At 38.2% G+C, this 133412-nt stretch overlaps 1 protein-coding gene and 1 long non-coding RNA gene across 2 annotated transcripts; one reads left to right on the top strand and one right to left on the bottom strand.

Annotated features, from left to right (window-relative positions):
• Window positions 1-28755: 28755 nt before the first annotated feature.
• On the top strand, window positions 28756-86543 carry LOC128655425 (uncharacterized). The gene is made up of 3 exons (XR_008401790.1): window positions 28756-28820; window positions 85661-85719; window positions 86328-86543. It is a non-coding gene; the product is annotated as an uncharacterized LOC128655425 (long non-coding RNA).
• An 11198-nt stretch (window positions 86544-97741) lies between these two features.
• EIF4E2 (eukaryotic translation initiation factor 4E family member 2) lies at window positions 97742-132772 on the bottom strand. Its single transcript, XM_053709056.1, has 7 exons — window positions 132642-132772; window positions 131160-131274; window positions 130035-130169; window positions 129505-129609; window positions 125694-125846; window positions 119911-120047; window positions 97742-98376 (listed from the first exon to the last, which is right to left on the bottom strand). Exons 1-7 carry the CDS (start codon window positions 132659-132661, stop codon window positions 98337-98339), a joined length of 705 nt encoding a protein of 234 aa, XP_053565031.1. The 5' UTR covers window positions 132662-132772; the 3' UTR covers window positions 97742-98336.
• Window positions 132773-133412: the final 640 nt, after the last annotated feature.

The following is a 133412-nucleotide window of genomic DNA, read 5'->3' as shown; positions in this document are numbered from 1 at the left end:
TAAAATGTTATACCTTCTACAGACCCTACCCATCCCCCTCCCTGAACAGATAATTTATCAACTACAGAAAATGTTGACCTCTTTTATATGGGCACACAAACGCCCACGAATCACAACAGCCACACTATACCATCCCAAAGAACTAGGAGGTGTTGGTGCACCAAATTTACAACATTACAGACTGGCGACCTTTATGACTAGGATAGTAGATTGGTGCCACCACGCTACCAACAAAGACTGGTTCCTGTTGGAACACCACTTAGCTAATGGGGGATATTTATCAAAGGTCTGGTGGACCTGATCCGACAGTGCGGATCAGGTCCGCCAGAGCTCGCTGAATGCAGAGAGCAATACGCTCTCCGTATTCAGCATTGCACCAGAAGCTCTTGTGAGCTGCTGGTGCAACGCCGCCCCCTACAGATTCGCGGCCAAGGGAGGTGTCAATCAACCCGATCGTACTCGATCGGGTTGATTTTCGGCGATGTCTGTCCGCCTTCTCAGAGCAGGCGGACAGGGTTATGGAGCAGCGGTCTTTAGACCACTGCTTCATAACTGCTGCTTCTGGCGAGCCTGCAGGCTCGCCAGAAACACGGGCCCTCAAGCTCCATCCGGAGCTTGATAAATGGGCCCCAATGACATTAATTTAGGAGGACAATGCTGGCTCCCTCCCAACCACAGGCTACTCCCAACTACAACTTCCACAGCAACTCGAGAAACCTATAAACTTTGGGACAAGGCTATAAAGAAACACACACATATTTCTACAGCATGCTCGCCATTAACTCCACTTGTAGGGAACACTTCCTGCCCATTAAATATTAAGATGAATGAGACGCATCACCGGGCATAAGAGAGTCTCTTCCTGCTTATTTTTTTTCTCAGCCTGGAAATTGAAACCACAAACCGTAATTATTACCTGTTGTGGCCATAGATTTCAAGACTGGCTGACTTATTTGCAATTGTCACACTTCCTCTCCACACACCCATCTAAAACCCATTTTAACCACCCTCTCACCCCCTTTGAAAACATGTGCACTAATCCATTACCTAATAGGGGTATCCTCTCTTTGGTACACAAAAAGATTTTAGCATCCCATTCCATTCCAAAACGTTGCCTTCCTACGTTGACAAATGGGAAAGAGAAGCTGAGAGCTCCCTCCCCAAACAGACATGGTGCAACATATTCGTACGCGTGAGTAAATCTTACTCCTCGATATCCATTTTAGAAATAATCTTCAAACTGATGTACAAATGGTATTATACCCCTGCTCGTCTCCACCAGCTTTTCCCTAATGCTTCAGCAACATGCTGGAGAGGCTGCCAGGATAGCAGGACTCTGTTTCACATCAGGTGGCAATGCCCAATAGCTAAAAAGCATTGGGAGTCCTTACCTCTTAATACTTGGACCTTTCTCTCTAACCTTTTCCCTAAAATAACAAACTTAGGCTAACACTTTTGGCAATAATGGTCAACTCTGCAAAAAAAACTAATACCCTCGAGTTGGAAAAAAAATCGACCTCCCTTCAGTTGCTATATGGAAAGGAACAGTTACACATACCCTAAAATTAGAAAAATATCATTACGGACAGACTAACCGACAGGATGACTATCACTCCATGTGCTTTATATGGGAGGAATATCTGAATGCATGACTTGTGACACCCAAATAACATAAACTAAGACAAATGGTCAAAGCACACATGTACATTCTCACTAACTTTAGTCTAAAGGAAATTTTTGTTTTCTATTTCTTAAATTCTGACACGGAATGCTAGATATCATGGTAACCATACTTTGATAACTGCATGTATATTGGTACTTTTATTACTTCCCAGGTAACAGGGAAAACTTATGTCTGCAAACTTGTTTTGAAATTGTTTGTATTTTGAAGTCACATTTCAGATATGTATACCTTCAAATGCTAATGTATGCTTTTGAAGTAAAAAAAAAAAAAAAAGGAAACAGTTTGTAAAGGAAACAATTACTTGAATAAACTGAATGTAAACCGGCAAGCACAAGTAGTTATAGATATTCTTCTGCTTGTCAATCAATATTGTGATGGGCAGCAAGGTCAATCAATCCATCCTTCTTTATTAATTAATTGCTACCAATGTGTTTCACCTGGAACACAGGGAAGTTCACATATTTTGGATTTGCCATGCAAAAACATTGATCTTAAAGGGACAGGAAATCCCACAATTTTCTTTCATGATTTGGATAGAACATACAATGTTAAACTACTTTCCAATTTATATTGTCAAATTTGCTTCATTCTATTGGCATTATTTGCTGAAGAAACAGAGTTGCACTACTGGAAGCTAGCTGAACACATCTAGTTAGCCAATCACAAGAGACAAGTGTGTGCAGGCACCAATCAGCAGATAGCTTCCACTTGTTAAAGATATGTGCATATTATTTTTCAACAAGGTATACCAAGAGAACGAAACACATTTGAGAATGGAAGTTAAATTAAAAGTGACTTAAAATTACATGCTCTATCTGAATCTTGCAGGTTAAATTTTGGCTTTCCTACCCCTTTTCTTTGGCTTTCTTACACACTGCATTCTAATCTATTTAAAATAAAAAAATGTGTCTGTTTTAATTCCTTAACCTATCCAAGTTATGTCTTCTATATATGTGATTTGCTAAACTTTCAAAGACTTTTACATTACTGGAATTTTAAAAGTTTTTTTGCAGAGAGAAAAACAAACAGCAAATTGGAGAGGAGAATGTCTTGCAAAATGGATTAATTATTAAAGGGGTAGTCTAGGCCAAAATAAACTTTCATGATTCAGATAGAGCATGTAATTTTAAACAATTTTCCAATTTACTTTTATCACCAATTTTGTTTTGTACTCTTGGTATTCTTAGTTGAATGCTTAACCTAGGAGGTTCATATGCTAATTTCTTAGACCTTGAAGCCCACCTCTTTCAGATTGCATTTTAACAGTTTTTCACCACTAGAGGGTGTTAGTTCACGTATTTCATATAGATAACACTGTGCTTGTGCACAAGAAGTTATCTGGGAGCAGGCACTGATTGGCTAGACTGCAAGTCTGTCAAAAGAACTGAAAAAAGGGGCAGTTTGCAGAGGCTTAGATACAAGATAATCACAGAGGTTAAAAATATATTATTATAGGGGGCGGAGCCTGCTCTCAAAGCGGCAAGACATGTCTCTGTGAAGCTCCATGAGGTTAAGAGGATTTTTGCAGACTATCTATTTCAAACCTACAAAATATTTCACTAACTGGATATATCTGACCTTATATATCACTCAGGTTTGCATATACCCTAGGAGCTGATGTTCTGACTTTGTTCTCGCCTATGTTCTCTGAGACGGCTGTGTTGTGGTCCTCTCACAGGCCTGGAAGCCATTTTAATTCAGGTCTCGTGGAGTTTACAGAACACAGGTCCGGGGCTGCCGCACACTAACCCCCCCCCCCCATTGCCGGGGTTACGGTGTCCTACACTAGGACTACAGACAAGGATCTACTTACAGAAGGAACAATCTAATACCAAAACAGTTGCAGATTTCCATTTCGTATTCAGACCTATCTCATCTTATACCAACACTGTCTACGCTTATGCAATACCATCCTTGCTATACGGGATAGATAACAGGGGATTTTAGTGCTACCCTCATCAGCACATATCTAATAAAGATGGCGTCAGGCGCTGAGGCGATGCTTGCAGCCGTGACAAGACTGCTGCATGACCACCATGATCGACTACTACAAGCTTGGGATGCCGAGTGGGATGGCCTCCGTGAGTTGGCGAGACAAGTTGGACACCGCCACAAGCGGCCAGGAGACTGGGTAGAGAAAGCTAATGCAGCTGCAAATTTTCAAGAGCCTACTCTAGCCTTGTCGAGGCCCAGTACCTATAGCCCTGACTGCGGCAGCACCGCACTTGATTATACCTGATTGGAACCCCCCAGCCGGGGATGACTACCCAGAGGATGTAATGGACATGTGCGGACTACAACTCAGAGTCTCCAGGTCACAGCGGACCGCCTCTGATGTGAGTGCCGCATCCCTACCCCTGGAAACAGCTCACCTCGCATATGCTGTTACTGACTCCAGCAAGCTGCCTGTGGAACACTGTGAGGGTAAGGTGACAGTGGGTGAATTACAGGAACAATCAGGGATGTCACCCGCTAAATCTGGGAAGAGCCCTGCAATGGAACATCTGGCTTTAGCGGCGGGACTTTCAGCTGCACTGTATCGCCTTCCTCCGGTAAGAATGAGACTGAGGGGCCGACTTTCAGTGTGGGACACTTTTCAGGGCACTCGGCATCAGCCCATGGTTTATGCAGCCACACTTCGCAATTGCCGGCCTTTTGACCCTGGGGGCTAATAGACTTTAGTGAGCCTGCCATTTGACTGGGCACGATATGGGGAAAGGAAAGAGAACTTTCTCACATTGATTTATGGGCCGCCTGTGTGCTGCACTTTTTGAACTGGTGCTACCCGCTTTCACGCTTATCTGATGGGTAGGATGTTAGGTAACTTTTGGGGAGAGTGGTTTTTACATATTCCTTTGGATATCTGTATTGCTCCAAAATAGGGAGTTTGGTCTGTCCCTCTCGATATATTCTCTGCCTCTGGTTAGACTGTACGTTTATGTTACTGCACGCACCTATCTGTCAGTGTTTTAATATGCATATTGTGACCAGTACTATTTCCCTCCATGGTTTTTCTCCACATGGCTGTAATGGAGTCTATCCTGTTCCAATTTTTCTCAGACAAAGTTTAAAGCTTATTTAATTCTCCCCCTTTTTATGTATGTATATAATCGCTAGTCTAACTAGTATGTTCTACCCTGCATTAATAATATAACTTTACTGCTATACATAGATGTCATTTCTCTCCACTAGATGTCGTTAGTGCTTTAAAATTTACCAACATAATAATGTTTATTTGGCCCTTTGAAATATTTCATGTGTAGATATATAGTAGACATACCTCTACCTCCGCACCCAGCCTTCCCTATATATTTGTATTACTTGGCGATATCCCTGCAAGCGACTAAATAGCTAAGGGTGCACGATTCAATATCCCTATGTACCTTAGTGTTGGTTATATATTTCCTTCAATTACATCTCGGGTCCAAGAGTGGCCCATTTTATTGTTCTCCCTTCCCCTGAATACCCCCGCTATAATTTTCTAATATCTCAGGGGGCCCAAGAGCGGCCTCCATGTTTCACTAGGGGTAAATGTTATGTTTTTATTTTATCATATGCTAATGGGGACTCACTATATTAGAAAATAGGAGGTTGAAAAATTTCTCTTTATCTGTAAGCTTAGATAATATTTGCTTTCTTTTAGTGGCATGACTGTATCTGGAACCTTGGTGGACGTTAATACTATTATATTCTCTTACTTTTTCCAGTATCGTTGTAATTTGCTTTATATTTGTATGTCACGCAAATTATTGCTTAATTGTCATGTAATGTATTTCCCCTCAATAAAAATTTAAATAAAAAAAAAAAAAAGTATATTATTATAACTGTGTTGGTTATGCAAAACTGGGAAATGGGTAAGGATTATCTATCTTTTAAAACAATAAAAATTCTGGTGTAGACTGTGCCTTTAATGATGGCTGCCTCAAACGTTTGATTGCAGTTTGTAAGAATCTCTTAAAGGGATGTTAAACAGTAAATACACGCTAGACAGAGGGGCCCATTTATCAAGCTCTGGATGGAGCTTGAGGGCCCATGTTTCTGGCGAGTCTGCAGGCTCGCCAGAAACAGCAGTTATGAAGCAGTGGTCTAAAGACTGCTGCTCCATAACCCTGTACGCCTGCTCTGAGCAGGTGGACATGCATCGCCGAAAATCAACCCGATCGAATATGATCAGGTTGATTGACACCTCCCTGCTGGCGGCCAATTGGCCACGAATCTGCAGGGGGCGGCGTTGCACCAGCAGCTCACAAGAGCTGCTAAAGCAATGCTGAATACGGAGAGCGTATTGCTCTCCGCATTCAGCGAGGTCTGGCGGACCTGATCCGCACTGTCAGATCAGGTCCGCCAGACCTTTGATAAATATCCCCCAGAAAGATGAATTCAAAGCAAAGATTAGTTTTAAAATAATATGTAGCTCTATTTTATACAATTTTATTAGTTATTTAAATATTGAAAATATAAGTGTAAAGGTTTAGTTTCTATAAAGTAATGGAAGCCGCCATGTTTGAACTAGTTTTCTATGTATCTTTGTGAACAGTATCTTTTATTGCCTGCTTTATATCTGTCTTCAGCAGGAGAAACAGATATGGGGCAAATTAAATTGAAACAAGACAGAGCCAATTACATTATAGAAACTGTGGAATTTACGAAACCAACAATTTTTTCACAGTTAAATTACAGAAAAAAAGGACAAAATATGAAATTATATTGCAAAATGTTTAACTAAACATAATTAAACATTGTATATTACAATCTCATATTGTTAAATATCCCTATAACAATCTGAGTTTATGATGTGTACAATAATTTCTTTCTAATTTAATTGCAATATCAGACATTATGAGTTTTTAATTTCTGAATGTTTCATAGTTCAAAAATGAATTCTTCACTATTTTTATTGATATTACAAAAATACATTACACATCATAAAATACTTAAAATGACAAATACAGTTATTCTTCTATGTACTGTAAAATATATTTAGTTCTTCACTATCATTGAATTTTTTTATGGTGCTTAGAATACTTTATTCCAATAGTCATCTAGTATTGGACAAGATCACATATCTTTCTTTATTTTACTGGTGTCAAATACCATCTTGTTAGGATTTTGAAATTGTTCATTCTGGCTGAGATGATTTTGCTGTTTATTTGAAAATCTACTTAGGGGTGTTATCTACAGAATTAGATAGTAAATTATAACATTTGGATAATCTATGTTTAATATAAATCTGAAGAACAGAATCTCTCAAAAACAGTTTTGAGAGTTCTTACTAAATTATTTTATTTGTTCTTATAAAATAATATATTTGAATATAGCTGTACCAATCAGCAACAGATTCTAACCCTTTTCTTAAATGTGGTGCTTGTGAAATTATTCTCTCATCTTCTATTAAAGAATGTAAACATCTTTTAAGGTATTTATCTCCTTTGGATTGAGTAGTAGGGGCCCTGTAACAACCCAGACATACAAAGTCTCGTTATTACTATTATAAGTAGATTTACTAAGTTACTTTTAGTCATAGTAGAATTAGGCCTCAGTAATGTAACAGTTCATATCATAAATTGTTTAAATTTAGGTGTGTAATCCCAAGCATAAATATATACAAGTAGGTTCTGACACCTGTATAAAGTACTTAGGATGTTAATATAGTTATTTACTAGCTCAGTGTCAATATCTGGATGACACTAAAACTAGCAAGACAACATGGTGGATAGAATGGATGTATGGTAAGTGATCACACAGATATGATGAGCAAGGTAGATACTGATATGTAAGGTGAGTGATACTACTGAAATAACATGAGACAAATATAAAGTAAAAGATCGTTACCAATCGTAGTAGTTGTACCAGAGTTGCCTGTGGCTGAGAGCGATGTTACAGTTACAGAGCAGAGCGGTGTAAAGTAGCAGAGAGCAGCCGGAGAGATGTTTGCAGCGTGGGGTTGCGGATGAATCTGATGCGGCCGTCGGTGACGTCACCCGCCAAACAGCTGAGCGTGTAGAATCTGGAGTTGAAACAACCCGTGCTGGGAGAGGTGACAGAAGGATCCGGTACAGCGGTACTTGCTGAAAGTAAGAAGTTCTGATGCGGAAGGTCAGAGAAAGTCTCAGCAAGAGACTTAAAGCATAAGTTGGGACAAAAGTATCCGAAGTTATCGGAGAGGCTAGTATCTCTGTAGTTAGGACATTCAATACCAAGCAATGTTACTAAACAGAGGTGTGCCTAATAAAGGTGTTGCAGAATGAGACTGAGGCTGAAAGGATTAACCCATCATTACCCATAAGGATGTGACAGAGGGGTCCCCCAAAATGAACCACTCTGGGGTTCAAGGATGTGGCCTGTCCGGGTTACGCCGATGAAAGATAGAAATGAGTCTTGGGGCGGACAGGTTAACGGAAGGCTCCCAGGAATCATCTTCAGATGAATACCCTTTCCAACGTATTAAGTACTGCAAGCGGCCAGAAACTCTTCTTGAGTCTAATATCTTCTCCACCTCAAATTCACAATCTGGAATAATAGGGACCTGAGTAGTAGAACTTGTAGACGGATTTCTTAATTCTTTGTACGGCTTTAGCAGGTTAACGTGAAAGGTGGGGTGTATCCTATAGTCATCGGGAAGTTGCAAAGTGACTGCATTGGAGTTTATTATCCTTTTTATTGGGAAGGGTCCAATAAAGAACCTATTCAATTTCCTTGTGGGTGTACTGAGACGAAGGTTCCTCGTTGATAGCCACACCAGATCTCCAATCATATATTCAGGTGCTGGTCTTCTCCTAAGATTATAGTAAACTTTCTGTCTATCCTGAGCAGTTTTGATATTGTCGGCAAGAATAGAAAAGGTTTCAGCGATACTGTTAGTGGTGTCATTAACTACTGGGCACTGACTGTCATATTGAGGGTTGATATGGAACAGTGGATGAAATCCATAGTTGGCGAAGAACGGAGTGGTCTTGATAGTGGAATGATGAGCGTTGTTATGGGCAAACTCTGCCAAAGGAAGTAGTGATGACCAGTTATCTTGATTTTGCGTAGCAAAACATCTAAGATATTCCTCCAACCACTGATTCGTTCGCTCCGTTTGACCGTTAGTCTGGGGATGGTATGCGGTACTTAAACGTTGTTCAATGGAAAGAGCCTTACAGAGTTCTCTCCACATTCTAGAAGTAAATTGCATTCCTCTGTCTGTGGTGATTGACAGAGGCAGCCCATGTAGTTTTATGACATTATCAATAAGTAGGGATGCGGATTCCATAGAGGTAGGCAGTTTGTGAAACGGAATGAAGTGTGCCATCTTCGTAAACAAATCAACAACCACCATGATGGTGGTGTTATTGCTGGATTTTGGTAGCTCAACTATAAAGTCAGCAGCTATATGAGTCCAAGGTTTTTCAGGTATGGGTAAGGAGAGTAGATATCCAACCGGCTTGTGTTTTTCAATCTTGCAGGTAGTGCAGATGTCACAAGACTGAATGTATTTCTGTATATCTGTGGACATATGTGGCCACCAGTAAGATCTCTTAGTAAGTTCTAAGGTCCTTTGTACCCCTGGGTGTCCTGTTAAGGTTGAATCATGCATGGCTTTAAGTATAGAGTTTCTTAGAGAAGGAGGTACATATACTTTATTGTCTTTATGGTATAACCCGTCACTACCTCTTTTTAGCAAGTGTTGAGGCAGTGTAATATCAGTTTGCTGATGTTCTTGGAAGGAAAATCCTTCATTAAATAGTAATCCAAGTGATTCTTGAAAGCAGTGATCTGGAATGATAGTTCCATATGGTGGTTGTACAGTAGGTATTTCTGGTAGTCTTGAAAGAATGTCAGCTTTTTTATTTTTTGATGCGGGTCTATAAGTTATGTTATATGTGAACCTTGAAAAGAAGAGACTCCATCTGACTTGTCTAGAAGTCAATGTCCTATGGGTTTTAAGGTATTGGAGGTTTCTATGATCTGTATAAATTTGGATAGGTTTGTCAGTACCCTCTAGGAGATGCCTCCAATGCTCTAGAGCAGCTTTCATGGCAAGTAGCTCCTTCTCTCCAATATGATAATTTAATTCTGAAGCTGTTAGAACTCTAGAATAGAATGCAATAGGGTGTATGGGTTCTTCAGGTGAGGGGCGTTGGGATAGGATGGCGCCAATAGCGTAGTGGGAGGCGTCAACCTCTAAAATATATTGGAGGTTTGATTTGGGAAAAGAAAGTATGGGTGCTGTAGTGAAACATGTTTTCAAATACTGGAAAACTTTGTTTGTGTTTTGTGACCATATGAATGGAGTTTGGTTCTTTGTTAGTTCTGTTAGGGGTTTAGTTATGCTAGCAAAATTCCTTATAAATTTTCGGTAGAAATTAGAAAAACCTAAAAACTTCTGAACGTCTTTCTTCGTTTTTGGGATTGGCCAGTTTAGTATAGTTGAAACCTTGTCGGTTTCCATGGAGATACCCTGTGGTGTAATGTGGTATCCCAGAAATGTAATCTCCTGAGAATGGAAGATACACTTCTCTAGTTTCACGTACAAGTGATGTGCCTGTAGCCTAGATAGTACAGTTCTGACTAACTTAATGTGTTCATCGATGTTAGATGAATAAATTAATATGTCGTCTAGGTAAATCACCATTGACATATCAAGAAGATCTCTGAATATATCATTTATGAACCTTTGAAAGGTAGCAGGGGCGTTACAGAGCCCGAAAGGCATTACGGTGTATTCGTATAATCCATAACGGGTTCTGAACGCCGTAAGCCATTCATCACCTGGTCTAATTCTTATCAGATTATATGCACCCCTTAAGTCAAGCTTTGTAAATATAGATGCTCCCCTAAGATGTTCTATTAACTCCGGAATCAAAGGAAGGGGGTAACGGTTTTTAACAGTTCTTTTATTTAATTCCCTATAGTCTACAATTGGACGCAGGGAATGATCTTTGTTTTTAACAAAAAAGATACCTGCTCCTGCTGGAGAGGTGGAAGGTCTTATAAACCCTTTACGTAAGTTTTCGTTTATATATGTTTTTAAATGAGATAACTCATTTTCAGATAATGGAAAAATGTGGCCATAGGGAATGTCTGATCCCGGGATTAAATCTATTGGGCAATCATATGGCCTATGTGGAGGGAGAGTTTCGGCCTCTCTTTTACAGAAAACTTGCTCAAATTCTTTGTATTGTTGTGGTATTTGAACCTCTGTGACTGACAGTATTTGTGTATTTGGTGTACATGTAGATTGACAATATGGGGAGTTAAAATGCACAGTGTTGGAATCCCATATTATCGTGGGTTGGTGTAACCTAAGCCATTTTAACCCAAGTATTAAAGAATAGATGGGTGAAGTAAGTACATCAAAAGTTATGTACTCGCGGTGGTTATTATGTGTTGTTACCAGTATGGGAACTGTCTGGTGTGTTATAGGCCCTGACTCAAGTTGTTTACCGTCAATAAGGCGCACCAGAACAGGTTTTTGCTTCTTAACAAGAGGTATTTTATTAAACTTGGCGAGTGCATAATCAATATAACTGGAATATGCGCCAGAGTCAATGACAGCTTCAGAGCTGAGGCGGCAGTGGTCCCACTGCAAAGAAATTGGAATAGTACAGTTTGTTACCTGGGAGTTGGTAATTTTCAAAGTTAACAATGTATCAGAGTTCTTACCCTTTTTAGTTCTTTTAAGTACTGGGCAAGTGGAAACATCATGTTCCTTTGAAGCACAGTATAGACATAGATGGTTAAGTCTTCTTCTGTTTTTCTCCTCTAAAGTGAGAGGTCCCTTGATGGCACCGATATCCATTGGCTCCTCTATACCCTTTAGTTGCAAAGAACTTCGGGGATCATGGTATTTAATATTGGTGTCATGAGAAACTTTTTCCTGTTTTCTCTCTCTAATCCTGTGATCAATCTTTATGCTTAGTTGCATTAAACCTTCCAAATTATCTGGTAAGTCTAATCTTGCAAATTCATCTTTAATTTGTTCTGAGAGTCCTAGTCTGAACTGACTTTTTAGGGAAACTTGATTCCAGCCTGAATCTAATTGCCAGATTTTAAACTCAGAAATGTAATCTTCCACAGCTCTTTTATTTTGCTTCAGATTCCTGAGTTTGTGCTCTGCAGTGCTTTGTCTATGGGGGTCCTCATATAAGGAAGATAAGGAACTGAGGAAGTCATCAAATGAATTTAGCATAGGACTCTTTTGTTCGTAAAGTGAATCTGCCCAAACCCTGGGTTCACCCCTTAAATAGGAAATCATTGTTAAAACCTTGATTTTGTCAGTTGCAAAGGTTTTTGGTTTTAAGGTAAAGAATAAAGTACAAGCATTAATGAACTGTCTAAATTGCTTCCTGTCACCACTAAACTTATCAGGTGGACTAACAGGGGCCTCTGGTGGAGTGTCAGTGTGATGAGGTGCTGGGGTAAGCCCTTCTTTAATTATATTTTTCAAGGTTTGGTTTTCTATTTGTAAATCTCTTAGGCCTAAATTTAATTGATCCACCTTTTGGCCTAGAGTGACCACATAATTAGAGAGCTCTGCAGGATTCATTACACCAATATATCTTTTTTGGGCTTGGTATTCCTGTAACAACCCAGACATACAAAGTCTCGTTATTACTATTATAAGTAGATTTACTAAGTTACTTTTAGTCATAGTAGAATTAGGCCTCAGTAATGTAACAGTTCATATCATAAATTGTTTAAATTTAGGTGTGTAATCCCAAGCATAAATATATACAAGTAGGTTCTGACACCTGTATAAAGTACTTAGGATGTTAATATAGTTATTTACTAGCTCAGTGTCAATATCTGGATGACACTAAAACTAGCAAGACAACATGGTGGATAGAATGGATGTATGGTAAGTGATCACACAGATATGATGAGCAAGGTAGATACTGATATGTAAGGTGAGTGATACTACTGAAATAACATGAGACAAATATAAAGTCAAAGATCGTTACCAATCGTAGTAGTTGTACCAGAGTTGCCTGTGGCTGAGAGCGATGTTACAGTTACAGAGCAGAGCGGTGTAAAGTAGCAGAGAGCAGCCGGAGAGATGTTTGCAGCGTGGGGTTGCGGATGAATCTGATGCGGCCGTCGGTGACGTCACCCGCCAAACAGCTGAGCGTGTAGAATCTGGAGTTGAAACAACCCGTGCTGGGAGAGGTGACAGAAGGATCCGGTACAGCGGTACTTGCTGAAAGTAAGAAGTTCTGATGCGGAAGGTCAGAGAAAGTCTCAGCAAGAGACTTAAAGCATAAGTTGGGACAAAAGTATCCGAAGTTATCGGAGAGGCTAGTATCTCTGTAGTTAGGACATTCAATACCAAGCAATGTTACTAAACAGAGGTGTGCCTAATAAAGGTGTTGCAGAATGAGACTGAGGCTGAAAGGATTAACCCATCATTACCCATAAGGATGTGACAGGCCCATTTATCAAGCTCCGGATAGAGCTTGAGGGCCCGTGTTTCTGGCGAGCCTACAGGCTTGATAGAAACAGCAGTTATGAAGCAGCGGTCTAAAGACCACTGCTCCATAACCCTTGTCTGCCTGCTCTGAGCAGGCGGACAGACATCGCCGGAAATCAACCCGATCGTAAGAGGTCAACATTTTCTGTAGTTGATAAATTATCTGTTCCGGGAGGGGGATGGGTAGGGTCTGTAGAAGGTATAACATTTTAGGTAGTATAATCATTTTGACTGCATTAAGTCTACCAAGCCAAGAAAGGAATTTAGCATTCCAAATTCTCAGCAGCGAGGTTATGTGTATTTTAAGATTCTTGTAATTTAGTGATAATGTATCCTGTGTGCTTGACGATATATAAACTCCTAGATATTTAATTGCTTTTGCCTGGGTTCTAAATTGAAACTGTTGTTGAAGGCTATTTAAAGTTGTAGGTGATAGATTAACATTTAGTAATTCAGATTTTGTTATGTTTATTTTAAATTTGAGTAAAGTCCATATGTTTGTAGTGTGTGTATCAGAGAGGGGACAGATGTGTTGGGATTTGTAAGGGTCATGAATATATCATCTGCGTAAAGTGTTATTTTGTATTCTGAGTATGATCGGGTTGATTGACACCTCCCTGCTGGCAGCCGATTGGCCGCGAATCTGCAGGGGGCGGCGTTGCACTAGCAGCTCACAAGAGCTGCTGGTGCAATGCTGAATACGGAGAGTGTATTGCTCTCTGCATTCAGCGAGGTCTGGCAGACCTGATCCGCACTGTCGGATCAGGTCCGCCAGACCTTTGATAAATATCCCCCATAGGGTCTATTCACTAAAAAAGCAAACATTTTATGATGACTATTTATGTATTTGTTCCTCCTATTCTGTTTGTGAAAAATATCTTTGCATTCCATATTCTCATTGAACATGGATTATAAAGGTTAAGGGGGATATTTATCAAAGGTCTGGCGGACCTGATCCGACAGTGCAGATCTGGTCCACCAGACCTTGCTGAATGCGGAGAACAATATGCTCTCCATATTCAGCATTGCACCAGCAGCTCTTGTGAGCTGCAGGTGCAACGCCACCTGCAGATTTGCGGCCAATCGGCTGCCAGCAGGGAGGTGTCAATCAACCCGATTGTACTCAATCGGGTTGATTTTCGACAATGTCTGTCTACCTGATAAGAGCAGGTGGACAGGGTTATGGAGCAGCGGTCTTTATAAATGGGCCCCTAAGGCAGAAAGTCCTTCCAAGTATGAAATTAGAAATGTCCAAAGATATCTCCTCTTTCCATAAATGTTAAAGATGAAGCTAATGAGTATGAGGTTTATCATAAGGAATATATTAAGTGGCAAAGGGAAACAGATTTAAACACACCTAAATCCTGTTTCGAAGTGTATGTGGTCTTGAAAACCATGCTTATACATTTATCTAATTTAGCCATGAAAGGCATTACCTTGACTAAACTTTCTTCCCTTCTGTTCTAAAGCTACCATGCTATAAACATTTTATGAGTTTGAAAAGCTGTAAACTATTGCATGAATAACTTTAGCATACACCGTCTAAAACACCGCTTCCCACAAATAGCTTTTCTCCTGGGTTAGTGCGACCAAAATATTAATCACAACCTTTAATTAAAACAGTTTAACATTTGTAATCAGCAACCAGGAGAAATTACAAAGAATCTGAGCTCACACAGACTAATGTAGATTGATCTCTGAGCAAATAGAGAGACTTGCCATGTGGCTGTGACATATCATCAGCTTGTAAAAAGGGCTTTACTCAGTGTTGTTTCTGATGCAAAAATAAACTCTATGCCAGATTCCCTTTTTTATTTGTTGAGGAATTTGTTGTAGTAATTGTGGCAGCCAATATAAAACTCATTTCCCAGAAATGCTGTTAGAATTTATTTAAGAACATTTGCACCTCATTGATGCAACAAATGAGATAACATCTAATTAGCTATTTTAATTTATGAAAGAATGATTAATGCTATACTGTGAATTTTATGTTTCAAACATATTTCTGTAGGATATCGTTCATACAGAACTGAAAATATTTTCAATAGATAGAGTGACTTTGTCACGTTTGTGACAAAGCAATTTAAAATGGTAAGAAATGAAACGAGAGGACATTGCATAATTTACTATTAAGCAAATGTAAAGCATTTAGATCTCTCAAGACCTTACAATTTAGTGTTGCAAAATTTTCTATCAAGAGAGTATATATCTGATTAAATAGCAGTTGCCATGAGTAAAGAATGTCTGTTAGGTTTCTATCCTATTTCTCATAATCTCTCTTAGAATTTAGCTGTCTGTTCTTTCCTTTTCATGTTGACTCCCATCTGTAGGGTTGACAGGCTGAGTTCCCCCCTGCAGAGAGGTTTGAGGGAGAATCCGGTTGGTTGGGATGGAAACAAGGATAGACAGTGGGCAGAGAATGTGCACTTTTTGTCTACTAGTTCACCTCTTGTGAACACAATCATTGCAAATGTGTGCAGATCTAGAGGCCGTGTAGCTGTTGCTTATTTATATCTTTTTGTTTGGCATGTTAAAATATTTACCAATTTCAGGTAACTGGTTGTTTAGATATTATTCTACAATGTCAGTTATAAGATCTCAGCCTTCTCCTTATGGGCATCTAAAAAGAGAGAAACACATTGAACATTTCTCCAGAACACCTAACGAGGAGAGGAATGTTTGCATGTGCATGAAAACTCAGCACAAACAACAAAAACTTCAATGGGATCATAAAATAGGAACCCAAGCCCAGAACAATGAGAAGAACGGGAAACAAGCACATAAAATGATGTGTAATCACAAACGTGTACCAGTTGTAAATAAAGGATGCTGCGCCATTGCCTCTACAACTTCCAACGATGCTCCACTCCCCAATAAGAGAAGCACAGAAGGAGAGCGGGGAATACAGAGAATGTTAGCAGTTGTGGAAGAACTGGATGAAGCAGTCTCTTCTGAGGTGCAGGTCCTTGCAGGTATTCAGCAGTTCTGTATAACCTCCAGAGCCAGACAAGAAGGTAAGGCACCGTGCAGGGGGGTAGTATGTGCCAATATGCACCCAGAAAGGCTAGCATAACAATCTGCAGGGATGGTTACAAAACTAAATTATTACTTTAAGCATAAAAATAAAAGATGTCAGTGCTGCAAACACTGTAAAATTATAGATAATAAGTCAAAAGCACAATTATAGTGTTTCATTTTTGTTAATTAAATAATAATAACACAATATTAATGAATCTGTTTAATTAATTAATTAATTAATAATATAATAATATGGAAGTGTTTGAAGAAAATGAATGGTAAACAGTTATAAAAAGAAGTATGTTTAAAGCCTTGGAATTAACATGTGAATCAGTATCTAATAAGGTACTACTTTTTAATTTAAACTGATCATGTGACTGAGATTAACAATACTAAGTAATTACAGATATGATTTATCACGCTCAAGAATAAGTGGGAATGGTATTTTATGCATGGTTTTCCCTCAGTAACATGAAATATTTTGTTCTTGTATTTGTTACTAATTTGTCATTCATGTTGACATTACAGTTATAAAATCACATCCATGTGTCATATTAAAATATTTCTGAGAGATCTTGTCTTAAAGGGATACGAAACTCAAAATTTTTCTTTCATGATTTAGAAAGAACATGCAATTTCAAACAACATTCTAATTTACTTCTATTATCTAATTTGCTTCATTCTCTTGATATCCTTTGTCGTAAAGCATACCTAGATAGGCTCAATAGCTGCTGATTGGTGGCGGCACATAGATGCCTCATGTGATTGGCTCACCCATTTGCATTGCTGTATCTTCAACAAAAGGATATCTAAAGAATGAAATAAATTAGACAATATAAGTAAATTGCAATGTTGTTTAAAATTGTATTTTCTCTCTGAATCATGAAAGAAAAATTTTGGGTTTCATATCCCTTTAATTTACTTATTATTCTGTGTTTCTGTAATTCATACAGGTGTTTATGAAAAAATAAATAAATTATATATATATATATATATATATATATATATATATATATATATATATACACACATATATTCCATTCAACTATATATATTCCATTTAAATCTTTTAGATAAACCAAGTTATTCCAAATGATTCAAATATATTTATGGTGTGATAACATCCCCTATACCTTGAATGGGGAAAATTGGACAACAGTATTCCAATCCATCACAGGCTTTTTGGACTTTTTAAACTCAACAGCCATCTTGAAACCCACTTTGGCCTGTTTAGAGGGGAATTTATTAACTGTTCCCACAGTTTTTTTGTTTGTTTTTTTACTTTATTTTGATTAGACGCAATTGTATTTGCTTTAATAAAAACTAAATAAAAATAAGTTATGAAACTTGTAATAAAATGAAATGTGATCTTCAGAATGTTATTTTAACTGAACATAACTGGATTTTCCTATCATATAATTTAATAATATTAGGGTTTTTTTATATTAAAATTGAATCAATTGGATTCAAACTGGAGTCAATTTAACAAAAAAATTGAATTAAAATACGAAAATCATATTACAAGAAAATGTAGTTAAACACACAAAATCTATAGAAAACTAAATTTCAAGTGTTTTTGCAAGAATTTTCAGGCTCTCAAGGAAGCAAAATGTACCCAGCCCCAATGAAAATAAAAAAATGTTAATTAATTCATTGGTAGGTAGTGGCTACCTTTTGTGATTTTTTTTAACTTATCTAATAATTAAATTCATGACCTGTGTACAATTGCTGTTCTGTTATAATTAACATCATAAAAGTTTAATTTTTTTTTATCAAAACTGAACTGCAAAAAAACGCATGCTCTAGTTAATTAAAACGCCTAGGAAAAGTGCCACTTGACAAATAATTAATTCTTAAGTTTAATAGTTTAAAGTTACATTTTTAACTATTAACTTCTAGGTATGAAACCTAAAAATGTTCTTTTGTGATTCAGACAGAGCCTACTATTTTAAAAATGTTACCAATTAACTTCTATTATCAAATTTGTTTTGTGTGGAAGAGATACCATCTAGTGCTTTTGCAAATGGATAACATTCTTGCAAAACTGCTGCCATATAGTGCTCTAAAACAGGATGGCTTCTAAGCAAATAAAATACAATGCCATGAGACGCACTTTGCATTGGAATTCTCATTTCCTGGAATTAGGACCAAGGTTTGAAATCACTAATATTTATTTTATTAACTACTAATGGCTAGAATACGTGTGGAGCGTAAACATGATCGCAAGATTGCCGTGTTTTATACGCTCAAATCCCTATTACTAGTGGTGCGCTGTTTAAATTACCACACATTTATTTACGCTAACTCGCTAAAATTACGCTACCCATATTTTCTATGGACGTTAAGTGGAAATGTCCGCTCGTATTACAAGTTGAAACTAAATGCAATCGCTCAAAAGCAATCGCATTTAATGCTCAAACTTCTTACGCAACCTGAAAGTTTGAGTAAAGAGTTTGGCCAAAGTAAACAGTTGCACTAAACTTCTCTATTAACCCTTAATCTGCCACACCCCTCTACCCTTTACACTATTAATCCCAAAACCACCACACCCCCACATCACACTATTAACCCATCTACACTATTGACCCCTAAATCACCACAACCCTCATTACAAACTACCCTTCTACACTATTAAACCCTAAATCAACCCCCATTTAAAACTACCACTCTGCACTACTTACCCCTAAACCACCACAACCCCATCACAAACTACCCCTCTACACTACTGACCCCTAAACTGCCACAACCCCATCACAAAATACCCTCTAACATCTAAACCCCCTAACCAGCTTACACCCCTAACCTAACACCTCCTAAATTACCATCCAAAAAAAATAATGTTACATGGGGGAAAAAACTACCGTTACAGAATTTTTTTTTACCAAAAATAAAAAAAATCTGTTTTGCCTATTCTAAAAATAAAGCCCCACTTAAAAATAAAAAAAACACTCCAAAATTAAAACCCTATATTTAAGGGACACTTAACCCAAATTTTATCTTTCATAATTCAGATAGAGCATGCAATTTTAAGCAACTTTCTAATTTATTCCTATTATCAATTTCCATCTAAAGGGGAGGAGAGTCCACGGCTTCTTTCATTACTGTTGGGAATTAAGAACCTGGCCACCAGGAGGTGACAAAGACACCCCAGCCAAAGGCTTAAATACCTTCCCCACTTCCCTCATCCCCCAGTTATTCTTTGCCTTTCATCACAGGAGGACAGCAGAGAAGTGCCGAAGACCGGGGTAGTCTCTTATGGAGGGTAGTACTCTTCGCATTGGGACTGGAGTTTTAAGTAGTCCTGTCAGCCTCTCAGTGAAAGCCTGGGTGAAAGTTAGAGTCCGGAGATGCAGGGAGGATCTTTCTGCGAAACCATCCAGACTCATATTAACAGCTCCACAAGCAATCAGCGTTGATGAGTTTTGCTGCCTGCTTTTCACACTCAAATCCATGTCAGGAGTGAAGCAACTAACCTGTCACACTTGAAGGTCCGTGTTCCGGTTCCACGGCGTAGATTCTGGTAAGATTGTTTAATTTTTTATTACATAATGATAACACGGAAGACAGGGTCACAGTGTGACGCCTTTTATCTTTAAATAATCAAGGGTTAATATTCCTGGAAAGGGGATTATTGAACAGGGGGAGTGGGGTTATACATGATATTGTTTATTGTGTCATTGCTGCGTTATTTGCAAGATGAGGCTCTGGCAATGTCTGGAACTTTTAGGTGACTTACGGGAGTATTGCGCAGTCCTTTTTTGGAGTGTTTTCTCCTTAGGCAGGGGCGGTCCTGCCAGGCATTCCATGTGACCGGATGTGGATATCTCTCTTCCTCTGTTAATCAGCGGCGCAGGAGATGAAACGATTTCTGTAGACCGGGTCATAGGAGGTGGTGAGTGCCCCGGCCATTGGAGGTATAAAGGTGCCTGTTTATTAAGTTATAACAGCGCAAGCTATTGAGGACTCTGACACGTTAGAGGGTTCTCCCTCTTTAACAAGGTCTCATTCCTATGTTTATTGTGAGGAGGTTATGGTAGAACAGCCTGCTCAACTATGTTCCACATGCCTTAATAGAGTTATGACATCTAAAAGTAAACAGATGTCTTGTACTACTGAGCTGTCCACCTCTGAGGGTTCCCCGTCCCATGAGGTGCATTCCCTGCATTCATCTCCAATTGCACATGCAGCGCCCCAGGGTCCAACCATTACTCCTGCGGGAGAGATTCGTTGGCCATCAGATTTTGCGGATCAACTGCAAACGGCGGTATTGAAAGTGATCCATGCCTTACCACGTTCTGCTAAGCACAAGCGTAGGGCGTATCATGGCGGCCCGGCCCAGAGGCGTTATACGATGACGAGGCCCACTCTGACTCTTCGGAGGAAGCCCCTACTGGGTCTGAGTCCGTGTCATCTAAACCTCCGGCTGCGGAGGAGCCTGACTTTAGGTTTAGGATAGAGAATTTGCTCTTTTTGCTGAAGCAAGTGCTACTCTAGAGGTTCCGGAACCAAAGCTTCTGGAGGAACCTGCGATTCTTAAGCTTGATAAGGTATATGAGGACAGGGTGGTGCCTCAGGCCTTCCCGGTTCCTGTTAAGATGGCTAATATTATTAAGAATGAATGGGAACGATTAGGTTCTTCCTTTTCCCCTCTTCTTCCTTTAAGAAACTGTTCCCCATTCTGGTCTCTCAGCTTGAGCTGTGGGGTACTGTCCCTTAGGTGGATGGTGCTATCTCCATGCTTGCGAAGCGGACAACTATTCCCCTCGAGGATAGTTCATCTTTTAAAGAGCCCATGGATAAAAAGTTGGAAAACATGATAAGGAAAATGTTTCAACACACAGATTGTTTTTTTCAGCCATAGCCGCGGTTTCCGGAGCTGCGACATATTGGTGTGAATCCCTGTGTGAAATGGTCGAGGGGGAGACTTCCATCGACGAGAAACAGGATAAGATTAAGGCGTTGAAGGTTGCCAATTCTTTCTTCTGTGATGCCAATATGCAAATTATTTGCCTGAATGCTAAGGTGTCAGGTTTTTCCATTTTAGGGTGCAGGGCTCTGTGGCTAAAGTCTTGGTCTGCAGACATGACCTCTAAGTCGAGGCTGTTGTCCCTGCCTTTTCAAGGAAAGATTCTGTTCGGTCCGGGATTGGATTTGATCATATCCACGGTTACGGGAGGCAAGGGAGCTTTGCTACTACAGGATAAGAAGGCTAAGTCTAAAGGATCTACTTTTCATCCCTTTTGTGTGGACAAGGCGCATCGCCAGCAGCCGCAGCGAAAGCGGACCAGTCTAAGGGAACTTGGAAACCGGCTTATTCTTGGAACAAGTCTAAGCAGAGCAAGAAGCCTGCAGAGACAAAATCGGCATGAAGGAGCGGCCCCCGACCAGACTCCGGACCAAGTAGGGGGCAGATTATCTCTCTTCTCAGAAGCCTGGTTACAGGATGTTCAGGACCCTTGGGTTCTGGAGGTTGTCTCCCAGGGTTACAGGATAGGGTTCAGATTACATCCGCCCAGGGGCAGATTCCTCCTGTCAAACCTGTCTTCAAGAAAGGAAAAGAGAAAGGCCTTTCGAGAATGTGTGAGTGATCTCTCCTCTCTCTGGGTTATCGTACCAGTACCCCAAGCAGAAAGGGGTCTAGGGTACTATTTAAATCTTTTTGTGGTTCCAAAGAAGGAGGGCATGTTTCGCCCGATTCTGAACCTAAAGTGTTTAAACAAGTTTCTGATTGTTCCATCGTTCAAAATGGAAACGATCAGATCTATTCTGCCCCTAGTTCAAGAGGGACAGTTCATGACAACTATAGACTTAAATAATGCTTACCTTCATGTGCCAATCCACAGGGACCACTTCAAGTTCCTAAGATTTGCTTTTCTGGACCAACACTTTCAGTTTGTGGCCCTACTCTTTGGTCTGGTGAAGGCCCAGAGAGTCTTCACAAAGGTTCTGGGGATGCTAATTGCAGTGGCCAGAGCCAGAGACATTGCTGTGGTGCCCTATCTGGATGACATCCTAGTCCAGGCGCCATCACTCAGTCTCGCAAAGGATCATTCGAAAGCTCTTCTTCTTTTGCTCCAATCTCACGGTTGGAAGATCAACTCAGGAAAGAGTTCCCTGGTTCCCAGCAACAGGGTGGAGTTCCTGGGCATGATCATAGACTCCTCGGTGGCTCAGTGTATGGAGGTGATCGGACTCATGGTTTCCTGCATAGACGTCATTCCATTTGCCAGGTTCCATCTCAGACCTCTTCAATTGTGCATGTTGAGACAGTGGAACGGCAATCATTTAGATCTATCACAGCAGATATCCATGGATGCTCGGACTCGGATCTCCCTCTCTTGGTGGATCCGTCCGGAGCAACTGTCAATGGGGACATCCTTTTTAAGACCATCGGACACGAGTCTGGCAGGATAGGGAGCTGTTTGGGGTGCCAGGATGGCACAAGGAAAATGGACCCAGGAGGAGTCTCTCCATCCGATAAATATTCTGGAACTCCGAGCAATTTACAATGCTCTGAAGGCATGGCCTCCTCTGGGGTTGTTCAGCTTCATCAGATTCCAGACCAACAACATTACCTCATGGCTTACATTAACCATCAGGGGGGGTATGAGAAGCTCAGTAGCCATGAGGGAGGTATCTCGGATCTTGGAGTGGGCGGAGTCCCTCAGCTGCTCGCTCTCAGTGATTCACATTCCAGGTGTGAACAACTGGAAAGCAGATTTTTTCAGCAGGTAATCCTTCCATCCGGGGGAATGGTCTCTCCACCCCGAAGTGTTTGCAGAGATTTGACTCAGGTGGGGATTGCCGGAGATAGACCACTTTTACCTCATGTAGTGGCATGCATCAAACAGGAGCGAGCTTCGGCCATTCTGATTGCTCCATCATGGCCGCGGAGGATGTGGCTTGCGGATCTGGTGGGGATGTCATCCTCTCCGCCGTGGAGGTTACCCTGTCGCAACATCAAAATTTCGATTCTCTGAGGCTGACTCCGTGGAGTCTTGTCCAAGAGAGGCTTTTCTGAAGGTATGATCAATACGCTAATTCCGGCAAGGAATCCAGTCACTCATCGCATCTACCATAAGGTGTGGAGGACTTACTTTTCCTGGTGTGAGAAGTATGGATATCCTTGGCATAAGGTGAAGGTATCCAGGATTCTGTCCTTTCTCCAGGAGGGTTTGGAGAAGAGTCTTGCCACCAGTTCCTTAAAGGTACAGATTTCTGCGTTATCAGTATTGTTGCATAGGAGACTCGCTGAGCACCCTGATATACAATCTTTTGTTCCGGCTCTGTCTAGAATCAGGCCTGTTTTTAGACAGTCTGCTCCCCCATGGAGCTTAAACTTGGTCCTTAAGGTATTGCAGAGGGTTCCGTTTGAGCCTATGCATTCCATTGACATTAAGATTCTGTCCTGGAAGGTTCTCTTCCTGTCGGCCATTTTATCGGCACGCAGAGTATCTGTACTGGCTGCCTTGCAATATGAGCCTCCTTATCTGGTTTTTCATGCGGATAAGGCTGTGCTTCGCACTGGTTTGTGTTTTTTTATATTGGGGAGGTTTTGGGGTGCTTTTTTTTTTAAGTGGGGCTTTAGTTTTAGAATAGGCATGTTTTTTGTTTTTTTTGGTAATTCGTTTTTTTCTATTTTGCAATGTGGGGTTGTGGCAGTTTATGGGCTTAAATGGACATAAAACAGGTTGAGCTGTGCATATCCTAAAAGGGCTAATTAATTACAAATAGTTTGCATAAAACATTGTTTTAAAATTGCTGGCAAGTATTTTAAAATAATTTTCAAAAATAAGCAAAATTAATTACATACAGTAGCTAAGCTGCCTGGAGAAACCAACTCCACCCCCTTATCAGTGTTTAGACACAGGCATTGTATTTCAACTGAGTTCACAGCTTCTAGGCGTGCTCCAGCAGATAATCCCTATGCATTTTTACATTCTACCAAAACAACAATAGATATAGATAGAGCCATAGAAGGAAATGTGTGGAGGGAGTTAGAGCTTTACAATTCAGAAACTAAAATGAAAGGGTTAATGGTGAGGCAGTGCAGTATACATTTGCAGGTAAAGTAAATAAAGTACATATTATTATATTTTGTCTCTATGCCAACTTGTTTTATGTCCCTTTAATAGTGTAGGGGGTACTTTGTGATGTGGGGGTGTGGCGGTTTAGGGGTTAATAGCGTAGAAGGTACTTTGCAATGTGGGGTGCGGTGGTTAGGGGTTATTAGAGTAGTGGGCTTAAGCCGATGAGGGCTAGCCCGCGAGTATGGGTGTTTGTTTTTTTCTACTTATCTCACTCTATTGAAGTCTATGGGGGAGTACGTTAATGCGGTTGGGATATTCTAACTTCGGCTTTTTGTGCACGTTGGGTAAACACACAAGTGAAAAACCTTTACTTTCAACTTGTAATACACACTCCACTCATAATCTAGCCCTAAACAAGATGAGATTGGATCTTATAACTGATAATTCTTTAGTTTGTGGCTTATAAAAAAATTATTACCCCTTTATAAAATGTTTGACATCCCCCAGTATCCTGTGTAAACAGATTGACAAACAGGTTTTTAAATTAGGTTGATAGATTATGATATGCTATTGAAATGGTAGCTCAGAAACAACACAAACCTAAATGTTGTATTGAAACTTTGTAATAAAAAACATTAGCATTTTATATGTGCGTAGGGTTTACTTTAACATATTCATTGGCAACCAGAGAGGGCTGTGATACACTGAGAAACTCTCATTGGCTGATAATGGATTTACAACATTTTAGAAATCCACATTATTACAAATGTAAACATTTAAATGCCCCATTTACGATTTTGCAACAATTTAAATGAGTTCAGTGATGTTGACATTTCAGCAGTAAATTGCATTTGATAGAGAATTTGTTCTGCTTTGGACAAAGACAATGGAGTTTGCAATGGATAAGTTTTATTAGATAATTATTGAGTATGATAATTATTGAGTATGTAAGTATTTGTGCTTGTTTTTTTGTTGATAAACAGCTACAATCATTGATATATAAATGTGATTGTTATTTCTGTTTTTAGAACTGAGCTGTCACCCAGAGAGGTTATACATAATATCCAGCCGCTCAGCAAAACAATTGCTTGTTGCGACTGAAGGTAACTACATCACCATTTCTATTAAAAATGTAATAATTATATTACTTATACGTTATATAGCAATTTTCATACAAAGAAGACTTAAAAGGACATTGTAAACTCCACTTTAATGTGTTCCTTATGGCTCATTTTACTTGCTGACCTGCTGAAGTGTATTTAAAACAATTCCTTTACCTTAAAGGGCCACTGTAAGTAAATATTTTCTATGCATGTTACTAACTAACTACCCCAAATACGCTTTTTATCAATAGCATTTCATTAACATATCTCTACCGTATATCAGAAATCTTGTCTGCAAATTTAATTGTTTTCCAAACCCACTTTGTGGGTATCCTTTGCTCTGTACCAATCCGTTTACAATACCTAGGTTTCAAAATGGCGCTTTAAACACAAAGTTATTGGTTTAAGTATTTTGAACATGCAGTGCTGAAAATAGTGGGCAGGATAACGTGACATCATCGGCGAATAAAAGATATAACTTTTAGAACGTTATGAAACTTCGTTTTGGAGAAAATATAGGTCAGTAGGTTTTAATTAATGTTTATTAACTTTAATATGTTAGTTGTTTAGCTTAAAAAGTATAACAGAAAGTAATCCTTTAATTATGTTCTTTGAAATATATGTTTTTGCCTGTAGAAACCACCACCTACACTAAAAATATGAATAACAAACATATTCTCTGTAGAAAAGCTATTTTAACAGGGGGTAGGCAATAGCACTGATTAATCTCACAGTAGGGGTAGGCAAAAGACAGAGAATTTTGTATCTGAAACAGCTGCTTGTGCTCAGCAATAATTGGCATTTTATTAATTCCCCACACTGTTAATATACTTAACTGTGTATAACAAGTAATTTGGAACACATTAAGGGGAAAGAAATTTTATAGTACAGTGTCCCTTTAAAGAGCCACAATGCTCAAAAAACAGCTCTGTATTGTCAATGTCTTGAGTCCAAAGCTAAACACTGATGATGAGCGTGCGATCCAGAGGCTGGATATGTGTGTAGCTGGGAAACGCTGGCAGTGCATTACTGCTCAGGATATTACTTTAAAGGGACAGTCTAATCAAAATTAAACTTTCATGATTCTGATAGGGCATGTCATTTTAAACAACTTTCCAGTTTAAGTTTATCATTAAATTTGCTTTGTTTTCTTGGTATTCTTAGTTGAAAGCTAAACCTAGGTAGGCTCATATGCTTATTTCTAAGCCCTTGAAGGCCACCTCTTATCTGAATGCATTTGACAGTTTTTCACAGCTAGAGGGCGTTAAGTTCATGTGTGTCATATATATAATATTGTGCTCACGCTTGTGGAGTTATTTATGAGAGGGCACTGATTGGCTAAAATGCAAGTCTGTCAAAAGAACTGAAATAAGGGGGCAGTCTTCAGAGGCTTAGATACAAGGTAATCACAGAGGTAAAAAGTTTATTAATATAACTGTGTTGGTTATACAAAACTGGGGAATGGGTAATAAAGGGATTATCTATCTTTTTAAACAATAAATATTTTGGAGTCGACTGTCCCTTTAATATGTGCTTAGCACCTTTCCTGGGGCTAAACACATTGTTCTGTTCAAACAAAAGTCCAAGAATAAAATGCTAAATAATTATTTCTCCTTTATGTTGCTTGAAATGACTTTAGCTCATGATTATGTACTGGGATAGTTAACACGAATATAGTAACAGTTTTCTTACTATATTAATGCATTTGATTTGATTCTTTATTAACATTTTCAGCAATGTAATTTCTTTCAAATACAAAACAACATTACAAAAGCACATAAAAGATGTAACTAAATCAATTTAAAGATATTTGTATGATTACAGCAAACTGTTCTTGGGAAGTGTCTACAACAGTGAAATGCATAATCTTGAACCTAGGTCGGCTTTTCGTGTTAGTAAAAATGTCCCCACAACAATAAGAATAGTGTTTTCACAGCACAAGGACCAAATATTGAAAAGCTCAGTTGTGTTGGAATTTTTGGAAAGTCTTCTTAACCCCTTGGATACTAGATATGTTTGCGTGTTTGACAAATTGTGAGCCCCTGACATCTGCCTTGTGAGTTGCTATAAAAAACAACCCCTTTTGGTGTCTAGTAGGGGAAGAAAAAGTGCATGCTACTCCTGCCCTGCCCAGATGATGCATAGTCCCCACTCTGCTGTATTTAAAGGAGCATCATAGGAGGTCCTGGCAGTAGTGGATGAAATATCTGCTTTGTGTCTTATTAGTAGGCTGACCATATTGCCGCTTTAAGAAGGAACACATATGAAAAATACATATGTGAGGGTTCTTATACAAAACCATTTCTTTAAACAGCCCTGAAAACAGCCCTGACACATGTATTTTTCATATGTCTCCCCTTTTAAAGCGGCAATATGGTCAGCCTACTTATTAGTCAAAATAGGCTTAAATAACTGTACTGTGCAACCTTATGATTTTCCAATTCTTCAAATATACCCTAACATGCTAATGTTAATCTGGGTCATTTACTAATCTCCTGTTCTTCCAAACCAGACTCCAGCTGTCTCTGCTATCACCTGTGTGGTCCTGCTCGCTCCTGCTGCCTGCGCCTCTGTGACCAGAGCAAGAAGGAAGTGCTGAGGTTCTGCCGGCCGTATAGGGTGGATGTTTGTTGTCTGTGCTGCTATCTAATGGTCATCAGAGTTTTCTCTGCACCTAACAAGCTACTTGGTTCCGTGCAGCAGAGGTGAGAGACCAAGGTTACCAAGTAGGTAATATAGTGTAGTATGATCATTATAACTATACTTTACTAGTCAGAGGTCTGCTGCAATTTCTTACTCATCAGGGATTAGTGGAAATTTCAAGCCCTGGTTATGATGTAGTAACGGTAACGTACCCCACAATCATGTAACATCAGGAATTTACTATCAAATGTAAAAGGCTCAATCACAAACCAAGGTGGATTTAGCAGTAATGTCTTTAAAAGAAGTATTTTAACCTAATAACAAAACATTAAAATTAAAAAATAATTGTTCTTTTCTCACAATATATTTAACCCCTGTAATGGGTTAAATTTATAGTTAAAGATGTATTCCCAGGAACAATGTATTGCAGTAATGCATGGCCCCTTCAGGACTTGGCTGGTAATTCAACTAGGTGAGTGGTGTACAACATTTACATAACAAGAAAAAAATACATTTACAGGTACTACTAAAATGTACTAAAGAATTAAATAATTATATTGTTACACCAGGGAATGTCAGAAAACTATATAAATAAGTTTTTTTCTATTATTATTTGTTTAAATAAACATACTTTTTCCTTTATTTATGTCCTTTTTTTGATATTCATAGGATTTTATTTTGAAGATGAAAAATCCTAGAATATAAAAATGTATTATTTTTCGCGCTAAAATATGTAAACCATATCATTCAATGCTGCCAATGTCATTTGGTTTACCAGGTGGAGCATATTCAGTCCTAAATTGGCAGTATGTGACGCAGAAGGAAAGAGAATCATGGAGATCACTGGATCATGGAGTGCAAATCGTTGTCAGTCTGATCAAGAGTTTGAGGTAGAAGAAAATGTTTAATTTATTAAAAAAGTTGAATTGCTTCTGTCTGTGCCTTAAAATATCTTCTCTCTCTGGAGTGCAAACAGTATAGTAAACATGGTGCACGGTGATTTAAAGGAACAGTAAAGTCAACATTAAACTATCATGATTCAGATAGGGCATGCAATTATAAACAACTTTCCTATTCACTCCAATTATCAGAATGTGCACACTTTCTGAGGAACCAGTTGCTACTGAGCATGTGCAAGAATTCACAGAAATTACTTATATGTTTTTTCTGATTGGCTGATGGCAGTTGCATGATAGAGGGGGGATGAAAATGTAACTAACTCTAAAATTTGTCGGACAAAAAAAATAAAATGTATGCTTACCTAATAAATTAATTTATTTCATGGTGGTGAGAGTCCACAATTACTTCTGGGAATTCAACTCCTGGCCAGTATAAGGAGGCAAAGATACACAGCATTCGAAGAGCTTCTAATCCCTCTCCACCCTCTGGTATCCCATTCTAACATATAGCTGAGAAAGGAGAAAAAATAGAGACGTAGGAAAGGACAAAGCGTTGTAAATGAGGTTCATACTAGAACTGCTGCCAATTTTAAAATGAAAAATGGGCAGGCAGGCGAGTCTTACGGACTCTCACCACAATTAAATAAATTAATTTATCAGGTAAGCATACCTTTTGTAATCTTTCATAAGTTGGTGAGAGTCCATGAGCCATTACACCTGGGATCTAATAACCAAGCTGTGGAGTCAACGTGTAAATGGGTGGGACACAAATTAAGGCGTGCACTTATTTACCATACACTGCAGTCTGAAGGACTTTCCTGCCAAAAGCTGCCTCAGAAGAGGCAAAAATATCAAAGATAGAACTGTGAAGGTGTGTAAAGAAGACCAGGTTACTCTGTTTTTTGCACTCTGTTTAAGAAAAGCTTCACTGTTAAACACCTAACGGAAATTGATCTAGTAAAATGGGCTGTCATTATTTTGGGGAAAACTTTCCCACCTCCAAGTAAACCTTACTTATCCACTGTTTAAACCAGAAAGCTAAAATAAAAGCTGAAGCCATCGGACCCAAACGCCGAGTAGTGAAAACAACAAATAAACTAAAATAGTGAAAATAACAAACTAAAGGATTGTCTAAAATTCCTTAAAATTTGAAAAATTAATTTTGCTACATTATACAAAATACTTTCTAAAAAATATTTTTGATTGGAAACAATAAAGGAACTACAATTTCCTGATAGATTGTTTCCAAATAAACCACTTTAGTCAAAATAAAAATTTGAGTTCTTAAAAATGCCTTATACTGATAGAAAAAAGAAACTAGGGTCGACAAATCGAAACACTCCTGGCAAGAGAGATTGTTAGAAGAAAACAATACCTTGCAAGGCAGAAGAATAATGTCTAAGCCATGCATTGGCTCAAAATAAAGCGTTTGCAAAACTCTTAAAACCATTAAATCGGTTCCATAGTGTAGAAATTGATTTGATTACTATAACTGCTATCAATGAAAGTTGAAGAGTTCTGGCTCAAAATAAAGCGTTTGTAAAACTCTTAAAACCATTAAATCGGTTCCATAGTGTAGAAATTGATTTGATTACTATAACTGCTATCAATGAAAGTTGAAGAGTTCATATGAAATCATGTAAAGGGAAAACATGTGATGCTGTAACAATCCAATCCCAAAATTTCCAACCTTGATCTATTGATGGAATACACATAGACTGTGGGACTGAACAAGTTTTCTGTAACTTGGATCTGTGGTGATTAATAAGAGAAAATGCAAATGGCCACAGAGAATATAATGACTCCCAGAAAGGAACCTCTTGTTTGAGAATAAGCGAAATGTATGGAATATTGATTCTCCAACCATGTCTGTGAAGAAACAAAAGAAGTTTGTTGAAAAGAGCTACAGTTAAAGGTAATTATGAAGCCAGAACAAAAAAATAAACAATCAGGTATGGAATCACTGAAGTACCCTGATATCTTATCACAGAGAAAAAAAATTCCTAGAACCTTGAAAAAAAAATCTGGAAGCTGTAACTAGCCCAAAAAGAAGAGCCATAAAATGTCCAGCAAGACAAAACTTAGGAACTTGTGGAGGACCTTGTGGATAAACACATGAAGGAAAGTATCCTTTAAATCTATTCTGTAGATAAACTCACAACATGTATTGTACTTCCCAGCTGGTTTAATTAAGAACCGTAGTTGGGTGGTGCAGGCCCTTAGAGTTACATACATCTTTTAAAGAAACAGAAGAAAGACATTGTAAAATCTACTCAGTTTCTGAGCTTCAACTCAAAGACAGGGAATACAGTACTATTTTTATGTAAACAAATAAAAAACTTACACCTAGATTACGAGTTTTGCGTTAGAGGCTGTGCGGTGCTAACGAGCAGTTTATGCTCACCGCTCACTTACAGACAGCGCTGGTATTACGAGTTTTTACAAACCAGACAAGAAGTGAGTGTTGAGCAAAATTTTGCTCATTACCGCACTCCAATACCAGCGCTGCTTACATTAGCGGTGAGCTGGTGTAACATGCTCGTGCACTATTTCCCCATAGGAATCAACGAGGAGAGCCGGCTGAAAAAAAGTCTAACACCTGCAAAAAAGCAGCGTAAAGCTCCTAAACGCAGCCCCATTGATTCCTATAGGGAAATACATTTTATGTCTACACCTAACACCCTAACATGAACCCCGAGTCTAAATACCCCTAATCTTACACTTATTAACCCCTAATCTGTCACCCCCAACATCGCCGACACCTACATTATAATTATTAACCCCTAATCTGCTGCTCCGGACACCGCCGCCACCTACATTATACTTATGAACCTCTAATCTGCTGCCCCCAACATCGCCAAACCCTACATTATATTTATTAACCCCTACTCTGCCGCCCCCAATGTCGCCGCCACCTACCTACACTTATTAACCCCTAATCTGCCGCCCCCAACGTCGCCACCACTATAATAAACATATTAACCCCTAAACCGCCGCACTCCCCCCTCGCAAACATTAGTTAAATATTATTATTATTATTATTGCAATTATGGCACAAATAATTGTAAAGCTTCTCTGGGATTCCCTTTGTTCAGAAATAGCAGACATATATGGCTTTGCCATTGCTTTTTGGTAATTAGAATGCCGCTAATTACAGCAGCGCACCACACTTTTATTATTACCGACAGTGAAAGGGTTAATCAGGTAGTTTGTAAGGTTAATTTTAGCTTTAGTGTAGAGATTACCCTCCCACCTGACACTTCCCACAACCTGATCCCTACCTGATCCCTCCCAAACAGCTCTCTTCCCTTCCTCACCCCCTCTGGTCACCACTATCTTAGGTACTGACAGACAGTCTGCCAGTATGCAGTTTAGTTTTTTTTTTATATATAATTATTATTATTTCATTTATTTTTTTTCCTGCAGTTTAGTGATCCTCCTCAACCCTCCCACCTCCCTGCTCCCCCCCTCTTTATTTATGAGAGATGGTTGGAGCAACATTACAACAGTAACACATCAGTCAAAGACATCCAGTGATCACAGTGTTACAAATTGGACATTTATTCAATAAACATTGCATTAATAAGATACAATGATCATGATGTGTGTTTCAAGATGTCCATAAGTCAGCTTTTAAGAAGGTGCCTCAAGCTCATTTTTTTAAAAAAACATTAAATTACAACATACAAACAAACCTCATTCAAACTAACCAAGCTAAGTATGATGTTGTATCTAGAAGATGTAACCTATCTGAAGAAACTATTTAGGTCAGATTTAGATTTCATTCCCTGAGTGATGCGTACCCCTCCCCTCTGCTCCTAGTCTTACTCATAAGGCACCACTTTTTATGTAGTTGCTCTTTCAAAATAAACTCAGAGGAAGATACTGCAATGAAGTAAGCAACATACAAATGAATATTTCCCATTTAGTAAAGAAATTCTTTATACGAGAGGGGACCTCACCTTTGACATCTGCCTGTTCTATTGTTCGCATGTCCTATTTTTCACAACTTTAATAGTTGAGAGAGTTACAGACAGCCATTGCGACAGCATACGTTTCCTAACCAATAACAGTACAGTGTTTACAAATTTAGCATGATTACCTATTTCTATGTCTCCTATCAATAACAGTACCACTATCCATGAAATAGTCACATTAATTTAACTTTTTTTTTTTTAACCAAAATTCAATTATCTCCCATGAATCTTAGGACAATCCATATTAGGGGCAAGATTACAAGTAGAGCGGTATGAGTTTTCCCACACCAGATGTGGTCATTTTGCAATCAATTTCCATTGTGCAGATATTACAGGTCTTGAAAAATCATGAATGCGTGATCGCATTCACCTTTTACGCAACAATCCTTTTCGTGCTCGAAAAGCTGTAGTTAACAGCTTTCTGTGAAAAAGCCCCCCCTAAATACCGGGATATGACAGATGGTTTAACTGAATTAGATTTGCTAGATGATTTGCTGCAGCAATTTGAGAAGGCTAATAATAAAACAGGGAAATTTGTGCTGAATAAAAGAAAAAAATATATTGCTAATCTTGCTCAGCTTGTTTTACAATATAAGTGTGCTTTAGAAAAGAGAAAAGTTTTTACCACAGCAGTAGTAATGCCTGTAAATGTTTCTGTTACTGATCTAGACATTTGTCCCACAGAAGATATAGAGAGTCTAGGGGAACAATTGGTACAAAGAGAACACACAATAGCAACTTTGACACAAAAATTAGAAGAAGAGCGTCTTAGACATTTTACACCCTTTCCTATTTACACTGCAACAGGGGGAGAAGAAGCACAATGTCACACACCATTACATACAAATAACCAGGATAAATTGCAACGTCCACTTTTTACTAGATCTGAAGCTAGCCCAAACACACATACCAGAACACATAACTTCCCCACACCTACCTCCTCAGCAGAGGACCCATATAAAAAATATGCTTGTGAAATCAACACACTTATTCCACCCTTTAATTCAAATGCACATATTGTAGATCATTTAGTTACCTTTGAACAATTTGTTACCCAGTATAGCCTTGATGACCACACTGCATGTCAGCTTCTTAAAATCTAGTTACCCCCCCCCACTACAGTAACTCATTAGAACTCCAGCTAGAGTATGGATATTGGGCTGACAAGGAAGAACGCAGTAATCAAATTTTAGGTCTTACTAATATAGACACTACTGATACATCATTCCTAGACACAATCGTGCCCAGCCAAATGAAGACCCATTTGCATTTTGCACTAGATTTCATGAAGTTTACTGTAAAGTTCATAAAAGACCAGATCTACAAATTGGAGATCCAAAAATGTTACGCATATTAGCAGGGAAATATAAGGGTATGGATTCTACTAATCGTAATTTGCTAGCTACAGCATGTAACTTTTATGAATTTCTCAGAATGCTAGATTAATGGAGGAAAGATCAAGCCCTTAAGGTTAAATTTCCACAAGTGTCCCTAATAACTAAAAATGAGGTTAACAATGCACTTCCAGATAAATTCAACACATGCCATATATGTTTTGCATGTGGAAAAATAGGACATATTAAAAAACACTGCTGGCAACGCAAAAACAGTAATGAAAAGAGGGGCCAAGTACATGCTGGAGTATACCACACCTTTAGACGACACAATCCCAATCCATATACACCATTAAGAGAGCAGCTTAAAAAGGGATACTATGATCCCAGAACTACTCAGGTCAGAACCGTAGAGGATCCCAAATCCTATGACAAAGATACAGTTAAAATTCCAACTGCACCCCTAATTGACCTCAGTGATGGAGGACATGATGTGCTCTCACAATAGGGGTGTCAGGCCCCTGTTAAAATGGTACCTATCTGCCAGAAGGACCATAGCGGTAGACCTAGTGTTTCAGGTGTGGTTGGGGGCCATCACACAAATATACTTCTGGACACAGGTGCTTCCGTTAGCCTAACATCATTACCACTCTCTGTTCCACTCTCAACACCACATACTCACTTAGTAGGGCTAGGCGGGGCACATACAAAAGCATTGCTTGCACCCTCAGTAACCATACAGCTAAAATCTTGGAGTGGCACATTTCGTTTTTGGTGTACTTCACAGGGAGATGAAACAATCCTTGGTGCCGATATAATGCGCACTGCTGGGATGCTTATTGATTTATGTAATGGTATGCTATGGAAAGACACATGTAATTGCAAACCTGTTATTTTGGATTTTGAACACCTAGCCCCAATTCCACCAATTCATGTGATACAAGATGCCCCTTTACAATTCCCTGTTACAGATAATTAAACAGTTAAGACTTTAGTAGAAAAATTCCCATATGTGTGGGCCCAAGGTAAAAATGATTGTGGTGTGCTTAAAGGAAGTGAAATTTTGGTTCAGGGACCTGACCCTCCACCACAGAGCCAATACAGGTTTCCTAGTGAAGCTATTCAGCCAGTTGGGGAAATATTACAACAATTACAGGAGCAAGGCATTGTGCGGCCGTGCAATTCTACAAACAACAGCCCCATTTGGCCGGTAAAGAAGAAAAATGGTAAATATAGACTGACTATTGATTACCGTATGTTGAATAAATATACTCCTCCCATCACTAACATTGTGCCTAGAACACCTGATATAATTTCCAAACTTAACCCTGAAGCATCAGTTTACAGTGTTTTGGACATAAGTAATGGATTCTTCAGTGTTAAATTACACCCTGATTGCCAATATAAATTCTCATTTTCATTTGAAGGACAACAGCTAACTTTCACTACTTTAACTCAAGGTTTTCACTCTTCTCCCACATATTTTCACCAATGTCTGGCAGAGGTATTACAATCATTTTCATGCTCAGACAATCTCATACAGTATGTTGATGATTTATTGCTTCTCATGTACAATTGTTAGCTGAACTATTTTCACTCATCCGTAATCCAAATTATACTTCTTACACTTTCTCAACAAGAATGTTTCGCAAAGCACTTCAAAAATACATTACAAAGTACAGTTACACTCATATTAACACTATCTAACAACAAAGTATTAAAAAAATATTGCACACAAAAGTTATAAGGGCTCAAAGATACGAGATCTCGGGTGTTAGAAAAAAAATGTGTATGTATAGGTATTGACATACACACACATACAGGAGAAACATGGATTTATATGTATAGAGATATGTTCAACTATGGAGATAAGGAAAAGATTTCACATTACAATCTTATGCACATTAAACAATATCTTCAAAGAGATTTTCGCATATAGATCTCGAGATATATAAACATATATATATATTCATATACATATCTCACAATAAATATATATATCAGTCCAAAAATCATCACATATATAGAGAAATATTTATTTAGAATTAAAAAGAACATATTCCATTGCGGAAACATTTTCACAATATGAAATATTCGCATTTTCATGTACACAATAAATATTTTAAGCCCTAATCTGCCAAACCGGACATCGCCGCCACTATAATAAATATATTAACCCCTAAACCGCCGCACTCCCACCTCGCAAACACTAGTTAAATTTTATTAACCCCTAATCTGCCGTCCCTAACATCGCCGACACCTACCTACATTTATTAACCCCTAATCTTCCGCCCCCAACTTCGCCGCCACTATACTAAAGTTATTAACCCCTAAATCTAAGTCTAACCCTAACCCCCCCCTAACTTAAATATAATTTAAATAAATCTAAATAATCTAAATAAAATTATTACAATTAACTAAATTATTCCTATTTAAAACTAAATACTTACCTGTAAAATAAACCCTAAGCTAGCTACAATATAACAGTAATAGTTACATTGTAGCTAGCTTAGGGTTTATTTTTATTTTACAGGCAACTTTGTATTTATTTTAACTAGGTACAATAGTTATTAAATAGTTATTAACTATTTAATAACTACCTAGTTAAAATAAAGACAAATTTACCTGTAAAATAAAACCTAACCTAAGTTACAATTACACCTAACACTACACTATAATTAAATAAATTCCCTAAATTAACTACAATTATACAATTAAATACAATTATCTAAAGTACAAAAAAAACACTAAATTACAGAAAATAATAAAATAATTACAAGATTTTTAAACTAATTACACCTAATCTAATCCCCCTAATAAAATAAAAAAGCCCCCCAATAGGATTTTTTCTACCTTAATTCCGATTGACTGATAGATTTCTATCAGCCAATCGGAATTGAAGGGATGCCATCTTGGATGACGTCATTTAAAGGAACCTTCATTCAGTCGTCAGCCATCGGATGAAGACGATGCTCCGCGTTGGATGTCTTGAAGATGGACCCGCTCCGCGCCGGATGGATTAAGATAGAAGATTCTGTCTGGATGAAGACTTCTGCCCGTCTGGAGGACCACTTCTGCCCGGTTGGATGAAGACTTCTCCCGGCTTCGTTGAGGACTTTGGCCCGGTTGGGTGAAGACTTCTCCCGGTAAGGTGATCTTCAAGGGGTTAGTGTTAGGTTTTATTAAGGGGGTATTGGGTGGGTTTTAGAGTAGGGTTGGGTGTGTGGGTGGTGGGTTTTAATGTTGGGGGGGTATTGTACTTTATTTTCAGGTAAAAGAGATGATTACTTTGGGGCAATGCCCCGCAAAAAAAAACCCTTTTAAGGGCTATTTGTAATTTAGTGTAGGGTATGGCTTCTTATTATTTTGGGGGGCTTTTTTATTTTATTAGGGGGATTAGATTAGGTGTTACTAGTTTAAAAATCTTGTAATTATTTTATTATTTTCTGTAATTTAGTGTTTGTTTTTCGTACTTTAGATAATTGTATTTAATTGTAGTTAATTTAGGGAATTTATTTAATTATAGTGTAGTGTTAGGTGTAATTGTAACTTAGGTTAGATTTTATTTTACAGGTAAATATGTCTTTATTTTAACTAGGTAGCTATTAAATAGTTAATAACTATTTAATAACTATTGAACCTAGTTAAAATAAATACAAAGTTGCCTGTAAAATAAAAATAAACCCTGAGAAAGATACAATGTAACTATTAGTTATATTGTAGCTAGCTTAGGGTTTATTTTATAGGTAAGTATTTAGTTTTAAATAGGAATAATTTAGTTAATTGTAGTAATTTTATTTAGATTTATTTAAATTATATTTAAATTAGGGGGGTTAGGGTTAGACTTAGGTTTAGGGGTAATAACTTTAATATAGTGGTGGCGACGTTGGGGGCGGCAGAATAGGGGTTAATAAATTTTGGTAGGTTGCGGCGATGTTAGGGACAGCAGATTAGGGGTTAATAAATATAATGTAGGTGTTGGCGATGTTGGGGGCAGCAGATTAGGGGTTCAAACATATAATGTAGGTGGCGGCAGTGTCCAGAGCGGCAGATTAGGGGTTAATAATATAATGTAGGTGTCAGCGATGTCGGGGGCGGCAGATTAGGGGTTAATAAGTGTAAGATTAGGGGTGTTTAGACTCGGGGTTCATGTTAGGGTGTTAGGTGTAGAAATAACTTTTATTTCCCCATAGGAATCAATGAGGCTGCGTTAGAAGCTGAATGCTGCTTTTTTGCAGGTGTTTTTTTTCAGCCGGCTCTCCCCATTGACTGCTATGGGGAAATCGTGCACAAGCATGTTTTACCAGCTCACCGCTAAAGTAAACAGCGCTGGCATTGAGGTGAGATGTGGAGCAAAATTTTGCTCTCCGCTCACTTTTCTGCGGCTAATGCCGGGTTTGTAAAAACCCGTAATACCAGCGTTGTCTGTAGGTGAGCAGTGAGCATAAACTGCTCGTTAGCACCGCACACCATTACCGACAAAACTCGTAATCTAGCCGAATATTTTCTGTTTTTTTTCCTGTCAGCTCAGAAACCTTAATATAGATCCTGTAAATGGAATTCCTAAGCAGAGAGTCATTGACCCCTTTAGGATTCCTCGAGGTGTTAACATCAAAGCTTTAATCTACATTATAACAGTATTTTCAATGCAGCTCATTATTGTGGGGATAGAATGGAGATACCCCATGAAGAGAAGCTTATCATCTGCATAGAGCAATATTTTTGCTTCACTATCCCAAGAGGTGACAGCACACCCCTTGGTGGGCCAAAGAAATGTCCATTTATTATCAACAAGGTCTTACGCTGCTGACTATATAATTAAGACATTAAGGCAGGGATTTCCCCCCAAAATCCAAAAAACTCCAATGTTCGGAACAGATGCGACCATTCCACTCTGTTAAACGTCTTTTCTGCGCTTAAGGCTAACAGACTGGCATCTGACAGTTCTAGAATTTCACCTCTGCTTTCCTTATGCCAGAAATAAGATAGCACCAAAAGCACTTTTCTAATATTAGAAGAATCTGTTTTTGATAAATCCTGTCTGGTGTGGTTAACAGGTGGGAGGATAGTCACCAGTCTGTCAGCTATTATCTTAATTAGCAATTTATAATCACTGTTGAGCAATCATATGGGCAGTATGAGCCTGGAGACTCTGGATCTCACCTGGCTTTGGAAATATACAGATGCTAGCATCTGTGAAAATGGTTATGGCCGCAGTTCTCATATCCATTGTGAGGTATGTAGAAAATAAATCTGCCAAGGTTGGGACGAGGTCCTGTGAAAGTAATTTGTAATATTCAATTGGTAAGGCATATGGTCCTGCTGCTTTACCCAACGGTGTATTTTTAATGACTAGCAATACTTATCTTGTAGAGATAGGGGCATTCATTAAATCTTTCTGCTCTGAGGATGTTTGAGGCAAACGTGCCTGTTTCCAAAATTCAAACTGTCTATCTTCATTAACTCCCTGACTCCTATACAAAGACCGATAGTAGTCCCTAAACCCTTACATTATTGCGTCTGTCACCCCTCCTATTTTTAACGCTGAAACATAAGACCTGGGGGAATATGTTTTTACTATATTGGTGAGTAATTTACTAGTCTTGCTCCCATAGCGGTAAAACTTCCCAAGATACTGTACATGTCCCTTCAATTTTGTCCGCATAATAGGCTTCCCTATTGGTTTTCAAGGGGTGTGCTAGATATTCACTATACAGGGAGTGCAGAATTATTAGGCAAGTTGTATTTTTGAGGATTAATTTTATTATTGAACAACAACCATGTTCTCAATGAACCCAAAAAACTCATTAATATCAAAGCTGAATAGTTTTGGAAGTAGTTTTTAGTTTGTTTTTAGTTATAGCTATTTTAGGGGGATATCTGTGTGTGCAGGTGACTATTACTGTGCATAATTATTAGGCAACTTAACAAAAAACAAATATATACCCATTTCAATTATTTATTTTTACCAGTGAAACCAATATAACATCTCAACATTCACAAATATACATTTCTGACATTCAAAAACAAAACAAAAACAAATCAGTGACCAATATAGCCACCTTTCTTTGCAAGGACACTCAAAAGCCTGCCATCCATGGATTCTGTCAGTGTTTTGATCTGTTCACCATCAACATTGCGTGCAGCAGCAACCACAGCCTCCCAGACACTGTTCAGAGAGGTGTACTGTTTTCCCTCCTTGTAAATCTCACATTTGATGATGGACCACAGGTTCTCAATGGGGTTCAGATCAGGTGAACAAGGAGGCCATGTCATAAGATTTTCTTCTTTTATACCCTTTCTTGCCAGCCACGCTGTGGAGTACTTGGACGCGTGTGATGGAGCATTTTCCTGCATGAAAATCATGTTTTTCTTGAAGGATGCAGACTTCTTCCTGTACCACTGCTTGAAGAAGGTGTCTTCCAGAAACTGGCAGTAGGACTGGGAGTTGAGCTTGACTCCATCCTCAACCCGAAAAGGCCCCACAAGCTCATCTTTGATGATACCAGCCCAAACCACCTCCACCTTGAGTCGGACTGGAGCTCTCTGCCCTTTACCAATCCAGCCACGGGCCCATCCATCTGGCCCATCAAGACTCACTCTCATTTCATCAGTCCATAAAACCTTAGAAAAATCAGTCTTGAGATATTTCTTGGCCCAGTCTTGACGTTTCAGCTTGTGGGTCTTGTTCAGTGGTGGTCGTCTTTCAGCCTTTCTTACCTTGGCCATGTCTCTGAGTATTGCACACCTTGTGCTTTTGGGCACTCCAGTGATGTTGCAGCTCTGAAATATGGCCAAACTGGTGGCAAGTGGCATCTTGGCAGCTGCACGTTTGACTTTTCTCAGTTCATGGGCAGTTATTTTGCGCCTTGGTTTTTCCACACGCTTCTTGCGACCCTGTTGACTATTTTGAATGAAACGCTTGATTGTTCGATGATCACGCTTCAGAAGCTTTGCAATTTTAAGAGTGCTGCATCCCTCTGCAAGATATCTCACTATTTTTTACTTTTCTGAGCCTGTCAAGTCCTTCTTTTGACCCATTTTGCCAAAGGAAAGGAAGTTGCCTAATAATTATGCACACCTGATATAGGGTGTTGATGTCATTAGACCACACCCCTTCTCATTACAGAGATGCACATCACCTAATATGCTTAATTGGTAGTAGGCTTTCGAGCCTATACAGCTTGGAGTAAGACAACATGCATAAAGAGGATGATGTGGTCAAAATACTCATTTGCCTAATAATTCTGCACTCCCTGTATATCGACAGCACCTGAGCAGCAAGTCTCCCCAAATTTAGCTCTTTTCTTCTACAAAAATAAGCAGGTTTCACCCCTTATCACTGCTTTAGATGCATGCCAGTACACTTCGAGTCCATCCCGACTAGTTTCATTTAGCTCAATACAGTCCTTCCATTTAATCTGAAGGTAGGATTTGAATGCTTTATTATGGGAAAGAAAATGGTGGAACCTCCAAATTCCTCTGCCAGGCCTATCTGTATTTGTGTTCAAATATAACCACACAGATGCATGATCTGAAATGACAATCTGTGAAATCCCTGTCTAGGATAGAACTGTTCACTAATGTTGAGATAAAAAAAAAAAACATTATTTATTCTTATCTGATAAATTCATTTCTTTCTTGGTGGTGAGAGTCCATGATTACTAACTGTTGGGAATGCATCACCTGGCCACCAGGAGGAGGCAAAGACAACCTATTACAAGACATTTAATATCACTCTTACTTCCCTGTACCTCCCAGTCTATTGTATATCTCAGAAACAGGAGAAACAACAAGTAGGAAAGACAGTAGGGTAAAGAGGTGCAAACTAGAACTTCCACCAATGAGTAAAAAGAAAAATGGAAAAAGAATAAGTGAATTTATCAGGTAAGAATAAATTATGTTTTCTTTCTTAGATGGAGAGAGTTCAGGATTCCTAACTGTTGGGAACTAATACCCAAGCTGTGGAGTCTACGAAAAAATTGGTGGGAGAAACAAAAAGGTAGGCACCTATTTACTTGAAATGACAGCCTGAAGAACCTTTCTTCCAAAAGTTGCCTCAGCCATGGCAAAAACATGAAATTGACAAAATTTTGTAAAATTATGCAAGGACAACCAAGTTGCTACCTTGCAAATTTGATATACTGAAGCCTCATTTCTAAAGGCCCAGGAAGTAGACACTGAGCAATAATACGTAAAGGCGGGGACTGACCCGCTTCCAAGTATGCTCTATGATTAAAACTTTTCAACCAAGAAGCTAAGGAAACAGATGTTGCTGCCTGACATTTACATTTGCAGAAAACAAAACTAATAAGCTAGAAGACTGACAAAATTCTTTAGTACAACCTTTCTTTAGAATTTTAGGATTGAGACATAAGGAAGGTACCACAATTTCCTGATTAACATTCTCGAAAGGAACTACCTTAGGTAAGAATCTAGAATGAGTATGTATAATAGCTTTGTCCTGATGGAACGCTAGATATGAAGTCTCTCAGGAAAGAGCTAATAATTCAGACACCCTACTTGCAGAATAAATAAAGAACAGAAACAAAACCTTCCAGGACAACAACTGAAGGTCCAAACTGTGCATAGGTTCAAACGGGTGAGAATAGCAAAGTTTTTAAAACTAAACTGAGATTCCAAGAATGAGAACTCAGTTTTAAGACTGGTGTGATTCAAAACAGAGCAGGCAAAAAGGCTTGATTATCTGGAAACTTGGCAAGCTTAGCATAGGACAGAGAGAGCAGAAATGTAACTCTTCAAAGTATTGACCGATGCCAAGTATAATCTTGCTCCACACACCAAGCAAGATAAATCTTCCAAACCTTATGATAAATTTCCCTTGCAACTGGCCTATGTGCCTAAATCAGGGTATCTACCAATGAATCAGAAAACACCCCTTTAGAAAGGATCATCCATTCAACCTCCAAGCAGTTAAATTGAAAGATTGAAGATTTTGATAAAAGTAAGGACCTTGAGATAACAGATCTGGATGCTGAGACGCTGAGAAAGACGCCACATCGAAATACTGGACATCTGGACCAGACTGGCATACAAAGTCCTGCGAGGCCAGGAGCTACTAGGATTGCTGAAGTACTTTCCTGTTTGATTCTAGCAATCACCCTCAGAAGAAGCTCAATTGGTGTAAAGAGATAGACTAGATGAAATGGCAAAGGAACTACTAATGCATCTATTAGATCCGCTTGAGGATCCATGGATCTCGCTCCATATCTGAGTAGTTTGTGATTCAGATGAGATGCTATCAAGTCTATCTCTGGAATGCCCCACCAATGAACTGAATGATAGAAAATGTCCTGTTTGAAGGACCATTCCCCCGAATGAAGGAGTGCATCTACATGGCCAGACAAAAGGAGGCTGAAGGACCGGTCCCAGCGACAGGTAGGCTTGTGACCATGACTCATGCAGTAAAATTATATTGCACAGTCAGTACTCTCCTATGCCCCTCTTTTCAGGGATTCAGAGATCCCCTTTAATCTTAAAATAAAATCCTGAGCACCTACATCTTCTTCTACTCCCAGAGAGGCAAATAAAGACTGGGAAATATAAGGAAGTGGGAGGGATATTAAAGTTCTTGGTGTAGAGTGTCTTTGCCTCCTCCGTGGTGGCCAGCTGATGAATTACCAGTTAGGAATCATGGACTCTAAACACCTTAAGAAAGAAATAGTCAATACAGGACAAGGTCTGATGAGTCTTAGACAAGCAGGAGTAATCTCTATTATCTGGGTTCCTATGTCTCCATCCTTCCAGTAATTTAAAGGGACAGTCTAGTCAAAAATAAACTTTCATGATTCAGATAGGCCATATCATTTTAAACAACTTTCCAATTTACTTTTATCGTTAATTTTGCTTTGTTATCTTGGTATTCTTAGTTGAAAGCTAAACCTAGGTAGGCTCATATGCTAATTTCTTAGCTCTTGAAGGCCGCCTCTTATCTGAACACATTTTGTAAGTTTTTCACCACTAGAGGGCGTTAGTTTATGTGTGTCATATAGATAACATTGTGCTCACGCCTGTGGAGTTACCTAAGAGTAAGCACTGACTGGCTACAATCAAAATAACTGAAATAAGGGGGCAGTCTGCAGAGGTAAAACCATGTTGATTATTCAAAACTGGGGAATGGGTAATAAAGGGATAATCTAACTTTTTAAACAAAAATAATTCTGGTGTAGACTGTCCTTTTAAGAGCTTGTATAAAAGCCTGTATCATCTTTGAATGGCTGTCTTACCTCCTATGCATGTGCAGGCATTGGAATCCTTAAATCTATACTGTATGTTGAGCTATTTTAAAAGCCTCCCTCTATTTTTAGCAGAGCATCTGCAACCAATAAAATTTCAAATTTCGATCAGCACATCTATTTGTTGCTGTTGGAGCCACATACATTACATAAGCAATAAGGAGTCTCAAATAAAGTTAGTTATCTTCAAAATAATTAATTACCCTCCTTATCAATGTCTCTCTTTTCAGTGGAAGTTGGCAGGCCTTTCCTAAAGAGGAGAGTTACTCATCTCTTCCTTCCCGTATCTGGTCTGTTTACTTTCTTCCCTACCCATCCTCTCCTCCGCATGTTCCAATTCTGTGACGTGTGTCTCTTACAGGACAGCTACATCGGCCTTCGTGTTATTTAATCTTGAAAGTATAAGGGATCTTTTAGTTGGGGAAGGAATACCCCCTCCTCAGTCAGGCCTATCCTTTTTTTATATATATATATATATATATATATATATATATATATATATATATATATATATATATATTTATAACCAGCAAAGTGATCATAATACAGAATCCATGCCTTGCAAGGCTACACAGAATTTATACAGACAGACATTCACATTTACACAAAAAATAAACCGCTGTGCATTGGTATTTTTACATCACCTTGCTGGGGTTTTATATTATATTTCAAAAATAATAAGAATAATTATAGGTAAATAGCTTTTTACGAGAACATAATGTATGTAATTCATTTGCACATACATAAATCACATACATAAATCCGACATGATTAACAGTTTCTTAAGCTGTATTATTTATTTAAAGAGCCATAATACAAAAATGTTTAAACACTTGAAAGTGATGCAGCATAGCTGTAAAAAGCTGACTAGAAAATAAAACCTGAACATCCCGGGACAGCCGAAGGATTGAGCCTTGTGCACTCTCATGTTATTTCCCTATTCAGTGTAAGGAAGTTTACAATTAAATCTCATGAGAGTTAAGTCAAATCTCATGAGATCACAGTAAAAGAGTTCATGACCTCAGCAATGTTGATTGGCTGCTGTTCATTTCTTATTTTTTAATTTTTTTACCTGCAGCTGAGCAGCAGCTGAGTATAACTTTTTACACAGAACTTACACTGCTGAGCTGAGCAGATTGTGAGGTAAAATATCTTCCTTTTTTACATAGAGATGCTCAGGTGATATTTTCTTGTCAGCTTTTTACAGTTATACTGCATTAGTTTTAAGTGATTTAGCATATGAGTATTATGTCCCTTTAAATAAATAATCATATTTCGGATAATCATAATAGCAGTATTAATCAAATTATAGCTCTGCAAATTAGAGGTCTGATATAAGAAAAAAATAAATTTTGTCTCTATAACAAAGTAATCCGTTATATTTTTATTTAGCCAAAAATTTACTTTTTGCCATAACTGTCTTATTTTCGGGCAATACCAAAAACAATGGAGTGGGTCCACTGCAGGAGAGTGACATTTATAACAATAATCTTGACGGTCTTGCGACCATCTGGCTAGTCTTTTCGGTGTAATATACGTGTTGTTAAGAAGCTTTAAATGAGATTCCTTCCAAGAAGAGGAAAGGAGAGAACCACATACTCACTTGATACCCTTACTGATTATATCGGTATCAACAACTTCAAAATTCTTGATCCAATATAGAGACAACTTCTTAAAATTTAACTGACCTTGTTTTGCCAGCAAAATTTTGAATAATAACGAGATTGAATGTAGAGATTAATATAATCATCTAATTTACCAAATTGTTCAAACCACTGTCCCGACTGCATCTTTTTATGGATATAATGTCACAGTTGAAGATATGCATATAAACTATTATTAGGCAGATTGTACTCAGTGGCAATACTCTCAAAAGTTCTCATACCAAGATCCCCGTCAAGAGTTTGTACTACCATAGTTAAAACATTGTCAGCACACCTATTAAATAGAAGGTGTGCACCTCTTGACCAATGGGAACACAAGGGAATGGTTTTAATTGGATCCTATGTAAAAAATATTTTACATGTGGCTTGGAGTACGGCATTTTTGCTGAAACATGTCAGACAGTATTTCTTTCCCTTAAACTTTCTCAGTTTTTACCCCGGGGGTCACTGGACCCTGTGTTTTCATATGTTTTTTCAATAAAGTGATTTTTAAACCTATTGTACACTCGGTGCTCCTACTATCTTTTGACATTTGTATATTGTGGCCACAGTGAGCACGAGTGCTAATAGACACCTACAGGGTGTTGGTCCGCATGTTGGCAACTTCACAACGGATTCGTGGAAGAATCATGCGTGTTTTGGCAACACACTAGGGAACAACGCATAGCAAGGGAGGCAGAGCCACTCGGTACCGAGGGAACAAACGCTAACAGAAGTTTGGCAAAGTGCCGGTGACCGATGAAAGGAGCCTACGCCGGTTGCTACTTAGTCCCAGGAGCCTGATGGATGTAAGTACAGTCTAAGGGCTATTTTTTCTTTATGTCGCATTGTTGTTTTTCGCACTTATACAGATCACTGCATTAACCACATGAGGGGAAGTGTGTTTTTGCATGAAGGGAACTTTCTGCTGTAATAATTGTGGACACTTACAACGGTAAACTGCAGTGTGATTATCTGCAGAGTTATATTTTACTTAACTTAACAAGCAGGATTGCAATCTGTGTTCATCCATTTTTTATTTTTTCACGGACTTAGGCTTAGTGGAAGCTATACCCCATTTATTTGAATCCACCTATTAAATACCTCGGACTGGAAGCCAGGCTGAAATTCCAGATGACCTCTAATTCGTAAGAAAGCAGATATTTGAAAATGTATCTTTAATAGAAAATAGAGTTACTGCCAAGATTTAACCACATTGTAAATACTAGACATTATTTTAATATAGTAAAGACTATGAATTAAACATAGTATATTCTTGGCAAAAAAACAAACCAAGTAGACAACACTACAAAGACAAGAAAAGGAAAAAATCAATCTCACCATACATCCACTCCTAAAAGGGTCACATTTTCAAGCAGACCCGGACTGGCCATAGGGCATACCGGACAAAAGCCAGGTGGGCCGCTGGTTACTTTAGTCCCGCCCACCAATAACATAATGTGTCAACTTAGCACACAGTGATTAGCGGTGTGTCTAGGGCCGCCATCTGGGAGTGAAAGGGGTGACTGGGGTCAGGGGTCCCATTATTGCAGTGGGGCCGTCCGTGCCCCCAACCACCAGCAGAGTTTTTTAAAATTTTGTCAGTCAGTGCTGCAGAGATCTTTGCGCTACTTATCGCAGGTGCTTTGAGTGACTTGCATAATATTTTGTGTGGAGATCCAACCCTGACTTTCCCTTTATTGCTCTCTTTGGCCCGGGTTCCTTCACCCACCCCTGTTAATGTGAGCAGGCTCAGAGTCAGACAGAGCGGGTCCCGGCCCCGCCCCCAGCATTATAGCTAGAATTGAAATGAGCGGGAGGCCTGGAGCAGAAGCACAGGCTGCAAGCAGTGATCCTGGAGTGAGCTGCCCAACAATTTTAAAAGTAAGGGTACAAATACAGTTGTACTTGTTACACTTGTATTTGATATATATATATATATATATATATATATATATATATATATATATGTGTGTGTGTGTGTGTGTGTGTGTGTGTGTGTGTGTGTGTGTGTGTGTGTGTGTGTGTGTGTGTTTTAAAAAAAATGCACAAGTTTTTTTTTTATTTTTTATAATGTTTTTTTGTTTTAATTTAAAAAGCACACAATTATCTTGCATGTGAGCTATAATTTTACTGTGATCAGGAGCAGGGCCGTTTTTAGGGGGCCAGGATTTTTCCTTCTCATCATCCCAACCACTGCAGATAGATTAACTTGTATTACGTGTGACACTAGTAACGTTAAACAAAAGTTAATCTATAGGCAGAGGTTGGGATGAGTAGAAAGAATCCTCCGGTATCTTTTCTAATGGATACATATCCCAACATACCCCAAACACAGGTGAGAGGTGTAGTTGAGGGGTTATTCACTCTAAGAGGCTTACCCACCCACCCTGCACAGTTGGATCACATTTTCTCGCTCCTGGTTTAAAACTGGAGCATCATGGTGCGGTACTCAGGGCCGGCGCTACAGTATAGGCAGGCTATGCAGCCGCATTAAACCGCCACCAGCAGGAGGGCGCCGGATCTGCCTGGCTGCCGCCTGCTGGCATTGGCGGTGCGTTTGAAAGAAAAATGATTATATTACACAGAGACAGCGCAAGCCAAGGTGATGGGCCGGTGCCAGCACACTGCCACACACTAACTGTGTCAGAATCAGTCGGGCTTGTCACTTGTGTGTGTGTGAACTGTTTACTGTCTGTGAGAACTGTTACTAGGCAACTTACTACTAAGTTGTGCATCGGCAGTGCATACACAGTACTCCTATCTGACTCACTGTCTGAGAGACTGACTGTGCGTCACATGCACAGTCACTCAGTCAGTGACGTGGAGCATGGAGGCAGAGTCGGACAGCAGTGGAGCCGACTCTCTCTTACTCTGAGAGGGAATTGGAAAACAAACGTGGTGTGGATCATGCTGGCACCCGCCGGCCTCGTGACTGTTGTCACGACTCACCGCGATTGAGGCTGAGTGAGTGACGCCCACCCCCACCGGTGACCCAGATGACCAGAGAGACCTGCGCCGGTACTACTGCTGAGGTGAGAGTTAGGATGGGTGGCAGATGAGATCATTTAATTTATAACAGAAGAATTCCTGGCTGTATAGTATTACCTACCTGAATCATGATAGAAAAAATTTGGGATTCATATCCCTTTATTTAGCAATGGGATGGTATGTAATCGGGGGGGGGGCGGCAAAATGTATCCTCGCATGTGCGGCCAAAAATCCTAGCACCGGCCCTGGCGGTACTTTATTGCTGGCCCCTTCCTGTGCCTCAAAATCACTTCCCCATCTCACATACTGCAGGGGCACAGCTGCAACAGACCCTCAAACTGAGTGTGGGAGGCAGGTGCTAAAATCGGCAAGTTTGGATTTAATTTCAGTAAAACACAAGGAGCTCTGGAGCTGTCAGGGTGGCGGCCCCTAGTGGTGAGAGCACTGCAGCTAATATATTCCTGGTGGATTATATTTTTATTTCTTTATGAATATTTTAGTGTTGTTAATATTTATTTGTTAGAAACTTTGAATGATAGATAACTAGATAGAAATACATAAACTTTTTCTTGCTAATCAAAAGGACATAAAAGTTGGAAAAAACAACATAAGTATGTGTTATTTTACATTCCAAAGACATACCCCTTTTCAGTATATTTATTTTATCTCCTCTGATCTGGCTTTTTAAAAAGACAAAAGTGCAAATAAAAATACTCTATGTTACAGCATTTTATTTTTGCACTGCTGTTTGCATATAATTGTGTTTAAGCACATAGCTAAAGTCAACTCCAGAGGAGCAATGTACTTCTGGGAGCTAGCTGGACACATCTGGTGAGCCAATGACAAAAGGCATATGTGTGTACCAACCAGTTTGCCAGCTAGTATCCCGTAGTGCATTGCTACTTAGGATATGTATGCTTTTTTTCAAGAAAGGATGGCATGAGAACAAATACATTTGATAAAAGAAGTGAATTTAAAAGTGACATAAAATTACATACTCTGACTTGTGTGGTTTAATCCCCCCCTCAAAGTTAGCTGCCTAGAAAAAAACGCTATATATAATGCCAGTATCTGATGGCTGAAAGCAGACAAAAAGCTAATACAATAATACTCTTTCATATATTCTATATTAATTTTCATTTGTCATAGATAGTTTATACATTATGGCACAATCATGAAATATAGCTGGAAAAAATGTGGATCTTGGATCACTGACTAAATTTGATGCCCTAATCAGTTGAACTGATGAGAAAATATACTGAAGGCTAAAAATATATTTTTTTGCTGCACCAGATAGATTATATAGAATTTAATTTTGCTAGAAAGTTCATTATATTATGTCCGTGTTTCCTCTGGTCACAAAGATTTGCTCTTCATTCTCTTTGTATCTTTATTTGAAAAGTAAAAATGTAAGCTTAAAAATTTGCCACATTTTTGGTTCAGAACCTGGGTAGGGGAGGGGGGCCTCTTTGCCCTAAAATGCCCAGGCCTCTTTTTGGTCCCAGTCCGGCCCTGTTCTCAAGCATTGAAATAGATAACACAACTAATACTTCAAATCAAGAAGACACACAGACACACACAAATAAAACAAATGAAGACTCATATAGTTCACCAGTGTCACAAGGGAGAACACGATTAGCCACATAGTCAGTACTCCAATTACTAGTAGCACCCCAAAAAAGGACCTACCTCCCAGATATCCAAGCCGGATAAAGAAAACCCTCATGAAGCAGTAATCAATTTATCTGACACACCACTCACTCAACACCAATTATACCTTTTGAATAAAGGTTTATCATTTGCACCCTCCACCAATTTTGAACTATTTTCCACTATACTAGATGTTAATTCACTAGTGAGAGAAATCACTCCAAAAAAGCATTTCTTCACACAGGCCCAAAATGACACTGATATAGTGCCATTAAGCAACACAAATAATCTTGTTTCAGATATCACACTAGAGGATAACACATCAAACATAAAGTCCCCTATAGATATCGGTATCACATTCTCAGACTTATGTGATTTAAATGACCTTATTACACTTCAAACACCAACACTAAGAGAGATGAGCACTCACAATTCCATACCGGTCATCAATACAACGATTAAAAATAAATCATATTCAACCCAGTAAAAAGTAGAAGTGACTCCATTGAGATGTTTCACAACCTGATAGAACAAGAAATCACTCAATTACACCAACTTATTACTGATGATCCGACTATTTGACACCACAAGAGAGAAAATCACTTCAGACTTTAAAAAACAACCCCAATATAGTAATCACCTCAGCAGATAAGGGAGGGGCCATAGTTGTTCTTAACAAAACAGACTATAGATCTGAGGCCCTTTCTCAACAAACTGATAGCAAGACCTACCATAGACTGACCTTTAATCTCACAGAAAATTTCAAAAAGGAATTATATTCATTACTAGACACTGCCTGTGAAGAAGGCCTTATTACAGCAGAACTTACATCACATTTTCTCACTGACTGTCCCATCGTCCCAAGCTTTTGCATAGTACCCAAAATACATAAAACTTTAGAAAAACCAGCAGGGGTTCCCTATGCGAAAGGTTGGGAGATTGGTTAGCCAATGTACTTCAACCTATAGTCAGAACTCTTCCAGGCAACATACGTAACAGTACACATTTAATAAACAAACTAGACAAGATCAAATAGAAGGGGTTTAAATGGCTGACCATAGATGTCCCCTCCCTTTATTCCAGCATTCCCCATTCAGAAGGATTGAAGGCTTTGAAATATATGCTGGAAAGATATACGGACTATCCAGATAAATTCATTAACTTTCTAATTGAAATAACCCATTACTTGTTAACTCACAATTATTTTGTGTTTGAGGGTGTATATTACCTCCAAAGATGTGGCACAGCCATGGGAGCAAAGTTTGCCTCCTCATATGCGAATTTGTATATGGGCTACTTTGAGAACAGCCACATCTTTGGAGGCGACTGCCCCCTCAAGCACAATATTCTACTATATAGTAGATTTATAGACGACCTCATCTTAATCTACAAAGATGAGGAGCCCACGACCATTCTGCAGTTTATAAATCATCTCAACCATAATGATCTTAATCTCTCATTTACATATCATACTAATAAATTGAAAATTGAATACCTAGATCTTAACTTACAATATGATGACAATAACAATATAACTACTTCAAATTACAGAAAACCACTCTCCAGAAATACTATATTGAGAGCAGACTCATGTCATGCACCCCACATGAGGAAGGGAATACCAAAAGGCCAATTCCTTCGTTTACGTAGAAACTGCTCGACTTTACAAATATATAATACTGAAGCAAATATATTGATCAATATACTGGTGGCAAAAGGCTACAATAAAACCACACTTAAGGGCCCTCTGATATTTCATCTGGAAATGCAAAAGACCTCGAATTTCCTTAAATAAACTTTATCTTCCCAAAAGATACGGGGGAATGGCTCTCCCGGATCTTAGCAAATATAGTTTGGTTTTCCTCTCACGTATCGCAATAGACTGGATTCTGAATAAGGATTATTTTACTAATAATAAACTAGAAAGAAATATCATATTCCCTTATAATCCTACAGCTTTAATCCATTGCCCGGTCCACCTAATTCCGAAAAAAGTGAAATGTCTCAATTCAGTATATATGGTAATACAAGCATGGAAAAAACTTGGGCATAAGTTAGGCATTGATCTTACTATTCCAAAATTTCAAGGATTATGTGGTAATCCAGAATTTCAAGAAGGTACCCAATCTCAAGTATTTCAGGTCTGGCATGAGAAGGGTCTTTCTTTCATGACTCAATTTATAGATCAAGATACTTCATCGGTCAAAACCTTTGATAGGCTGAAGCAGGAATTCGATTTAAGCAACAAAGATTTTTTTGCTTACCTCCAGGCCAGACACTACCTTTTCTCACTTGTTGAGAAATTTGGCTGGTCTTGGTCATGGGGGAAGCTAGATAACTGGCCCATCCTAGCTAAAAGTGATTTATCCTCTATCTCATATTGGTATGATTTGCTGATTAGTCAATATGGAGACTTCAATCTCCAACAGATAACACAAAAGTTGAATCTTCTAGCGCCAGAATTAGACATTGAGGTAGCGCAGGTGGAAAAATCTATAGCCATTACAGCCCAGACCACATTATCTACAAGTTGAAGAGAGTCACATATTAAATTACTCTATAGAACCTATTATACCCCACTTAAAAGGTTTAAATGGCATAATCATAAATTTAATACATGCCCTAAATGTGCATACCCGGCAGCTGACATAGTTCATATGATATGGTCATGCCCCCTGGATCAGACAACTGTGGCGAAAATTAGAATTCTGGCTGATCAAAGCATTGAAGTTACCTGCTTTCTCTCTCTCTCTGGCAGAGGCTGTCTTCCTTATAGAATCCCCTATAATCTCTGATTATAAAAAAAACTAGGAATATCCTCATATAGACCAATCTCACTACTCAATTCAGACTACAAACTGTTTACCAAAATTTTAGCTAACAGACTGACAGAGATATTACCGGACCTGCTTCACGAAGACCAGACGGGATTTGTTAGGGGTAGATCCTCAGTTAAAAACATGAGAAAATTACAATTAGTCCTATCACACTACTGGGGGGAGGGCAACCAAAAGGGAGACGAGAGGGAAGGAGACGCTTGTATACTACTGGTAGACGCTGAGAAAGCGTTCGACAAGATACTATGGGACCACCTTTTCACAACTCTTAGGAAATTTGGAATTCAGGGCGACTTTATGACAGCCACTCATGCAGTATATAATGAACCCCGTGCAGCAATTCTAGTTAACGGCGAACCATCCAAATCTTTCCCGCTAATGAGAGGCACGAGGCAGGGGTGTCCACTTTCACCACTCCTCTTTGACCTGGCGCTTGAACCATTAGCAACCAAAATAAGAAAAAACACGGAAGGACTAACTATAGGCAAGGAAACCCTCCATTTATCCCTCTTCGCAGATGATATGATCTTATACACAAGAGAGCCTAGGCAGAACATCCCTATATTAATGCGCATCATAGCCGAGTTCGGTCAAATTTCGGGATACTGTATTAATAAAGACAAATCAGAGCTGTTGTGGCTACGCAACGAATCGCCAGCAGACCCATTGCAAGATAACTTTAAGATTGTCACCAACTCGTTTAAATATCTAGGTATTAACCTCTCTAGAGATCCTAAACAGTGGTATAGACTTAATTTCCGACCACTATTTAAAGAACTAAGACACTTACTCCTAAACTGGACACCACTACCATTGACACTGTCGGGAAGAGTAGGACTAATCAAGATGATTCTATTCCCAAAACTGTTGTACACACTACAAATGCTACCCGAACTCATCCATAAACAAGACCTCCAGACATTAAATAGGGACATACTACACTTTTTATGGAAAGGGAAACGACATAGAATAGGACATAAAAAAATGACATGCACGCCAGAGATGGGGGGATTGGCACTCCCAAACATAGAGTATTACAACTGGGCAGCCTTGGCTAAGTATGTAATGGATTGGTTTTTGGACAGAAATGTCTTCACCAACAGTGAACTAGAGACGGAGCTCATTGCTCCGTGGTCATTAAAAATGCTTCCACATATGACTCGCACACAACTAGAGGGAATAGTGGGACACAATACTATTCTCCTCCATCCTGTAAGAGCATGGTGGAAAATCTGCAGGACCCTTAGAATCACATGCAAGAATACCATATACTTACCCCTACGGGGTAACCCAAACTTTCAGGCAGGTTTCACCACAGCACCTTTTAGACAATGGGAAACACGGGGACTCTCTACTATTAGACAGGTCCTGACGCCAGACCAGAAATCAGTCAAATCGTTTGCCGAATTACAATTAGAATTCAATTTACCTCACAAGCATCACTTCGCATTCCTACAGACGAGACATTATATACAAAGCATCTTGGGGATGGGAGACATGCCGGACACCAACTGCGAAATATACAAGCTACTGACCCTGACAAAAGGAGGACTGACCTCAATATCACATACCTACAAAGCACTCCAAACAGTGGTTAATAAAGCTACTAGGGACCAAATCCAACATAAATGGACAACCTGGACTGAACACCCAGTTACAGACCAAATAATTGAACAAAGCGTCTCAAAGGTGAGGAAGGCATCACTATCAAATGACATACGGGAATCACATACAAAGCTATTACATAATGCATACATAACACCAAAGATGTATCATAAGTGGAGCCCTGAGACCTCGGGACTTTGTCCAAAATGCGCACACCCAAACCCCAACATAATCCATATGATATGGCAGTGCCCAAAACTCACAAGATTCTGGAATATGGCACACAAATGGGTAATGAGAGTTACGGGAGAGAGCATAGACCTGAACATTCAAGCAGTAGTATTTCTCCACACACAGTCAAACACAAACAGGCATATGGCGTTTATTCACAATGTCATACTATTTGCCAGAAAGCTCATCTTCAAGAAGTGGTTAGAACCTGAATCACCAACACTCACACACCTTAAACTAGAACTACAACAGCAAATTATCCGTGAACAAGTAGATACACAGGGGGACATCACAAAGCGAACTAAACATTTTCTCAATAAATGGGAACCATTAATTCGCAGCTTAGACTTAGCACATCAGAGACAAATCCTACACCCACTTAAAAACTCAGAATTTGTTCTCGAAGCCCAGTTAAGAGGCAAATGGAACATCTTTTAAACTATTGACAAGGGAACAAACCAATGTAGAGACTAAGATGAGAGACGAAACAGAACCCTGGGGGAGCGCCCTGGAAGGGGTTGGGGTGAAAGAGAGTTGGCAGCGGAGCTAGTTGGGGAGGGGGGGAGCTTAATGTGTTGATTTATGAAAGCTAACAATGAACAAGAAACTCACCCACAATGGAACTGCAATGACTTGCTTATTGTGAAGGACTACAAAACACTAGAGACTCTTGGAAAGACTTGATCTAACTAATATGTTATGCAAAGTATATTGTTACCTGTTTAATTGCCTTCTAAGGGGAAACTAGATACAATAAGTTAGAAGAGGAGTAAGGAGAATAGGTACTTTTTGGAGTAACTATGCTATTAGACATAGAAGAAAATGCAGTACTGTCTTTGGTAGCAATTTTTGTTATTATGTTTTGCAAATCTAGTTGTACAAACCATTTGTTGCTTTTTTCAGTGCTGAATATATAAATAAATAATTAAAAAAAAAAAAAAAAAAAACATAATTTATGTAAGAACTTACCTGATAAATTCATTTCTTTCATATTAACAAGAGTCCATGAGCTAGTGACGTATGGGATATACATTCCTACCAGGAGGGGCAAAGTTTCCCAAACCTTAAAATGCCTATAAATACACCCCTCACCACACCCACAAATCAGTTTAACGAATAGCCAAGAAGTGGGGTGATAAGAAAAAGTGCGAAGCATATAAAATAAGGAATTGGAATAATTGTGCTTTATACAAAAAAATCATAACCACCACAAAAAAGGGTGGGCCTCATGGACTCTTGTTAATATGAAAGAAATGAATTTATCAGGTAAGTTCTTACATAAATTATGTTTTCTTTCATGTAATTAACAAGAGTCCATGAGCTAGTGACGTATGGGATAATGACTACCCAAGATGTGGATCTTTCCACACAAGAGTCACTAGAGAGGGAGGGATAAAATAAAGACAGCCAATTCCTGCTGAAAATAATCCACACCCAAAATAAAGTTTAACAAAAAACATAAGCAGAAGATTCAAACTGAAACCGCTGCCTGAAGAACTTTTCTACCAAAAACTGCTTCAGAAGAAGAAAATACAACAAAATGGTAGAATTTAGTAAAAGTATGCAAAGAAGACCAAGTTGCTGCTTTGCAGATCTGGTCAACCGAAGCTTCATTCCTAAACGCCCAGGAAGTAGATACTGACCTAGTAGAATGAGCTGTAATTCTTTGAGGCGGAGTTTTACCCGACTCAACATAGGCAAGATGAATTAAAGATTTCAACCAAGATGCCAAAGAAATGGCAGAAGCTTTCTGGCCTTTCCTAGAACCGGAAAAGATAACAAATAGACTAGAAGTCTTACGGAAAGATTTCGTAGCTTCAACATAATATTTCAAAGCTCTAACAACATCCAAAGAATGCAATGATTTCTCCTTAGAATTCTTAGGATTAGGACATAATGAAGGAACCACAATTTCTCTACTAATGTTGTTGGAATTCACAACTTTAGAAAAAAATTCAAAAGAAGTTCGCAACACCGCCTTATCCTGATGAAAAATCAGAAAAGGAGACTCACACGAAAGAGCAGATAATTCAGAAACTCTTCTAGCAGAAGAGATGGCCAAAAGGAACAAAACTTTCCAAGAAAGTAATTTAATGTCCAATGAATGCATAGGTTCAAACGGAGGAGCTTGAAGAGCTCCCAGAACCAAATTCAAACTCCAAGGAGGAGAAATTGACTTAATGACAGGTTTTATACGTACCAAAGCTTGTACAAAACAATGAATATCAGGAAGAATAGCAATCTTTCTGTGAAAAAGAACAGAAAGAGCAGAGATTTGTCCTTTCAAAGAACTTGCGGACAAACCCTTATCCAAACCATCCTGAAGAAATTGTAAAATTCTCGGTATTCTAAAAGAATGCCAAGAAAAATGATGAGAAAGACACCATGAAATATAAGTCTTCCAGACTCTATAATATATCTCTCGAGATACAGATTTACGAGCCTGTAACATAGTATTAATCACGGAGTCAGAGAAACCTCTATGACCAAGAATCAAGCGTTCAATCTCCATACCTTTAAATTTAAGGATTTCAGATCCGGATGGAAAAAAGGACCTTGCGACAGAAGGTCTGGTCTTAACGGAAGAGTCCATGGCTGGCAAGATGCCATCCGGACAAGATCTGCATACCAAAACCTGTGAGGCCATGCCGGAGCTATTAGCAGAACAAACGAGCATTCCCTCAGAATCTTGGAGATTACTCTTGGAAGAAGAACTAGAGGCGGAAAGATATAGGCAGGATGATACTTCCAAGGAAGTGATAATGCATCCACTGCCTCCGCCTGAGGATCCCGGGATCTGGACAGATACCTGGGAAGTTTCTTGTTTAGATGAGAGGCCATCAGATCTATCTCTGGGAGCCCCCACATTTGAACAATCTGAAGAAATACCTCTGGGTGAAGAGACCATTCGCCCGGATGCAACGTTTGGCGACTGAGATAATCCGCTTCCCAATTGTCTACACCTGGGATATGAACCGCAGAGATTAGACAGGAGCTGGATTCCGCCCAAACCAAAATTCGAGATACTTCTTTCATAGCCAGAGGACTGTGAGTCCCTCCTTGATGATTGATGTATGCCACAGTTGTGACATTGTCTGTCTGAAAACAAATGAACGATTCTCTCTTCAGAAGAGGCCAAAACTGAAGAGCTCTGAAAATTGCACGGAGTTCCAAAATATTGATCGGTAATCTCACCTCCTGAGATTCCCAAACTCCTTGTGCCGTCAGAGATCCCCACACAGCTCCCCAACCTGTGAGACTTGCATCTGTTGAAATTACAGTCCAGGTCGGAAGAACAAAAGAAGCCCCCTGAATTAAACGATGGTGATTTGTCCACCACGTTAGAGAGTGTCGAACAATCGGTTTTAAAGATATTAATTGAGATATCTTCGTGTAATCCCTGCACCATTGGTTCAGCATACAGAGCTGAAGAGGTCGCATGTGAAAACGAGCAAAGGGGATCGCGTCCGATGCAGCAGTCATAAGACCTAGAATTTCCATGCATAAGGCTACCGAAGGGAATGATTGTGACTGAAGGTTTCGACAAGCTGTAATCAATTTTAGACGTCTCTTGTCTGTTAAAGACAGAGTCATGGACACTGAATCTATCTGGAAACCCAGAAAGGTTACCCTTGTTTGAGGAATCAAAGAACTTTTTGGTAAATTGATCCTCCAACCATGATCTTGAAGAAACAACACAAGTCGATTCGTATGAGACTCTGCTAAATGTAAAGACGGAGCAAGTACCAAGATATCGTCCAAATAAGGAAATACCACAATACCCTGTTCTCTGATTACAGACAGAAGGGCACCGAGAATCTTTGTGAAAATTCTTGGAGCTGTAGCAAGGCCAAACGGTAGAGCCACAAATTGGTAATGCTTGTCTAGAAAAGAGAATCTCAGGAACTGATAATGATCTGGATGAATCAGAATATGCAGATATGCATCCTGTAAATCTATTGTGGACATATAATTCCCTTGCTGAACAAAAGGCAATATAGTCCTTACAGTTACCATCTTGAACGTTGGTATCCTTACATAACGATTCAATAATTTTAGATCCAGAACTGGTCTGAAGGAATTCTCCTTCTTTGGTACAATGAAGAGATTTGAATAAAACCCCATCCCCTGTTCCGGAACTGGAACTGGCATAATTACTCCAGCCAACTCTAGATCTGAAACACAATTCAGAAATGCTTGAGCTTTCACTGGATTTACTGGGACATGGGAAAGAAAAAAATCTCTTTGCAGGAGGTCTCATCTTGAAACCAATTCTGTACCCTTCTGAAACAATGTTCTGAATCCAAAGATTGTGAACAGATTTGATCCAAATTTCTTTGAAAAAACGTAACCTGCCCCCTACCAGCTGAACTGGAATGAGGGCCGTACCTTCATGTGAACTTAGAAGCAGGCTTTGCCTTTCTAGCAGGCTTGGATTTATTCCAGACTGGAGATGGTTTCCAAACTGAAACTGCTCCTGAGGACGAAGGATCAGGCTTTTGTTCTTTGTTGAAACGAAAGGAACGAAAACGATTGTTAGCCCTGTTTTTACCTTTAGATTTTTTATCCTGTGGTAAAAAAGTTCCTTTCCCACCAGTAACAGTTGAAATAATAGAATCCAACTGAGAACCAAATAATTTGTTTCCCTGGAAAGAAATGGAAAGTAGAGTTGATTTAGAAGCCATATCAGCATTCCAAGTCTTAAGCCATAAAGCTCTTCTGGCTAAGATAGCCAGAGACATAAATCTAACATCAACTCTAATAATATCAAAAATGGCATCACAGATGAAATTATTAGCATGCTGGAGAAGAATAATAATATCATGAGAATCACGATTTGTTACTTGTTGCGCTAGAGTTTCCAACCAAAAAGTTGAAGCTGCAGCAACATCAGCCAATGATATAGCAGGTCTAAGAAGATTACCTGAACATAGATAAGCTTTTCTTAGAAAAGATTCAATTTTTCTATCTAAAGGATCCTTAAACGAGGTACCATCTGACGTAGGAATGGTAGTACGTTTAGCAAGGGTAGAAATAGCCCCATCAACTTTAGGGATTTTGTCCCAAAATTCTAACCTGTCAGGCGGAACAGGATATAATTGCTTAAAACGTTTAGAAGGAGTAAATGAATTACCCAATTTATCCCATTCCTTAGCAATTACTGCAGAAATAGCATTAGGAACAGGAAAGACTTCTGGAATAACCGCAGGAGCTTTAAAAACCTTATCCAAACGTATAGAATTAGTATCAAGAGGACTAGAATCCTCTATTTCTAAAGCAATTAGTACTTCTTTAAGTAAAGAGCGAATAAATTCCATCTTAAATAAATATGAAGATTTATCAGCATCAATCTCTGAGACAGAATCCTCTGAACTAGAAGAGTCCAAAGAATCAGAATGATGGTGTTCATTTAAAAATTCATCTGTAGAGAGAGAAGATTTAAAAGACTTTTTACGTTTACTAGAAGGAGAAATAACAGACAAAGCCTTCTTTATGGATTCAGAAACAAAATCTCTTATGTTATCAGGAACATTCTGCACCTTAGATGTTGAGGGAACTGCAACAGGCAATGGTACATCACTAAAGGAAATATTATCTGCTTTAACAAGTTTGTCATGACAATTAATACAAACAACAGCTGGAGAAATAGCTACCAAAAGTTTACAGCAGATACACTTAGCTTTGGTAGATCCAGCAGGCAGTGGTTTTCCTGTAGTATCTTCTGGCTCAGATGCAACGTGAGACATCTTGCAATATGTAAGAGAAAAAACAACATATAAAGCAAAATAGATCAAATTCCTTATAAGACAGTTTCAGGAATGGGAAAAAAATGCCAAACATCAAGCTTCTAGCAACCAGAAGCAAATGAAAATGAGACTGAAATAATGTGGAGACAAAAGCGACGCCCATATTTTTTGGCGCCAAATAAGACGCCCACATTATTTGGCGCCTAAATGCTTTTGGCGCCAAAAATGACGCCACATCCGGAACGCCGACATTTTTGGCGCAAAATAACGTCAAAAAATGACGCAACTTCCGGCGACACGTATGACGCTGGAAACGGAAATGAATTTTTGCGCCAAAAAAAAAATCCGCGCCAAAAATGACGCAATAAAATGAAGCATTTTCAGCCCCCGCGAGCCTAACAGCCCACAGGGAAAAAAGTCAAATTTTTGAGGTAAGACAAAATATGATAATTTAAAGCATAATCCCAAATATGAAACTGACTGTCTGGAAATAAGGAAAGTTGAACATTCTGAGTCAAGGCAAATAAATGTTTGAATACATATATTTAGAACTTTATAAATAAAGTGCCCAACCATAGCTTAGAGTGTCACAGAAAATAAGACTTACTTACCCCAGGACACTCATCTACATGTTTGTAGAAAGCCAAACCAGTACTGAAACGAGAATCAGTAGAGGAAATGGTAAATATAAGAGTATATCGTCGATCTGAAAAGGGAGGTAAGAGATGAATCTCTACGACCGATAACAGAGAACCTTATGAAATAGACCCCGTAGAAGGAGATCACTGCATTCAATAGGCAATACTCTCCTCACATCCCTCTGACATTCACTGCACGCTGAGAGGAAAACCGGGCTCCAACTTGCTGCGGAGCGCATATCAACGTAGAATCTAGCACAAACTTACTTCACCACCTCCCTTGGAGGCAAAGTTTGTAAAACTGATTTGTGGGTGTGGTGAGGGGTGTATTTATAGGCATTTTAAGGTTTGGGAAACTTTGCCCCTCCTGGTAGGAATGTATATCCCATACGTCACTAGCTCATGGACTCTTGTTAATTACATGAAAGAAACTAGGAATATGGCAATTCTGGCAGCGAAAAATTTGATTTTTGGGAAGTGGAGAGACTCTTCGATACCTAGTATTTAAGAAATCAAAAATTATATGAAAAAGCAATGCATTATTGAACAGATGGACACATCCTTAACCTCTGAAAGAGAGGTGAATTTATTTTTTAAAAAGTGGTCTGCATTTATTAAAACCTTCCCCTCAGAGGAAATAGATCAACTAATTTACCCCTTTAGACACTCAGAAATAGTTCTATTAGATCGCTGGTAACAGTCAGTTCTCTATATTCCTCTCCCCCCCTCCTTCCCCCTTTTTTTTTTTTCCCCTCCCACCTCTCCCCCTGTCCTATGGCCGACATAGCCATGTTGTGCAGGTATTAATTAGCCTGGAGGAATAAGATGTATAAGAATTTAGGTATATAATAGAAAATAAGAGGCTTAAATTTTTTCTTTTCTCTGATTCTGACAAGATGTTCACAGTGTAAAGGTTTATTTTTGTTTATCCCTCGTTAATCGAACTATTATGACTGTTTTTCTTTTCAATGATTTTTCTTCATGAGAATGTATCCTTGTAATAATGTGCCTCAATAAAAATATAATAATAATAAAAAAAAAAAATGGAAACAGATGGTTTCTCGAAATCAATAGTGTTCTCTACACAATATTCCTCACAATATAGTGAGGTGTGTAATATTCTAAAAAGGAATCTGGTCCTCTTGGAGGGTGATGAGGTTCTGACCCCCATATTAAGAACATTAAGTTTGTCTCGAAAAAAGCCCCAACTTTGGGAAATATGCTAGCCCCAAGTTTAGTATCAAGCTGTTCTAACAAAAATAAAACCAATTGGCTAAATTGTAAGGGAACTTTTTCTTGTCTATCATCCAATTGTGGATGTTGTGAGGTTGTCTCCAGAGGGGACACTTTTAGGAGCATGTCGACAGGTTTGACTTATAAAATTAATTATGCCAATTGTTCTTCCTCTTTCGTGGTTTATCTGTTGGAGTGCGGTTTCTGTGGGGTCCAATACGTTAGTCAGACCTCCCGCACCCTCAGAAAACGTATGGGAGAACATAAGAGAGATATAAAATATTATGTCAAGACGTCGAGTATTGCAAACCATTTTAATTGGTATCATTTCACAAATGTTCCTAACTTCAATGTTAAGATTATAGATAGTGTGCACTTACCGCCAAGGGGTGGCAATAAATTTAAAATACTCACAAAAAAAGAATTATTTTGGATTTTCACTTTAAATACAAGAGAACCCCATGGTTTAAATAAAGAGTGGGACATAAGTTTTTTCATAGATTAAATTGAAGAGATTTATATTATATATTTCCCTATTTTGCCAACTGAGTGTTTTAATTTAATTTATGATGGATAGTTTAATTCATTACTGTTCTTTACTTTTATATACTTGGGTTCTATTCTTAATAGAATGAATACATTTGAATTTAGTATTGAACTGTATATGGATATCTGTTAGTAATGTATTACTAGTTTCATCACACAGTAATTAACACTCAGATATGATGTTAACTATTTAACATCATAGTCCACACTATTTCAGGTCTCCATTTAATATTTCTTGCTATTAAGTTTTAACACGCTTAACATAATTTCAGATTGTAGCTAATTTGTTACTAATAAGTAGCGTACCTAAAATGTTTATTAGTGTTGCAAATTCCAGTTATGAATGTGTTAACGTCCTTCTGATGGTTTTTAACCGTTATCACATGTGCTTTGGTGTTTCTGATTTTGTTACCTATGTGATTGGTGTAGACTTGTATTTATGCAGGCCCTGTGTAACTAACAAGTATCCTATGACTAAGTGCCTTGCGGCACGAAACGCGTAAGGACACGCCCCCTTTCTCACCTCCATACCTGTGTGTTTCGTTGTAATTTGTTATGAAGATGTCTGAATTAAATATCCATTTTTTGCAATAAAACCACACTCAAAATTATAAGCTCACAAGTTGCCCAAATAGACAGACGAACAATACTTAACCAGGTCAACCACAAAAAAAATCAAAAGAATTTTAGAAAAACCAAAGTGAATACACAAAAATCTAATCAAATAAATATAATGTGGGATCCCGATAATCTAGTAGACACAGATGAAATATATTTTACAACTAAATATAGTATACAAGTCTACAGAATCTGTGGTATTATAAGAAACTATCTACCAATTCTAAATTGTGACCCCACACTTAAATTCAAACTCAACAATAGAATCAAATATGTAGCAAAAAGAGCAACCAATAAAGAAGACATAGTTAAGAAGAAATTCATTGATAGTAAAGCAAGACAAAAGAATTGGCTTACTCCAACTACAGTTTTTTTTAAATGTGGCCATGTTCCATGTAAAACATGCGCATATACCAATAAAAGCAAAACATTCACTTCAACAAATACAGGTAAAGTGTACAATATCAACAGAAGAATTAATTGCACATCAACATTTGTCATTTATATAGTCAATTGCAAACAGTGCCTTTTTCAATACGTAGGCATCACCACCGTCCTTTAAAAGATAGGATCAGAGAACACCTCATTTCTATAAAGGAAGAGACACCAAGAACATCATTAGCTAAACACTTTCATAAGCATTCAGCAGGTATTTAAAATGTTTCATTCCTAGGCATAGAACACATAGACAAGAATCCCCAGGGAGGAGAAAGATTAAAACAACTTTTGAGAGGGAGGTGTATTGGATCTTCCAACTAGCCACCAGATCCCCCATGGGTATCAACCGCAGATATGATGTCAATCTATTTGTGGATTAAACCATATCCCATCTGTAATAAGAGAACATTACATACATATTCATACAGGCATACTCAAACATCTTTAACCTAAAGGACAACCAAAAAAGAAAAAGAAAAAAACACATAAATTTAATGTTTAAATTATAAATTATTATTAGGTAGATAGCTTCCCCTATCCCTGCAATGTTATATAACAGTCATATTGGGTGTCTCTCCTGTTTCTCTTGATACCCTTGATAATCAAAACAAACATCATAGGAACACTAGAATAACCATCTCTCTCTCCCCCTTTTTTTATTCCCCATATTCTTGTATACATAGTAATGAGTATCTGGTTGCAGAACATTTTAATTTGACAAAGGGAGGAATTAGACACGTTCAATGCCCCCACTCTTCCCCAAGTTGGTCCCACAATAGAATAATTCTTACACATAGGAATAGGGACCTTAGCAACATTACGATATCTACTACTATTAGCAACCATTAGTATGGGTACACTTATGGATTTTTTCAGATTCTTTTAGACTTTTTCAGATTTATATTTGTTAGATTTATATTAGTAGCATTGATTGTGCACTTATTTCTTACATTTAAAGTACATATTAGCAAGTATACTTCTATGGATGTTTATACATTTGCCCAAACATTTATAAAATAAGCAAAATGCAGATGTTCAAAAAGAATATATATAGTTCTGTAAATATATATTTTTCTAAACACAGCACCCAATAGGAATCCAACATAACATTTATGCAATCCAATGTAACACCTTTATATTTCCAATTGAGAGATTTTTTCACTATGTATTTTTACTCATCTGTATTTTTATTTTTATTTCTATTTTTACCTATACATCTATTGTAATTGCCAATGCATTGATGAATGTTATAAACATTGTTTTCTATTATATCATCTATAAGAATCAATCCTCACCTGGATTCTCCAGAGGTATACTCCCCTAGAGGGAGGAATTAAGTTACTAATTGGTTGCTTACCTGTATTAATACACACCTCGAGTACCAGGTACCTATCTCTGATGAAGCGCATGTGCTCATGCGCGAAATGCGTCAGATAGTAGGTGCTTCCTAAACCTACTGTTATAAGCTTGAATAAAATCATCCCTGCACTGGCACCCTGGCTCTGGTATTCGCATTTTTTTCTTTTTTTCTTTGTTTGTTATTATTTTAATATTTCAAGGAAGTTGCGCATGTAGGCAATGTAGAATAGCTTTAAGTGAAAAAGGCTGTATAAGCTTTTCCTCCATCTTTATATTGGTTAAATAGTTGGCTGAGAGGAGCCAGTCCACTCCGTGCCAAGCAAGTATAGAGATGTTATATGACCTAATATCCGGAAATGCAAGGCCTCCGAATTCTTTAAGCTGAGAAAGTATGGTTATAGAGAGCATATGTCTATTCCTCCTCCAGAAAAATTTAGCACATTCCCTATTAAAAATCTTAATATCCTTATCTAAAATAAACAGAGGTAGATTGTTCATAATATATAGTAATTGAGGGAAGAGAATAGATTTAATAATTATTACTTTGGCTGTTAATGAAAGAGGGAAGAGACTCCAGAGACACAATTTGGGGATTATATATTAAAAAAACATAATTTATGTAAGAACTTACCTGATAAATTCATTTCTTTCATATTAACAAGAGTCCATGAGCTAGTGACGTATGGGATATACATTCCTACCAGGAGGGGCAAAGTTTCCCAAACCTTAAAATGCCTATAAATACACCCCTCACCACACCCACAAATCAGTTTAACGAATAGCCAAGAAGTGGGGTGATAAGAAAAAAGTGCGAAGCATATAAAATAAGGAATTGGAATAATTGTGCTTTATACAAAAAAATCATAACCACCACAAAAAAAGGGTGGGCCTCATGGACTCTTGTTAATATGAAAGAAATGAATTTATCAGGTAAGTTCTTACATAAATTATGTTTTCTTTCATGTAATTAACAAGAGTCCATGAGCTAGTGACGTATGGGATAATGAATACCCAAGATGTGGATCTTTCCACACAAGAGTCACTAGAGAGGGAGGGATAAAATAAAGACAGCCAATTCCTGCTGAAAATAATCCACACCCAAAATAAAGTTTAATGAAAAACATAAGCAGAAGATTCAAACCGAAACCACTGCCTGAAGTACCTTTCTACCAAAAACTGCTTCAGAAGAAGAGAATACATCAAAATGGTAGAATTTAGTAAAAGTATGCAAAGAGGACCAAGTCGCTGCTTTGCAAATCTGATCAACTGAAGCTTCATTCCTAAACGCCCAGGAAGTAGAAACTGACCTAGTAGAATGAGCTGTAATCCTCTGAGGCGGAGTCTTACCCGAATTAACATAGGCAAGATGAATTAAAGATTTCAACCAGGATGCCAAAGAAATGGCAGAAGCTTTCTGGCCTTTTCTAGAACCAGAAAAGATGACAAATAGACTAGAAGTCTTTCGGAAAGATTTAGTAGCTTCAACATAATATTTCAAAGCTCTAACAACATCCAAAGAATGTAACGATTTCTCCTTAGAATTCTTAGGATTAGGACATAATGAAGGAACCACGATTTCTCTACTAATGTTGTTGGAATTCACAACCTTAGGTAAAAATTCAAAAGAAGTTCGCAACACCGCCTTATCCTGATGAAAAATCAGAAAAGGAGACTCACAAGAAAGAGCAGATAATTCAGAAACTCTTCTGGCAGAAGAGATGGCCAAAAGGAACAAAACTTTCCAAGAAAGCAATTTAATGTCCAATGAATGCATAGGTTCAAACGGAGGAGCTTGAAGAGCTCCCAGAACCAAATTCAAACTCCATGGAGGAGAAATTGACTTAATGACAGGTTTTATACGAACCAAAGCTTGTACAAAACAATGAATATCAGGAAGAATAGCAATCTTTCTGTGAAAAAGAACAGAAAGAGCAGAGATTTGTCCTTTCAAGGAACTTGCGGACAAACCCTTATCTAAACCATCCTGAAGAAATTGTAATATTCTCGGAATTCTAAAAGAATACCAAGAAAAATGATGAGTAAGACACCAAGAAATATAAGTCTTCCAGACTCTATAATATATCTCTCTAGATACAGATTTACGAGCCTGTAACATAGTATCAATCACAGAGTCAGAGAAACCTCTTTGACTAAGAATCAAGCGTTCAATCTCCATACCTTTAAGTTTAAGGATTTCAGATCCGGATGGAAAAAAGGACCTTGCGACAGAAGGTCTGGTCTTAACGGAAGAGTCCATGGTTGGCAAGATGCCATCCGGACAAGATCCGCATACCAAAACCTGTGAGGCCATGCCGGAGCTATTAGCAGAACAAACGAGCATTCCCTCAGAATCTTGGAGATTACTCTTGGAAGAAGAACTAGAGGCGGAAAGATATAGGCAGGATGATACTTCCAAGGAAGTGATAATGCATCCACTGCCTCCGCCTGAGGATCCCGGGATCTGGACAGATACCTGGGAAGTTTCTTGTTTAGATGAGAGGCCATCAGATCTATCTCTGGAAGCCCCCACATTTGAACAATCTGAAGAAATACCTCTGGGTGAAGAGACCATTCGCCCGGATGCAACGTTTGGCGACTGAGATAATCCGCTTCCCAATTGTCTACACCTGGGATATGAACCGCAGAGATTAGACAGGAGCTGGATTCCGCCCAAACCAAAATTCGAGATACTTCTTTCATAGCCAGAGGACTGTGAGTCCCTCCTTGATGATTGATGTATGCCACAGTTGTGACATTGTCTGTCTGAAAACAAATGAACGATTCTCTCTTCAGAAGAGGCCAAAACTGAAGAGCTCTGAAAATTGCACGGAGTTCCAAAATATTGATCGGTAATCTCACCTCCTGAGATTCCCAAACTCCCTGTGCCGTCAGAGATCCCCACACAGCTCCCCAACCTGTGAGACTTGCATCTGTTGAAATTACAGTCCAGGTCGGAAGAACAAAAGAAGCCCCCTGAATTAAACGATGGTGATCTGTCCACCACGTTAGAGAGTGTCGAACAATCGGTTTTAAAGATATTAATTGAGATATCTTCGTGTAATCCCTGCACCATTGGTTCAGCATACAGAGCTGAAGAGGTCGCATGTGAAAACGAGCAAAGGGGATCGCGTCCGATGCAGCAGTCATAAGACCTAGAATTTCCATGCATAAGGCTACCGAAGGGAATGATTGTGACTGAAGGTTTCGACAAGCTGTAATCAATTTTAGACGTCTCTTGTCTGTTAAAGACAGAGTCATAGACACTGAATCTATCTGGAAACCCAGAAAGGTTACCCTTGTTTGAGGAATCAAAGAACTTTTTGGTAAATTGATCCTCCAACCATGATCTTGAAGAAACAACACAAGTCGATTCGTATGAGACTCTGCTAAATGTAAAGACTGAGCAAGTACCAAGATATCGTCCAAATAAGGAAATACCACAATACCCTGTTCTCTGATTACAGACAGAAGGGCACCGAGAATCTTTGTGAAAATTCTTGGAGCTGTAGCAAGGCCAAACGGTAGAGCCACAAATTGGTAATGCTTGTCTAGAAAAGAGAATCTCAGGAACTGAAAATGATCTGGATGAATCGGAATATGCAGATATGCATCCTGTAAATCTATTGTGGACATATAATTCCCTTGCTGAACAAAAGGCAATATAGTCCTTACAGTTACCATCTTGAACGTTGGTATCCTTACATAACGATTCAATAATTTTAGATCCAGAACTGGTCTGAAGGAATTCTCCTTCTTTGGTACAATGAAGAGATTTGAATAAAACCCCATCCCCTGTTCCGGAACTGGAACTGGCATAATTACTCCAGCCAACTCTAGATCTGAAACACAATTCAGAAATGCTTGAGCTTTCACTGGATTTACTGGGACACGGGAAAGAAAAAATCTCTTTGCAGGAGGTCTCATCTTGAAACCAATTCTGTACCCTTCTGAAACAATGCTCTGAATCCAAAGATTGTGAACAGAATTGATCCAAATTTCTTTGAAAAAACGTAACCTGCCCCCTACCAGCTGAACTGGAATGAGGGCCGTACCTTCATGTGAACTTAGAAGCAGGCTTTGCCTTTCTAGCAGGCTTGGATTTATTCCAGACTGGAGATGGTTTCCAAACTGAAACTGCTCCTGAGGACGAAGGATCAGGCTTTTGTTCTTTGTTGAAACGAAAGGAACGAAAAACGATTGTTAGCCCTGTTTTTACCTTTAGATTTTTTATCCTGTGGTAAAAAAGTTCCTTTCCCACCAGTAACAGTTGAAATAATAGAATCCAACTGAGAACCAAATAATTTGTTTCCCTGGAAAGAAATGGAAAGTAGAGTTGATTTAGAAGCCATATCAGCATTCCAAGTCTTAAGCCATAAAGCTCTTCTGGCTAAGATAGCTAGAGACATAAACCTAACATCGACTCTAATAATATCAAAAATGGCATCACAGATAAAATTATTAGCATGCTGAAGAAGAATAATAATATCATGAGAATCACGATTTGCTACTTGTTGCGCTAGGGTTTCCAACCAAAAAGTTGAAGCTGCAGCAACATCAGCCAATGATATAGCAGGTCTAAGAAGATTACCTGAACACAGATAAGCTTTTCTTAGAAAGGATTCAATTTTTCTATCTAAAGGATCCTTAAACGAGGTACCATCTGACGTAGGAATGGTAGTACGTTTAGCAAGGGTAGAAATAGCCCCATCAACTTTAGGGATTTTGTCCCAAAATTCTAACCTGTCAGGCGGAACAGGATATAATTGCTTAAAACGTTTAGAAGGAGTAAATGAATTACCCAATTTATCCCATTCTTTGGAAATCACTGCAGAAATAGCATTAGGAACAGGAAAAACTTCTGGAATAACCGCAGGAGCTTTAAAAACCTTATCCAAACGTATAGAATTAGTATCAAGAGGACTAGAATCCTCTATTTCTAAAGCAATTAGTACTTCTTTAAGTAAAGAGCGAATAAATTCCATCTTAAATAAATATGAAGATTTATCAGCATCAATCTCTGAGATAGAATCCTCTGAACCAGAAGAGTCCAAAGAATCAGAATGATGGTGTTCATTTAAAAATTCATCTGTAGAGAGAGAAGATTTAAAAGACTTTTTACGTTTACTAGAAGGAGAAATAACAGACAAAGCCTTCTTTATGGATTCAGAAACAAAATCTCTTATGTTATCAGGAACATTCTGCACCTTAGATGTTGAGGGAACTGCAACAGGCAATGGTACATTACTAAAGGAAATATTATCTGCTTTAACAAGTTTGTCATGACAATTATTACAAACAACAGCTGGAGGAATAGCTACCAAAAATTTACAGCAGATACACTTAGCTTTGGTAGATCCAGCAGGCAGTGATTTTCCTGTAGTATCTTCTGGCTCAGATGCAACGTGAGACATCTTGCAATATGTAAGAGAAAAAACAACATATAAAGCAAAATAGATCAAATTCCTTATAAGACAGTTTCAGGAATGGGAAAGAATGCCAAATATCAAGCTTCTAGCAACCAGAAGCAAATGAAAAATGAGACTGAAATAATGTGGAGACAAAAGCGACGCCCATATTTTTTAGCGCCAAATAAGACGCCCACATTATTTGGCGCCTAAATGCTTTTGGCGCCAAAAATGACGCCACATCCGGAACGCCGACATTTTTGGCGCAAAATAACGTCAAAAAAATGACGTAACTTCCGGCGACACGTATGACGCCGGAAACGGAAAAGAATTTTTGCGCCAAAAAAGTCAGCGCCAAGAATGACGCAATAAAATGAAGCATTTTCAGCCCCCGCGAGCCTAAAAGCCCACAGGGAAAAAAGTCAAATTTTTGAGGTAAGAAAAATATGATAATTCAATGCATAATCCCAAATATGAAACTGACTGTCTGAAAATAAGGAAAGTTGAACATTCTGAGTCAAGGCAAATAAATGTTTGAATACATATATTTAGAACTTTATAAATAAAGTGCCCAACCATAGCTTAGAGTGTCACAGAAAATAAGACTTACTTACCCCAGGACACTCATCTACATGTTTGTAGAAAGTCAAACCAGTACTGAAACGAGAATCAGTAGAGGTAATGGTAAATATAAGAGTATATCGTCGATCTGAAAAGGGAGGTAAGAGATGAATCTCTACGACCGATAACAGAGAACCTTATGAAATAGACCCCGTAGAAGGAGATCACTGCATTCAATAGGCAATACTCTCTTCACATCCCTCTGACATTCACTGCACGCTGAGAGGAAAACCGGGCTCCAACTTGCTGCGGAGCGCATATCAACGTAGAATCTAGCACAAACTTACTTCACCACCTCCCTTGGAGGCAAAGTTTGTAAAACTGATTTGTGGGTGTGGTGAGGGGTGTATTTATAGGCATTTTAAGGTTTGGGAAACTTTGCCCCTCCTGGTAGGAATGTATATCCCATACGTCACTAGCTCATGGACTCTTGTTAATTACATGAAAGAAAAGGGTGAGTAGTTAAGTTTATACCACATATTGGGATCTCTATGTAAATTAATTCCAAGGTATCTAAAACTTTCTACTTCTCTAATATTGTGTTCTGTGAAGCTATCCTTATTTTTATGTATCCATACGATTTCTGATTGTTCTGCGTTTACCTTATACCCAGAGATTGAACTGAAGAGGTTGAAGATCTTAAGGGCTATTGGAATGTTTTTTTTAGTATTTTTGAAATAAATTAATAGATCATCTGCATATAGTGAAAGCACACACAATTGGCTCCCCAAGCTAATTCCATTCAATTCTTGCCTAAGGTACACTGCCAACGGCTCTATGGTAACATTAAAAAGGAGACGGGAAAGAGGGCAGCCTTGCCTAGTCCCTTTTTTAATTTAAAAAAGGATATTTGACTCCCGTTAACCAGAATAGCAGAGAGAGGGAAATTATATATGGCCTTAATAAACATTATCAGATTTCCAGAAAAAACAAAGTTGGACAGGGAGTTATAAAGATGCTCCCACACTATTGAATCAAAAGCTTTCTCAGCGTCAATTAAAACCATAGCAAAATCCTGTTTAAGTAATACTTTATTTTTATGCAGCTTATTCCAAAAATGCTCAAGAATCATATATGTCCGACGGATATTTTTTGCTGGCGATCTTCCCATCATAAAACCAGACTGATCTGAATGTATAATTTCCTGTAATGAGATTCTAAGTGTGTTGGCAACAATAGAGGTGAGTAATTTGTAATCAGTGTTCAATAAAGAGATTGGTCTATATTACCAAAGATCTAACTGATTTTTATCTTTTTTAAGAATGAGAGTAATAATTGATGCTGAGAAGAATTGAGACATTGTTTTTTTTTTAATATAATACTCGTTAAATAATCTAGTGAGGGTATTAACAATCTCCACTTTAAGTAACCTGTAAAATTCGGCAGGAAGTTGGTCCGGGCCAGGGGCTTTGCCAAGTTTAGTGTCGTCTATAGCTTCCAGAACTTCCTCTAACGTGATAGGGGTGTTTATTAGCTCTACTTGCTCCAATGGAACTGAGGGACAAATAATCTTATTCCAAAAGGCCATGTTATTCTCTGGGTCAATTCTTTTTGATGCGTAAATATTCTGATAGTAATTAGGAAAAAAACCTTTTTATGTCAGTAAGCTCTGTATAATTCTTATCACCTACGATAATATTTTCAATTGTGTTATTCTTTTTCCTGGCCTTCTCAAGTCTAGGTAAGTATTTAGCCCAGAGTACAATGCATTCATTCTAATCTCTTCATTGGTCAGTTTAGAGTTAAAAAAAGATCCATGTCTTGTCTGGCTATCTTGTATTTGTCCCAGTGCTTTTTAAGCAGTGTGTTTATATATTTTCTGTAAGCATTCACAACTGTGTTTGCCAATTGAAGTTCACGTGCTCTAAACTTCTTTTTAGCTATTATCATATAAGATTTTATCTCACCTCTAAAATACGCTTTTGCAGCTTCCCAAAAGATTTCCGGTTTATCTGCATATGAATAATTATCTTCACTATATTCCTGCCACTTATGTCATGACCAATTTTGAAATGGTATATTATTAATTAAATGTTTAGGGAAATAAAAATTACTTATTGCTTCCACCAGAGCAGGTCTAGACTCAGAGGCATATTTAAGAAATGTCTTGCGGACCTGATCCGACAGTGAGGATCAAGTCCGCAAAACATCGCTGAATGCGGAGAGAAATACGCTCTCCGCATTTAACATTGCACACTGCTGGTGCAACGCCGCCCCCTGCAGACTCGCGGCCAATGGGCTGCCAGCAGGGGGTGTCAATCAACCCGATCATACTCAATCGGGTTGAATTGTTGCGATTCCTGTCCGCCTGCTCAGAGCAGGCGGACAGGGTTATGGAGCAGCAGTCTTTGTGACCGCTGCTTCATAACTGCTGTTTCTGGTGAGTCTGAAGACTTGCCAGAAACACGGGGCGTCAAGCTCCGTCCGGAGCTTGATAGATAGGCCCCTCAATCTCTAAATAAATTATAGTATGGTTAGTTATGACAATATCATTTATCTAAACCCTGTTTCCAATCTTAAGGAGGGGGCTGGAAACTATAAAGAGATCAATCCGAAAAAATGATCTATTAGACCTGGATTCGCATGTGAAGGATTTGATATCTGGGTGCTGTATACGCCATATATCATGTAATTTTAAATTTTTACATATTTGTGAAAAGATTTTTTATTTTTGGGGTGCCGGAGAGATCTGCCGAGGTGAGAATCTATTGAGCGATAATCTCCTGCCAGAATTAAATTCTGGTCTATATTTTGGGAAAGTTTAATAATAATTAAGTCCCAAAAATCCTGATCTAGACTATTAGGACCATATACATTACAAAATATATAGTTTACTCGAGCTGTCTCAACATGCAAAATTATCCATCTATCATGTGGGTCCATTTGTACATTCAAAATATTATAACTTAGATTTTTATTAAATAAAAAAGCAACTCCTTTCTTCCTCTTAGAACAATCAGAGGCAATGACCTAACCTACCCATTTACATTTAAATTTATCAACCTCTTCCATTTTTAAGTGTGTCTCCTGCAGCAGAACCACATCAGGTTTATGCTTAGCTAATTCTTTAATTATTAGTTTTCTTTTAATAGGTGAAGTCACCCCACCTACATTCCATGAAAGGCATTTGATCTTATCCTTCGTCATAATTTTTTTTTAATATTTTGGGAATAATATAATAATACTATGTATGGCACGATAGGGGAGGAGAAACGGGAGGAGGGGGAGCGAAAGAGGAGAGAGAGGAAGAGGAGAGGGGAAAAAAAAAGAAGGTATAAAAAAAAAAGAAAAAAAAAAAGGGGTTGGGGGGGGGAGAGGGGTCCCTCCAACACCCGAGCATCTCGCCTACAGTATCTCTAGTTAACCTGCCAACAGCATATATAGAAAGAGCACCATAAAAAACAAAAACAGTTTTTACCTCTGAAAACATAACAATTGTGTTAATAGAGCAATTTAACTTCTGTGTTTTCTATAGAGATAATGTAATCTTACTCTTAACTAAAAAACTAATTAAAACACAAAAACCCATATCACTACTATAAATAGAGCATAACACATAAATTATATCTTACCCCATGACAGGGATAAAACAATAAAAAAGAGAAAAGAAAAAAGATGTTCATTTTATCTTGATAATTAAAAAACGTAACCATAACCGGCGGATTGTAGTTCCTTTCTCTAGTACTATCCCTAATGGGTCCCAATCTATGAGCCCTTTCGACTAATATTGGCAAATCTTTTTGTAACATACCAACAGCTAGGGGAAGTGTTGTACTAGTAAAAAATAGCAAGTCAGGGTAATCTCCATTATCAGGGAGACCTATAATTTTAAGGTTATTCCGCCGTGAGCAGTCTTCTAACTCATAAACTTTCTCTTGTAGCATTTTCAAGACTTTACCTTGATCATCTATAATTTGTTCTTGTTTGTACAGTGTATCCTCAGTTTCTGATACTCTACTCTCGATTGCGGTAAGTCGGTTGGAAAACTGTCTGAATTCTGCCGTTAAGTTTGTCATTTGGGTTTTTAACAACTCAAATTGCAGTAGGAAAATATCGGACATCTGGGTTACTATTGGCTGTATATAAATTTTATGTAACATTGTCTCATTAGGGATATCTAAGTGTGTATCAGAGGTACGTCATTTTTTATCTTTTTGTTTAGCAGGCATGACCGGAGAGTTAACTTTAATGTTTGTGACATATTTTTCCATGTGCACCTATCAAAAACCTCTATGAGAAAAAACTAAAAAAAACTCCTAAAAGTGTAAATAGTGAGAAAAGGGTAGTGATACCCTGTGTTAAATAAGTATATCTGAGTGCAAACATGCACAACAAATAGTGCAAAAGAGAGATATCCCAATATAGGGGGGTGGAAATGGCCCCTTTAACTCCTTCCTCTCCTTAGTGTAAGTGCTTGTGTTTATTTTCTTTCCACTTTCTTTGCTGTTGAAAATATATAAAAAAAAGAAAACCAAACTAGTTAAAGGGCCACTAAACCCAAAATCTTTCTTTCATGATTCAGATAGAGAATAGAAATTTAAACAACATTACAATTTACTTCCATAATTTATTTTGCTTCATTTTTAAAATATCCTTATTTGAAGAAAAAGCAATGCACATGGTGAGCCAATCACATGTTACTTCTATGTGCAGCAACCAATCAGCAGCTAGTGAGCATATCTAGATATGCTTTTCATCAAAGAATATCAAGATAATAAAACAAATTAGATAATTTAAGTAAATTATAAAGATGTTTAAAATTGCATTCTCTTTCTAAATCATAAAATAAAAAATGTGGGTGGCATGTCCCTTTAAGGTTCTAACCGGTCATGTCCCTCACTATTGATTACTTATGTTGCTTTTAGAGCACAAGGAGAACTACCTCTGTAACACTTAGATCAATAGTTCTATAATATTTAAGCCAGCCACAAAACAGAGCCAAATATTTAATCAAGCATCCTCTAAATGACTATACATTCCACTTGCGACATTTAAGTAGTAAAATATTTGAGGACTTTTTATGTCAAAATTACATAGAGAGTTACTCTCTTTCTTACTGACCCACAAAAAAAAAAAGACAAAGTAACAATGGCAATTTCAAGACCTGTACAGTGTGAATGGCGGAACCTGATGGTTGCAACCGTGTATGAGACCCTTAAATTATTTATTGCTGCTTTAATTTATATAGAAAGGGTACTCAACACTTAGATGCCTAGTCTAAGACTCCCTTTAGGATCTCAGTGTATATTATATAGAACACCTTTTATACTTAAGAGATATTTCTAATAACCAGCTTAGGTAAGAAGGTATACATATAGGACAAAATTCGCAGTTTTACATCGAAAAATAGAAGCATTAGTACAAGTTATGCTATCAACCAACTCCTTTAGGATCTCAATGAATATTATATAAAGGACCTTTTATGCATAAGAGATATTTCAAATAACCAACTCGGAAAAAAAGGTATGCAGGTAGGACAATATTCTCAAATTACACCGAGAAAAGATATAAAACAAAAGAGCATTAATGCAAATTATGCTATCAGCCAACTTTGAATCCGTGCGGCCTATGGCAATCTGTACAGGCCAGTGTGACACATATCACAGAGCTATCAGTGTTTATGATGGTTTCTGTAGCAAGTCCACCTTCAGGCCAACATATCCTGGTTTAAACTTTAAGAGAATAGTAGCCTCAGGTTCCTTGAGGCGAATAGCCCAGAGTGTTATAAGTAAAGTGCCTTGTATCTTTTACACCAACATAAAACAGAGGGCTAATTACCATCCACCATATAGATAAGAACAAAGCCAATATTGAAAGCCAGTGGACAATGCCTAATAGTAAACATTGTGTGCTTTAAATAGTACTTGCACTTTTTGAAGGATTTCCCCTTACTGCGCCTCCTCTTTGCTGGGAAATAGAAAACGATATACTCCTCCAGACAGCGCCACGGTCCTGGACGTGTTGCTAAGGGCTCCTCTCCAGCCATACATCTACCAACGGCATATGAGCAGTCTGCTCCTTTCCGAGCAATCCGGCTAGGGTTGCCACCTCAGCCATGTTTTCCTGGACACTTATGAGTTATACATACTGCTGGGTGTGCAGGTAGAAACATGAATTTCCACCCTGGACAGCACACAAATAGTGACTCTACTGCAGGTGGTCAGGTTGTCTTCCAACATGTGAACTGCAACACGGTACTTTGTGCGGTTACAGCACCTAGCCTTCGAGGTAAGTGCTCCCAATACAGAACTCCAGTGTTCTTCTGGTAGAAGAGGCGGTTCTTATTTGCGAGCGACACTAGAGTGTGGTATGGGTCTGGCTCCAGCGACTGAGTCGCAACGGCTGTTCAGTGGTTCCCAGCTGTGCACCTCTTGTTGGGTGCTGGTGCCCTAGGAAGGCATTCTACCTTCAGCAACAGGCATGGAGCAGGGATTGATTTATCGAGCTCCAAACGCTAGCACACAGAGCTTTCTCGTGCAGTGCTTAGCTCCACCCACCGGAACCTCTCTGAATAAAAAATAAAAGGCCTATCCTAAAAATAACTTAGATTTTACTGGTGGCAATGATAAGTAATTAACAAACAAACCATTAAACATATGCACATGTAAATAAAGTGGGATTACAGAACAATAAAACATGCCCAGACACAAAATATCCAGACATTGAAACAAAGTACTTGCCCCCAGAGTCCTGGTTGTCAGCGGTAATTCTTGTGAAGAGTAGTTGAGAATTGTCTATCTTGCAAAGACATTACTTGACTCTTAAGATATGTACTCCAGTGACTTTCCAGAACAGTCTCTTGACCTCGAAGAAAACAAGAACAAAAAACAAAACAAACAACCAACTAACAAAACTTGACAGTCCATGGCAAATCCCCAAGCCATAATAGGGACAAAGTGATCAACTGAATCCCAAAATTAGCTAATGCAACATTTGTCTTTATGGATCTTGTACCTTGTTAGACAGTTCTCTCGCCAGGTATTGTTAGAGCCCTTTTGGCAAAGTAAAGAATCTGCAGCCTTTAGTATCGCTGGGTAAAGCAAGGATACCCGTTTCCCTTCACTGTGTAGTTTGGTGCAGTATGGGGCATCTTCCTTCCTCACAAATTCAGTCTTGGAAGATTAATAACTTTGCTTCATAGTTTAACATTTTAGCCATGACTTATCTTGGGCCTCTTCTTTCTGCCGATGCCCACTCCGGACATGATGAACCATTTCCACTACTATTGGAAGCACAACCTGGGGGATATTAGGGATTTTTGGTAGTTGATGTTGCATGAAATCTAGGAGATTCTTAATCTAGGAGATTCAGGTAGGCCTACAATGCTCAAATTGTTGAGCCTGGAGCATTTCCCTATATCTTCCATTTGGTCTACACAAGAGGCCACTTGTCTCTGCAGCATAGATATAGAACTCTCTGTCTCATTTTGCCAGTCTTCAACATACGAAATGCACTGCTCCACCTGACCTAAGCAGCTTGCAAACTGATTTAGTGGCCACAGCTGTTTTAGTGCTTGCAACTGAACTGATTATATATTTATCAATTTTCATATGCTCCAAAATCTAGAAAACCATAATGGCAAAAAGGCACCAAGGTCATAATGGGTCTGAGAAAAAGAAAACTGGGAAATGCTGCTTCAGGTCACAATAGATGTTCAATAGGCACACACATGCCAGAATAGGGAGGGAGGTTTAGAATCTGTCAAACACTATATCCAGGCAAACTTTAAATTGTGGGGGAGGCAGATACTATGAGAGTCCTAATAAAATAATTGAGGATGAAGGCGCCAAACATAGGGTGGAAAAAAGTTAGGCTGTTCATAGTGAGTTCATTTAATTTTTATTTTCTGAGTAGTAATAACCCAGGGCTTTACAAGACATGATGCATGCACTCCCAAACCCTCTAAAGATCTGTGGCTCTGAGGCCTAGAAGAAACCCATGATGTTGGGCTTATAGAAATGTAGACAGCACATAATGAGGTAGAGTACAGTTCTACAGGCCCCAGTATTTCTGTACCCCTTTTTATCCACTCACCCTCTAAGTATTCCTCTCAGTGCCCAGTTTATTTAAGTTAATCATCTGTCATGGAAAAGGGCCCAGCTTGATGGCGAGATCTGTGTCTTCTGCCCCTCCACCTCTTACTCTGCTCACAGACAAAACAGGATCCATGTCCTCCGATGTCCGCCGCCTCCACAGCCCCTGCTTTTACTGCCACAGGATGCAGACAAGTTGCCACCAACAGTGCTACTCTGCAAATGGCAACGGGTCTCCGTGCCTGCAGAAACACCATGTAGCGTAATTCAAACAGTGGTGAGAGAGATGGTATTCACCCCACATTACTTTGCCCAAGCTATGTAATTTTTAGGTACTCCGGGCCACTGATTTATGGCTAAGGAGGACTGTCGTGGGGACCCTGAGACTGGCTATAAAAATAATAGATACAGAGCTCTGCTTTCCTGCTCAATCGTCCGCCTACCGGAAGTCCATAACCATTTATTTTGACTCTACTGTCTCTTAAAGGGACACAATCCAATTTTTTTCTTTTGTGATTCAGATAGAGCATGCAATTTTAAGCAACTTTCTAATTTACTCCTATTATCAATTTTTCTTCATTCTCTTGCTATCTTTATTTAAAAAAGAAGGCATCTAAGCTTTTTTTGGGTTCAGATCGCTGGACAACAATTTTTTATTGGTGGATGAATGTATCCACTAATCAGCAAGGACAACCCAGGTTGTTCACCAAAAATGGTCCGGCATCTACATTCTTGCATTTCAAATAAAGATACCAAGAAAATGAAGAAAATTTGATACTAGGAGTAAATTAGAAAGTTGCTTAAAAGTTCATGCTCTGTATGAATCCCAAAAGAAAAAAATTGCGTTCAGTGTCCCTTTAAGTCAAATTTGAAAAGCACATTAAGCAAACCATGTTCACACATATTTTACATGAGCACATGCTTCCAGGTGTGTTTCCATGTGTTATAAGGCTTTGGAAGCAACTGTATTTTATACATTACATAGTCTCCAATCCTGGTAGATGTAGTATGAGCCTTCATCTGGCTACCAATCCCCATATTAATGGAACACTAGCCTTTGTATAAGTATTTGCATTCTATCTACATAAAGCTACTAAAGTTTATAGACCCGTTTCTCACAGCTTTGTTTGGAAAGATCAAATCTTTCTTACCAGTCTCACTATAAATTAGCCTGGCATAATTCTTTGAAAAATAAAATGGACTGTATAATTTAACATAATGTCAGTCAACAGTTATTTGCTGACTCAATAAGTAAATAAATAAAGTATATTACTTCCATTTTCTTTTTTATATAAGCTATTTAAGAGGTACCATTTTCTTCCGCAGGTAACATCACTAGATGGACATATCTTAGCTATCATATGGAAGAGGTGGCCAGGATTTAATGAAGAATATAATATGGACCATGATTTCTTTGGCCTAGACAGTAAGTAATCATTAATATAAGCCGGTGGACTCAAACTCAGAACAATCACTTTTTTAAAAAAGGCTAGAAGACTGAGATTGCCGATGGAAAATGTTTAGTGTTATTAAGATAACATCTCTTTGTAGTATTCAAATTCAGTAAAATTCCTCAGTAAACATGGACGTAACTAGGAAAGACAACAAATGTACCCATTTAGGTCTAGTTTCCAATGCCGTTGTAAACTGTGTAAACTTGTGATCACAAGTATTAAAGTCTATGGAGATTTTTGCTGCCAACAGCAATAGAGACTAAGGGGCTGAATTATCATTGTGCGAGTGGACATGATCCGATATTGCAGATCATGTCCCCTGCACATCAATAAATGCTGTCAGCATACGCTCTCTGCATTTATCATTGCACCAGCAGTTCTTGTGAACTGCTGGTGCCATACCGCCCCCTGCAGATTTGCGTAGGCAGGGGTATCAATCAACCCGATCGTATTCAATCGTGTTGATTTCTGTCGATTTCTGATCGCCGCCTCAGAGCAGGCGGACAGGTTATGGAGCAGCGGTTTTTAGACAGCTACTTCATAACTTGTGTTTCCGGCGAGCCTGAAGGCCTGCCAGAGACACGGGGCATTAAGCTCCGTACAGAGATTGATAAATATGCCCCTAGGGCTTAGTTCCTTTCCATGTGTGCATACTGGGGTAGGCTCAATTATTTTTTTTAGTGTGAAATAATTGCATATGTGTGTTTGGATGTCAAAATACAATAAAAATTGAGCTATTGATAATAAAACAAAAAAACTAAAATGTATTCTTACCTGATAAATTAATTTCTTTCATGGTGGTGAGAGTTCATGAGTCATTATAACTGGGATTCAACTCCTAGCCACTGGGAGGAGGCAAAGATACCCAACATTACAAAAGCTTTTAATCTCTTCCACCTCTCTGGTATCTAAGTCTAATGTATAGCTAAGAAAAGCTGGAAAGGGGCAAATCAGGGTAAATGAGGTGCAAACTAGAACTGTGAGCAATTAAAAAAAATATATGTAGGTATGTCTCATGGACTCTTACCACCAGGAAATTTTTTTATTTATCAGGTAAGCAATAAATGTTGTTTTCTTTCATATGGTAGGCCATAAGCCATGACACTTGGGATCCTAGAAAATGGGTAAGAAATTTTAAGAAAGGCACTTATTTACCAGAAACTGCAGTTTGTAGGACTTTCCTGAAATAAATATTTATTTAAATGGTAAAATATTAAAGAATGTGTGTAAAAAAGACCAGTTTGCTGCTTTGCAAATCTGTTCTACAGAATTGTAATTATTAAACGCCCAAGAAGTGGAAACTAATCTGGAAGAATGTGCTGGAATGAGTTTTGGGTAGAGAATTATTCACTTCCAAGTAAGCATTATGATTAAGTTCTTTAACCAAGAAGCTAAGGTGTCAACTGTTGTTTTTTTCAACTGTAATGTGAAGCCAATAGAAGAATAAGTAAACTAGAGGATTGTCTAAACAGTTTTGCGACTTTTAAAAAAACTAAGGGCCAGATTACAAGTGGAGCACTATTTAATGCTCCGGCTCGAGCGTTAACTGCGCTAGAAGTAAGCTTTATGTGTGCGTCGGGTGGCACTCGTATTATGAGTTGAAAGTAAACTGTTTTCTCGTTTTTGCTTGTCTTAATTTTATGTATAGCCGAGTAGAGAGTAAGAAGGAAAGGTAGGAAAGGCAAATCAGGTCCTATAGTGGTGTCATTAGACCTGTCCCCCCCAAATTTAAATGGGCGGGGCCTGTGGACCATCATCATTCTGAAAGAAAATAATTTATCAGCTAAGCATAAATGTTGTTTTCTGAGCTCCAAATTTGTAATCCATAAGCAAGTAGCTGCAACAACCTCTATTCTTAACCATCTCCTAAGAGGTCAAGAACAAAACAAAAGAGAATTGGGAGGGTTTTAAAGCTCTTGTATGGGTTCTTGACCTCTTCCTAGTGGCAGGAAATATATCTCATGTGTTATGGAAGACTGTAGACCATCAAAATTTTACGAAAGAAAATCTATTTAAGTCCCGTTGACTCGCAATCTCATCAACAATCCTCCTGAAGAAGAGACCATTCTCCGGAATGAAGAGGTTGTGGGCTAATCAAATCTGCTACCCAATTGTTCACTTCTGGAAAGAGGATGGCAGAGATTAGACAATAAATGAGCTTTGACCAAGTCAATACTCGAGATACCTCCTTTATTGATGATTGATATATCCCATCACCATGGCGTTGTCTGACTGGAAATGCAGATAATACCTTTGAAAAGGGCCAACTCTGGAAAGTCTCAAAGATCGCACAGAGCTCAAGAATATTGAATTGGTAACCTTGTCTCATGAGGAGACCAAACTCCCTGCTTTCCTCAAGACCCCCAGACCACACCCCCAACCCAATAGACTGGCATCTGTGGCAAAGATACAAGATGTACAAAAGAAAGGAAGCTTCCAAGGCAATAGTTTGGTGATTTAGCCACCTACACCTTTAGAAGGAAATGCAAAAGTATTTCATTCACAAATCATTAAACAATAAATGGTCGGTGGATCTCCCTTCTAGAGCATCTGAATGCACAACAATGGAGCAGTTCCAGTCTGTGCCATTTAAATTTAAAGTTACACAGACAACTAACAATCACCTACATTAAATACCTGCATTTATCCAATATAAAATAAAAGATAGCGCAGAAAATACGTAGGAATGTACAATGACAATCCTGAGAATGTAAAATAACTGTATAATATAAACATTAAGTATGGCACAGATAAATGTGAAACACAAATCTGTAATATAAATATATATATGAAGGAAATTAGGTAGTTACACCGCATCTTAGACCCCTTCTAGTGTAAGCATAAAAATTGTAAGACTTGCAATAAACAGATATAATGTATATGCTTATAAAATTATTCCTTGGTGTGCTGAGAAATGTGTTTGATGGAGGAAAGGACCTTTAACCTTGTTACAGTTGAAACACTGAGGAATATAAGTGCATGATAAATTTAAAAAAAATGTTTATAAATTTAAAAGTTTTCCAGCTAAAATGTGGGGGAAAAAAGTTAAAATAATATAGAAGGGTACCTCATAATAATGCCTAACGCACAAGTCTACGTACACATTAAAACATAAGTATATAAGGTGGCAAAAACAAAAAATATTAAAGGTGGTGTTTGGGTCTGTGACTAGACAATGACATACACACGTGTATGTACCCGTTCATAGCCTAGGCTATGTAAGGGTCTGAGGTAATTATCTGAAATGCACCCACTCTACCATGCTTTCCCAGCTGCAGAAAATAAGTTTCCAGTCGAGAGCCCATCCAGCAGAGGATATTACAAAGGAGTTAAACCATCACCCAGATGATGTTTTCTGTCACTACACAGCACTCCATTCTGCACTTTTCTTCTATTCCTAGCTCTATGAGGGGATAATTGGACTCAACTCTAAGAACACGTCAATAAAGAATCTGGAGCACCTTAACCTTCTCCTGTGGAGGCAAATATAAGGCTGAAATACCAGAGAGGTGGGGGGACTTAAAAGCTATTGGAATGTTGGGTATCTTTGCCTCCTCCTAGTGGCCAAGAGCTGAATCCCTGGTTTAATAGCTTGCGGACTCTCACCAACTTGTGAAAGAAGCTAAGATGCTCCTTGGTTTAATTTTCTAAAAGTTTAATGCACTGCTCAGGGTTTATGTTGATGTGTGGCACATATGCATTTACTGGTATAGGGGGGGAATAAACCAACTGTATGATACATGTGGTAAATGTTTGTATATTGAACTAACTGAACCAGGTTGAGGTAAGGTTTAATATCTCAAGATATGTTAGCAAATAGCGTAGAAACTCAGTTTAATAAATCATCAAACAAAATTAGCTTTTCACAACAAATACAAATCTACTCACCTTTTGGTTTTCTGATAGGTTGGTCCTTTTTATTTTGTCTACATAGGTTTACTTTTCAACAAAGATTAACCAAAAAACTAAGAAAATTTGATAAAGTTTTGTTATATTTTAATTGCATGCTGTGTCTGAAATGTGAACATTTTATTTTACTTTACTGACCCTTTAATACAAAAATTAAAGTAATGGGCCCATCATGTTGTAACCTAGGTTTCCCTGTGTTTGAATAGGTTACTATAGTAGCAATCTCACAGTGTTTAATGTCCCTTAAAAATGAAATTACACTGTAATGGTCTCAAATAATTCCCTTACAAATTTGCATTTCCTCAGTTACATCTTCCGTCAGTCAAAATGAAAAAGCTCTTCTTCTGGCTGCTGCATTTTTGCTGGTAAGGAAACATCCATACATGTAACCTATTACACATTACAAGGCATGATTTATACTTGAATATGTTATCACTTGAATACCATAAAAGCGAGACCTTTCATTGGCAGATGATGGCATTACTGATAGTAATAAATGCAGTTTTGGTACAGACTGCTTATCTTGAAAACTGACTCTAGTTGACCATTGGGTCCATCTTCAGTGAAGTATTATTATATTGATTATGAACAGGCCTGTACACACAAAGGGAGGTTAAAGTGATGTCAATTTACTAAACAAAATGTAATTGTCTAATTTTAATAACTGAGTACAGAGATGGCATCATACCAAGAAACTTCTTCAAAGCAGTGATCCTTAGCCAGATTGTAGAGATACCCTGAGGTAACGGCACTAATTTAACAGTTATTGTTATGGACAGCATACAGGATCACATAACTTACTTCCTAGGGTTAAAGTGATATAAAGCTGGAATTTAATAACTTTTAAACGTCCCTTAAAGTATGAAAGTAAGAATTCTAAACAGTGAGTTTAGCATAAGGTTAAAATGAAAACTGCAAAAATGTTGTCAATTGTTTATGAAACAAAATAAACTTACATATATTTTACTTTCAGAATTTTATGTTCTTTGAGATGAGCTGATCTAAATTCATAAGAGGATAAACGTAAGAAAGGCGTCAACATGTGGAAGGATCCTAGACAACACCACTATGAAACCACAACATCCTTACTCCAAAATTAATGTTCAGTAAGAAGATAACTGTATCTAATAGGAGCAGCTCTGTATAAGTTAAATACTCAAAATTAAACAATTACATTTGGTTGAAAGAGCATTAGATATATACAGCAGTGGTTTATACATTTTACAACCACATGAAATACATAGAATAAGAATTCCACTACATGAAACCACCTACACAGCTGCCATCTTAAACAGACATACAACCTATGATTTTATAGTTCAGATAGAGCATACAATTTAAAACAACTTTTTTTCTAGCATTCAATTTGCTTCATTTTCTTGGTATCCCTTTGTTGAATGAGCAAGCAATGCACTACTAGGAGCTAGCTATAAATGGCCAAAAGTATGTGGAAACCTATAAGGAGCTTGTTAGATATACCTTTCCAAAACCATGGGCATAAAGATGAGTTGCCCTCCCCCTTTTGCTGCTAAAGGCTTTCCACAAGATTTTGGAGTGTGGCTATGGGAATTTGTGCCGATTTGACCAAAACAGTGAGTTCAGCCACTGATATGGAGATATATATATATATATATATATATATATATATATATATATATATATATATATATATATATATATATATATATATTGGAAACAGGAAAATTTGATAATAGGAGTAAACTAGAAAGTTGCTTAAAATTGCATGCTCTATCTTAATCATGAAAGTTTAATTTTGACTAAACTATCCATTTAACTCTAAAAAATGTTGGTTTTCTAAATTCGCCATAGTTTTAATAAAGTAATGGGCGCTGCCATGTTTGTACTTAAAGGGATAGTAAAGTCCAAATTAAACTTTCATGTTTCAGATAGGGCATGCCATTTTAAACAACCTTCTAATTTACTTCTATAATCAAATTTGCTTTATTCTCTTGTTATTCTTAGTTGAAGGCTAATACTAGGTAGGCTCATATGCTAATTTCTAAGCCCTTGAAGGCTACCTCTAATTTGAATCAGCTAGAGGGCGTTAGTTCATGTGTTTCATATAGATAACACTGTGCTAATGCACGTGAAGTTATTTAAGAGTCAGCCCTAATTGCCTGAAATGCAAGTCTGTCAAAAGATCTGAGATAAGGAGGCAGTCAGCAGAAGCTTAGATACAAGGTAATTACAGAGGTAAAAAGTATATTGCTATAACAGTGTTGGTTATGCAAAACTGGGGAATGATAAAGTGATTATCTGTCTTTTTAAACAATAACATTTTTGGTGTTTACTATACCTTTAAAGTGATGGTAAATCCTAGCAGTTTGACTAGACTATCCCTTTAAATGAGCACAAATTGACATGCTGAAGTGGGGAACGGTTAAAAAAAACTGGTCTGTTTTCTGTTAAAATGTGCAGAGGGACAGCCAGAAACCCTTGGACGTGACCCCTGGACCACAGTTTAGGCAACCTTGATGCAAGGGTGATTTTTAGCTGCTATCAAAGAAAGCTATTTGAATTCTGAAGCAGTTACAATCATGCTTCACATTAAGACAAGGCACAACCCAGCTGTAATTAAAGAGCCATTTATAAAGGAAATGCTCCAATTTGTTAAAACATGTAAATTTATCATCACTAGCCCTGCAAAAGTACAGATCTAGACAAGTGCCGGTGACCCAGTGAGGAGCAGTAGTCGCCCAGCTACAGTCAATATAGAAGTCTACACACACTTATGAAATTGCAGGTTTTTTTAAATGTAAAGAAAGAAACAACAAAGTAAATGCTAGAATTTTTTTCCCATCTGTAATTTTATCTTCCAACACACAAAAATCCAGAGGAAAAAGTTAATTATTAGGAACATTGTAAAAAAACAAAAACAGAATTTATGCTTACCTGATAAATTACTTTCTCCAACATAGGTGTGCCCGGTCCACGGCGTCATCCTTACTTGTGGGATATTCTCTTCCCCAACAGGAAATGGCAAAGAGTCCCAGCAAAGCTGGTCACATGATCCCTCCTAGGCTCCGCCCACCCCAGTCATTCGACCGACGGACAGGAGGAAATATATATAGGAGAAATCATATGATACCGTGGTGACTGTAGTTAGAGAAAATAATTCATCAGACCTGATTAAAAAAACCAGGGCGGGCCGTGGACCGGACACACCGTTGGAGAAAGTAATTTATCAGGTAAGCATAAATTCTGTTTTCTCCAACATAGGTGTGTCCGGTCCACGGCGTCATCCTTACTTGTGGGAACCAATACCAAAGCTTTAGGACACGGATGAAGGGAGGGAGCAAATCAGGTCACCTAAATGGAAGGCACCACGGCTTGCAAAACCTTTCTCCCAAAAATAGCCTCCGAAGAAGCAAAAGTATCAAATTTGTAAAATTTGGCAAAAGTGTGCAGTGAAGACCAAGTCGCTGCCTTACATATCTGGTCAACAGAAGCCTCGTTCTTGAAGGCCCATGTGGAAGCCACAGCCCTAGTGGAGTGAGCTGTGATTCTTTCAGGAGGCTGCCGTCCGGCAGTCTCATAAGCCAATCGGATAATGCTTTTAAGCCAAAAGGAAAGAGAGGTAGAAGTCGCTTTTTGACCTCTCCTTTTACCAGAATAAACAACAAACAAGGAAGATGTTTGTCTGAAATCTTTAGTAGCCTCTAAATAGAATTTCTCCAACATAGGTGTGTCCGGTCCACGGCGTCATCCTTACTTGTGGGATATTCTCCTCCCCAACAGGAAATGGCAAAGAGCCCAGCAAAGCTGGTCACATGATCCCTCCTAGGCTCCGCCTTCCCCAGTCATTCTCTTTGCCTTTGTACAGGCAACATCTCCACGGAGATGGCTTAGAGTTTTTTAGTGTTTAACTGTAGTTTTTATTATTCAATCAAGAGTTTGTTATTTTAAAATAGTGCTGGTATGTACTATTTACTCTGAAACAGAAAAGAGATGAAGATTTCTGTTTGTAAGAGGAAAATGATTTTAGCAACCGTTACTAAAATCGATGGCTGTTTCCACACAGGACTGTTGAGAGGAATTAACTTCAGTTGGGGGAACAGTGAGCAGACTTTTGCTGCTTGAGGTATGACACATTCTAACAAGACGATGTAATGCTGGAAGCTGTCATTTTCCCTATGGGATCCGGTAAGCCATTTTTATTACAGAAAGAAAAAAAGGGCTTCACAAGGGCTTTTAAGACTGTAGACATTTTCTGGGCTAAATCGATTTATATATAAACATATTTTATACTCCATAGCCTTGAGGAATTATTTTAATCTTGGGAATTATGTAAAATAACCGGCAGGCACTGTATTGGACACCTTATTCTCTAGGGGCTTTCCCTAATCATAGGCAGAGTCTCATTTTCGCGCCTCTATTGCGCACTTGTTTTTGGGAAGCATGACATGCAGATGCATGTGTGAGGAGCTCTGATACATAGAAAAGACTTTCTGAAGGCGTCATTTGGTATCGTATTCCCCTTTGGGCTTGGTTGGGTCTCAGCAAAGCAGATACCAGGGACTGTAAAGGGGTTAAATATAAAAACGGCTCCGGTTCCGTTATTTTAAGGGTTAAAGCTTCCAAATTTGGTGTGCAATACTTTTAAGGCTTTAAGACACTGTGGTGAAATTTTGGTGAATTTTGAACAATTCCTTCATACTTTTTCACAATTGCAGTAATAAAGTGTGTTCAGTTTAAAATTTAAAGTGACAGTAACGGTTTATTTTAAAACGTTTTTTGTACTTTGTTATCAAGTTTATGCCTGTTTAACATGTCTGAACTACCAGATAGACTGTGTTCTGAATGTGGGGAAGCCAAGGTTCCTTCTCATTTAAATAGATGTGATTTATGTGACACAAAATTTAGAGAAAATGATGCCCAAGATGATTCCTCAAGTGAGGGGAGTAAGCATGGTACTGCATCATCCCCTCCTTCGTCTACACCAGTCTTGCCCACACAGGAGGCCCCTAGTACATCTAGTGCGCCAATACTCCTTACTATGCAACAATTAACGGCTGTAATGGATAATTCTATCAAAAACATTTTAGCCAAAATGCCCACTTATCAGCGAAAGCGCGACTGCTCTGTTTTAGAAAATACTGAAGAGCATGAGGACGCTGATGATATTGGTTCTGAAGTGCCCCTACACCAGTCTGAGGGGGCCAGGGAGGTTTTGTCTGAGGGAGAAATTTCAGATTCAGGGAAAATTTCTCAACATGCTGAACCTGATGTGATTACATTTAAATTTAAATTGGAACATCTCCGCGCTCTGCTTAAGGAGGTGTTATCTACTCTGGATGATTGTGAGAATTTGGTCATTCCAGAGAAACTATGTAAAATGGACAAGTTCCTAGAGGTCCCGGGGCCCCCCGAAGCTTTTCCTATACCCAAGCGGGTGGCGGACATTGAAAATAAAGAATGGGAAAGGCCCGGTATACCTTTCGTCCCTCCCCCCGTATTTAAAAAATTGTTTCCTATGGTCGACCCCAGAAAGGACTTATGGCAGACAGTCCCCAAGGTCGAGGGGGCGGTTTCTACTCTAAACAAACGCACCACTATACCTATAGAAGATAGTTGTGCTTTCAAAGATCCTATGGATAAAAAATTAGAAGGTTTGCTTAAAAAGATGTTTGTTCAGCAAGGTTACCTTCTACAACCAATTTCATGCATTGTTCCTGTCACTACAGCAGCGTGTTTCTGGTTCGATGAACTAGAAAAGGCGCTCAATAATAATTCTTCTTCTTATGAGGAGATTATGGACAGAATTCATGCTCTCAAATTGGCTAATTCTTTCACCCTAGACGCCACTTTGCAATTGGCTAGGTTAGCGGCGAAAAATTCTGGTTTTGCTATTGTGGCGCGCAGAGCGCTTTGGCTAAAATCTTGGTCAGCGGATGCGTCTTCCAAGAACAAATTGCTTAACATTCCTTTCAAGGGGAAAACGCTGTTTGGCCCTGATTTGAAAGAGATTATCTCTGATATCACTGGGGGCAAGGGCCACGCCCTTCCTCAGGATAGGTCTTTCAAGGCCAAAAATAAACCTAATTTTCGTCCCTTTCGCAGAAACGGACCAGCCCCAAGTGCTACGTCCTCTAAGCAAGAGGGTAATACTTCTCAAGCCAAGCCAGCCTGGAGACCTATGCAAGGCTGGAACAAAGGAAAGCAGGCCAAGAAACCTGCCACTACTACCAAGACAGCATGAGATGTTGGCCCTCGATCCGGGACCGGATCTGGTGGGGGGCAGACTCTCTCTCTTCGCTCAGGCTTGGGCAAGAGATGTTCTGGATCCTTGGGCACTAGAAATAGTCTCCCAAGGTTATCTTCTGGAATTCAAGGCCCCCCCCCCAAGGGGGAGGTTCCACAGGTCTCAATTGTCTTCAGACCACATAAAAAAACAGGCATTCTTACATTGTGTAGAAGACCTGTTAAAAATGGGAGTGATTCATCCTGTTCCATTAGGAGAACAAGGGATGGGGTTCTACTCCAATCTGTTCGTAGTTCCCAAAAAAGAGGGAACATTCAGACCAATCTTAGATCTCAAGATCCTAAACAAGTTTCTCAAGGTTCCATCGTTCAAAATGGAAACCATTCGAACAATTCTTCCTTCCATCCAGGAAGGTCAATTCATGACCACGGTGGATTTAAAGGATGCGTATCTACATATTCCTATCCACAAGGAACATCATCGGTTCCTAAGGTTCGCATTCCTGGACAAGCATTACCAGTTTGTGGCACTTCCGTTCGGATTAGCCACTGCTCCAAGAATTTTCACAAAGGTACTAGGGTCCCTTCTAGCGGTGCTAAGACCAAGGGGCATTGCAGTAGTACCTTACTTGGACGACATTCTGATTCAAGCGTCGTCCCTTCCTCAAGCAAAGGCTCACACGGACATTGTCCTGGCCTTTCTCAGATTCTCTATCTCCGTCAACAAGGGTTCCCTTCTTGGGAACAATAATAGACTCCTTAGAAATGAGGATTTTTCTGACAGAGGCCAGAAAATCAAAACTTCTAAACTCTTGTCAAATACTTCATTCTGTTCCTCTTCCTTCCATAGCGCAGTGCATGGAAGTAATAGGTTTGATGGTAGCGGCAATGGACATAGTTCCTTTTGCGCGAATTCATCTAAGACCATTACAACTGTGCATGCTCAGTCAGTGGAATGGGGACTATACAGACTTGTCTCCGACGATACAAGTAGATCAGAGGACCAGAGATTCACTCCGTTGGTGGCTGTCCCTGGACAACCTGTCACAGGGGATGAGCTTCCGCAGACCAGAGTGGGTCATTGTCACGACCGACGCCAGTCTGGTGGGCTGGGGCGCGGTCTGGGGACCCCTGAAAGCTCAGGGTCTTTGGTCTCGGGAAGAATCTCTTCTCCCGATAAATATTCTGGAACTGAGAGCGATATTCAATGCTCTCAAGGCTTGGCCTCAGCTAGCAAAGGCCAAGTTCATACGGTTTCAATCAGACAACATGACGACTGTTGCGTACATCAACCATCAGGGGGGAACAAGGAGTTCCCTGGCGATGGAAGAAGTGACCAAAATCATTCAATGGGCGGAGACTCACTCCTGCCACTTGTCTGCAATCCACATCCCAGGAGTGGAAAATTGGGAAGCGGATTTTCTGAGTCGTCAGACATTTCATCCGGGGGAGTGGGAACTCCATCCGGAAATCTTTGCCCAAATTACTCAATTGTGGGGCATTCCAGACATGGATCTGATGGCCTCTCGTCAGAACTTCAAGGTTCCTTGCTACGGGTCCAGATCCAGGGATCCCAAAGCGACTCTAGTAGATGCACTAGTAGCACCTTGGACCTTCAAACTAGCTTATGTATTCCCGCCGTTTCCTCTCATCCCCAGGCTGGTAGCCAGGATCAATCAGGAGAGGGCATCGGTGATCTTGATAGCTCCTGCGTGGCCACGCAGGACTTGGTATGCAGACCTGGTGAATATGTCATCGGCTCCACCATGGAAGCTACCTTTGAGACGAGACCTTCTTGTTCAAGGTCCGTTCGAACATCCGAATCTGGTCTCACTCCAACTGACTGCTTGGAGATTGAACGCTTGATCTTATCAAAGCGAGGGTTCTCAGATTCTGTCATTGATACTCTTGTTCAGGCCAGAAAGCCTGTAACTAGAAAAATCTATCACAAAATATGGAAAAAATATATCTGTTGGTGTGAATCTAAAGGATTCCCTTGGGACAAGATAAAAATTCCTAAGATTCTATCCTTTCTTCAAGAAGGTTTGGAGAAAGGATTATCTGCAAGTTCTTTGAAGGGACAGATTTCTGCCTTGTCTGTGTTACTTCACAAAAAGCTGGCAGCTGTGCCAGATGTTCAAGCCTTTGTTCAGGCTCTGGTTAGAATCAAGCCTGTTTACAAACCTTTGACTCCTCCTTGGAGTCTCAATTTAGTTCTTTCAGTTCTTCAGGGGGTTCCGTTTGAACCCTTACATTCCGTTGATATTAAGTTATTATCTTGGAAAGCTTTGTTTTTGGTTGCAATTTCTTCTGCTAGAAGAATTTCAGAATTATCTGCTCTGCAGTGTTCTCCTCCTTATCTGGTGTTCCATGCAGATAAGGTGGTTTTGCGTACTAAACCTGGTTTTCTTCCGAAAGTTGTTTCTAACAAAAACATTAACCAGGAGATAGTCGTGCCTTCTTTGTGTCCGAATCCAGTTTCAAAGAAGGAACGTTTGTTGCACAATTTGGATGTAGTGCGTGCTCTAAAATTCTATTTAGATGCTACAAAGGATTTTAGACAAACATCTTCCTTGTTTGTTGTTTATTCTGGTAAAAGGAGAGGTCAAAAAGCAACTTCTACCTCTCTCTCTTTTTGGCTTAAAAGCATCATCAGATTGGCTTACGAGACTGCCGGACGGCAGCCTCCTGAAAGAATCACAGCTCATTCCACTAGGGCTGTGGCTTCCACATGGGCCTTCAAGAACGAGGCTTCTGTTGATCAGATATGTAAGGCAGCGACTTGGTCTTCACTGCACACTTTTACTAAATTTTACAAGTTTGATACTTTTGCTTCTTCTGAGGCTATTTTTGGGAGAAAGGTTTTGCAAGCCGTGGTGCCTTCCATCTAGGTGACCTGATTTGCTCCCTCCCTTCATCCGTGTCCTAAAGCTTTGGTATTGGTTCCCACAAGTAAGGATGATGCCGTGGACCGGACACACCTATGTTGGAGAAAACAGAATTTATGTTTACCTGATAAATTACTTTCTCCAACGGTGTGTCCGGTCCACGGCCCGCCCTGGTTTTTTTAATCAGGTCTGATAATTTATTTTCTTTAACTACAGTCACCACGGTATCATATGGTTTCTCCTATGCAAATATTCCTCCTTTACGTCGGTCGAATGACTGGGGAAGGCGGAGCCTAGGAGGGATCATGTGACCAGCTTTGCTGGGCTCTTTGCCATTTCCTGTTGGGGAGGAGAATATCCCACAAGTAAGGATGACGCCGTGGACCGGACACACCGTTGGAGAAAGTAATTTATCAGGTAAACATAAATTCTGTTTTTAGAGCACGGACTACGTCCAAATTGTGTAACAAACGTTCCTTCTTTGAAACTGGATTCGGACACAAAGAAGGTACAACTATCTCCTGGTTAATATTTTTGTTGGAAACAACTTTCGGAAGAAAACCAGGCTTAGTACGCAAAACCACCTTATCTGCATAGCTTATCTGATGGTACAGACATGTTAAACAGGCTTAAACTTGTCAACAAAGCACAAAAAACGTTTTAAAATAAAACCGTTACTGTCACTTTAAATTTCAAACTGAAAACACTTTATTACTGAATATGTGAAAAAGTATGAAGGAATTGTTCAAAATTCACCAAAATTTCACCACAGTGTCTTAAAGCATTAAAAGTATTGCACACCAAATTTCAGAGCTTTAACCCTTAAATTAATGGAACCGGATCCGTTTTTACATTTAACCCCTATACAGTCCCAGCTATATGCTTTGCTGAGACCCAACCAAGCCCAGAGGGGAATACGATACCAAATGATGCCTTCTATAAGCTTTATCAGTGATTCTTAGCTCCTCACACATGCATCTGCATGCCTTGCTCTCCAAAAACAACTGCGCATTAGTGGCGCGAAAATGAGGCTCTGTCTATAACTAGAAAAGGCCCCCATCTGAAAAAGGTGTCCAACACAGTGCCTGCCGTTTTTCTAAACAATCCCCAAGATTATAATAACCATTAATAGTTAGAATCTGCAAAATATGCCTAGCAAAGCAATCGTTTTAGCCCAGAAAAATGTCTACCAGTTTTTTTAAGCCCTTTATACTTTAATTTAACTAAGAAAATGGCTTACCGGTCCCCATAAGGGGAAATGACAGCCTTCCAGCATTACATAGTCTTGTTAGAAATATGGCCAGTCATACCTTAAGCAGAAAAGTCTGCCAACTGTTTCCCCCAACTGAAGTTACTTCATCTCAACAGTCCTGTGTGGAAACAGCAATCGATTTTAGTAACTTCTGCTAAAATCATCTTCCTCTTACAAACAGAAATCTTCATCTTTTTTCTGTTTCAGAGTAAATAGTACATACCAGCACTATTTTAAAATAACAAACACTTGATTGAAGAATAAAAACTACATTTAAACACCAAAAAACTCTTAACCATCTCCGTGGAGATGTTGCCTGTGCAACGGCAAAGAGAATGACTGGGGTGGGCGGAGCCTAGGAGGGATCATGTGACCAGCTTTGCTGGGACTCTTTGCCATTTCCTGTTGGGGAAGAGAATATCCCACAAGTAAGGATGACGCCGTGGACCGGACACACCTATGTTGGAGAAACAATGATTGCATAAGTCTGCACCTTTTGCATTTATTAATTAGAGCATGAAATCTTTGTGAATAAGTCTCTATTAATCTTGCACATCTAGACTTTGTAATTTCATCACACTCTTCTTTGCAAAAAAGTTCAAGTTCCTTCAAATTACAAGATCTCCTCTGTACAGCTCTTTTTTTGATGGGATTGAGATCAGGGCTCCAACTGGACCATTCCAAGACTTTGATTTCCCTTATCTGAAGTCTTTTGTGTCATAGTCATGATGGAATCTGAAATTCCTCTTTATCTTTCAGACAGAGGCCAGAAGGTTTTGTGCCAAAATCTTTTGAAATTTTTAACTATTCATGATCCCATCTATGTTAACAACAGCCCCTGACCCAGCTGAAGAGAAGCATGGTGGTATTATTACCAACATGCTTTAAAGTCGGTACAATGTTCCTTGGATGATGAGCTTCGTTGGCTTTGCGCCAAACGTAACTTTTGCTATTTAGACCGAAAAGTTCAACTTTTCTCTCATCAGATAACACATTTTCCCACAAGGTTTGTGGTGACGGAATAAATCTTTTGGCATAATTTGGCTTGGATGTTCCTTTTTGTATGAAAGGGTTTACATTTTGCCACCCTACCTCATAGGCCAGACATGTGCAGAATACGAGAGATGGTGGTCACATGCAAGGAGTGGCCGGTATGTGCCAGAACTTCATGTAGCTCCTTCAGTGTTGATTTTGGCCTCTTGGTAGCCTCCCTGATAATTTTTATCCTCATCCTCTCATCAACTTTGGAGAGTTACACTATATTTACAAAGTCTCTGTGATGTTACATTTTCTCCACTTGTTGGTGATGGCTTTGACAGCGCTCCATGATACACCCAGTGCCTTTGATATTCTTTTATATCCACCTCCTGATTGGTACTTTTCAACAATTAGCTCTCAGTTTCTATGGCATATTTTTTGTGGACCTTGGCTCTCCCAGTAGGATCCCAGACCTGGCATGAATTCCTACAGCAACAGCTGAGTTTTATCTGGGTTTAATCAGAATCACTTTCACTGATGGCAGGTGTATGCTATTTACCTACAAGCACGATTTAGAATGTGATTGGTTAACTGTAGACACAACTAGAGTTCTAAATATTCCGACTTATGCAATCAAGGTGTTGTCGTTTTTTATTATTTAAAATGAACCTAATAACTATATTTTTTCTCTTGATTTTTTTGTTGGAAGATCACAGTAAAGATGAAAAAAAAGTCTTACATTTACATTATTGTTATTTTTGTCTATACATTTAAAAAAAAAAAACTAATATAATGGTGTGTAAAATTTTTATATCCACTCTAGGTCATGCAACTTCTACTACTGATTGGGACATTGGCCATTTCACTTATGACCAGCTGTTCTCTGTGGCTCATCTCAAGCTGTACTTTTTTCAGTTGTAATGTGACCAAGTTTTCATTGAATCATGAGAGGCAGAAGCATTATAAAATAAAATGTAATTGTATACATATGTAGCGTTACAGAAACATGAATATACTGTTTGTTCTGAATTAAAGATTCCACAACAATGAAAAAAAGAGACCCAATAATTTAATGGCAATGCTGCAAAGAGAAATTGCACTCCAGTACAACAGCAGTCATACATATTTCTTATATACACAGACATTTGGTATAATACTCCAATTTCAGGAATGGGTCTGATATGATTCTAATATTTATATGCACAAAATCCTTTGCGTAAAACATGAAAGGAAATGAACAAAGTGCTGAAGAAAAAGTACAAGGCAAACACTGGGAAGAAAGGTTAGCTTGTGATGGATTGGGCACAATTTGCAAGGCTGTTTCTTACTGAGTGGGGTAATACCGATCTTCCTCCATCCCATAATAAAACAAAACCAAATAAAAACAAAATCTTTTAACAATAAACTGATGTTTCTTCTCATTGGAGGGCAGCAGTTGTTGTGGAGTCCTTGGACAAGTAAACAGGCCAGCATTACTCTCTACCAGAAGAGGCAAGTAACACATTGGATTCTTGAGTTCTGCTGTGCCATTTGGCAACAAACGTTTGTATTAGCACAGCATAGGGATATACTGTGTGGGGATTTAAGTGGTGCATTTCAAAAGAAGAAAGAAACTGGCAGAGAGGGAAATGTATCCTCCTTTTTACAATGTAATTTTTGTGTTCCGGAAACTTGTTTTGTCCCTGTAATAGAATGAGACAGTGGTTTTACTACACATGCATCATACAATACAGTACTAGAGAAAAGCCGATACATCATCATCAAAATCATGAGAAGCAAATTTATTTATAAAATGGTTGTGATGGATAAAATGCACAGGTTAGACTCCCTTGGACATTCCTTAAATAGTAAAGCATTTGTACCTGTGCACACACAAAAGAACCCCATTCATTTCTGAAGTATTCATAAAAAAATGCACAATGTTACTATTATGCAAAATTAAATCAATCCCTACCCCTGAGTGCGGGAAGCAGGGAGAGGGGGAGAATTCACTCAACGGCCGCTGTTGTTCACCAGGCCATGACATTATTTTCAGGCCTTTACTCAAGTTGGATTTTCAAGAAGAGGAAGCTGCACTTGTGATTCTGTGATTGTTAAGCAATGCACTACATATAGCTCTGGAAGCCAAAGGGGTAATAATAGCATTATTAGTGCAATATGGAGGAAGTGTTAAATGGGCTCTATACAGGTAAAAAATCCCAAATCCGGAAATTCCAAAACCCAAACTATTTCATCTATATTAAAAAAAAAAAAAAAAATTATATATATATATATATATATATATATATATATATATATATATATATATATATATATATATATATATATAACAAATTACCACCTTTCCCTGCTAGTAAGTCATAATCTTCTTGGCCTTTGGTTTGTTTTTGTGTTCTGTTATACTATGTATACAAAAGTATTTAACAAAAATATATAAAACTACCTTTAGTTTGCATGTATACACTGTATCCTGGCACGTAAATATTGTGTAAATGACATAAGCTATTGTTTACACTTGGGTCCATCCCTGTCTCCAAACTGTCTCATTTCAAAGATGTAAATTTTAGAAAAAATCCAAAGTATTCAGAAATCCAAACCATTTCCAGTTCCAAGCAGTCTGGATAAAGGGTTTTGTACCTGTATATTGTGTATTTCAAAAGTAGTTTACATTGTGGTTTTCTCACTTGTATTTGCTGGCAACTATTTCAAACACTGATAACCTGATTCATATGAATGAAATGACTCAAGATGGTATACAAGAGCAAGACAGAAAAAATTACATAGTAAATTAATGTATTACAAGTGGTGTACACTGGTATTGCATTCTATGCCAGTGTTTTATAAGCCTTAAAGTTCCAATGAAGACTGCACTGTGAACTCATTCACTACTAAAGATCGTATATCTTTGTAGCTGCAAATAATTAATACAAAACTGTAAATGAACAAAAAGACCTATATTAACTATAACTATGTTACCAGAAAATTTTAAAAAAGTGTATCAGAGACTGAAAGTTTACAATTTAAAAAGTACTGTGGTAAATGGGCATTATGCTGAGAAAATGTATTTGGGTTTAGCAAGTTAAAGTGAATGATGCTAAAGTGCCTGTTTTTTAAAAATTCGATTAAAAACAAGGGCACTTTAATTCATCAAAATTTACATTTTACTCCTGCTGTGAAAAAAAAACACCTTTTACTCTTGACAGCAGCTCCAGCTTCCTCCACCCGCCGCAAAGCCTCTTCCTGGGTCTAAAATGAGGAACCCGGCTTCCTCCAATCACGGCGTTGAATCAGACACTGATTCCCCCGGGGGGATGGGAGCCGTGATTGGAGGATGACCCATCCATCATTTCTGACATCAGAAATGGCTTGCGACGACCGGAGGAAGCTGGAGCAGCTGTCAAGTTTAAAAGGTAAGGTTTTTTTTCACAACAGGAGTTAAATGTAAATTTTGATGAATTAAAGTGCCCCTATTTTAAATCGAATTTTTAAAAACCAGGCACTTTAGCATTAAAATTTACATTCACTTTAAAGGGACATTCCAGCCATAATTGGAATCCACATGGATGCATTTCAGTTTTGAATAGAAGCATTTTTGTAATATACAGTCCTGGCCAAAAGTTTTGAGAATGACACAAATATTAAATTTTCACAAAGTCTGCTGCTTCAGTGTTTTTAGATCTTTTTGTCAGATGTTACTATGGTGTACTGAAGTATAATTACAAGCATTCCATACGACTTTTATTAACAATAACATTAAAGGGATAGTAAACATTCAGAATAATGTTATATAATTCTGCACACAGTGCAGAATTATATAACATTATTTTAGCGGTAGCTTCAAAAATTAAAAGTATTTTCAGATTCTATAGTCTAAAGTTGGACTCCACCCCAGGATCTGCTGAGCGGGTCTTTGATACCCAAAGTGCTTTGCGGGCTTGCTGGCTAGTCACAGCACGCCCGACGCGCTATTGGACTAAATGTAGCTCCCTCCCGCTACTACACTAGAGCGGGAGCGAGCTACATTTAGTCCAATAGCGCAACCTTGCGTGCTGTGACTAGCCAGCAAGCCCACGAAGCGCTTTGGATATCCAAGACCCGCTCAGAAGTTCCTGGAGCGGAGTTTAACTTTAGACTACAAAATCTGCAAATACTTTTATTTTTTAAGTTACCGCTAAAATAATATTATATAATTCTGCACTGTGTGCAGAATTATATATTACTCTAAACGTTTACTGTCCCTTTAAATTTATGCAAAGTGTCATAATTTGCAGTGTTGACCCTTCTTTTTCAAGACCTCTGCAATTTTCCCTGGCATTCTGTCAATCAACTTCTGGGCCACATCCTGACTGATGGCAGCCCATTCTTGCATAATCAATGCTTGGAGTTTGTCAGAATATGTGTGTGGGGGGGGGGTTTGTTCACCTGCCCCTTGAGGATTGACCACAAGTTCTCAATGGGATTAATGTCTGGGGAGTTTCCTGGCCATGGACCCAAACTATCGATGTTTTGTTCCCACAAGCCACTTAGTTATCACTTTTGTCTTATGGCAAGGTGCTCCATCATGCTGGAAAAGTCATTGTTCGTCATTAAACTGTCCTTGGATGGTTGGGAGAAGTTGCTCTTGGAGGATGTTTTTGTACCATTCTGTATTCAGGACTGTGTTCTTAGGCAAAATTGTAAGTGAGCCCACTCCCTTGGCGGAGAAACAACCCCACACATGAATGGTCTCAGGGTGCTTTACTATTGTCATGACACAGGATTGATGGTAGCGCTCTCCTTTTCTTCTCCGGACAAGGTTTATTCCAGATGCCTCAAACAATCGGAAAGAGGATTCATCAGAGAAAAATTACTCTACCCCAGTCCTCAGCAGTCCAATCCCTGTACCTTTTGCAAAAACATAATTTATGTAAGAACTTACCTGATAAATTCATTTCTTTCATATTAGCAAGAGTCCATGAGCTAGTGACGTATGGGATATACATTCCTACCAGGAGGGGCAAAGTTTCCCAAACCTCAAAATGCCTATAAATACACCCCTCACCACACCCACAATTCAGTTTAACGAATAGCCAAGAAGTGGGGTGATAAGAAAAAAGTGCGAAAGCATATAAAATAAGGAATTGGAATAATTGTGCTTTATACAAAATCATAACCACCACAAAAAAAAAAAAGGGCGGGCCTCATGGACTCTTGCTAATATGAAAGAAATGAATTTATCAGGTAAGTTCTTACATAAATTATGTTTTCTTTCATGTAATTAGCAAGAGTCCATGAGCTGGTGACGTATGGGATAATGATTACCCAAGATGTGGATCTTTCCACACAAGAGTCACTAGAGAGGGAGGGATAAAATAAAGACAGCCAATTCCTGCTGAAAATAATCCACACACAAAATAAAGTTTAATGAAAAACATAAGCAGAAGATTCAAACTGAAACCGCTGCCTGAAGTACTTTTCTACCAAAAACTGCTTCAGAAGAAGAAAATACATCAAAATGGTAGAATTTAGTAAAAGTATGCAAAGAGGACCAAGTTGCTGCTTTGCAAATCTGATCAACCGAAGCTTCATTCCTAAACGCCCAGGAAGTAGAAACTGACCTAGTAGAATGAGCTGTAATCCTCTGAGGCGGAGTTTTACCCGACTCAACATAGACAAGATGAATTAAAGATTTCAACCAAGATGCCAGAGAAATGGCAGAAGCTTTCTGGCCTTTTCTAGAACCGGAAAAGATAACAAATAGACTAGAAGTCTGTCGGAAAGATTTAGTAGCTTCAACATAATATTTCAAAGCTCTAACAACATCCAAAGAATGCAACGATTTCTCCTTAGAATTCTTAGGATTAGGACATAATGAAGGAACCACAATTTCTCTACTAATGTTGTTGGAATTCACAACTTTAGGTAAAAATTCAAAAGAAGTTCGCAACACTGCCTTATCCTGATGAAAAATCAGAAAAGGAGACTCACAAGAAAGAGCAGATAATTCAGAAACTCTTCTGGCAGAAGAGATGGCCAAAAGGAACAAAACTTTCCAAGAAAGTAATTTAATGTCCAATGAATGCATAGGTTCAAACGGAGGAGCTTGAAGAGCCCCCAGAACCAAATTCAAACTCCAAGGAGGAGAAATTGACTTAATGACAGGTTTTATACGAACCAAAGCTTGTACAAAACAATGAATATCAGGAAGAATAGCAATCTTCCTGTGAAAAAGAACAGAAAGAGCAGAGATTTGTCCTTTCAAGGAACTTGCGGACAAACCCTTATCTAAACCATCCTGAAGAAACTGTAAAATTCTCGGTATTCTAAAAGAATGCCAAGAAAAATGATGAGAAAGACACCAAGAAATATAAGTCTTCCAGACTCTATAATATATCTCTCTAGATACAGATTTACGAGCCTGTAACATAGTATTAATCACAGAGTCAGAGAAACCTCTTTGACTAAGAATCAAGCGTTCAATCTCCATACCTTTAAATGTAAGGATTTGAGATCCTGATGGAAAAAAGGACCTTGAGACAGAAGGTCTGGTCTTAACGGAAGAGTCCACGGTTGGCAAGAGGCCATCCGGACAAGATCCGCATACCAAAACCTGTGAGGCCATGCCGGAGCTACCAGCAGAACAAACGAGCATTCCTTCAGAATCTTGGAGATTACTCTTGGAAGAAGAACTAGAGGCGGAAAGATATAGGCAGGATGATACTTCCAAGGAAGTGATAATGCATCCACTGCCTCCGCCTGAGGATCCCGGGATCTGGACAGATACCTGGGAAGTTTCTTGTTTAGATGAGACGCCATCAGATCTATTTCTGGAAGTTCCCACATTTGAACAATCTGAAGAAATACCTCTGGGTGAAGAGACCATTCGCCCGGGTGCAACGTTTGGCGACTGAGATAATCCGCTTCCCAATTGTCTATTCCTGGGATATGAACCGCAGAGATTAGACAGGAGCTGGATTCCGCCCAAACCAGAATTCGAGATACTTCTTTCATAGCCAGAGGACTGTGAGTCCCTCCTTGATGATTGATGTATGCCACAGTTGTGACATTGTCTGTCTGAAAACAAATGAACGATTCTCTCTTTAGAAGAGGCCAAAACTGAAGAGCTCTGAAAATTGCACGGAGTTCCAAAATATTGATCGGTAATCTCACCTCCTGAGATTCCCAAACTCCTTGTGCCGTCAGAGATCCCCACACAGCTCCCCAACCTGTGAGACTTGCATCTGTTGAAATTACAGTCCAGGTCGGAAGCACAAAAGAAGCCCCCTGAATTAAACGATGGTGATCTGTCCACCACGTTAGAGAGTGTCGAACAATCGGTTTTAAAGATATTAATTGAGATATCTTTGTGTAATCCTTGCACCATTGATTCAGCATACAGAGCTGAAGAGGTCGCATGTGAAAACGAGCAAAGGGGATCGCGTCCGATGCAGCAGTCATAAGACCTAGAATTTCCATGCATAAGGCTACCGAAGGGAATGATTGTGACTGAAGGTTTCGACAAGCTGCAATCAATTTTAGACGTCTCTTGTCTGTTAAAGACAGAGTCATGGACACTGAATCTAACTGGAAACCCAGAAAGGTTACCCTTGTCTGAGGAATCAAAGAACTTTTTGGTAAATTGATTCTCCAACCATGATCTTGAAGAAACAACACAAGTCGATTCGTATGAAATTCTGCTAAATGTAAAGACTGAGCAAGTACCAAGATATCGTCCAAATAAGGAAATACCACAATACCCTGTTCTCTGATTACAGACAGAAGGGCACCGAGAACCTTTGTAAAAATTCTTGGAGCTGTAGCTAGGCCAAACGGCAGAGCCACAAACTGGTAATGCTTGTCCAGAAAAGAGAATCTCAGGAACTGAAAATGATCTGGATGAATCGGAATATGCAGATATGCATCCTGTAAATCTATTGTGGACATATAATTCCCTTGCTGAACAAAAGGCAAGATAGTCCTTACAGTTACCATCTTGAACGTTGGTATCCTTACATAACGATTCAATATTTTTAGATCCAGAACTGGTCTGAAGGAATTCTCCTTCTTTGGTACAATGAAGAGATTTGAATAAAACCCCATCCCCTGTTCCGGAACTGGAACTGGCATAATTACTCCAGCCAACTCTAGATCTGAAACACAATTCAGAAATGCTTGAGCTTTTACTGGATTTACTGGGACACGGGAAAGAAAAAATCTCTTTGCAGGAGGTCTCATCTTGAAACCAATTCTGTACCCTTCTGAAACAATGTTCTGAATCCAAAGATTGTGAACAGAATTGATCCAAATTTCTTTGAAAAAACGTAACCTGCCCCCTACCAGCTGAGCTGGAATGAGGGCCGCACCTTCATGTGGACTTAGAAGCAGGCTTTGCCTTTCTAGCAGGCTTGGATTTATTCCAGACTGGAGATGGTTTCCAAACTGAAACTGCTCCTGAGGATGAAGGATCAGGCTTTTGTTCTTTGTTGAAACGAAAGGAACGAAAACGATTATTAGCCCTGTTTTTACCTTTAGATTTTTTATCCTGTGGTAAAAAAGTTCCTTTCCCACCAGTAACAGTTGAGATAATAGAATCCAACTGAGAACCAAATAATTTGTTACCCTGGAAAGAAATGGAAAGTAGAGTTGATTTAGAAGCCATATCAGCATTCCAAGTCTTAAGCCATAAAGCTCTTCTAGCTAAAATAGCTAGAGACATAAACCTGACATCAACTCTGATAATATAAAAAATGGCATCACAAATAAAATTATTAGCATGCTGAAGAAGAATAATATCATGAGAATCATGATTTGTTACTTGTTGCGCTAAAGTTTCCAACCAAAAAGTTGAAGCTGCAGCAACATCAGCCATCAGTTGAAGCTGCCTGAAGTACTTTTCTACCAAAAACTGCTTCAGAAGAAGAAAATACATCAAAATGGTAGAATTTAGTAAAAGTATGCAAAGAGGACCAAGTTGCTGCTTTGCAAATCTGATCAACCGAAGCTTCATTCCTAAACGCCCAGGAAGTAGAAACTGACCTAGTAGAATGAGCTGTAATCCTCTGAGGCGGAGTTTTACCCGACTCAACATAGACAAGATGAATTAAAGATTTCAACCAAGATGCCAGAGAAATGGCAGAAGCTTTCTGGCCTTTTCTAGAACCGGAAAAGATAACAAATAGACTAGAAGTCTGTCGGAAAGATTTAGTAGCTTCAACATAATATTTCAAAGCTCTAACAACATCCAAAGAATGCAACGATTTCTCCTTAGAATTCTTAGGATTAGGACATAATGAAGGAACCACAATTTCTCTACTAATGTTGTTGGAATTCACAACTTTAGGTAAAAATTCAAAAGAAGTTCGCAACACTGCCTTATCCTGATGAAAAATCAGAAAAGGAGACTCACAAGAAAGAGCAGATAATTCAGAAACTCTTCTGGCAGAAGAGATGGCCAAAAGGAACAAAACTTTCCAAGAAAGTAATTTAATGTCCAATGAATGCATAGGTTCAAACGGAGGAGCTTGAAGAGCCCCCAGAACCAAATTCAAACTCCAAGGAGGAGAAATTGACTTAATGACAGGTTTTATATGAACCAAAGCTTGTACAAAACAATGAATATCAGGAAGAATAGCAATCTTCCTGTGAAAAAGAACAGAAAGAGCAGAGATTTGTCCTTTCAAGGAACTTGCGGACAAACCCTTATCTAAACCATCCTGAAGAAACTGTAAAATTCTCGGTATTCTAAAAGAATGCCAAGAAAAATGATGAGAAAGACACCAAGAAATATAAGTCTTCCAGACTCTATAATATATCTCTCTAGATACAGATTTACGAGCCTGTAACATAGTATTAATCACAGAGTCAGAGAAACCTCTTTGACTAAGAATCAAGCGTTCAATCTCCATACCTTTAAATTTAAGGATTTGAGATCCTGATGGAAAAAAGGACCTTGAGACAGAAGGTCTGGTCTTAACGGAAGAGTCCACGGTTGGCAAGAGGCCATCCGGACAAGATCCGCATACCAAAACCTGTGAGGCCATGCCGGAGCTACCAGCAGAACAAACGAGCATTCCTTCAGAATCTTGGAGATTACTCTTGGAAGAAGAACTAGAGGCGGAAAGATATAGGCAGGATGATACTTCCAAGGAAGTGATAATGCATCCACTGCCTCCGCCTGAGGATCCCGGGATCTGGACAGATACCTGGAAAGTTTCTTGTTTAGATGAGACGCCATCAGATCTATTTCTGGAAGTTCCCACATTTGAACAATCTGAAGAAATACCTCTGGGTGAAGAGACCATTCGCCCGGGTGCAACGTTTGGCGACTGAGATAATCCGCTTCCCAATTGTCTATTCCTGGGATATGAACCGCAGAGATTAGACAGGAGCTGGATTCCGCCCAAACCAGAATTCGAGATACTTCTTTCATAGCCAGAGGACTGTGAGTCCCTCCTTGATGATTGATGTATGCCACAGTTGTGACATTGTCTGTCTGAAAACAAATGAACGATTCTCTCTTTAGAAGAGGCCAAAACTGAAGAGCTCTGAAAATTGCACGGAGTTCCAAAATATTGATCGGTAATCTCACCTCCTGAGATTCCCAAACTCCTTGTGCCGTCAGAGATCCCCACACAGCTCCCCAACCTGTGAGACTTGCATCTGTTGAAATTACAGTCCAGGTCGGAAGCACAAAAGAAGCCCCCTGAATTAAACGATGGTGATCTGTCCACCACGTTAGAGAGTGTCGAACAATCGGTTTTAAAGATATTAATTGAGATATCTTTGTGTAATCCTTGCACCATTGATTCAGCATACAGAGCTGAAGAGGTCGCATGTGAAAACGAGCAAAGGGGATCGCGTCCGATGCAGCAGTCATAAGACCTAGAATTTCCATGCATAAGGCTACCGAAGGGAATGATTGTGACTGAAGGTTTCGACAAGCTGCAATCAATTTTAGACGTCTCTTGTCTGTTAAAGACAGAGTCATGGACACTGAATCTAACTGGAAACCCAGAAAGGTTACCCTTGTCTGAGGAATCAAAGAACTTTTTGGTAAATTGATTCTCCAACCATGATCTTGAAGAAACAACACAAGTCGATTCGTATGAAATTCTGCTAAATGTAAAGACTGAGCAAGTACCAAGATATCGTCCAAATAAGGAAATACCACAATACCCTGTTCTCTGATTACAGACAGAAGGGCACCGAGAACCTTTGTAAAAATTCTTGGAGCTGTAGCTAGGCCAAACGGCAGAGCCACAAACTGGTAATGCTTGTCCAGAAAAGAGAATCTCAGGAACTGAAAATGATCTGGATGAATCGGAATATGCAGATATGCATCCTGTAAATCTATTGTGGACATATAATTCCCTTGCTGAACAAAAGGCAAGATAGTCCTTACAGTTACCATCTTGAACGTTGGTATCCTTACATAACGATTCAATATTTTTAGATCCAGAACTGGTCTGAAGGAATTCTCCTTCTTTGGTACAATGAAGAGATTTGAATAAAACCCCATCCCCTGTTCCGGAACTGGAACTGGCATAATTACTCCAGCCAACTCTAGATCTGAAACACAATTCAGAAATGCTTGAGCTTTTACTGGATTTACTGGGACACGGGAAAGAAAAAATCTCTTTGCAGGAGGTCTCATCTTGAAACCAATTCTGTACCCTTCTGAAACAATGTTCTGAATCCAAAGATTGTGAACAGAATTGATCCAAATTTCTTTGAAAAAACGTAACCTGCCCCCTACCAGCTGAGCTGGAATGAGGGCCGCACCTTCATGTGGACTTAGAAGCAGGCTTTGCCTTTCTAGCAGGCTTGGATTTATTCCAGACTGGAGATGGTTTCCAAACTGAAACTGCTCCTGAGGATGAAGGATCAGGCTTTTGTTCTTTGTTGAAACGAAAGGAACGAAAACGATTATTAGCCCTGTTTTTACCTTTAGATTTTTTATCCTGTGGTAAAAAAGTTCCTTTCCCACCAGTAACAGTTGAGATAATAGAATCCAACTGAGAACCAAATAATTTGTTACCCTGGAAAGAAATGGAAAGTAGAGTTGATTTAGAAGCCATATCAGCATTCCAAGTCTTAAGCCATAAAGCTCTTCTAGCTAAAATAGCTAGAGACATAAACCTGACATCAACTCTGATAATATAAAAAATGGCATCACAAATAAAATTATTAGCATGCTGAAGAAGAATAATATCATGAGAATCATGATTTGTTACTTGTTGCGCTAAAGTTTCCAACCAAAAAGTTGAAGCTGCAGCAACATCAGCCAATGATATAGCAGGTCTAAGAAGATTACCTGAACACAGATAAGCTTTTCTTAGAAAGGATTCAATTTTCCTATCTAAAGGATCTTTAAACGAAGTACCATCTGACGTAGGAATAGTAGTACGTTTAGCAAGGGTAGAAATAGCCCCATCAACTTTAGGGATTTTGTCCCAAAATTCTAACCGGTCAGACGGTACAGGATATAATTGCTTAAAACGTTTAGAAGGAGTAAATGAATTACCCAATTTATCCCATTCTTTGGAAATTACTGCAGAAATAGCATTAGGAACAGGAAAAACTTCTGGAATAACCACAGGAGATTTAAATACCTTATCTAAACGTTTAGAATTAGTATCAAGAGGACAGAATCCTCTATTTCTAAAGCAATTAGTACTTCTTTAAGTAAAGAACGAATAAATTCCATTTTAAATAAATATGAAGATTTATCAGCATCAATCTCTGAGACAGAATCCTCTGAACCAGAAGAATCATCAGAATCAGAATGATGATGTTCATTTAAAAATTCATCTGTAGGGAGAGAAGTTTTAAAAGATTTTTTACGTTTACTAGAAGGAGAAAAAACAGACATAGCCTTCTTGATGGATTCAGAAACAAAATCTCTTATGTTATCAGGAACATTCTGCACCTTAGATGTTGAATGAACTGCAACAGACAATGGTACTTTACTAAAGGAAATATTATCTGCATTAACAAGTTTGTCATGACAATTAATACAAACAACAGCCGGAGGAATAGCTACCAAAAGTTTACAGCAGATACACTTAGCTTTGGTAGATCCAGCACTAGACAGCGATTTTCCTGTAGTATCTTCTGACTCAGATGCAACGTGAGACATCTTGCAATATGTAAGAGAAAAAACAACATATAAAGCAAAATTGATCAAATTCCTTAAATGACAGTTTCAGGAATGGGAAAAAATGCCAAAGAACAAGCTTCTAGCAACCAGAAGCAATGAAAAATGAGACTAAAATAATGTGGAGACAAAAGCGACGCCCATATTTTTTAGCGCCAAATCAGACGCCCACATTATTTGGCGCCTAAATGCTTTTTGGCGCCAAAAATGACGCCACATCCGGAACGCCGACATTTTTGGCGCAAAATAACGTCAAAAAATGACGCAACTTCCGGCGACACGTATGACGCCGGAAACGGAAAAGAATTTTTGCGCCAAAAAAGTCTGCGCCAAGAATGACGCAATAAAATGAAGCATTTTCAGCCCCCGCGAGCCTAACAGCCCACAGGGAAAAAAGAATCAAATTTTTTGAAGGTAAGAAAAAATGATTAATTCAAATGCATTATCCCAAATATGAAACTGACTGTCTGAAAAATAAGAAAAGTTGAACATTCTGAGTCAAGGCAAATAAATGTTTGAATACATATATTTAGAACTTTATAAACAAAGTGCCCAACCATAGCTTAGAGTGTCACAGAAAATAAGATTTACTTACCCCAGGACACTCATCTACATGTTTGTAGAAAGCCAAACCAGTACTGAAACGAGAATCAGCAGAGGTAATGGTATATATAAGAGTATATCGTCGATCTGAAAAGGGAGGTAAGAGATGAATCTCTACGACCGATAACAGAGAACCTATGAAATAGACCCCGTAGAAGGAGATCACTGCATTCAAATAGGCAATACTCTCCTCACATCCCTCTGACATTCACTGCACGCTGAGAGGAAAACCGGGCTCCAACTTGCTGCGGAGCGCATATCAACGTAGAATCTAGCACAAACTTACTTCACCACCTCCATCGGAGGCAAAGTTTGTAAAACTGAATTGTGGGTGTGGTGAGGGGTGTATTTATAGGCATTTTGAGGTTTGGGAAACTTTGCCCCTCCTGGTAGGAATGTATATCCCATACGTCACTAGCTCATGGACTCTTGCTAATTACATGAAAGAAATATCAGTCTGTCCCTGATGTTTTTCCTGGATAGAAGTGGCTTCTTTGCTGCCCTTCTTGACACCAGGCCATCCTCCAAAAGTCTATGCCTCACTGTGTGTGCAGATGCACTCACAACTCCCTGCTGCCATTCCTGAGCAAGCTGTGCACTGGTGGTGCCCCGATCCTGCAGATGAATCAACTTTAGGAGACGGTCTTGGCACTTGCTGGACTTTCTTGGGTGCCCTGAAGCCTTCTTCACAACAATTGAACCTCTCTCTCCTTGAAGTTCTTAATGATCTGATAAATGGTTGATTTAGGTGCAATCTTAGTAGCAGCAATATCTTTGCTTGTGAATCCCTTTTTGTGCAAAGCAATTATGACTGCACGTTTCCTTGCAGGTAACCATGGTTAAGAGGAAGAACAATGATTTCAAGCCCCACCCTTTTTAAAACTTCCAGTCTGTTGTTCTAACTCAGCATGACAGAGTGGTCTCCATCCTTGTCCTCGTCAACACTGACACCTGTGTTAACAAGAGAATCACTGACATGATGTTAGCTGGGTCCTTTTGTGGCAGGGCTGAAATGCAGTGGAAATGTTGTTTGGGGGATTATGTTAATTTTCATGGCAGAGGGACTTTGCAATTAATCTGTTCACTCTTAATAATATTCTGGAGTATATGCAAATTGCTATCATAAAAACTGAGGCAGCAGACTTTGTGAAAATTAATATTTGTGTCATTCTCAAAACTTCAAGTATTAGTTAAAATACTTCAAATAAAATCTATAGCTGTTTCAAATGTGTATTTAAGTATGCAACGTGCACCAGCATTTTAAACACAGCACTTGCAAAAAAAAATGTTAACACTAAAACAGTGATAACTTTTACTAGAAGCATTTTTGCCAATACATGTATACTGCAAATATGTTTCTATCTAAAGATGTAATTAATCTATGTGCATTTATATTTTGACCAGAATGTCCCTTTAAGAGGTCATTTTAACAATAAGCCATTTTAGATATTGATACAGCTTGTTAAAAAATAAATTTCCATCCCCCAATTACAAACTACTGGATACCAGCCAATCATACTCTGCATATGTTCCTTTTACCAGGGGATAGTACAGGAAAGTGCCAGTGTTGCATGTGCATATAAATTTACAGTGACATTAAAAGCTTTCCCACCACCACCAACAGTAGTGAGCAATGCAAATAAATGTCACACATAACCAAAATGTTGTTTCTTTTCATGATTCAGATAAAGAATACAATTATAAACAACTTTACAACTTCTGTTTTCCAATTTACATTCTTTTTTATATTCTTTGTTAAAAAGCATATCTAGGTAGAATCAGGAGCAGAAATGAACTACTGGGAGCTAGCTGCCTCCATGTGACTGCACATATATGCTTCTTGTCATTGGCTTACCCGTTGTGTTCAGCTGATCCCAGTAGTGCAATGCAGTTTCTTTCACAACAAATACCAACAAAATGAAGAAAATCTGATAATATAAGTAAATTAGAAAGTTGTTTGAATTTGTATACTTTATATAAAGAACAAAAATTGGGGTTTATGTTGGGCAAATTAATATACAAACAAAACACACTACAAGGCCATCTATCCCTATCCATTTGGCCCTCTGTGCCTCTGCCCCTTATGCCTCTATCCGAATAGAGGGTGCTGTATTTCACAAACAACCCATAGAGGGCGCTGTATATCACAAACAACCAATAGAGGGCGCTGTATAACACAAACAGTGCCCTTTTCTGGTTGTTAGTGATATACAGCGCCCTCTATTGGTTATTAGTTATATTTTTGAATACCAATAGTCTCGTGCTGCAGGGATTTGGCTGCATGTGCAACCTACAACGGTGACGGGCGCGTTACAAACGTGATTATAGTATAGATTCTAACATTAACCTGTTAAGGCAGAATAGTGTGTGCAATTGTGAATTTCTTTAGCATGTCAGAGCCGAATGGAAATAGTCTGTTGAAATTGGAAAAATAATAAAAACAAAAAAACTTTCACAAAAGGCATCTTCTAGTAAAGTTTTTTTTCTATTACAGATTGTCTTTCTCCCCCTCTGACAGACTTAAAGGGAGATATGGAAACCCCAGATTTGTAAGAAGAGAGTCCCCTTTTTTGATTAAGTTGTTGCACCTCCCCATATAAGTACAAAATCAATGGGTTGGGTACCCCCTCTCTCACTCTCACAATGCATTAATGAAATGAAAGTAGCAATATTCCTCTTTCAAATGAGTGGTTGTGTGTCCATCCCCTTTACAGGCTATTGTTACAACAATAAAAAATACCTTACAACCTTAGTCCTATGTTGGTGGTCGTGGTGACTTACTTGCCATCCACTCTCACAATAGAATACATAATAAGACATAAATAATTTGAAATTGGGGGTCCAATGTTAAAATAATGGATTCCACGTTATTATAGTGGTCAAGTAAAATGTTATATTATTAAAAAAAAAAATCACATGGCAGCAACCACTAGCCTTATTTTATTGTGTTGATGTCAGGGCTGATAGATCCTTGCTTCTCTAAGCCAATATAAGAATTGCAGGTATTCACAAAAATAATAGAACTGGGTAAGTGTAAAAATAGAAAAAGATTTTGTCAAACTCTCTAAAGAATGATTTTTGGTGTAAATGTTTTACATATATTTGTTCTGATTTTTTTTAAAACTATGTTTAAAGGAGAATTTAGCAAGATTGAAGGTGTACAAGCATTGTGTGACAAAACGTAAAAATGAAACATTGTAGAAGAGCTCCCTTGTACAATGCTGCTCCCTGCACTGGCATGTCAATCACCCCAAAGAAGCGAATGTTGCCGCTGAGGTGGCGAAGAAGCTGAAGCAGTTTTTGCTTCTCAAACTTGCAGTTGCAAATCTCTAATGTGAGCCTGCACTGCGAAGACTAAAAAGCTGTGAATACAGCTTGGTATTTTTTCCTCTGAGCTAGTAGAGGGATAGTAAAATGAATAACTCCTCAGTGTAGTCAGAATTTAAAATTATTTTAAAGGGATGGTAAAGTCAAAAGTAAACATTCATAATTCAGGTAGAGCATGCAATTTTAATCAACTTTGCAGTTTACTTTTAATATCAATTTTGTTTAGTTCTCTTGGTATCTTTGGTAAAGATTAATCCTAGGTGAGCTCAGGAGAGTGCATGTGTCTTTAACCATCTGGCAAAAGTGTTTGCAAGAATGTTTAAAACAATGTTATTTATAGCTGCAGACTCTGCTGCCATAGAGTGTATGTAGCATTCTATGGTAGCTGTTTGCAACTATGAGTAACATGGCTACAAACATTGTTGAAAGCACTCCTGGCAGATGGCTAAAGACACATGAAGAGCTGCAACAACTAATCGCCATAATCGATAATAATCGATTATGAAAATAGTTGTCAACGAATCTCATAATTGATTAATCGATTAGTTGGTTTGCAATTAGTTGGTCTGTGCACAACACCAGCTGCTTCACTCCAATGAACTCCTGCATATGGTATTGTGTTTTATGGTTATGTCCTTAGCCTAAAGGACGTCTACAGACGTCTACTTTTCACTTTTTCAGGACAGTATACGTTTACAACTACCCCTGGCTTGTGTGCAACCCAGATATAATAGTCATCATTTGGATTGTTTATATTAAATCTGGTGATTTGGAACTATGCTTTTCATGATATAGTGCTGAGCTTGTTATTTACACATTGCCCCTAGATTGATGGGAGTTATTTAAATTGATGTGCACTATTATCTGTTTGCACAATTATTAGCGTATTACTTGCTATTGCTGATTATATGTACTGTATAAATAAATGTGTAAGGCTTTGTCCTGTTATTGATATACAGTCCTTAGCGCTTTTGATTTTGTTTTTTATATTTTTAATAAATAGTGATAATATGTACCAGATTCAACCTTTATAAGTATATATTTGTTACTTTTAGAGCGGACTAGATATTTCCCCTAACCTTATAGCTGGTTATTTACCATTGCATATAGATATTCAAGATATTTTTATGTTAGAATGAAGTCAAGGGCTACTTTATTGAGAGGCCCCTTGCCAAGGTAGAAAACACTTAGCATTGGTGAAGAGCTAACAAAGATAAATATCCCACTTTGTTGAAATTGGCAAAACCCTACTTATACAGCTCAACAGCCTTTTCTCTGCTGCAGGAAATATAGCTGCAAACAGAGAACCAGCCTTAGCCAGAAGCATGTGGTCATGTTCAGATGTTTGCATTTCAATGCAAAGTTTCTGAAAGAGTGAATAACAGAATGTTATTAACAGTGATAGTCTAACTCTTTCTAGTTCTACCTCTTTTCAAACAGTTTGTGGTTTTGTTTTGTTTAATTATAAAACTGTGCTCTGCTGCTAAAAATTGAAGAAACAGTTGTGTTAATGTAAAGTTTTAGTCTGAAGTTTATATTTGTAACACTCAGTATGTGGGTTTTATTTAAAACATAGAAAACTATTATTGATTCTCTTTTTATCTGATTAGTCGATTAATCGAAAAAATAATCGGCCAATTAATCGATTATGAAAATAATCGTTAGTTGCAGCCCTAGACACATGCATGCTCCTGAGCTCACCTAGGATTACTCTTTAACAAAGTATACCAAGAGAGCTAGGCAGAATTCATTTAAAGTGATGGCAAATCAAGCCTATAACAAACGCTAGGATTTACCATCACTAAAAATAAACATTCATTTCTGTCATCATTTCCTAAAAAACAGCGTTAAACTCATCCTATCTGTAAGGCAAGTATATTCCTAAGTCAGGGCCTCCGGCCACCCACGGCACAGCGCTCTTCTCCAATAGGGTGACGTTTCCAACAATAGCCGTGCTACTGGTTTTCAGTTGACATGCACGGCTATTGGTTTAGAGGTGGAAACAAATCCTCATTGAAGGAAGCGATGTGCCATGGGCGGCCGGAGGCGCTGAGTTAGCGATTTACTTGCCTTACAGATAGGGCGAGTTTAACCCCGTTTATTTTTAGGAAATGATGACAGAAATTAATGTTTATTTTTAGTGATGGAAAATCCTAGCGTTTGTTATACACTTGGGTTTAACATCACTTTAAGTTTAATTTTTACTTTAATTGCCCTTTTAAATGCTGCTAAAAAAAATATTTTATTCATACTCCTTTTCTTCAGATTGCAGAATAGTAGAAAGAAAACAACAAATAATAAATAATTAATAAAAAATATTGACTCCAATTTTTAACCCCTTCCTGTCGGTACTTAATTGTTACATCGGAGAAAAGTTTTGATGTAAACAAATAAGTAAAAATTTAAATCGCACAATAGTTCAGGCGATTGCGTAATTTCATTGATGGGATTAGGTCTGGAGGGAATGCCTATGACGCAAGGCACACCCTCCGGCCTGTGATCCCAGTTAGGAATCCATTATAGCTTCAGTACAGCAGAAAAGCTAGGACGTTCCATGCTGTCCTAACTACTCCTTAAGCCCAGCGTGGTTAGGACAGCATGGAATGGCCTAAAGGCGGGAAGGGGTTAAAGGACATAGAGTATTTTTGCTTTGTTAAAGTTGGAAGAAGATATTTCAAAACTTATTACAACTTTTTTTTTAACAGATGCCACTTTTCCTGAAAAAACCCTCCCCCAAAAACAAAGTGCTTATAAAAGGTGTACACAAATATATATACGCATACATACAAAACACAGGGACACATTTATACTTTGAATGCAGTTTCAATAATATAACACACAAATATGCAGTGCATGCACATTGTGTTGCAATTTTACAAACACTTCATAGATTTGCAATAACACTACATAGATTTCCTCACTGCTCTCGATAAAAAAAAAAAAAAAAAAAAATAATATATATATATGAGTAGAAAGAGAAATTCTCAATTATAAGTAAGGCGCACTGCTGTACAATTATAGATACTATAATGATTGTTTACTGTATGGTATATACATAAAAATGTTCAAAACCAATGTGGTGGTACAAGTTTTTTCTTTTCCAGCGGATTCCTGGTATAAGGTAAGTATATAGTGCTTACCAGAGCCAACCTCAATCCTATGAGGTAAGTGATCAGCGAAGGGGTATAGATGATCTCTGTGAAACTGTATGCTCCCTTGGTGATCTCCTAGGGTCTGTTGATCAGTAGAAATGGGAATCCTGGACTCTCTCTCGAAAGCAAGAATGATCCTCTGGTTCTCTCAATGGTATTTATTGGATAACTTGTTTTTTTGAAGGAACTTTTTCGTGTAATGACAATCCTGGACTTCTTGGATGCTGAGAGAATCTCCTGGAATCTGCCCGTCTGTGGGAATGGGAATTCTGGACTCTCTTACTCAAGCAAGGATGATCCTTTGGCTCCCTCTTTGTTGGTGCCTTGATAAATGTCTTTAATGACCTTTTATAGCAATGGTAATCTTGGGCTCTCTAAGTATTTTTCTCTCTTAAGATAGTGGGATGTCACGCGTCCTCACAACAGATTTGCAATGGAATACAAAAAGCAGAGACAAAAACATAGTGTGATACTGTAAAATTCAAGACATTTATCAAGGCACCAACAAAGAGGGAGCCAAAGGATCATCCTTGCTTGAGTAAGAGAGTCCAGGATTCTCATTCCCACAGACGGGCAGATTCCAGGAGATTCTCTCAGCATCCAAGAAACCATCTCTACCCCTCCGCAGATCACTTACCTCATAGGATTGAGGTTTGCTCTGGTAAGCACAATATACTTACCTTATACCAGGAAATATATATATAGCCATTTCTTGTACTACCTTTACAGTACTACACTATGTTCTTGCTTTTTCTTTTTGTATCCATGTACCTATGAGAACATGGGACTTCCAACCTTCTGAAAGGAGAAGAAATACACAGATAGTCCAGGATTGTCATTACACGACAAAGTTCCTTCAAAAAAACAAGTTATCCAATCAATACCATAGAGAGAACCAGAGGATCATTCTTGCTTTCGTGAGAGAGTCCAGGATTCCCATTTCTACTGATCAACAGACCCTAGGAGATCACCAAGGGAGCATACAGTTTCCCATTGATCATCTATACCCCTTCGCTGATCACTTACCTCATAGGATTGAGGTTGGCTCTGGTAAGCACTATATACTTACCTTATACCAGGAATCCGCTGGAAAAGAAAAAACTTGTACCACCACATTGGTTTTGAACATTTTTATGTATATACCATACAGTAAACAATTATTATAGTATCTATAATTGTACAGCAGTGCGCCTTACTTATAATTGAGAATTTCTCTTTCTACTCACATTTTACACAGTGACACGGGTACACTGACTCACAACATAGGCAGCACGCTCAGATCTTATATTAATATTTCCCTGCACTCCTTACTAACATAGTGAGTACAGACCTTAAATAAGGAAAATAACATCATTTACTATTTTTAAAGCTTCTCTATACAATATATAATACCTGAGCAAATATTCTTATTGTAGTTTTAGCACTGGTGACCCCCCCTTTTATATATATATATATATATATATATATATATATATATATATATATATATATATATATATATATATATATATATATATATATATATAAAACAAAAATAGGACTGACCACATCAGATCTAGAATAACCCAAAGTAATTATGCTAGGAGAAGGACTAAGGATAGCTCAAAAATAGGTATGTATCCCTGGGTGCACAGGGGGCATCATTAATGAAATATAAATTAAAAAGAAAATGAAACAAAGGAAAAGAAGTGAAAAAAATAAAAGGATGCCCTAGCCAGCACTCTCCATTCTTCTAATAATTAATACTGCAAGCGATCAATATGAGATAGGTGGTCTGAGTTGGCACACATAATATCACACAGATGGCATATAAAAAAACACATCTAGAAAAAACATATGGCCATGGTAATACGAGAGACCCAATTCTAATGGGGATAAGATGTATAAAAGACTGATGCCAGACACAGACTTTGATTTGCTAATAAAATGCATTAATTGCCTGTCGTTGCCACATGGGTTGAATTGATGTATATGGAGTACACTAGAACTATCTGCTACTGTTGTGTATGGGACACATCTTACCTATTGCTGCATCCTGTGACTATTGCATTATCAAGGACTACCTGGGTTGACAGGAAACTTAGGTATTAAGTCTATCATTATCTTAACTATCTTAGAAAATACTGTTTGGTTTCACTTTTTTTTCACAAACAGCAACTGAATTTAATTAAATATATCTCCCAGTCACATCTCTTTAAGAATGTAGATCTGACAGATGTTTTCATAGTGGTGCACACTAGAAAACAATGACAAATTTCAAACAGATTTTATACACCATTGTTGAAATACTTAAAATTCAGATTTTTTTCAAGGTTGGAACTCTATTAGAATGTATATCATGTATCAGAAATGTGTCCAATATGTAAGGCAGATAAATGCATACACTATGATTAAATGGCAAGAAGTCAAAACTATTATCTGCCAGCTAATGTAAAATGTTACTTAATCTGTGTCAAACTGGCGTTATTTGCAAAGAATCGATTAGTGTTGCCAAAAAATATAAAATAAAAAAAGACACACAAACAAACATAGCAATGGCAAGATATGTAGGTAGTGTGCAGTCCGTGTGAGTTGCACTTGTATGGCAAATGGCCCATAACTCAAATGAGTTTGACGACCCTGATTTTCTAAAGTAAACTTGAGGCGGATTACAGATGCAGGCAAAAAAGGAATTAAAATATAAAAGAAAACCAAGGCTTTTCTCCATATCAATCAATAAAAAAATAAAAAAAAAGGCGTAGGGAACAAGAATGATGCTAGTGAGATGCATAAATGACTTTGGAAGTTTATGCCTCTACAATCAGATGGAGCCCAACGTATTCAGCAAAAATAAATTCAGGTTCATGTGTAGTAATGACAGTGATAAGACTGGAGAGAAACGTAAATCTCTTGGATATGAGCTTACACAATTTATAACCTTTATGACCATGCAGGCCTGTGTGTGCTCTGCTGCAAGTTTCATACCACTTATTAAATATGTTGGTAAATGCAATACATACTTGATGCTGTCTGTGTGTGTTTTGTACTCCATGACGGTGTTGGGTGGAAGATTCAGGACTCGGCGTAGAGTATCTCGAATCCGTGCTGTGGTTGCTTGGTCACTAGCAGTTTTGTTCCAAATAGATATGATGTCCTCCTAGACAGTGAACAAATCTGTGTCACACGGAGACAACCATACTTGTTTCCTACCTATAGCTATATCTTTATAGTCTGTGTCTTTACATATTTGAATATTTGTTTAAATCAATTATGTGAATTTTTAACTGGCTGTAATAATTTCTTTACATGACATGTACAGTAATTGCTTGTAAGTGGCTCATATAGAAAAGACTTGGTTTAAGTACTAACATTAACTGTAGCACAATCTAATTTGTATCTATGTACGCTAAAATAAAAAAATTAAATCCATGCTTTTTCTTTTTTTTTTCATGACAAATTTGTAACTTAAAACTCTGCCCCTTCTTATAAATAAAGATATCTTGAGTAATGTGGTACAGTCATGCCACTAGTCATGCTTGCAATGCATCGTATTATAGGGAGCGAAGATTAAAGGGACAGTCAACACGAAAATTGTAATTGTTTAAAAAGATAGATAATGCCTTTACTACTCATTCCACCGCTTTGAACAACTAACATTGTCATATTAATATACTTTATAACATTTAAACCTCTACATGTCTGCCTGTTTCTAAGCCACTATAGACAGCCTCTTATCACATGACTGCTAGTTCATGTGGGCCATATAGTTAGCACAACAGCACTAATTGCTAAAATGCAAGTCAGAAGATACTTAGATACAAGGTAATCACAGAGGTAAAAAGTATATTAATATAACTGTGTTGGTTATGCAAAACTGTGGAACGGGTAATAAAGGGATTAGCTATCTTTTAAAACAATAAAAATTATATTGTAGACTGTCCCTTTAAGTTTTGAAACAAGCTGAAACGCGCCTGGTCTTATGTTTATGTTTGAGAATGAATGATCAGCTATCTATCGAACTACAGGTAGCCCTCAGTTTACGCCGGGGTTAGGTTCCAGGAGGAATGGTTGTAAATTGAAACCGTTGTAAATTGAAACCCAGTTTATAATGTAAGTCAATGGGAAGTGAGGGAGTTAGGTTCCAGGCCCCTCTCAAAATTGTAATAATTAACACCTAATACATTATTTTTAAAGCCTTGAAATGAAGACTTTAAATGCTAAACAGTATTATAAACCTAAAAATATAGATTGTATCATCAAACTAAGTTTAATGAACAAAAACATTTGCTAAACATCACCTAATAAAATAATCACAACAGACTGCATCATCAAACTAAATTTAATGAACAAAAACGTTTTTTTACTTGCATTTTTCTGCAATCAGTTCACTGCATTGTTAGCATGTTAGATAATATTGGGTCTGCACCTATTCTATGCATTTCAATCTGCAGTGATTAATAGGCAGTTAGGCACCCTCACCTCAAGCTGCTGGACAGGAAGATAATAGGGAAGTGCCTGCTAAATTTTGCTCGATGGATCTGGTCGGATCTGTGTACACAGATCATTTTAAGGCTGCTAAAATTGCATAACTTTGCTGCAAAACAAGCGGACAGCTCCACCTACTGGATATTTTAGTGCATTGCTTTCTAAAAGCTTTTCAATAGCAGTCACATGACTAAAAAAAAAAAAGGTTGTTATTCTGAAATGGCGCAAATTGAACCGGCATAAACCGAGGGCCACCTGTATAAATAGGACATCAGCTGAAATTAAAGAGCTCCAGATAGAAAATAAAAGTTCAATTAAAAAAGCAAGCACACCATGTATAATGCACAAAATAAGTATTAAATTCATCATTTATGCAAGCAGTTTGTCATACAATGGGTGGACATGCCAGGTCCAGAATAAAAACAATCAAATTAGTTATGCAAGATAGAATTGCTGCCAAATCTGATATTGCTCTAGTTCAACATAACATTTTAGAATCAATCTAGAACAGACCATATGGATATAACCCAAACTTCTATTTACTGGCACCACACATATACATATTTGGAAGGCTAATGTGTTTTTTTTTTTTAATGCTGCTTAGTGGAAACCTCCTTGGTAATATGAGGGAGCTGTACTGACTGACTTTAAAGGGCCATTACAGTAACACAATTTAAAAAAAAAAAAAAAAAAAAAACACACTGTTATACAATGTCATTTTAAAGTGAATGTAAATTTTGATGATAAAGTGCCCCCGTTTTTTAAAAATTTGATTATAAACAGGTGCACTTTAATGCATCAAAATTTACATTTCACTTGTGTTGTGAAAATACTTACCTTTTAATCTTGACAGCTGCTGCATTGCTTCCTCTGCCCGTTGCAAAGTCTCTTCCTGGGTCTAAAATGAGGAATCCGGCTTCCTCCAATCACGGCGTTGAATCAGACACTGATTCCCCCTGGGGGAAGCCGTGATTGGAGGATGACCGTTTCGTAATTTCTGACGTAGGAAGAGGCTTGCGACGACCGGGGGAAGCTGGAGCGGCTGTCAGGATTAAAAGGTATTTTCACAACACGAGTGAAATGTAAATTTTGATGAATTAAAGTGCCCTGTTTTTAATTGAATTTTTAAAAAACAGGCACTTTAGGGATGTGAAACACACAAAGAAATATTTTGTGATTCAGACACATTGTACTATTTCAAAAAAGTTTCCAATTTACATTACCAAATTTGCTTCATTCCCATGGTATTCTTTGTCTGGGGTACTAGATGGCAGGACTATCAACCCAAGAGTCCCTAACAATATTTCTACTGTTTCTTTCACCCATTTGCGGATGTTAAACATACGGTAGTCAAGGGTCTATAGTTAAAAAATGACATGGTCAAATCTGACAGAGAATGTCATTTTAAAACTATAATTGTCCTTACAACACAAACCCCTGATAATTTAACCTTTTTTTGTGTGCAAAAATATGTTTTACAATATTGAGTTGCATCTTTTATATACAGGCTAGAATATTAAGTAAACTCTCACAGTAGTTTTTCTTTTTTAAATATTCTGAAAAATGTCAAGAAACACCTTTAACCCCTAAGTGACCAGACCATTTTTCAATTTTCTTAACATTAAGGACCAGGGCTATTTTTTACATTTCTGCAGTGTTTGTGTTTAGCTGTAATTTTCCTCTTACTCATTTATTGTACCCACACATTATATACTGTTTTTCTCGCCAATAAATGGACTTTCTAAAGATACAATTATTTTCATAATATCTTATAATTTACTATAATTTTTTTTATAAAATATGAAAATATTAAAAACACACTTTTTCTAACTTTGACCCCCAAAATGTTACACATCTACAACCACCAAAAAACACCCATGCTAAATAGTTTCTAAATGTTGTTCTGAGTATAGAAATACCCAATGTTTACATGTTCTTTGCAAGTTATAGGAAAATAAGTAAAAGTAGCATTTTGCTATTTGTAAACCATTTTTTTTTCTCCAAAATTAGCAATAGTTACATTGTAACACTGATATCTGTCAGGAATCCCTGAATAACCCTTCACATATTTTTTTTTTTAGTAGACAACCCAAAATATTGATCTAGGCCCATTTTGAAATATTTCATGCCACCATTTAACCATCAAATGCGATAAAAAAATTTTATTTATTTTTTACCAACTTTAGGTTTCTCACTATAATTGTTTACAAAAAGCGTGTGCAATTATGGCACAAATGGTTGTAAATGCTTCTCTGGGATCCCCTTTGTTAAGAAATAGCAGACATATATGGCTTTGGCGTTGCTTTTTGGCAATTAAAAGGCCGCTACATGCAGCTGCGCACCACACTTGTATTATGCCCAGCAGTGAAGGGATTAATTAGGTAGCTTGTAGGGTTCATTTTAGTTTTAGTGTAGAGAGTAGCCTCCCACCTGACACATTCCACCCCCTGATCCCTCCCTGACCCTTCTCAAACAGCTCTCCTCCCTCCCCCACAACACAATTGTCACTCACTGGATTTCAATAAAAAATATCCTGGTATCCGGAAGACAGAGTAAAATGTCATCTTACCATGTGCAGTACCATTGCATGGCTTGTTTTGTACACAAGCATTTCCAAGTTTTTAATTTCTTCCTCAAGCAACAGTTATAAATCGATATGCTCAGGTTTTCGGACAGGGACATGTGCAACACACAATATGGTAATTAGCCATGTGTTTACAGGACACACCCAGCATAGGTGTGAGTGCGACCACTACCAATGATGAATGAGCATAAAACGGGAAGGGGCGGGCCTCACAGACACCCGCAAGTCAAGCAACAGCATTACCCACAAATTGAGACACAATAGAGGGTATATATTAGACTGCTTGTCAGTATACATTTTACTCTGTCTCCCAGATACCAGGACCAACCATCTGTTCTCAAGCTGGGTGATTCCATTTGATAAATGTGCTAGTGGGCACCGAAACGTCATGGGACTTTGTTTTAAACTTTTCCATTAAAAGTTATTTTTTATTGAAATCCAGTGAGTGCTGTCATTCCTTTGGACTATTTATCTTTTGACTCAGCACCCTGGTATTGTATTCACCCCTGCCTGGGGCCTGAGAGTGCTTATCCTTTACTTGAGATATAGATATAGATATAGATATATATATATATATATTTATTAACAAGGGAGAGCACCTGGCAGTATATCAACTGCCAGGGTGCTAGTGTAATTAAATATATTATATCTGAACACAACACTGGCACTCGGTCTTTCCAAAAAAATCTTTTACTGTTTAAGTAGTGATGTTTCGGGGACAATAAAAGATTTTTTTGGAAAGACCAGCGAGTGCTAGTTTTGTGTTCAGATATATATATATATATATATATATATATATATAGAGATATATATATATATATATATATATATATATATATATATATATATATATATATATATATATATATATATATATATATATATATATATATATATAATGCGGTGTTCGATCCCCCTTTAACCCCTAACCTCCCTGATCCCCCACAAACAGCTCTCTAACCCTTTCCCCTCTACCTATTTGCCACCATCTTGGGTACCCAGTTTACTAAAAAAAAAAAAAAAAAATCACTTTTTTTTTTATAAACCCCTCCAAACCCAATTTTTCTGAAGTGTAGCTGCCCCCCCCCCCTCAATACCCTACCAAAACTTATTCAATCTGCTCCCTTACACTTTGCTGTAGTATAGCGGTCCCACCCACTGCCGCCTCTCACGCGTGCTCCCAGACCCATCATCCCTGCTAACAGGAAGTTCAGGAACTCTACCAGCGATGGGTCGCCCACCCGCCTCCCTCCCACGCTACCAATGATCGGCACCATCGCTGGCCGATGCAGAGAGAGTGCCACAGAGTGGCTCTCTCTGCATTGGTTGCTTAAAATGGGTATTGCAGGATGCCTCAATATCGAGGCATCACTGCAAAACCCTGAAAGTGACTGGAAGCGATTACGATCGCTTCCAGCGCTTGAAACCTGAGGACATGCCAGGCACCTCATTGGTCGTTAAGGGGTTAATGTTAAACTGAAAAATGGCTGTGAAAAAGAAGCTAGGAAACGTACAAAGCATCCCATTGACATACTGCTCACTAGCTGATAAGGATGATTTCCACATAAAATGATAAACTACGTTTTACCAAAGGACATTTAATAGATCAGCACTTCAATCAATAGTAATTAGACTGCCCTAATTTAAATTAAAAAAAATAAATAAAAAAAAAGAAGAAATAAAAACTTCCACCACAATAATTATTCAGCATTCCTATACTTGGTTGTGTCTTACCTGGAAACGTACAGAGACAACTGCCCCACAGATCTCTTCTCCAACCATGAACTGCTCCCCCAACATAGCCAAGATCAAGTTTTCCCAGCACCTGGATGCAAGGCCTTTGCGCAAACGAATTATCCATTTCCCTCCATTCTTATTTGCATCATCCTACACACACAAAAAACACAAAAAAAAAATTCTACAATTATTTTTTTTCTATTAAAAATGGAAATATGTCAATAATAAGATGCTAGCTAATATCTATTAGTAATAGTAGAATTTGCCTTCTCCCCTTAAAGGGATAGTCTACTCCAAAATAGTTTGTTTAAAAAGATAGATAATTCCTTTATTACCCATTCCCCAGTTTTGCACAGTCAACATGGTTATATTAATATACGTTTTACCTCTGTGATTACCTTTTATCTAAGCCTCTTCTGACAGCCCTCTTATCACAAGGCTATTTATTTATTATCTATTGACTTGTATTTAGCCAATTAGTGCAGTGTCCTGCACAACTCCACGGGAGAGAGCACAATGTTATCTATATGGCACACATGAATTAGTATCTTGTGAAAAGTTATAAGAGGCTGTCTGTAGTGGCTTAGAAACAGGCAGAAATGTAGAGGTTTACATGTTATAACGTATATTAATATAACAATGCTGGTTGTGCAAAGCTGAGAAATTGGTAGTAAAGGCGTTAGCTATATTTTTAAACAATAACAATATTGGTGTAGACTGTCCCTTTAAACATTTCCACTTTAGGAAAAACTATTTAACAGTCCATCAAGCAATTGAAGTGAGACAACAAATACACGCCTCCATGTGCTGTCACTCAGAACGTTAGCAAAAATAAATTCTGGCTTTTTTTAAGGGCCAGTATTGTACTGGGGAAATGTGCGTTGGATGTAATTGGACAGTGGATTGTGAGATCACAAGGAGGGTGGGGACTTACAGTTAACTATCCAAACCGCTCAGTGCAGATGTCGTGCCAACGGCTGTTTATTGTTGGGTCGGTAGTACATTAAATGTCTCTATTAGCACTCAAGCGATTTTGGAATTTGTCCAATAAATGTTTTTAAACTTCTTTGATTGTACACGAGTTCAACTTTAAATTATGACATACATGAGCCTGTATACTTAAAGCTGAATCACAGCTCTATCCTGCGAGAGTACAGAACCACGGTTTATAATATTTCTTTACCTAATAGGACTTCGCTATTGTGTTTTATCCTTTATTTAATTACATCTACAAGATCCCCCGGGACATTTTATCCTAATTTCAAGTGCTTTATTCACATTTTTTAATTTATATGTTTGGTATCTATACACTTATGAGATATGGGGCATTCTTATTTACCCCATGTTTTCTCTTTCTGACATACACTACCCATTGGAAAATCTGCTGTGAATCTAGACAAAAAAGTAGGAAATTTCCTTTACAAAAATTATGACTACCTATATTTGAAGCCAATTAACCACCCCTACACTACCAGGAATTCCAGAGAAAACCATGCCCAAAATACCAAAGAATTTTTAGCATGTTTGCTATAACTCCAATAAAACATAAATCGAGCCTTTGTTTTTCTATTTACCTATCAAAACTATATATATTTTTTTTTAGTAGACAACCAAAGGTATTGAGCTGGGCCCCTTTTGGTATATTTAATGCCACTGTTTTGCCACCAAATGCGATCATATATATATATATATATATAAAAAAAAAAAGTTAATTTACATACAGCTTGTACAGTTATACCACAAATGGATGTAAAAGCTTATCTGGGGTCCCTTTTGTTCAGAAGTAGAAGATATACATAGTTTTGCCATTGATTTTTGATAATTAGAAGGCCGCTTACTGCAGCTGCACACAATACTTCTGACATTTCTGGCAGTGAAGAGGTTAATTAGTTAGCTGCCAAGGGTTATAGTATTCTAGTGTAAGGATTACCCTCCCACCTGACACCACCCTGATCTCTCCCATACAGTTCTTCCCCCCAGCACCCACACTTTTACCACCATCTTAGGTACTGGCAGACAGTCTGCCAGTATAAAGTTTTAGTTTTTTTTAGAAATGAATTTTAATTTATTTTCTGCAGTGTAGGATCCAGTACACAGTTTAGGTACATTTTTTTATTATTTTTATTTTCTGTAGTGTAGCAGTCCCCCCACAAACCTCTCACTGTGATCTGGATTGTAGGGCCCCCCACACTGATTTTTATTTTCCTTTAGTGTAGCATCCCTTCCCTCCCTCTCTCATCCTAACTTTATTTTCTGCAGTGTAGGGCCACTCCCAGTCCCTCCGCCTCTGTGCCACTCACCCGCATTCCTCTTTCCCTCCTGCACCTCCCACCGGCACTGAAGGAGATTATTACAGACCGTGACACAGACGGTAATGAAGCACCGATCGTGTTGTGTTACCATATGAAGACAGATTGCCTGCAGCTCAGGAACAGCAGTCTTGGCAGCCACTTTACTGCCGAGACTGCTGGAGCTTCCTGAAGCTGCAACATGTATATATATATGTTAATACAATGAGCTCTGTACCGCATGACGTACATATACATTGGATTGAGTAAAGTGGTTAATGGATAAGTGCATCCATGTGCAAGGTTCTCTTGTGGAATTTTATATTCTCTAAAAAGTGTACCTTTAAGAAATATATACTTTTAGAGGGTTAAATTGGATCAGTGCATTTTAAGCCATGAAAACTAAAATTTAAATTTATTAAATGGCAAGCTTATGGCATCTTGCTAATGTATAGCTGTGTTGGCATTGGGATTAAGAAAGCACATGCATATTTGGTATCTGCGCGCCAAGGAGACATTATCAATTACCTTTTTTTTCTTTTCTTAATACGAATATGTTCTCAATAAAATGTCAGGAATGAAAATTAAATCATTTTACGGTGAAAAAATTGAAGAACGCACTTTAAAGCAGATTCATTGACATATCTTTAAAAAAGTTCTATTATGCATTTTTGTATTCCCTACGGTGTGTACTTTTAGAAAATATATACTTGTAAGAGGTTAAATCAGTTCTATAGAGAAGTTTGGCTTTTAAATCATGAATTATAATTCTGTTTATGGCAAGTTGAGAAAATCATACTGCACTCTTTGTAATTGTATGTCCATATTTCCTCTAAAATTATATATAACTATATATACTTGACAATATAATATTCAGGGAAACTAGCGATTTTATACAAATATTTACTTTCAGAGCAGGGATTTAATTTGTGAAAGATATATTAAATATTACGGAGAACAAATATATTTGTAGTAATTTTTTTCACATCTATTGCAACATATCTTAACCAAAAAACAAAAATACAGTTTAAAATATAGTTGCTTTGCTTTAGCACTGAATGTGTTAAAGTATGATTGTACGGAGGCTACCAAAGTATTTCTGAGCTATAACCTAAAGGACCATTAAATACAGCAAAATTGCATAGTCAACAAGATTAATAAAGACAAAGCAATAGCACTTACACTGAACCAATTCCCAGTATCATGTGACAGCCATCAGGCAATTACAGAATCATATATGTATACACTGATCTCATGCTCAGTAGGAGCTGGTGCCTCAGAAAGAGTGCTTATAAAAAGACTGTGTACAATTTCATAAAAGAAATAAATCTGAAAATCTTTTAAAAACGGCATGTTCTTTATGAGTCATGAAAGTTTAATTTTGACTTTAGTGTTCCTTTGAGCATGAAAGGCTGTGGAATGACTCAGATTTGGCTTAAATGTAGTTAAATTAGAATTAATGCAACTTAAATGGCCCAAATAATATTTGAAAAGTTCTCACTTGCTGTGCAGCACCTCACCTCCCACATTGGTTTGATCCCTTCCTTGAAAAGGTGAAAGTCACTGTGTCCAGACAGGTCCCCGGGGCGTACCATGTGACTGTAAAACCTCCAAAATTGCTCCACCTGAGGCATTACAAAAATATTTTTTTTTATGCTTTGTGCAATTTAAACAAATTATATAACAAACACACAGTGAGACAATATTCACTTGGGAGAATGCAACACTGAAAACGAACACTAAATGCCAAATTAGGTCACCTTTTTCCACTTAAGAAAACCTTATAAAAAAGGTACAAATACTTTTTTTCTACATTAAAAGTGAGATTTTTCAAAAGTGATTTTGTGGTACACAGAACAGCAACAAACATATTCTGAGACATGCATCCATGCCTGATGAAGAGTCAACTTTTTTTATTTGGTTTCAGAAAGGATTTTTTTTCTTGAAGTTTGTAAACAAAGATGTCATTTTTTTTCTGTGACCAAATAAAAGGATAAAACAAATTGGAAAATGATTTTTTGTTTCATACACAACTATAAAGTCCACTCACAGAGGCAAAGGTACCGATCTGTTTAATGTTCTGCTCATAGCTCTGGGAACTGGTAGGTCTCCCTGGGGTTCTGCGCGAATACCAGAAGGTGTAGTAGTACTGCAAGGGGTGCTCAGTTGGACCTGGCACAACAGACTATAAAACAGAATATCAAGTTTCACAGAGGTAAAAAGTAACAGAATAAAATAAAATTTAAAAACAATATATATGGGATTAAAAATAATGCATATTAGTTATATAAAAATAATACATATTAGTAATATAAAAATAATACATTCTGTTGCTATCTCTGAATGAGAAGACTTCCTGCACTACAATTAAACATACCAATTATGCATGCAGTGATCAATTTCAAGGAAAAACGATTAAAAAAAATTAATATAAAACAGTAAGTTAAAGAAGTCTGCTTTTGCACTTAGATTCAATACTTCTTTAAATTTTATGTAAAACTGTTAAGAAATGCTTCATTCAGCTCTCTCTTCTATAGCCAACTACTTCCCATTGTATAATCTTTTTACCTCACGCGTCCATTTTTCAACTAGTCACTTCTTTTTACATTTTCCCCTAAACACTTTTTATATTATTATGTATTATATTTTTCTCTCTCCTTATTTCTTAGTGTCTTATGAAATAAAAAAGTAATAATATACACAGAAGGCTCTAGCACAGAAGCCACTGTAGCAATGTGTTTGGGGGTGCCACATATTTTATGTATATTGTCCATTAAAATTTGTTATACTCTGCATGTTTGATTATGTCTTAACGTTAAGGAAACAACATAATTGTTGAATATTTGTACGTGATTAGTGTTTAATAGAAAGGCAATTTATACAAATATAAGTCACAATCTATTCTTCTAAAAGTTATCAGATCTTGAATGAGAACTTTTAATGGACATACGACACAGTGAACACATATTTGTCTGCAGCTGTGCATTGATGATGTAACCTGACAATTTACAGGTATTTTATAGATATGCCTCTACGTCTCATGCTCTGAGTAGAGGGCTCTATGCATGTTAATAGATGCGATTCAAGCACTGATAACTTATCAGCTTTTTTGCAATCAACATATATACTGCACAAGGCAGCCAAGGCTATGATCCAACATATCTATCAACTATACCTTCTTCCTGGAGGATGTCTGGCACTTGTCCTTGTCATTTCTTTCCTTCTCACAGTCTTTCTGTGTGCCGTTCTCTTCATTTTGATCATGATCCCCACTGTCGTCATCTTTTAGACTAAATAGAAAATTAGAGAGCAGGGATTTTTTTTTAACTCTAATAAGTGTGACAGTTCTGTAGAAAATAAACTATGTTGAGATCTTTATCTTGAAACAAATGTCTTCTCCAGTGTAAATCCAATTGAGCAAATAACCATCTCAAATAGAGACATTGATCAGTAAGGTAAACTATAGAAATTGTTTGTGACCAAAAATATTATAGAAATCTTGACAATTTGCATAATTTCATGGATCTTTCACTTTGTCAAACAATGTTGTGCTCATTTTTCATGGAAGTGTTGCAATCCCATATTATTTATAAAACCAGAGAGAATTCCCCAGTGAAAACACTCTCTCTAATTCTTAAAAATGTATGAACCAAACAAACGTTAGTATATCAGCAACCCAAAATAAGAGTTACAAGTATTCTTGGTAAATCTGTATGTTGTAAAAAGATATATTCTAATCTAGATCATGTGTTGCATTGTATCCTCTTGTTGCTAAAAAGGGAAAGCAACACATGGCTTCATATCGTTTTGCAGCAATGGGGTAAAAATAGCGCACCTAATAAGATGTATTGACAATTAAAGTGTGGGGACCAATGTGTTTGAAAATTAGCCAGTAAAAATGGAGGAACTAGTCCACACAACTTAGGAGCAAGAGTGTGTCTGTATGTAAAGATATGATGCTAATATTTTATGTGTGAAAGTAAAATATGCAGAATTGCTTCAATGATGCTACAGATATAGGCAATTCATGTGTGTGCCACCATCTTGGTTCTATTTTCTGATTTCTGTAGCAGAGTTACAGCTGCATAATTGTTAAATACCAGTACCATGCTATGCCTGGCCGATGCAGAAATACAATAGGGACTTGCAATTTTTCACACAACAATCAAAATGTCTGTAGAACAGCAGTGCATGTGGCAACATATACAAATTACTGATGCTTTTCTGCAGAATTTTGCATAATGGTTTAGATGTAATTGACACATTATTTTCCACTACATTTAAAAAAGTGCTGACAACTTGAAAAATCGAGGATCAGATGTATTGGTTCCCAAAACTTGTAAAGGAAAAACAATTTTATCCAACATCCCAGCAATATCTAAAACAGGGCCTCTATGGGTCCAGATATTTTAAACGTTGTCGCTGCGACTATACTGAGCTTATGGCTGCGCCAACTTAATGTTATGACACTTGTTCCATGCCTTGTTGCTCCCCTGTCACTGCACATGTGGTGATTATCACCGGCTGCTAATCCTGTGTTGTTAAACGCACTCGATATGACGGTAGTGTGGTCGAGCCGTGATATTAGCTATTTGCTCGTGAAAACCGCCACGGCGTGTAATCTAATAGGCAAAACTGGACACCACACCAAACTCACGCATCAAATTTGTTGTTCATCGTCGCTCTACTACTTCTCTTGTGGCCACTTCCGCTCCTACCACAACATTCCTCCGAACCCCTACCTCAGTTTCCTGCGGAACGTACAGACTGAGGGCATGTTCCCCCTGGGATAGGTGAGGATAACGCACAAAGGACGTCACATCGCCACCATTTTGAAAAAGGCAGAATTGGAAAATATACAAAATACATAGACAAGCAGGTTTTTTGTTGTTGTTGCTCATTGCAGCCCTTGTGAACACATTGTAGAACTTGTATTAAATTAAAAAAAATTAATCTATTAACTATTTTATTTCTAACACCAGCTTAGCTGGTGAACATATTTTAAAACGTACTACAAGATTGTAAAGTTCCTACTTTTTTGTTCTCACAAAAATATATAAAAAAAAAAAAAAAACTATTTCATGATTCAGATATAACATACAATGTTAACCCCTTAAAGGGACATGAAACCCACCTTTTCTCTTTCATGATTTAGAAAAAGCATGCAATTTTAAAAAAAAATTCCAATTTTCTTTTTATCTAATTTACTTCATTCACTTGATATCCTAGTTTGTTGACTATGACTAAGGCGGCTTTTAACCAAAACACGTAAGACCTAGTTTTCCCGTTTATTGGCACTTTTGATTTTTTCTTCTACCATATTATTTAATAAAGTGAACAGCTTTTTTCCTCCATGCCTGCTTTTTTGCTTCATTTATCCTTTGTTGGAAAGCATATTTAAATAGGCTCAGTAGCTGCTGATTGGTGG

The sequence above is a fragment of the Bombina bombina genome, chromosome 4 (genome assembly GCF_027579735.1).
Source record: "Bombina bombina isolate aBomBom1 chromosome 4, aBomBom1.pri, whole genome shotgun sequence".
NCBI classification, from domain to species: Eukaryota; Metazoa; Chordata; class Amphibia; order Anura; family Bombinatoridae; genus Bombina; species Bombina bombina.
This window is presented reverse-complemented; position numbering and strand designations above follow the sequence as displayed.

Bases quoted from the DNA above. Each gene is read 5' to 3' on its own strand.
- EIF4E2 (XM_053709056.1), bottom strand. From the start codon at position 132,661: ATGAACAACAAATTTGATGC. The intron at 120,048-125,693 runs GTAAGACACAAC...TTCACTGTCTAG, and splicing joins TTGTCTCTGTACGTTTCCAG to GAGGACATCATATCTATTTG. The intron at 98,377-119,910 runs GTATGTATTGCA...ATTCTATTACAG, and splicing joins ACACACACAGACAGCATCAA to GGACAAAACAAGTTTCCGGA.